The sequence below is a fragment of the Pseudophryne corroboree genome, chromosome 6, assembly GCF_028390025.1.
Source record: "Pseudophryne corroboree isolate aPseCor3 chromosome 6, aPseCor3.hap2, whole genome shotgun sequence".
In the NCBI taxonomy this organism is placed as follows: domain Eukaryota; kingdom Metazoa; phylum Chordata; class Amphibia; order Anura; family Myobatrachidae; genus Pseudophryne; species Pseudophryne corroboree.
The window spans coordinates 817,146,316-817,290,494 of NC_086449.1; the positions used below are offsets into that span (position 1 = coordinate 817,146,316).

Here is a 144,179-nt window from a genome sequence, read left to right on the forward strand (position 1 = left end):
CCCGTCAGGAACATTGCCATGTATTGCCCGTTAACTAGAATGGAATTGAGGACCATAGTGTCTGAATTCCCAGACCCCAGAAAGGATTTAGTGGCAAGCCAAAAATACATCAGGGATTTAGGAAACACTTTAGAGCCCAATAATAAGGATTGGCAGATAGTGTTAAGAGCTTGCTTACCTCCCAGTGTCGACTCAGTTAAATTCTTAGCTGATTGTCTATTAGATAAAGATGTACCACTTACAGATGTGTACGACCAGGATAATGTAAAAAGGATAAATTTGCAGCTAAAAGAATATTTCCCAGCCGTTGCTAAATGGAATAAACTATTCTCCATTAAACAAAAGGAGTCTGAAACGGCAGCAGAATATTTCCACCGGGCATTATCAGAAATGGCAAAATACACTGGTATAGAAGACATAAAGACCAACCCAAACCATCGAGAAGTAGCAGTATCTGTACTGATGGATGGTTTGAAAGAAACATTAAAGGCTAGGGTACAGACCACGCAGCCATGCTGGCGAGGTCTGTCAGTGTCCACTTTGAGAGAGGCTGCTGTTGATCACGACAAAAACATCACTAGGCACAGGGAGTCGCAAAGTGATAAGTTGATGTCCGTAAGTATACAGGCGCTGACCACAAGGCAGCCTGCGTATGTACCACCGAATCCTGTGGATAAGGCAAGTATGATAACATGTTTTTCTTGTAACAAACCAGGACATTTTGCACGAGACTGTAGAGTAAGAAATGTACAAAGATCTTTTCAACCCCCTAGACAACAACACCACACACGACATTGGGAGCAGGGTCCACAGAGGCGGAGTTTTGAGCCACATACAGGGGAAACAAAAAGATATCCCCCAAACAGAGATTGGCATGCCTCTGGTAGTTCCCAGCTAACCCCCGCACAAGTAGTTGCTGCCAATGGGATTCAGGGCGGTCAGCATACCCAATAGGGGTGTGGCCATACCTGTAATCTGCAACCAGTTAAATTGATTGCCAGTCTTGGAAGCGAACCAGAGATTGCAATCAATGTGGCTGGTAAAACTTTAAACTTTCTTGTAGACACAGGGGCGGCCAAGTCAGTGATAAATTCGACAGTGGGCATGAGAACCACTGGTAGGACAGTTCCAGCCATAGGAGTAACAGGAGTAGTCCAGCACTACCCTGTTAGCAAACCAGCCGAGATTACAATAGGGCCTCTGCACACCAAGCATTCCTTTTTGCTGGCTGCATCGGCACCGACCAATCTCCTGGGAAGAGACTTACTATGTAAAATGGGTTGCGTCATTTATTGTACTCCTGAAGGTGTATTCTTGGACATACCTGAGAATCACGCTCAAGAAGTACGAGATATGTTAGACTCCCCATCAAAATTAATGTCACATTCCATTATGACAAATAGGAATCCATCCCAGGTAGAAGAGATGACATCTCAGATACCAGATTCACTTTGGACAAAAGATGGACAAGACACTGGATTAATGGCAAACGTAGCTCCAGTAGTAGTGCAAGTAAAAGATGGTAGGATAGCTCCAAAAATCCCACAGTATCCTCTGAAGCCAGAGGTGGAGTTAGGAGTTTTTCCCGTAATAGAGCGCTTGCTACAACAGGGCATTCTAGTAAGAACGTCCAGCACAGCAAATAGTCCCATCTTCCCTGTTAAAAAGAGTGGGGGGAGGGGTTACAGGCTAGTGCAGGATCTAAGGGGGATTAACAAAATAGTCGAGAGTCAGTTCCCCGTAGTGCCTAATCCAGCTGTCATCCTAATGCAAATTCCTCCCACTGCCAAATTTTTCACTGTTATTGACCTCTGCTCCGCTTTCTTTTCGGTACCTCTGCACCCTGACAGTCAATATTTGTTTGCATTCACATACAGAGGAGTCCAATACACGTGGACTCGATTACCCCAAGGTTTCATAGATAGTCCAAGTATATTTTCTCAGGCTTTGCATGATTGTTTACAGTCTTTTCAACCAGAAAGTGGATCAGTGTTGATACAGTATGTGGATGATCTACTACTGTGTTCTGATTCATTGGAGGCATCCCTGAAAGATACGAAACAGCTCCTGTTTCATCTTTCAGACACAGGTCACAAGGTCTCCAAAGACAAGTTGCAATTATGCCAAGCTAAGGTAAAATATTTGGGACACTGTCTAACACAAGGACTGAGACACCTGACCGCTGATAGAATCCAAGCCATTAGAGACATGACACTACCACAAACCCAGCAACAGATCAGAACGTTTTTAGGAATGTGTGGGTATTGCCGTAATTGGATCCCAGGGTTTTCCATATTGGCACTACCTCTGCAGGAAATGGTCTCCTCAAACAAACCTGATCGGATTTCGCATACAGACGAATCTGAAACGGCATTTGAGAGACTCAAACAGTGTCTAACGCAGGCACCTGCACTAGGTATGCCAGACTATGGGAAACCCTTTGAACTATACGGAACAGAAAGTGCTGGGTGCGCAGCAGGTGTACTAACACAAAAACACGGTGACGCCAGCAGGCCAGTTGCATACTACAGCGCTCAGCTAGATACGGTAGCGCGGTCCCTCCCCACATGCTTGCGTAGCGTTGCGGCGATAGCATTGCTAGTGACGAAAAGCGAAGATGTCGTGCTAGGCCACAACCTCACAATCCATACACCACATGCAGTATCTGCCTTATTAAATTCTGCCCAAACCAGACATGTCTCATCAGCAAGGTTTACAAGATGGGAATTGGCATTAATGGCCCCAGTAAACATCACCATAAGGAGATGCAGCGCATTAAACCCTGCAACATTTCTCCCAGGTGTGCCTGGACAGGCACAAAGGGTGGGAGGTGAGAGTGATGGGGAAGGAGGATTTTATACAAAGGAGGATGCACATGATTGTATGGAATATTTGACCCAAAATTTTACCGCAAGGCCTGACATCAGTGACAATCCACTAGAAGATGCAGAACTCACGTTCTACACGGACGGTAGTTGTCACAGACAGTCAGACTCGGGAGACTTGTGTACTGGATACGCAGTCGTAGATGACCAAGACACCATAGAAGCGGAACCGCTAGGCCCACCTCACTCAGCCCAGGTTGCTGAACTGGTCGCCCTAACCAGAGCATGTGAATTGGCTAAGGGTAAGTCTGCCAATATCTACACCGATTCTAGATACGCGTTCGGGGTAGTCCATGATTTCGGAGCCCTATGGCGGCTCAGAAATTTCATGACGGCAGCTGGCACACCGATAGCGCATGCAGCGTATATAAAAAGGCTTCTAACAGCGATACAGGAACCCGACAGAGTGGCTGTTATCAAATGTAAAGCACATACGTATAGCCAAGACCCAGTATCCCTTGGTAACAGCCGAGCAGACGAAGCTGCAAAGCTTGCAGCTGCTACCCCCATACGGACAGACACCACACAGTTGATGGTATTTAATACCATCAACACACAGAAGTTGTGTGAGATGCAGAGTTTGTGTTCCACTCAAGAGAGAGCAGTCTGGAAGGCAAAGGGATATGGCCAGGAGCCCTCAGGGCTCTGGACGGATGGACATGGTAAACCAGTGGCCCCCAGGGCATACCTTCCATGTCTGGCTGAAGCAGCTCACGGGCTGACTCATCTAGGCAAGGAGGGGATGTGCAAATTGGTAAGAGCATACTGGTGCGCCCCAGGATTCTCCTCTCATGCTGGTAAAAGAGCAATGTCATGCCTTACCTGTCTGAGAAAGAATATTGGAAAGGCAATACCTACAGAACCCTCCCATATCCCACCTGCCGGCGGCCCTTTCCAAGTAATACAAATTGACTTCATCCAATTGCCCCCATGTAGAAACTTAAAGTATGTACTTGTCTGTATAGATGTTTTCTCGAATTGGGTCGAAGCTTTTCCAGCAGCTACAAATACCGCTATGTTTACAGCTAAGAAAATTTTGCAGGAATTTGTATGTAGATATGGTATCCCTAGAATCATTGAAAGTGATAGGGGTACCCATTTTACAGGTGATGTCTTTCAAGGAATGTGTAAGTTGATGGGAATTGATAGCAAGCTGCACACTCCGTACCGTCCACAGGCGAGTGCGAAGGTCGAAAGAGTGAACAGCACTATTAAAAATAAATTGAGTAAAGTAATGGCAGAGACAGGATTGACGTGGCCAGAAGCTTTACCCATTGTTTTGTATAGCATCAGAACCACTCCCAGGTCCCCTCTTAATCTGTCTCCTTTTGAAATTCTGTTTGGTCGACAACCGCATGTCATGATTAACCCTCAGGATGATTTGAAATGTAACAATGAAGTAACTGTAAAGTACTTGATTAACATGAGTAAGCAGTTGAGGAGTCAAAATGATAATCTGAAGTTGGTGATTCCTGATTTACCAGATAGTAATTGTCATGACATTGAACCTGGGGATTATGTAATGATACGAAATTTTCTACGCTCAGGTTGTCTTATTGATAGATGGGAAGGACCATACCAGGTCTTATTGACTAGCACCACAGCATTGAAGGTTGCTGAGAGAGAGACTTGGGTCCATTCATCCCACTGCAAGAAGGTTGCTGACCCAGAGAAGTCCCGTAATAAGGAACAGACGGTAGAGGTTGTATCACTGGAGTGTCTGTTCCAGGAGGACTGAGGCGGCACCTGAGCCTTGAAGATCGAAAGCAGTTGTCGACTCCCTTCTCCCTTTTATTGTTTTTCTCCACTTCCCATCCCTTCTCCCTTGATATTTCTTTTTCCCCTTTCTCATTCTTCTCCATTTCCTCCTCAAAGATGGACTTGCCCAAAGAGACTGTGATCCGGATTTTGATGTTAACCATGATGTTGACCAGAGCAGTCTGTTCCGGCGAGAGTACCATAGAGGTCGAGAGAGGTTCTGGAATGGGTTCCGATTATGATGATGGAGGCGTAGTTTTCCAAGATCAACCAATCCAACAAGCAAAGGCGAGTATCAGAAAACGATCCGATAGAAGAAATTGTGATGGATTGTTAGCTGAGGAAAATTGTATCTGTAGGCTCTGTGGTAATCTGGTTGAAGATGGATGCATAAAGCAATGCCAATCTAGTTTTAATATCCATATGGACCGGCATCCATTGAGTGACTATCACTCTCTAGTGGGTAACGTGTTGAACCAAACAGATTGTTGGGTATGCTCTCAAGTACCTCAGGGTCACAGCAAATCAGGGCTAGTACCATTTCCTTTAACGTTAGGGGAGGTACTTGAGCTAAGTGGTGGGAGACCGGTGGACCGGAGGTTTAACATCTCCAGCCCTCCCAGTTTGAAGCTCCACCAATACCATGTGGATAGGTCCCTCTTATGTTTTAACATCTCCAATCCTAGAAAACCGGGAAATTGGGAAGTGTCATGGAGCAACCTTACCATGACCTTTTCACACAGAGCAGATAGAATGCCTACAGATACAGAGCTTGTACGCCACATAGCCAGTAGAGGAAAATCTTTCCGGTATAGGTATACCTTAGGAAATAGAATTACTAAAGTTGGAGAGGTATCACCAGGATACTGTGCACATATCGTACAAACCGATACATGTATTAGACAGATGGAAGAATTAGGGTCAGGAGATTTCACCTGGAAGGTTTGTAACATGGTCATGTCCTTCTCCGTCCCTTATGTTCTCCCCGATGATGCATATTTCATATGCGGGAGAAAGGCGTACAAGTGGCTTGCCCCAAACTCTGAAGGATTGTGTTATATTGGAAAAGTATTGCCTGAAGTGATGACTGTAACACATGACAAAATGAAGGACATACACCGTGGTGCCCAAGCTCCTTATACTCACACTCACTACGAGCACCTTGTTAAAAGACAACTGTCAGAAAGGTTAGAGCATCCGGCCTCTGATCTTATCCATGAATCCACCGGGATTCAGGTTCTGGTAGCGTTAGATTTCACTCGTACCGCTCGAGGAGTGATGAATTATAAATACATTTCCGCACTCGCCAATTTGTTAGATAATATCACTGAAATGTATGATGACACGTTTAGATACACTGGAAGAGAACTTCAAGCTTACAAAACAGAACTAGTTCAGCATAGGATGGTTCTTAATTACCTTACAGCAGTAACAGGCGGATATTGTGTTACATTGGCAACACAGTACGGTATAAAGTGTTGCACGTATATCACAAATAACACCGAGGATCCGGTAGAGGTCATAGACCAAAAGATGGACGATATTCTGCAATTAAAGTGGGAATTTCGTCGGAAACACAATCTCACCCTTGCTGCTGTAGGTAATGAGCTGACTGGTTGGGTGTCATGGTTGAACCCGCGAAATTGGTTCTCCGGTTTGGGAGAGTGGGCTCAAGGAGTCATAATGGATGTTGGAAAGTTTCTCCTGTGTATCTTAGGTGTTGTTATATCTATTGGATTGATATTTAGATGCGGGCAGGCTTTGATGAGGTGTAAACAAAGTACGAAAGTGATGGGCTTGAGGAGTGAGGAAACTGTAATTAACCTGGATTTGATTTATGACCCAATGCTAGAAACCATGACGTAATGATGTAATGAGTATACGGTCCGTCTTTCACCCATTTCTATGTTTTCCTCCGAGGTACAAAGACCCACGTAGACGGAGGACCTGATGAGCCAAGGGGCCGACAACGGAAAGATGGAAAGAAGAAGAGCAGACGACCTGATATACAAGATTTTATGGACAATGCCATGGGTACCCCAGTTTCCCTAGGAACTTTAAAATCACGCTAGCCCAACATTTTTTGTAAATCCATGGACGTTGTTTGCTTTACTCACGATTTATGAGCAAAAGCACAAAGAAGAAGACTGCAATCAAACGACACCAATCAAGACCTCAATCGACGAACGTACATTAACCTGACATAGAATATCATTGCATTTTTCGTAAGTGTTCTTTATCTTCATCTCTGCAACCCTCAGGTAATAACACACATAGTCGATAGGGAATACAGGCACAGATAGCAGCAACCACATACCCCCCCAATTCATGTATCATCAACTAAAATGTGCATCCCCATTGTGTTACAACCACAGCCGAAATGAGCTCGGTAGAGTTTGACAGCCCATCCACAGACCTGTACCACAGGATAAGAAGGAATTCAAATGTATACTTCGCAATACCTCGAAGCTTGATTTACCACACGTACGGCACGATGATACATGACCCCCCCAAACATGGACTCATACACACATGCTCCTGCTTTCTCACTAGGTCATACTCTCTTCACACCTACTCCATTCTTCCTCCTTTCCCCACCATGGAAATCAATTAACCCCTGACTTACATTTTTCTCCTTAAATATTTTGTGGCAGTTATTATTGACTGCCAAAGGGTGGACTGTCGAAGTCAGAAAAATGTCTCAATGCACACTGCCATATTTGCACCGCACACTGGTCCGTGCTGCGCATGCGTATGCTCTCCCGTGGAAGCGCATACCCGCAATAGCGTGCACTCGCACGCGCAGTATGCGCATTTACGGTAGAGTTTATGTGATCGTAGCGTGCGACTCATTCGTTACAAAAGTTCACAATTAATGTCGTTTATAGATCATGTTCCCCTCAATAGTTTCTGTAAGTTTGGTTTAGATAGAATGTCCCTGAGCGGAGGAGTCCCTCTTTGTATTGCACGAAGGGTCTAACAGGAGTCATACAGCAGTATTTGGTACCCATCGGAAGAGTATTTAATTAGCAATATTCCGGTGTTGGTTTGGAGCGTATTAATCGCTCGTGCGAATAGTTATGAACATAAGAAGTTTATGTCCATTTCTATTATTTACCCATACTCAGGTATGCGGCGGGAAACCCAGTTTCCCACCCACCTGAGCCGTTTAAACTCAGCACAGCCCACCTGTATGAATCAACCTATGACCTTTGGTTACAGTACAGGGCCGAATTCCTGTGTCCAATAAACTGAAGGATTGTAGGACCAGGAGATTGCATTGTGTGTGGGGCATAAATAGGCAGGCCGACCACATCCAGCTCTCACTCTCTCATCAACGGTTATCTGCTGATAATCGGGAGCTGGATATCGAGGCGCAGGCGATCATACCCTTTGTGCGTAAGTTCTCTCCGTAATCATTGTCTTTCTGTGAGCCAATTCCTCTCTCTCCCTCTGTGTCTATTTCTCTCTCTCTATTTTCTCTTTTCTCTCGTAACTCCCCTAGACTAAACTTTATAGTATTGTATTGTATTGTGTTAGGCCAGGATAGTATTGTAGTTTATCCCTTAGTTAGGTGTTTGGTTAGGAAGTCTTTGTTATATTGTAGTGTATCATTTGTACTGTGTTACTCTTTTACAAGTATACTAGATATAATACAGATAATAGGCTTTGGAACCCTAAAAACAGTATCTGTGTATTTACTATAGTGTTAAGTGTTCACTTGAGCGTCGGTGACGCTCAAACAGCTTTGTAGGTAGTCAGGCGACACAAAGTTGCATTTACACCCTGTACTCACATTAAAGGTATTCTGTGTGTTTCGTCGGTATAAGGTTTAATATCAAGGTATAGTGTTGTGAGCGTCTGCATCGCTGGTGACCTCCTCGTGGTCTCGAGTGTATGCTACGCCATAGCGAATCATTCCCCTAGACATAACCAATAACGTGTCCTGTGATCGCTGGGCCGTGAGCGAACGTGACGCTTGAGCGTCTCGCCTACGGCTGAGCGATCGTTACGCAAATAGCGTACCATTACGGTATTTCTTAAGTAAACAGCGTACAGTGTTCTTAGCTTCATAAGGGTTGTTTATACGACATAGGAATTTAGCATTGTCACTGTTTAGAAGAAATAAACAGCACCACTGAGGTATGAGGCTCACAGAACCTCAATGCTTTTCCACCTTTACAAGAATTTAATGTATTGGCTTGTACATGCAATTCTGCAACGTTACTACATATACTGCATTGTACTTTCCCGCTACTGAGAATCACCCTTATGACAGCAGGCAGAATTTGCTCATCACCTCTGCAGCTTCGAATCGCATATTAAACACACGGCAAAGACCTCGGAGTTGTCACATGTCTTTATAATAGTGTCATGGGAATGGTCAAACACAAATGTCAGTATGAATGCAGCACGTGATGTCATCAAAGCATAAAAAAAAATGGCACTAAACAAGATATAAAAAAACAACAACTTAACATCGAATTCATAAAACTGTCAGACCGCCGGAACCTCTGGGTGAGGACTGACAGCCCCCACCAGCTGTAGGGTCGCCTAAGACCGATGCAACACCATCTTCAGGTGCTCCGGCTGCAGCAATGACTTAGTATCAGGTGATCAATCTTAAGGCAAGCAAAACCGTATCCACCTTGTCATTGCAAATATCCCTGCCTATTGGTGCACCCGCCCACTGGCCCCGCCTCTTCTGGAATCAAAGACTCCCACTGCGCTAAATAACAATTGGCCCTTTGGCAGTGTACCCTGGTTCCCTTAGTGCAATAACACTCGGACAAGTCTTTCATTGTCCAACATTTGGCACCTTCAGAGATGAGCTCCAAAACCTATACACGGGATTGGCACACCCAGTGGCATTCCTGTCAATGAATGGAACCAGCGCCCCCAGCTGTATTTTCTACCCATAAATGAGACTGGCACCCCCAGCTGTGTTTCTATCTGCCCAACAAGAATCCCAATTATAGATAATCTAGCCAGAAAGGTAATAGAAAACGCCATGTTATAAGAAGTCTATGAATTAATACCTTCTTTTTCCATAGAGCGTTGAATGGTTAATGGTTATGAGAACGGAAACTATCAGCAAACACAACTGTACACAGTTTAATGGTGGGTTACAATAGTTCATGTGGGCAAGCAGCGGCAAGATACCATTATAACTGCATCCTGTATCTATCACTCTCTTTCTCGGAATCTGTTAAAACACAAAGGCCCAATGTCGTTCCAGTAATCCTGGAAACCTGTAAAGAACATGGAATCTCTGTTCCATGTTCTGTTTTCTATTGACTCCATCAATTCTGCTTTCGTATTGTCCGATCTGTTTTCCTAAGTAATCACATGCTAACGTCTAACCCCATAGCACTGGTTGGGCACTTCCGGAGCTCAGTCCGGCAAACGTGACTTATAGCATCCAGACATCACCTGCCTCAACTCATCTCATCAATTGCAATTCTGCGGCGTGTCACTTCGTTTACAAATTCTAAAAAGAAAAATGTAACAAATTTCCAGAGGAAAGTCATTTTTGGGAAAATTTGTTTTGCTTTTTGTTTTTTCATTTTTCGGAGGAAGTATGACTCAGTTGACATTACGTCTTTTACAAATCAAACAACTATATAAAAGGTCTGTCCTGATGCACACACAAAGTCCACAGATAGAGCTGTCCAGACTTACAAATCTTCTCAGAAGCATAAACAGGTGAAATAGCCTTCGTAAGTGCTGTCTGCCAACCATAAGGTAGTGAGGAGACCACCAATCATTTGCAAATCGTCTTATCAGGATATACATTTCAAAAACAGATTGATGTAGTTCCCGTTCGAGAAAATGGATGTAATGAAATCCTTAGTTGACCATGTGATTGCAAAATAACCCAGAGACCATTGGAAAAGGTGGAAAGCTAGCTAGCTATTGATCTATCAAGGAAGGTACTGGATTCCGCAACTTTTTCATACACGTTGGATATTTATATAGCTGGATGGACAAGGTGTTGGTTGGCCTGTGACTTAGCTTTGAGGAATTGCCTCTGGGACATGGAGATCTCCTGAAACCTTTGACATGGGACCCAGTGATATCTACTTACAGCCAGTTTCAACCCAGAATTTGGAATACCAATGTCCTTTGACAACAAGCCGCTGTCGCAACAAACAACTATACAGCTTTTAAACCCTAAATGATTACGTAGTTGCTAGCGATGCATGAGGTAAAGAAATGCGTTGGGTTGCGCTATGATATAAAACTGGAGCTCGGCAAAGAAAAACGTGGCAGACACATATAGGATATGCTGAAAAAAGTCCTCAGCTTCCCGGACGGTCTAGTCAGTGACTTTCCAACGTAACAGACAAAAAGTGTTCGCTAATTGGCATCATGTAGGCAGTAAGCAGGGGGCGAGAGGCACTTCCAAATGTCTCTGTATCCACTGGCCGGTCTAGAGAAAGACCATTGTTATTTGGAGGTTCACAGAGAATGGTAAGCCTTCGATGTCTTGGGATTGACGAAATCTGTCTTCTTGTACAGGGCCTGGGGGGGTCACAAACAGAAAAACCATCTCAGTGCAAGTTTACTAAATGTCCAATATCCCGCTGCAACTCTGCTCATTCCCCGCCGCAAGCTCGTTTATCAGGATTGTCTTTATTTGGGTATAAAATCAAGTTCAACTAAGTTTAAGCAATTTTATTTCTGTCAAACTGGCAATTTTAGGACATCTAAAATAACTGCCTTGAACAATGGTATTCTAGTCATTATTATAGGTCGTTATAGGTATAATATTCAATTGTATGCATAACATGTCACCATCACGCCTCACCCTAACACATCATCGCATCTCACCATAATATGTTGTCATCACTCCTCACCATAATATCACACCATCAGATCTTACCATAGCATCTTACCATCACTCCTCACCCTAACACCTCATCATCACATCTCACCATATATCGTCATCACATCTCACCATCACTCCTCACCATCATATCACACCATAACATCTCACCATCAGATATTACCATAGCATCTTACCATCACATATCCTAATTACATCTCACCATCACTCCTCACCATAACATCACACCATCACTCCTCACCATAACATCACACCATCACTCCTCACCTTAACACCTCATCATCACATCTCACCATAATATGTCGTCATCACATCATACCATCACTCCTCACCATAATATAACACCATTAGATCTTACCATCACATCACACCACACCATCACTCCTCACCCTAACACCTCATCATCACTCCTCAACCTAACACCTAATCATCACATCTAACCATCATATCTCACCATAATTTTCGTCATCACATCTCATAATTACATCACACCATCACTCCTCACCATAACATCACACCATCACTCCTTACCATAACATCATACCATCACCTTAACACCTCATCATCACATCACGCCATAATATGTTGTCATCACATCTCACATCACTCCTCACCATAATATCACACCATCAGATCTTACCATCACATCATCACTCTTCACCCTAACACCTCATCATCGCATCTTACCATCATATCTCACCATCACATCTCATAATTACAGCACACCATCACTCCTCACCCTAACACCTCATTGTCACATCTTACCATCACTCCTCACCATAGCATCTCACCATAACATCTCACCATCACTCTAAACCCTAACACCTCATCATCGCATCTCACCATCACATCACACCATAACTCCTCACCATAATATCACACCATAGCATCTCACCATAATATCACACCATAGCATCTCACCATAAAATCACACCATAGTATCTCACCATTAAATCACACCATCACGCCTCACCATAATATCACACCATAATATCTCACAATAACGTCTCACCTCAGATCTCACCATAGCATCTTACATCACATCTCTTAATTACATCTCAACATCACTCCTCATCATCACATTACACCTCACCCTAACACCTCATCATCACTCCACCACACCTCACCACCACTCCTCACCCTAACACCTCATTATAAGATTTCACCATAAAATCTCAAGATAACATCTCACCATCACACATCTCCCTAACACCCTACTCTAACCCTTCACCCTAACATCACACTAAAATATTTCAAACATTTTCAATTCCAACCACTTCCTAAAATGATTCGCAATAATACTGTATCTCTTATTTGTATCAGGAGCTACAATAAAACGCAGTTTGTACTGTCAGCGCAGGGTCCTTCGTGGATGTTCTTACCTTCTTATAAGCAGTGTGGAGGTCCTGGTGGGACCACAGGTTATACAGCACAAGAGAAGCCGCTTTCCCAGATTTAGTTGACAAAGTGCTGAAACAGCAATAAGCAGAAGATACTGAAATGACTGAAAACATCACATACTGAATAGCAACAGTAAGATGTAACATAAATATGGTATATATGAATCCCAACTTAACAGTTTACAAATTACATTGCAGATATACAGGTTGAAAGAAAGAACTCTGCATTGCCATCTGATGAAGGGTTAGATAATGTGCCTAACATGACGGGAGGAGGGGCTTCAAATGAAGGAGGAGACCGAATATATACAAAGGTCTGGAAGACAACGGATCTGCTCCACATGTAACGTCCCAGCACCCCCCGTCCCCATTCACTGTGACAGTGTTACCCCAAAGCATTCCTTCCCCTGAGGACGTATTCTCCCCTTTCTCACCTATCGCTCATGCTGATATTGACGAGTTTCTGGACCCCACCATTCTGTAACAGCGACCTGGCGTTGTCGGAGCCATCAGAGATCAGGTTGTTCAATATGTAGCAGACTGACGCAGATGTCTCGTTGGCGATATTGGAGTCTGGCGCAGAGTCTGGCAGCGTCCGCACGAGGTCAGACATCAGCTCTCTGGCTGGAATATAGATAGGAAGTAACATTAATATACAATGACAACCTATAGAAGAAATTTGCGTTGTTACTATCAGTTGAGGTGTCGTCCGGTTAGCGAGCAGTGTACGGTTTTCTTGCCAAATCCTCCATAAGAAGATCCTTCTGGCTTTGCGTTGTGCCAGTCACGTAGCTTCCTCCACAAAGATAAGGGTGACTGTCACACCTTCAGATAACTTTAATGTGTTGGCTTGTTACATGCCCTCCTACAATTTTTCCTTTATTTGAGCAGACAGAGTGGTGTTTGTAGCACTGTAATATGACAGAACCTGACACGAGCCATGGCATCGAGAGGAGTTAAGAGCAGATACTAATTACCTGGGCCCGGACTTGTTGGACGGGGTCAGCTGAGGAGCTAGGTTCCTTGGATCTCTGAAGGGGCACAACTGGGTGGTGAGGGGCGCAGGGTTGTGTCTGTTTTCAGATGGGATTCTTTCGCATGGGATAGGTCTGCTGCAGGTGCGCGTGTAATGGAGGTTCAATTGCAGAGATGCGTAGACCTCTGCCTACAAGCGAATGCTTGCAATCTTATCCCTGCACATAATGCAGGTGTATTTACGGGTGACTTGCATGCAGTTCTGCATCGGAACAATGAAAGTTGCAGCAGGGCCTGTACAAGCCAATACAATCACGTGAAGGCGGAAAGCAGAATGAATGCAACGTTCCGCCCTGTGTCTTATGTGCAGAGAGCAGACCTGAGGGTGTCAGAGGGCTGCGTTATACAAGGGGGAGTTATACAGAAGGGTTATTATTTCCCTGTATACTCATGTCCTAGATAACGGAGCAGTCTGTACTACGGGGCTCTGTCTACTAAGGGCTGCACTAACCGATCTCATTGTGCAGGGAGGAATTCCGAGACATGTTCCTCAGGAGCGAGACAGCCGTTCTCTTCACCCCAGGATTGCTGGAAAACAGCATGTTACGGATGTGCTGAAGACCGCTCTCTTTCTGGACGACCATCTGAGCCACAGAGAATGGCATCTGTCGGGAGATACAGGAGACACAATGAGCGGCACGGATCACTATAACCTGGCAACGCTCCACATGACAGTATAGGGGTTGTCCGTCCTCAAACAAGTCTCATTCATTGGTCTGCTCACGTCCCCCCTGCAGCCTTAACTACATGCATTGCTTTATCTTTCTGTTTTACCTCTGAGGGGCTCAGCCACCTCCTCAGTTGTTGCTTTGTATTGCCCCTGGATGGGACACTGCACCACTCCCTGAATACTGATGTACCCAGCGCAGAGACGGCAGTGATGGGCCATGTCAGGCAATGGAAGACCGTGTAAAAAATATAGGTGCCTACTGTGGTGGACAGGAACATTGCGGTGATGCAAAGTAAGCCTGCCCACCTCATATTTACTAAGCCTTGTAGAGAGATAATGCACCAGCCAATCAGCTCCTAACTGCCATGTTACAGGCTGTGTTTGAAAAATGACAGTTAGGAGCTGATAGGTAGGTACTTTATCTCTTTCCACGGCTTAGTACATATGCCCCTATAACTGTAAAATGGGATAGGTTAATAAATTACTCCATTTTCTGTATTCCGAGGCATAATTTTGGCCCGTCAGCCATTGTCCTCCCTACCTGAAGTGACATCAGCTGACCATTTACATATTGCTACCCACAATCGCTCAGTGCACCTTCATCCCGTATTCGCTGGGCACTGTGTATACAGCAGCTTCCAGCACTCCCACATTCCCCTTATGATAATGCACAATAAATACAATTTAAATTCGTAATTTTCAAATAAATAAAATCTCCCAAAGTTTGTAATATATAAAGGAGTAATTTGTATTTTTTAGGAGGGGGTGCGAAACAAATTATTTACTTTTTTTTTTTTTTATTTCACTTGCATCATAAATGCCTAAAATTGAGTTTTATAGTAAGAAGTGGAAGAATGCGGCTACAGACATTCAACAGGACGCCCTGTCTGTGCCAGCTAGTACCATCCTGTTCCCTGAGCTTCTGCAAATGGCCTTTTCCTGTTGTCCGGCGCTGGGGTCAGACCTCAGGGTCTGCGGTCAGTGACAGGTTATCACGCTTATACTAACCAGAACATCTCAGTATAAACAGAAGGGGACGGGAGTATCTGTTATCACCTCCTGCCTGCAGCTAGATACAGCATAATAGCACTTTAACATAAAATGTAAAGAAATAACATCTACGACAAACATTTAACATCAGTTTCAAGAAACAAAGCTATAAGGGAACAACTAAAACATTCAACTTTAGAAAAGCTACTGTAATTTCAATATGCTGAGACAGGCACTAAACAACATTGACTGGGAAGTTTTGTTTCATGGTAAGGACACAACGGAAATGTGGGACTCTTTAAAAGGGTTGCTTGATAGCAATATTCACAAATTCATTCCCGTGAGCAGTAAATGCAGGAGTACTAAATTCAAACCAATGTGGCTTAATAAGGTCAAAGAAGCAATGGATAAAAAGAGACATGCTTTCAAAGCATTCATATCTATTGGAGGGGAGGAGTCATTCCAGCATTAATGCAATAAAAAATGCAAAAAAGTAATAAGAGCAGCTAAAATTGTAAACGAAAAGCAAATCACTATAGAGAGTAAAACCAATCCTAAAAAGTTTTATAAATACATAAACAGTAAAAGGTTAAAGAAGGAGAACGTAGGCCCGTTAAAAGATGAATTGGGAGCTTTGATAAATGATGATATAATAAAAGCTGAAGTACTGAACAACTTTTTTCCACAGTATTCACCAGGGAGGATCAGACGGTGAAAGTAGTGAATAACGATAGTGAAGGTAATGACTCTTGGCTTGATGCTTGTTTAAGTGAGGAAGTAGTCCTGGAGAGACTAAGCAACATAAAGATTAATAAATCACCAGCCCCAGATGGTTTTCACCCGAGGGTTATAATGGAGCTTAGGTCGCAGCTAGCAAAACCCCTATACTTGATTTTCCATAGTTCAATTAGATCAGGCATGGTACCAAAGGATATAGCTGAGGTAGTGCCTTTATTTAAAAAGGGAACTAAAAATAATCCTGGTAACTATAGACCAGTTAGTTTGACCTCTATAGTGGGTAAAATATTAGAAGGTATTTTGAGGGATAGCAGAGGATTATCTGCAGGTTAATAAGATTATTAGCAAAAGTCAGCATGGGTTTGTAAGGGACAGATCATGTCAAACTAACTTAATTAGCTTCTACGAGGAAGTGAGCGTGAATTTTGACCAGTGAAAAGCAGTGCATGTGGTGTATTTAGATTTTGCAAAAGCCTTCGATACAGTGCCTCACAGGGGACTGATTATCAAATGAAGGGAACTTTGCCTAGGATATACTATTTGTACATGGATAAGTAATTGGCTGGATAACAGGGTACAACGAATAGTGGTCAACGGGATGTTCTCCAGCTGGGCACCAGTAGTCTGCGGAATACCACAAGGGTCCGTACTTGGCCCGCTACTGTTCAGTATATTTATTAATGATCTAGGAATAGGACTGGAAAGCACAGTGTCAAATCTTTGCAGATGATACTAAACTGTGTAAAGTAATTAAGTCAGAAAGCGATGTGGAGTCTATACAGAATGACTTATTTAAACTTGAAACCTGGGCGTCTAAATTGAGAATGAGGTTCAATACACAAAAATGCAAAGTTATGCATTTTGGGACAAAAAACACACATGTATCCTACACTCTAAATGAGGAAAATATAGGGGTAACTGGTGGAAAAAGATTTGGGGGTGCTCATAAATAATAGGCTTAATAACAGTACACAATGTCAAAATGCAGCAAAAAAGGCAAGTAAAGTCCTTGTGTGCATAAAACGGGGCATTGAGACAAGGGACGAGGATGTAATCCTGCCTCTGTATAAATCATTCGTACGTCAACATCTTGAATATTGTGTTCAATTTTGGGCACCATATTATAAAAAAGATATCGGGGAACTAGAAAGAGTTCAAAGGCGAGCTACTAAATTGATTAAAGAGTTAGAGACACTGGAGTACGAGGAAAGGCTTACTAGGTTAAATATGTATACACTAGAAAAGAGGCGTCTAAGAGGAGACATTATTAATATCTTCAAATATGTAAAGGGTCATTACAAGGAGTTATCAGGGGATTTGTTTATTAAAAGAACTCTGTATAGGACACGTGGGCACTCGCTGAGGCTAGAGGAGAGAAAATTATGTATACAACGTAGGAAAGGGTTCTTTACGGTAAGGGCAATAAAGATTTGGAACTCCCTGCCGGAAAATGGTAATAATGGCGGACTCTGTAAATGCGTTTAAAACCGGATTGAACACATTTTTAACTGGAAAAAGTATCCAGGGTTATAGCATTTAACATAGTGACATTAATATCTGGGAGTGGTAGGAATCATAGTTGTCAATTGGTACTAAACCATTACTCCAGCAGGTGCATTATAATATGAACAGATTACAGGTTAAACCCGATGGGCATTTTGCCTCTTTTCTATGTAACTACTATGTAACTTAAAAGGCCACTGACCGTAAAATCTAAATATAAACAGCCATCTGGGTGCAAAAACGATAAACTCTTTTTTTTTTTTCATCTGTGCGCTGGAAAAGGGTTTTCTGGGTTCTGGCTAAAGTTTGCCCGTCTATAGGGGGCGCTGTTGCTTTGCTTTAAATCCTAACGGTAGGCCTGAGAGAGGGGGAAGTCTGGCGCTTGCCTACTTCAGAAATGTTATGGCCAATCCTTTTGGCCACCCACTGGTATAAACCCACCATCTGCCGAACCCCAGTGCCGTAAATTACATTGTTAATTATACTATAACGCTATGTGGTGAGCCAGCGGGCTCCTGTAACACCAAACCTTGTTGATGGCGGAGATAAGTGGGGCGTGTGATAATTTGGGGGCTATAAGTAGGATAATTTCTGGAGCATGGGCGAGGGGGCGACTTGTGAGAGTCGTGGGGATGATAGGTATTGGCGATAAAATAACAAGCGCACAACACAAGTTTAGTTCCCGATAATAGAAGGTAATGTATATGTGATTTTGGTGATTACGTCCATGCAGGTCTATCCATCCCATGCATGCAATAAAGGATGCGGGACATGTGTCTCACCGGCCCGCTGCCTGCGGTGAGGTTCTGCAGAGACCCCAGAGACGCCTCCTGTGTGTAATTCCGGCTGCTCTTTGCAATCAGCGACAGGTACATCCGGACCACTATAGAATGCCACAGCCATTCCACGCCTCGGGGATTGCTGGCCTCCTCTGCCATGGGGGCTTCTCTCCACTCCTGGATAATAGACAAATGATAACGTCACTAAATAGCAATCGTTAGAGGCTAGATTTGCATGCTGCTGGCTGCTAAAAGGCATGGAAGATGGGCCTACACTTCCATGTCATTCCACGAGACCCCCAGAAGATGAGTCGGCTCTGTGTGGTCACAGTGTACTCCAACTGCCACTCCAAACACTGCCACACATCGCTGACCAGGACTCACTGGCAGTTTGTGCAGTTTCCCTATCTGAATGTTGCACTGCGCTGCGACCCCACCTCTGGAGCCGCCACTGTCCGTAACGGATCTTGACTGGGTGAAGACACATTTTTTCCAAATATACCTCTTTGATCTTCCTGCTGCGTGTGCCGAAACAGCCGACGTTTCTATCATTCTGGGGCGCATCTCTGCTTTGCAGGTGGAAATTTTGGCTGTAGCGACTGGGCACCTCGGATTCCAGCTGGAAGGACAGGTTGTGTAGGATGCACACGCAGTTCTCTGTAGCCTGGAATACAAGTATGGAACAGGAAAATACAACATGACACACACGCAGTATGCAATTATTAGCGATGTCTGCCACTAGCATCAGCATAATTATGTGCGCCCCTAATGGAGTGTGGGTGGGGGGGAGGGACACAAGCCTCCTTATTTCACTGAAACCAGAACTTATAATCATACAATACGTTATGTACAAAGGTGATCCCCATTGAAACTTTCATCCATAAGTTTGTAGTGTCTTCACAACTATTATGTTCTGCAAAAGCAGAGATAAATCCCTGAAAATGCATGTACTTACTACAAATAAAGCTTAATATTAAATATTTTTGCCTTCCTCATTAATTTTTTTTTATTGGAGTGCAGTGCCTTCTTTTATCCTCCAGGTGTCGCCGTTACAATTGCGGTCTACAGCAAGCATTTGGCTGATGACTAGACCTCTCTGTGTACAGCGATATATAAACAGCGACACAGGATACAGGAAATGGGATCCAGTCTCTAGGTCGACCACTGTTGGTCGACAGGGTTTCTAGGTCGACATGTTCTAGGTAGACAGGTCAAAAGGTCGATATGAGTTTTTCACAATTTTTTTTTTTAACCTTTTCATACTTAACGATCCACGTGGACTAAAATTGTGAATAGTAACCTGTGCCGAGCGCAGCGGTAGCACCCGGTTTAGGTTTAATTAACCATTTTGATTGCAAAACAGGATTGTGACAGAGAATTTTTTTTTTAAATGAAAACCCCATTTCGACATTTTCATGTGTCGACCTTTGACATGTCGCCCTAGTGACCATGTCGACCTGATGCATGTCAACCAATAGTGGTCGACCTAATGAGTGTTGACCTAAGTGTTGTCGACCTAAAGAGCGGATACCATTATATATACATGCGTTGTGGACGTTGCAGGCGAGATTACTGCAATGTGTACATTTTACACCCGTGTTTCGGGAATTACCTTGTCATCCGGCATGTGGTCGGCGACAGTCCTCCTGACGTAATACACTAAGGAGTCAATCAGTCCGTCACACTCCCGCATGGCCTTCCTCCCCTCCGGCCCGGCCGAGCTCATGTTTCTGTCAGACATGGAGGCCCACAATAATGACTGTGTCATACAATGTTATACTTTCACTTTCTAGTCCTTCTCTGCGGGACTAAAGGGGGAGATGTATCAAGCAGTGAGAAGAGTGGAGAAGTAGCAGTGAAGTGGGCCATTGGTGAAGTTGCCCATAGCAACCAATCAGCTGCTGCCTATCATTTTATAGTGTGTACTTGATAAATGCTACCTTGATGCGGATTGGTTGCTATGGGCAACTTCTCCACTGGTCCACTTCTCCACTCTTTCACTGCTTGATAAATCTCCCCCAATATTACTTAGAAGACATTATGCAATATAAAGTTAAATTCAATAACTGACAGTGCAAAACTGGGAATTAGGGAAGGAGCTGTGCAAGAGGGGACACGGTGTAACATAGCCCTAGTTATACAAGAAGAAAAAAGAAATCATACAGTATTTTTATTACTATAATTAATTACTACTAATACTACTATTATTATTATTACTATTACTACTAATACTACTGTTTTTGTTATATTTTTATTATTATTATTATTGCTGCTGCTATTATTACTACAAATACTATATTATTACAATTATTACTAATACTATTACTGTTAGTAATATTACTATTTACTAACACTATTATTATTTCTATTATTATGACTATTATTAATATTACTATTTACTAATATTATTATTTCTATTACTATTTACTAATACTATTATTATTTCTATTATTATTTCTATTACTATTTACTAATACTATTATTATTTCTATTATTATTAATATTATTATTTACTAATACTATTATTTCTATTACTATTATTACTACTACTACTACTATTATTATTATTATTATTATTATTATTACTACTACTACTACTACTACTACTATTATTATTACTACTACTAATTTTACTACTAGTATTATTATCATTACTACTACTACTGCTACTATGAATATTATTACTACTAATATTACTACTACTACTACTATTATTACTACTACTACTACTACTACTACTACTACTACTACTACTCTTATTTGTATTATTATTTACTATTATTATTATTATTACTACTACTACTATTATTAATTAGTACTAAAGATTAGTAAAGCATTCTGCATTTCATTATGACAGTAATGGCCTGACTGAGCAACTTCATGGAGAGAGTTGTGGATTTAAATAATGTACATTTTGCATAAACTAATTAGAGCGTCAACAGGAAATGAGGAGCATGAAATGGAATTTACATCCGCACGTGTGATTTGCCGCTTCCTGACGGTTACCGTGCAACCTGCATTTGCCTGGTTAAATGATTGCCGCTTTAAAAATACAGGAAGCTCTCTGGAATCATGTCTGGCCCTGCCTCTGGCAGACTATCACATAAACCCCACAGTATCTGCTTTCCTGTCTCATCTGATTTATTGAGTTCTCTTTATCTCTGTGTGACTTTGATGAAGATCTGATCACATATACGGCCACATTAATGCAGAAGCTCAGACAATTATGATGGTTTCACAGACTCTATCACCAATGTAAATGCTGCACAGTAGCGCTAAGGGACTATAATTATCTATGTGTTATACATTCTATGAAAGGGAAGGGATCCAAAAATGTGCTGACACATGTCTGTGTTGGGAAGACTGCTTCATTTGCCCCTATATTCTGTAATGACGTCTTCATTTAGAATGTGACAATAGTTCTTAAAAACTAACTTTTCCCCATATATTTGTTAGAAAATAAATCTCTATTCCGTTCCCACAGAATAATCTCCGACCTTTCTAATGTGCAGCGCGGATTCAACTGGAAACAAAAATACATAAAAATAATATAAAGTATATTCTGTAATTATGATAATTTATTATAATTTATTCAGAAGTTACCTAAACCACGCCCACTTTCTGCTCATTAGCTTGAGTAGAGGGAGAGCAGTGGGAAAAAGGGCGATATCACACTAGAATACGGTCACAGCAAGGTACGATGTTACAGACAATGTTACTGCTATGTGTTTGTGTAGGGTAACAAGACATTAATAACATATATTTAATAAATCAAGAAATCTGCCCTAATTACAATAATCCTGTTGACCACAAAAATACATTGGGGCACATTTATCGATGAGTGATAAAACTCGTTGTGAATGATAAAACTTGTTGCGTATGATAAGTGGTGCTCCAGCCAATCAGCTCCTGTCATGTGTTCAGCTCCTAACTATCATGAGTTTGAAAAATGACAGTTGGGAGCTGATTGGCTGACGCGCCATTAATCATACGCATCGCGTTTTATCACTCGTTGATAAATGGGTCCCATACTCGGAACTTAATGGCGGCTGAGTGGTACATGCAACACCCTTAGGTCATCTATCGGATGGTAATCCCCAAGGGATTCTTGGACATACACTTGTAAATTCCTGTAAGCCCCCATCTCACTGGGAATTACAGCCGTCCTTATCCATTACTGAGCTCTCTGCTAGGTCTCTGGGATCAGACAGATATTACCGGGAACACTGATAAGATGCAGGGGATAGGGGACCATTAAGGAGTCAGGTTCCACAATAGCTTTAGGCAAACGTGAAGTATTCCCCTGTTGCAGATAAGGTAATAGTGGAAACAGTCATCAGTCATAGCCGGATTTCCCAGCCTATCACATCTACAGGTAAGGGTGAGGGTGTATGGAATTGGGCGTTTTCCAGGTCACCTGTGGATTTTTAAAATGTGACAGTTGGTGATACACAGTGCACCTGCCAGGTGACCTGGAAAACGTGACCTGTGTGGGGTTCTGGAGAACAGAGTTTAAGAACCACTGTTCTAGACCGTGGGGTATTCAACTATTATATTCAATGGGTCACTATGAGAAGTTAGGGAGATTTGATGGGACTGACATTTCAGTTTTTACGACAAAAACACTGTTGAAAGAGGAGGGCGCTACTGCGCGGACTCCATGTTGCAACTCCTCCAGGGAAGCTTCATTCCCTGTACCAAGATGGCCGCTGAAGCTACTACTGAAATATATTTGACATTATGACACTCAGTGCCCCCAGTTCGAAATGTGCCACACTGTGCACTCAGTCCACATTATGCCACAGTTCCTTCAGTTTACATTATACCACACTGTGCCCTCAGCCCACAATATGCCACGCAATGGCCTAAGCCCACATTATGCCGCACAACGCACTTCAAGTGGAAAAAAAAATCAACAGACTTACGTCTAAAAGACACAGAGATGCAGACAGATATAGGAAGGGAGGGGCATATGGGAGACCGGTATACAAACAAAGACCTAGACAATACCCATTCCCCTTATATGCCATCAGACCCCTCCACATGCCCCTTATATGCCATCAGACCCCTCCACATGCCCCTTATATGCCATCAGACACCTCCACATGCCCCTTATATGCCATCAGACCCCTCCACATGCCCCTTATATGCCATCAGACACCTCCACATGCCCCGTATACGCCATCAGACTGCCACATGCCCCTTATATGCCATCAGACCCCTCCACATGCCCCTTATACGCCACCAGACTGCCACATGCCCCTTATACTGTATAGCATCAGACTTTTAAGTCCTCAGACTCCTCCAAATGCCCCTTAGGGGCATCAGAACCCTCCACGTGTCCCTTATATGCGTGACTCCTCCAGATGTTCCATATGCCATCTGCCCCAAATCTTGTGGGCAGAAACGAGACAATTGTGGTGGCCTGGACCCCTGCAAACCTGGCAGGCAGCGGATAATGGACAAGGGGAGACAAGCTGGTTGAGGGGGGGGGGGGGGGGGAGAAGCGTGAATTCTTTTCAAAATAATTCATACAAGTTTTAGCGTCTAATAATTACAATATTCTATTCCACTTTTCCGTGCTTCAGCCCACCTGGAATTTTGCATCCATCATAAAGGTGAGAAGTTTGTTCCTCTCTAGATGTAAGCCTTATTGCCGCACTATCAGTCACATGATCATGCAAACAGTCTCAGCTGAGCGGCGGATCTCTCAGACAATGGAACACATGCACAACTTGTGCTACACAACGCAACATGGTATATACACACTATCATATTTTTAAAAAATACACAAACCTGTTTTCAGAGGATTGAAGCATTTACTTTCAGTATCGTTCGATATCCGATATGCTGAGGTCCCTCTCTTAATGCAGTCCTCATGGCAGTAGGAAGTATGGTCTGTGTGCATTGTGTATGTAATGCAGCTGACGCGTTTCATCATAGAGCAGCCCATAGTTATTGGTCCAGGTACAGTCAGTTGCAGTGTGTTATGTTGTTACACATGTGATTGTAAATAAATTGATTTATTATTATTGGTAACCCTCTGGTATGCTGATTTGTGTATGTAGGAATTGCTTTTTTGTCTCCATGTGGTTTGTAGAGTAACTGTATCCAGAGAACAGCGGCTATTAACAGGTTTATCATCATCCGGGGGCTTATTCCTTAGCACTGTGCGAGCTGTATTCCCCTATATCCCCAGAACGTAATAACGTCCGGTCCATCACACCTACAAGGCACCTGCAAACATGACCGATAAGGTCAACGATTCTCCTTACAAATGTCTATTATCCGTATAAGTAACAGCGGTGCTGCACTATGCATAGATTATTTCTGATGATACGTTAGAATATACGCTGTAACGAGCAGGGCCCTTCCCCCTCATGTGTGTTCCTTCTCTTATACTATCATCTACTGCATACTCCCTAAAATGGCCCCTACCCCTTGGGCTCTGCTGCTCGTTTATAACCCTTGTGGCGCTATATAAATAAAAGGATAATAATAATAATTCTATATCACAAGAGTGAATCTGATCAGTATATCCTCCCCCTGGCAGGAAACTACTAGATTAAATCTGCATATTCCAGAACTCTGCCAGCAGCCAAGTGCGGATTGGCAATTAAAAATGAATTTACTGTAACATCCTTATGTGCAAGATGTAACAGGTACCTTGGTATGCAAGAGCTCTGCCAGGAGATCTGTGCCAGGGACTCCAGCTGGCACCTCAGACACGAGGGCTTTATAGTATTATAGACCATTATACTGAATCACAGAGGAGCAGAAAGATCTCCCAATCTCTTATCAGTCTTGTCCCGGCTCCTTCCTAACCCCTTACGTGGAACTTGCTGCGGGCAATATGTACGGGATCCGGTCTGAAGATCGACAGTGTCTAGGTCGACAATGTTTAGGTCGACCACTATAGGTCGACAGTCACTAGGTCGACGGATGGAAGGTCGACAGGGTTTCTAGGTCGACATGTGCTAGGTCGACAGGTCTAAAGGTCGACATGAGTTTTTTTTTTTTTAAATTCTTTTTTTGAATTTTTTCATACTTAACGATCCACGTGGACTACGATTGGAACGGTAAAGTGTGCCGAGCAAAGCGGTAGCGGAGCGAAGGCACCATGCCCGAAGCATGGCGAGCGAAGCGAGCCATGCGAGGGGACGCGGTGCACTAATTTGGGATCCCGGTCACTCTACGAAGAAAACGACACCAAAAAAAATAAAAAAATCCTCATGTCGACCTTTAGACCTGTCGACCTAGAACATGTCGACCTAGAAACTCTGTCGACCTTCCATCCATGTCGACCTAGTGACTGTCGACCTATAGTGGTCGACCTAAACATTGTCGACCTAGACACTGTCGATTTAATGAACCACACCCATATGTACAGTATTACTTATGGTCTGGCTCTACAGCACCCTGGCTAAATTAGTGCTAATGTATTTAATAATGATGTAAAATAAGAATCAGGTACCCTGGTGGCCAATGGTGAACCAGGAATAAGGATGACACGGGACTGCCACACTCAGGGGCAGATTTATTAAACCTGGTGAAGTGATAAAGTGGAAGGTGATAACGCACCAGCCAATCAGCTCCTGTCATTTTTCAAACCCAGCCTGTAACATGCAAGTTAGAAGCTGATTGGCTGGTGCATTATCACCTTCCACTTTATCACTTCACCAGGCTTAATAAATCTGCCCCTCAGTACGCAGAACCAGAGCCCCTTCAGGGAGGGATGTAGGACTCTAATGAACCCTGATGGAGTGTGAGGATACAGTCACCAGCAGCAAAGAGGTGCTGCAGCAGCTACACACATCACCCAGAGGGAAGCGTTTCCAGGTGCCGCCGCAGGAACCTCATGGTGGCAGCGACTATTACCCCACAGCTGGGGGGCACCAGGGTAATGTGCTGTTATCACCACAATGTATACCACCTCAGCTTCCTGTCCATACTGGACGGCTTTGGGAAGACTGGTTTTAGCAGTCTTGGCGCTTGCCTGTTCCAACTTTAATCCCTGATATATACTGTAAATAAAAGAAAAATAGTAATACTTTTAAAAGCACTCTTCTATGCGATTACTCTATTTAAGTTACTCATTTTTTTCCTCAATTAATGGCGCCTGTCTCGCCATCCTGGCGCTAGTTAACAGAGGATTGTGGCAGTATCTCATGGGTAAATAGCTTTTGAAACAAACCGGTGTATTCTATTGGCTAAGACTAGTTTAACCATTAGCTCCCCCTCTCTGTCCGCTCATAGGCTAGGTACATAGGAGCTTCCACACAACTTTTACAATTGTTGAGTAATGACTGATCACCAGCAGAGAGGCCCCGCCCCTGGCGATGCGTTAACACTTTCCTGTATGCCCTGTTACACTAGAAAGGGGGGGGGGTTATATCAGAGCTTGGAGAGAAATACAGTATTAAACAGTCTGCTCGTAACTCTCATTTTTCAAACACAGGCCCCCATTTACTAAGCCTTGGAGAGGGATAAACAGCACGGTGATAAAATACTAACCAATCAGCTATCAACTGTCATGTTCCAGGCTGTGTTTGAAAAATGACAATTAGGAGCCGATTAGATGGTACTTTATCACCGTGCAGTTTATCACTCTCCAAGGCTTAATACATGGGGGCCGGTGTTTGAATAAGTCTGTAACATGGCAGTTAGAAGCTGATTGCTTTGCACTTTATCTCTCTCCCTTACTGCCTTAGTGATTTTACAGAGCTGCTCTGAAAGGTAGAGGATACGATACACCTATTACACGGAAGGGGTGTAGCGTCACCCATGGTAACCAATAAAATATTCCCTAACCTAGTGGCTCCCAAACTTTCCTAAATCACAGTGCCCTAGAGAATCAGCATTTATATCACGGCACCACTGGGACAAAGGTTTCTTACTGGGAATAACAGACAAATATATTCAATGAAGCAAGTTGTGTTTACCAGTCACCCCTAGGGTCAGTTATGTGGTGTGGAACCAGGTTGCGCTTCTGTTTGTCCAGATTTGATTGGCCGCCCCAGCACTGGCTTTGCACAGTATATTGATCAGAAATAACTTCATATGGCCCTGGCACCCCCCGTAATTGCCCTGCGGCACCCAGTTTGGGTACTAGGAAAATGACACCCTATCTTTTTCTAGGGGGACCGGTTTTTATAAATCTCCCTTCACCAGAGCCTTGTATGCAAATATTGCTCTGCAATTCTCCATTAAAGGCTCCTTGTATTAGCAGTAAAAATAATAATCATTTTTCAGCACAATAAACTTTACAAAAGTTTTGCCAAAGTATAGTGTAATATCGCAGACATTCCAATGATATAGCAATGGGATGTGCTCAGACCGACAGAGGGACCCCAATGGTCAGGATCGAAATGGATCCGGAGGTAAGGGGGGCGGGGTTAGGGTTAGGCACTAGGAGGAGGAATGAGGTTAGGATGCGGGGTGAGGTAGGTTAGAGTTAGGCTGCGGGGCAGAGGTTAGGGTTAGGCACTAGGAGGAGGAATGAGGTTAGGATGCGGGGCGGGGTAGGTTACAGTTAGGCTGCGGGCAGAGGTTAGGGTTAGGCACTAGGAAGAGGAATGAGGTTAGGATGTGGGGTGGGGTAGGTTACAGTTAGGCTGCAGGGCAGAGGCTAGGGTTAGGCACTAGGAGGAGGAATGAGGTTAGGATGTGGGGTGGGGTAGGTTAGAGTTAGGCTGTGGAGCAGAGGTTAGGCTTAGGAACTAGGAGGAGGAATGAGGTTAGGATGCGGGGTGGGGTAGGTTAGAGTTAGGCTGCGGGGCAGAGGTTAGGTTAGGCACTAGGAGGAGGAATGAGGTTAGGATGCGGGGTGGGGTAGGTTACAGTTAGGCTGCAGGGCAGAGGTTAGGCACTAGGAGGAGGAATGAGGTTAGGATGCGGGGTGGAGTAGGTTAGCGTTAGGCTGCAGGGCAGAGGTTAGGTTTAGGCACTAGGAGGAGGAATGAGGTTAGGATGCGGGGTAAGGTAGGTTACAGTTAGGCTGCGGGGCAGAGGTTAGGTTAAGGCACTAGGAGGAGGAATGAGGTTAGGATGCGGGGTAAGGTAGGTTAGAGTTAGGCTGCAGGGCAGAGGTTAGGCACTAGGAGGAGGAATGAGGTTAGGATGTGGGGTGGGGTAGGTTACAGTTAGGCTGTGGAGCAGAGGTTAGGTTTAGGCACTAGGAGGAGGAATGAGGTAAGGATGTGGGGTGGGGTAGGTTAGAGTTAGGCTGCGGGCAGAGATTAGGGTTAGGCACTAGGAAGAGGAATGAGGTTAGTATGTGGGGTGGGGTAGGTTACAGTTAGGCTGCAGGGCAGAGGCTAGGGTTAGGCACTAGGAGGAGGAATGAGGTTAGGATGTGGGGTGGGGTAGGTTACAGTTAGGCTGCGGGGCAGAGGTTAGGTTAGGCACTAGGAGGAGGAATGAGGTTAGGATGCGGGGTGGGGTAGGTTACAGTTAGGCTGCAGGGCAGAGGTTAGGGTTAGGCACTAGGAGGAGGAATGAGGTTAGGATGCGGGGTGGAGTAGGTTAGAGTTAGGCTGCGGGGCAGAGGTTAGGCACTAGGAGGAGGAATGAGGTTAGGATGTGGGGTGGGGTAGGTTACAGTTAGGCTGTGGAGCAGAGGTTAGGTTTAGGCACTAGGAGGAGGAATGAGGTAAGGATGTGGGGTGGGGTAGGTTAGCGTTAGGCTGCGGAGCAGAGGTTAGGTTAGGCACTAGGAGGAGGAATGAGGTTAGGATGCGGGGTGGGGTAGGTTAGAGTTAGGCTGCGGGGCAGAGGTTAGGGTTAGGCACTAGGAGGAGGAATGAGGTTTGGATACCGGGTGGGGTAGGTTAGAGTTAGGCTGCGGGGCAGAGGTTGGGGTTAGGCACTAGGAGGAATGAGGTTAGGATGTGGGGTGGGGTAGGTTAGAGTTAGGCGGCGGGGCAGTGGTTAGGCACTAGGAGGAGGAATGAGGTTAGGATGCGGGGTAGGTTAGAGTTAGGCTGCGGGCAGAGGTTGGGATTAGACACTAGGAGGAGGAATGAGGTTAGGATGCGGGGTAGGTTAGAGTTAGGCTGCGGGCAGAGGTTGGGATTAGACACTAGGGAGGAGGAATAAGGTTAGGATGCGGGGTGTGGTAAATTACAGTTAGGCTGCAGGGCAGAGGTTAGGGTTAGGTACTAGGAGGAGGAATGAGGTTAGGATGCGGGGTGAGGTAGGTTACAGTTAGGATGCGGGCAGAGGCTAGGGTTAGGCACTAGGAAGAGGAACGAGGTTAGGATACCGGGTGGGGTAGGTTACAGTTAGGCTGTGGAGCAGAGGTTAGGTTTAGGCACTAGGAGGAGGAATGAGGTTAGGATGCGGGGTGGGGTAGGTTAGAGTTAGGCTGCGGGGCAGAGGTTAGGGTCAGGCACTAGGAGGAGGAATAAGGTTAGGATTTGGGGTGTGGTAGGTTACAGTTAGGAAGCAGGGCAGAGGTTAGGGTTAGGCACTAGGAGGAGGAATGAAGTTAGGATGCGGGGTGTGGTAGGTTACAGTTAGGCTGCAGGGCAGAGGTTATGGTTAGGCACTAGGAGGAGGAATGAGGTTAGGATGCGGGGTGGGGTAGGTTAGAGTTAGGCGGCGGAGCAGTGGTTAGGGTTAGGCACTAGGAGGAGGAATGAGGTTAGGATACCGGGTGGGGTAGGTTAGAGTTAGGCGGCGGAGCAGTGGTTAGGGTAAGGCAATAGGAGGAGGAATGAGGTTAGGATACCGGGTGGGGTAGGTTAGAGTAAGGCTGCGGGGCAGATGTTAGGGTTAGGCACTCGGAGGAGGAATGAGGTTAGGATGCGGGGTGGGGTAGGTTACAGTTAGGCTGCGGAGCAGAGGTTAGGTTAGGCACTAGGAGGAGGAATGAGGTTAGGATGCGGGGTGCAGTAGGTTAGAGTTAGGCGGCGGAGCAGTGGTTAGGGTTAGGCACTAGGAGAAGGAATGTGGTTAGTATGCGGGGTGGGGTAGGTTAGAGTTAGGCGGCGGGGCAGAGGTTAGGGTTAGGCACTAGGAGGAGGAATGAGGTTAGGATGCGGGGTGGGGTAGTTTAGAGTTAGGCTGCAGGGCAGAGGTTAGGGTTAGGCACTAGGAGGAGGAATGAGGTTAGGATGCGGGCTAGGGTAGGTTACAGTTAGGCTGCGGGGCAGAGGTTGGGATTAGACACTAGGAGGAGGAATAAGGTTAGGATGCGGGGTGTGGTAAATTACAGTTAGGCTGCAGGGCAGAGGTTAGGGTTAGGTACTAGGAGGAGGAATGAGGATAGGATGCGGGGTGAGGTAGGTTACAGTTAGGATGCGGGCAGAGGCTAGGGTTAGGCACTAAGAAGAGGAATGAGGTTAGGATGCGGGGTGGGGTAGGTTAGAGTTAGGCTGCGGGGCAGAGGCTAGGGTTAGGCACTAGGAGGAGGAATGAGGTTAGGATGCGGGGCGGGGTAGGTTACAGTTAGGCTGCGGGCAGAGGCTAGGGTTTGGCACTAGGAAGAGGAATGAGGTTAGGATGCAGGGTGGGGTAGGTTACAGTTAGGCTGCAGGGCAGAGGCTAGGGTTAGGCACTAGGAGGAGGAATGAGGTTAGGATGCAGGGTGGGGTAGGTTAGAGTTAGGCTGCGGGGCAGAGGTTAGGGTTAGGCACTAGGAGGAGGAATGAGGTTAGGATGCGGGGTGGAGTAGGTTACAGTTAGGCTGCGGGGCAGAGGTTAGGTTTAGGCACTAGGAGGAGGAATGAGGTTAGGATGCGGGGTAAGGTAGGTTAGAGTTAGGCTGCAGGGCAGAGGTTAGGCACTAGGAGGAGGAATGAGGTTAGGATGTGGGGTGGGGTAGGTTACAGTTAAGCTGCGGGGCAGAGGTTAGGTTTAGGCACTAGGAGGAGGAATGAAGTTAGGATGCGGGGTGGGGTAGGTTACAGTTAGGCTGCAGGGCAGAGGCTAGGGTTAGGCACTAGGAGGAGGAATGAGGTTAGGATGTGGGGTGGGGTAGGTTACAGTTAGGCTGCAGGGCAGAGGCTAGGGTTAGGCACTAGGAGGAGGAATGAGGTTAGGATGCAGGGTGGAGTAGGTTAGAGTTAGGCTGCGGGGCAGAGGTTAGGCCAGAGGTTCCCAAACTGTGTGCCGTGGCTCCCTGGGGTGCCTCGGGACACTTGCAGGGGTGCCCTGGGTTGGTGGTCCAGGACCAATTCAAATTATTCATGGTCAATATAATAGGCAAAACTAGTGCTGGTGGCTGCCAGTCATAAAGTATGTGGGCAAACAGAAGCAAATCTTGTCCCTCACCACACAACTGACCCTAAGGATGACATATAAACGCGATCTACTTAATGTAATATTTCTTTCTAAATTTCTCAGTAAGAAATTTTTGGCCTAGGGGTGCCGTGAAAAACATTCTGATATTCTAGGGCGCCGTGATTCAAAAAAGTTTGGAAACCACTGGGTTAGGCACTAGGAGGAGGAATGAGGTTAGGATGCGGGCTAGGGTAGGTTACAGTTAGGATGCGGGCAGAGGTTAGGTTTAGGCACTAGGAGGAGGAATGAGGTTAGGATGCGGAGTGTAGTAGGTTAGAGTTAGGCTGCAGGGCAGAGGTTAGGCACTAGGAGGAGGAATGAGGTTAGGATGTGGGGTGGGGTAGGTTACAGTTAGGCTGCGGTGCAGAGGTTAGGGTTAGGCACTAGGAGGAGGAATGAGGTTAGGATGCGGGGTGGGGTAGGTTACAGTTAGGCTGCGGGGCAGAGGTTAGGTTTAGGCACTAGGAGGAGGAATGAGGTTAGGATGCGGGGTGTAGTAGGTTAGAGTTAGGCTGCAGGGCAGAGGTTAGGCACTAGGAGGAGGAATGAGGTTAGGATGCGGGGCGGGGTAGGTTACAGTTAGGCTGCGGGCAGAGGCTAGGGTTAGGCACTAGGAGGAGGAATGAGGTTAGGATGCGGGGTGGAGTAGGTTACAGTTAGGCTGCGGGGCAGAGGTTAGGTTTAGGCACTAGGAGGAGGAATGAGGTTAGGATGCGGGGTGGAGTAGGTTACAGTTAGGCTGCAGGGCAGAGGTTAGACACTAGGAGGAGGAATGAGGTTAGGATGTGGGGTGGGGTAGGTTACAGTTAGGCTGCGGGGCAGTGGTTAGGGTTAGGCACTAGGAGGAGGAGTGAGGTTAGGATGCGGGGTAAGGTAGGTTAGAGTTAGGCTGCAGGGCAGAGGTTAGAGTTAGGCACTAGGAGGAGGAATGAGGTTAGGATGCGGGCTAGGGTAGGTTACAGTTAGGCTGCGGGGCAGAGGTTTGGATTAGACACTAGGAGGAGGAATAAGGTTAGGATGATGGTTGTGATTGGTTACAGTTAGGCTGCAGGGCAGAGGTTATGGTTAGTGTCAAAGTCAGAAAAATATCATGATGCACACTGCCATATTTGCACCTCATGCGTGTCCCCGCTGCGCGTGCATGAGCCCTTCCGTGCGTGCGTATACTCGCTGTCACGTGCACTCGCGGGCGCACAGTATGCACATTTACGGTAGAGTTTGTGTGCGTCTGGCGGGCGACTCGATCGTTACATATTTTAGTCATATAATGTATTTTGTAGATTATGGTCCCTTTGATAGAATCTGAAAGTTTAGTTAATGTAGCATGTTCATAGACAAAGAGATCCCTCTTTGTTTGATACGAAGGGTCAGACAGGGGTTACACAGTGGTGTTTAGTATCCATCGGAAGAGTATTTAATTAGCCATATTCCGGTGTTGGTTAGAAACAGATTAATCGCTCGTGCGAATAGTTATGACCATAAGAAGTTTATGGACATATACTATGTTTGCACTTTATTACCCATGCGGCGGGAAACCTGAGATTCCCTCCCACCTGAGCAGTTTGAAATAGTCACAGCCCACCTGTATGAATCAACCTATGACCTTTTGTTATAATGCGGAGACGAATTCCTATGTCCAATGAACAATGAGATTATAGGTCCCTTTGTAGTATACTGTATGCAGGGTATATAAGATCAGCCATCCTGGGCAGCTCAGTCTCTCTCACTCCACAAACTGTTTTCAACTTGATTAACTGGGAGCTTGGTACCAGGAATATGCGCAGCGATCGTTCCCAGTGTGTGTAAGTAATTCTCTGTAATGATTCTCGCTCCTTGATTGTATTGGCCAAATTCTCTCTCTCTCTGTTTTAGTATAAGATTGTAACGTTATTGTATATTTCTGTCTAGATATTCTGTTAGTATTATATGTTAGTATGTAGAGTATAAGCTGTAACTGTGTACCCCTTTTGATATATCTAAATCCTCGTTAGTAAAGGTGTTAGAACCTCAGCAGGGTGTCTGTGTCTGTCTAGCTAGTACAAAGGGTTCAGTGTATCTCAATTACAAACAGCCTTGCTTAAATATCCAGGTCAAGCAGTGGTATATCATTACAGTGTTACAATACTAAAGGTATACATTATAATCATATTCTGCGGTTAAAGTTTATAAAGGTTACTATTTGTGTGTATGCTCGCTGTGGGTATTTCCGTACACCCAGCACAGCGTGGGTACTTCATTTGCGTACCACGTGCGAGGTCTTCATACGCAAATAGCGTACGGAGTGCGTAGCATGTGCACATGGTTTAGCAGCCATTACGGCTACACGGTATTAATGTATAGCTAATGTTAAAAGGTAGATACTTGACTCTATCATTAGGCACTAGGAGGAGGAATGAGGTTAGGATGCGGGGTGAGGTAGGTTACAGTTAGGATGCGGGCAGAGGTTAGGGTTAGGCACTAGGAGGAGGAATGAGGTTAGGATGTGGGGTAGGGCAGGTTAGAGTAAGGCTACGGGCAGAGGTTAGGGTTAGGCACTAGGAGGAGGAATGAGGTTAGGATGCGGGGTGGAGTAGGTTACAGTTAGGCTGCAGGGCAGAGGTTAGGGTTAGGCACTAGGAGGAGGAATGAGGTTAGGATGCGGAGTGAGGTAGGTTAGAGTTAGGCGGCGGGGCAGAGGCTAGGGTTAGGCACTAGGAGGAGGAATGAGGTTAGGATGTGGGGTGGGGTAGGTTAGAGTTAGGCTGCGGGCAGAGGTTATGGTTAGGCACTAGGAGGAGGAATGAGGTTAGGATGCGGGGTGTGGTAGGTTACAGTTAGGCTGCAGGGCAGAGGCTAGGGTTAGGCACTAGGAGGAGGAATGAGGTTAGGATGCGGGGTGGGGTAGGTTAGAGTTAGGCTGCGGGCAGAGGTTAGGGTTAGGCACTAGGAGGAGGAATGAGGTTAGGATGCGGGGTGCGGTAGGTTAGAGTTAGGCTGCGGGGCAGAGGTTAGGGTTAGGCACTAGGAGGAGGAATGAGGTTAGGATGCGGGGTGGAGTAGGTTAGAGATAGGCTGCGGGGCAGAGGTTGGGGTTAGGCACTAGGAGGAGGAATGAGGTTAGGATGCGGGGTGTGGTAGGTTAGGGTTAGGCTGCGGGGCAGAGGTTAGGGTTAGGCACTAGGAGGAGGAATGAGGTTAGGATGCGGGGTGGGGTAGGTTAGAGTTAGGCTGCGGAGCAGAGGTTAGGTTAGGCACTAGGAGGAGTAATGAGGTTAGGATGCGGGGTGGGGTAGGTTAGAGTTAGGCTGCGGGGCAGAGGTTGGGATTGGACACTAGGAGGAGGAATAAGGTTAGGATGCGGGGTGTGGTAGGTTACAGTTAGGCTGCAGGGCAGAGGTTAGGGTTAGGCACTAGGAGGAGGAATGAGGTTAGGATGCGGGGTGAGGTAGGTTAGAGTTAGACTGCAGGGCAGAGGTTAGGGTTAGGCACTAGGAGGAGGAATGAGGTTAGGATGCGGGGTAAGGTAGGTTAGAGTTAGGCTGCAGGGCAGAGGTTAGAGTTAGGCACTAGGAGGAGGAATGAGGTTAGGATGCGGGCTAGGGTAGGTTACAGTTAGGCTGCGGGGCAGAGGTTTGGATTAGACACTAGGAGGAGGAATAAGGTTAGGATGCGGGGTGTGATAGGTTACAGTTAGGCTGCAGGGCAGAGGTTATGGTTAGGCACTAGGAGGAGGAATGAGGTTAGGATGCGGGGTGAGGTAGGTTACAGTTAGGATGCGGGCAGAGGTTAGGGGTAGGCACTAGGAGGAGGAATGAGGTTAGGATGCGGGGTGGAGTAGGTTAGAGTTAGGCTGCGGGGCAGAGGTTAGGGTTAGGCACTAGGAGGAGGAATGAGGTTAGGATGCGGAGTGGGGTAGGTTAGAGTTAGGCGGCGGGGCAGTGGTTAGGCACTAGGAGGAGGAATGAGGTTAGGATGCGGGGTGGGGTAGGTTAGAGTTAGGCTGTGGAGCAGAGGTTAGGTTAGGCACTAGGAGGAGGAATGAGGTTAGGATGCGGGGTGGGGTAGGTTAGAGTTAGGCGGCAGGGCAGTGGTTAGGGTTAGGCACTAGGAGGAGGAATGAGGTTAGGATACCGGGTGGGGTAGGTTACAGTTAGGCTGTGGGGCAGAGGTTAGGTTTAGGCACTAGGAGGAGGAATAAGGTTAGGATGCGGGGTGGGGTAGGTTAGAGTTAGGCTGCGAAGCAGAGGTTAGGGTTAGGCACTAGGAGGAGGAATGAGGTTAGGATGCGGGGTGGAGTAGGTTAGAGATAGGCTGCGGGGCAGAGGTTGGGGTTAGGCACTAGGAGGAGGAATGAGGTTAGGATATTGGGGTGGGGTAGGTTAGAGTTAGGCTGCGGGGCAGTGGTTAGGCACTAGGAGGAGGAATGAGGTTAGGATGCGGGGTGGGGTAGGTTAGAGTTAGGCTGCGGAGCAGAGGTTAGGCACTAGGAGGAGTAATGAGGTTAGGATGCGGGGTGGGGTAGGTTAGAGTTAGGCTGCGGGGCAGAGGTTGGGATTGGACACTAGGAGGAGGAATAAGGTTAGGATGCGGGGTGTGGTAGGTTACAGTTAGGCTGCAGGGCAGAGGTTAGGGTTAGGCACTAGGAGGAGGAATGAGGTTAGGATGCGGGGTGAGGTAGGTTAGAGTTAGACTGCAGGGCAGAGGTTAGGGTTAGGCACAAGGAGGAGTAATGAGGTTAGGATGCGGGCTAGGGTAGGTTACAGTTAGGCTGCGGGGCAGAGGTTGGGATTAGACACTAGGAGGAGGAATGAGGTTAGGATGCGGGGTGTGGTAGGTTACAGTTAGGCTGCAGGGCAGAGGTTATGGTTAGGCACTAGGAGGAGGAATGAGGTTAGGATGCGGGGTGGGGTAGGTTAGAGTTAGGCGGCGGAGCAGTGGTTAGGGTTAGGCACTAGGAGGAGGAATGAGGTTAGGATACCGGGTGGGGTAGGTTAGAGTTAGGGCGGCGGAGCAGTGGTTAGGGTTAGGCACTAGGAGGAGGAATGAGGTTTGGATACCGGGTGGGGTAGGTTAGAGTTAGGCTGCGGGGCAGATGTTAGGGTTAGGCACTAGGAGGAGGAATGAGGTTAGGATGCGGGGTGGGGTAGGTTAGAGTTAGGCTGCGGGGCAGAGGTTGGGATTGGACACTAGGAGGAGGAATGAGGTTAGGATGCGGGGTGGGGTAGGTTAGAGTTAGGCGGCGGAGCAGTGGTTAGGGTTAGGCACTAGGAGAAGGAATGTGGTTAGGATGCGGGGTGGGGTAGGTTAGAGTTAGGCGGCGGGGCAGAGGTTAGGGTTAGGCACTAGGAGGAGGAATGAGGTTAGGATGCTGGGTGGGGTAGGTTAGAGTTAGGCTGTGGGGCAGAGGTTAGGGTTAGGCACTAGGAGGAGGAATGAGGTTAGGATGCGGGGTGGGGTAGGTTACAGTTAGGCGGCGGAGCAGTGGTTAGGGTTAGGCACTAGGATAAGGAATGTGGTTAGGATGCGGGGTGGGGTAGGTTAGAGTTAGGCTGTGGGGCAGAGGTTAGGGTTAGGCACTAGGAGGAGGAATGAGGTTAGGATGCGGGGTGGGTAGGTTAGAGTTAGGCTGCGGGGCAGAGGTTATGGTTAGGCACTAGGAGGAGGAATGAGGTTAGGATGCGGGCTAGGGTAGGTTACAGTTAGGCTGCGGGGCAGAGGTTGGGATTAGACACTAGGAGGAGGAATGAGGTTAGGATGCCGGGTGGGGTAGGTTACAGTTAGGCTGCAGGGCAGAGGTTAGGGTTAGGCACTAGGAGGAGGAATGAGGTTAGGTTGCGGGGTGAGGTAGGTTAGAGTTAGGCTGCAGGGCAGAGGTTAGGGTTAGGCACTAGGAGGAAGAATGAGGTTAGAATGCGGGGTGTGGTAGGTTACAGTTAGGCTGCAGGGCAGAGGTTGGGATTAGACACTAGGAGGAGGAATAAGGTTAGGATGCGGGGTGTGGTAGGTTAGAGTTAGGCTGCAGGGCAGAGGTTAGGGTTAGGCACTAGGAGGAGGAATGAGGTTAGGATGCGGGGTGGGTGGGTAGGTTAGAGTTAGGCTGCAGGGCAGAGGTTAGGGTTAGGCACTAGGAGGAGGAATGAGGTTAGGATGCGGGGTGGGTGGGTAGGTTAGTTAGGCTGCAGGGCAGAGGTTAGGCACTAGGAGAAGGAATGTGGTTAGGATGCGGGGTGGGTAGGTTAGAGTTAGGCTGCTGGGCAGAGGTTAGGGTTAGGCTGCGGGGCAGAGGTTAGAGTTAGGCTGCGGGGCAGAGGTTAGAGTTAGGCTGCGGGGCAGAGGTTAGAGTTAGGCTGCGGGGCAGAGGTTAGGGTTAGGCTGCAGGAGGGGATGGTCAGGGTTATGGGTATGGTGAAAATACCAGGATCCATCAGGCTTCCGCTGTCAGTCTTCTGAGTGTCGGGATCCCGCCTGCCAGGATATCTTACCGAACCCCAGTGAATAAATGATTTTAACATTGCTCATGGCACACTAACAGTTGATATGTATTTTTCTTCATTTTATAAACAGTTGCATTCATAATACAGTATTGTACTGGAGCAGGATTTATGGGATCATGTAGTTACTTTCCCAGCTTCAGGCTTGTGATACCTAATAGTGGCCCTCATTCCGAGTTGTTCGCTCGCAAGCTGCTTTTAGCAGCATTGCACACGCTAAGCCGCCGCCTACTGGGAGTAAATCTTAGCTGCGAAAAGACTTCTCTGTGCAGTTTCTGAGTAGCTCGAGACTTACTCTTCCAGTGCGATCAGTTCAGTGCTTGTCGTTCCTGGTTTGACGTCACAAACACACCCAGCGTTCGCCCAGACACTCCTCCGTTTCTCCAGCCACTACCGCGTTTTTCCCAGAAACGGTAGCGTTTTTTCACACACTCCCATAAAACGGCCAGTTTCCGCCCAGAAACACCCACTTCCTGTCAATCACACTACGATCACCAGAACAAAGAAAAAAACTCGTAATGCCATGAGTAAAATACCAAACTGCATAGCAAATTTACTTGGCGCAGTCGCAGTGCGAACATTGCGCATGCGCAGTTAGCGGAAAATCGCTGCGATGCGAAGAAAATTACCGAGCGAACAACTCGGAATGACCACCATTATCTCTTTTCTCTTTCCGCATTCTCTGATACAGACTCGTCGTTCCTGTAACACTGACACAATGTGGAGGATTACACACCGGGCCGCAATCCGCCACCTGAGATTAGTGCACTAGTGCACGGACACACGGGTCTGAGATTGCCGTTCCGCTGAGTTTTTATTGTATTGTTAATATGAGCTGTGCATCGTTCCTTAACGTTAGTTACTTCTATTGACCAGCAGGAGATCAATATTTAGCATTCACATTTCCCATTCTCCCATTTGTTTCTCTGTTTCTCTTTGTTCTTTAATAAGAAAAAATAAAAGGACATCCATGACCGGAGTTTTTTTTGTACTTATCACCAAAATTATAGCTGGAAAACCAGTCCTGTTAGACATCAGAGTACATCTTTATACATTCTAAGGTTTGGCCCATGACAAGGGTATTGTGCCATCTGCATGCCAGCTTTTTGTCAATAAAACCCATGAGTCTTGGGCAGTTCCTAAAGCCATGTTGGTATGGGCAGCAGGGTTGGTGTAGTGGTTAGCACTACTACCTCAAAACACTGGGGTCTTTGGTTTGATTCCTACAACATCTCTGTGTGGAGTTTGTATGTGTTTTGTGTAGGTCTCCTCTCACACTCCATGAACATGCTGGTAGGTTCATTGGCTCCCGATAAAAAGTAACCTTAGTGTGTATGTGTGTATCAGCATGTGGTATAGATCGTAAGCTCCATGGGTCTGGGACTAAAGTGAATGACTCGATATTCACTATAATAAGAATTTACTTACCGATAATTCTATTTCTCGTAGTCCGTAGTGGATGCTGGGAACTCCGTAAGGACCATGGGGAATAGCGGCTCTGCAGGAGACTGGGCACAAAAGTAAAAGCTTTAGGACTACCTGGTGTGCACTGGCTCCTCCCCCTATGACCCTCCTCCAAGCCTCAGTTAGGATACTGTGCCCGGACGAGCGTACACAATAAGGAAGGATTTTGAATCCCGGGTAAGACTCATACCAGCCACACCAATCACACCGTACAACCTGTGATCTGAACCCAGTTAACAGCATGATAACAGAGGAGCCTCTGAAAAGATGGCTCACAACAATAATAACCCGATTTTTTGTAACAATAACTATGTACAAGTATTGCAGACAATCCGCACTTGGGATGGGCGCCCAGCATCCACTACGGACTACGAGAAATAGAATTATCGGTAAGTAAATTCTTATTTTCTCTGACGTCCTAGTGGATGCTGGGAACTCCGTAAGGACCATGGGGATTATACCAAAGCTCCCAAACGGGCGGGAGAGTGCGGATGACTCTGCAGCACCGAATGAGAGAACTCCAGGTCCTCCTCAGCCAGGGTATCAAATTTGTAGAATTTAGCAAACGTGTTTGCCCCTGACCAAGTAGCTGCTCGGCAAAGTTGTAAAGCCGAGACCCCTCGGGCAGCCGCCCAAGATGAGCCCACCTTCCTTGTGGAATGGGCTTTTACAGATTTTGGCTGTGGCAGGCCTGCCACAGAATGTGCAAGCTGAATTGTACTACAAATCCAACGAGCAATAGTCTGCTTAGAAGCAGGAGCACCCAGCTTGTTGGGTGCATACAGGATAAACAGCGAGTCAGATTTTCTGACTCCAGCCGTCCTGGAAACATATATTTTCAGGGCCCTGACTACGTCCAGCAACTTGGAGTCCTCCAAGTCCCTAGTAGCCGCAGGTACCACAATAGGCTGGTTCAAGTGAAACGCTGAAACCACCTTAGGGAGAAATTGAGGACGAGTCCTCAATTCCGCTCTGTCTGAATGGAAGATCAGATAAGGGCTTTTACAGGATAAAGCCCGCCAATTCTGACACGCGACTGGCCGAGGCCAGGGCCAACAACATGACCACTTTCCATGTGAGATATTTTAACTCCACAGATTCAAGTGGTTCAAATCAATGTGACTTTAGGAACCCCAAAACTACATTGAGATCCCAAGGTGCCACTGGAGGCACAAAAGGAGGCTGTATATGCAGTACCCCTTTTACAAACGTCTGAACTTCAGGAACTGAAGCTAGTTCTTTCTGGAAGAAAATTGACAGGGCCGAAATTTGAACCTTAATGGACCCCAATTTTAGGCCCATAGACACTCCTGTTTACAGGAAATGCAGGAATCGACCTAGTTGAAAATTCCTCCATCGGGGCCTTATTGGCCTCGCACCCCGCAACATATTTTCGCCAAATGCGGTGATAATGCTTTGCGGTTACATCCTTCCTGGCTTGATCAGGATAGGGATGACTTCATCCGGAATGCCTTTTTCCTTCAGGATCCGGCGTTCAACCGCCATGCCGTCAAACGCAGCCGCGGTAAGTCTTGGAATAGACAGGGTCCTTGCTGGAGCAGGTCCCTTCTTAGAGGTAGAGGCCACGGGTCCTCCGTGAGCATCTCTTGAAGTTCCGGGTACCAAGTCCTTCTTGGCCAATCCGGAGCCACGAGTATAGTTCTTACTCCCCTCCGTCTTATAATTCTCAGTACTTTTGGTATGAGAGGAAGAGGAGGGAACACATACACTGACTGGTACACCCATGGTGTTACAAGAGAGTCCACAGCTATTGCCTGAGGGTCCCTTGACCTGGCGCAATACCTGTCCAATTTTTTGTTTAGGCGGGACGCCATCATGTCCACCTTTGGCTTTTCCCAATGGTTTACAATCATGTGGAAGACTTCTGGGTGAAGTCCCCACTCTCCCGGGTGGAGGTCGTGCCTGCTGAGGAAGTCTGCTTCCCAGGTGTCCACTCCCGGAATGAACACTGCTGACAGTGCTATCACATGATTTTCCGCCCAGCGAAAAATCCTTGCAGCTTCTGCCATTGCCCTCCTGCTTCTTGTGCCGCCCTGTCTGTTTACGTGGGCGACTGCCGTGATGTTGTCCGACTGGATCAGCACCGGCTGACCTTGAAGCAGAGGTCTTGTTTGGCTTAGGGCATTGTAAATGGCCCTTAGCTCCAAAATATTTATGTGAAGTGATGTCTCCAGGCTTGACCACAAGCCCTGGAAATTTCTTCCCTGTGTGACTGCTCTCCAGCCTCGCAGGCTGGCATCCGTGGTCACCAGGACCCAGTCCTGAATGCCGAATCTGCGGCCCTCTAGAAGATGAGCACTCTGCAACCACCACAGGAGAGACACCCTTGTCTTTGGTGACAGGGTTATCCGCTGATGCATCTGAAGATGCGATCCGGACCATTTGTCCAACAGGTCCCACTGGAAAGTTCTTGCGTGGAATCTGCCGAATGGAATTGCTTCGTAGGAAGCCACCATTTTTCCCAGGACCCTTGTGCACTGATGCACTGACACTTGGCCTGGTTTTAGGAAGTTTCTGACTAGTTCGGATAACTCCCTGGCTTTCTCCTCCGGGAGAAAACACCTTTTTCTGGACTGTGTCCAGGATCATCCCTAGGAATAGAAGGCGTGTCGTCAGGATCAGCTGCGATTTTGGAATATTGAGAATCCAACCGTGCTACCGCAGCACTATCTGAGATAGTGCTACCCCGACTTCCAACTGTTCCCTGGATCTTGCCCTTATCAGGAGATCGTCCAAGTAAGGGATAACTAAAACTCCCTTCTTTCGAAGGAGTATCATCATTTCGGCCATTACCTTGGTAAAGACCCGTGGTGCCGTGGACAATCCAAACAGCAGCGTCTGAAACTGATAGTGACAGTTCTGTACCACAAACCTGAGGTACCCTTGGAGAAGGGTAAATTGGGACATGTAGGTAAGCATCTTTGATGTCCAGAGAGACCATATAGTCCCCTTCTTCAAGGTTTGCAATCACTGCTCTGAGTGACTCCATCTTGAATTTGAACCTTTGTATGTAAGTGTTCAAGGATTTTAGATTTAAAATTGGTCTCACCGAGCCGTCCGGCTTCGGTACCACCAATAGTGTGGAATAGTACCCCTTTCCCTGTTGCAGGAGGGGTACCTTGATTATCACCTGCTGGGAATACAGCCTGTGAATGGCTTGCAATACTGTCTCCCTATCTGAGGGAGACGTCGGTAAAGCAGACTTTATGAAACGGCGAGGGGAAGACGTCTCGAATTTCTTGAGACGGGCCCCCACCGTGCCTGAGACCGCTTGTAAAGCCCCAGCGTCATGCTGAGGACTTTGCGGAGGCGGGAGAGGGCTTTTGTGGGAATTGGCTGTTTGCTGCAGCCTTTTTCCTCTCCCTCTGCCACGGGGGGAAGAAATGAGGCGCCTTTTGCCCGCTTTATGGGGCCGAAAGGACTGCGCCTGATAATACGGTGTCTTCTTAGGTTGAGAAGCTACCTGGGGTAAAAATTTGGATTTTCCAGCCGTTGCCGTGGCCACCAGGTCTGTTAGACCTACCCCAAATAACTCTTCCCTTTTATAAGGCGATACTTCCATATGCCTTTTAGGATCAGCATCACCTGACCACTGTCTTGTCCATAACCTTCTTCTGGCAGAAATGGACAGCGCACTTACTCTTGATGCCAGTCGGCAAATATCCCTCTGTGCATCACACATATATAGAAATGCATCTTTTAAATGCTCTATAGTTAGTAATATACTGTCCCTATCTAGGGTATCAATATTGTCAGTCAAGGAATCCGACCAAGCCACCCCAGCACTGCACATCCAGGCTGAGGCAATTGCTGGTCACAGTATCACACCCGTGTGAGTGTATATACATTTTAGGATATTTTACTGCTTTCTGTCAGTAGGTTCCTTAAGGGCGGCCGTTCCGGGGACGGTAGTGCCACCTGTTTAGACAAGCGTGTGAGCGCTTTATTCACCCTAAAGGGTGTTTCCCAACGTGCCCTATCCTCTGACGGGAAGGGGTATGATGCCAATAACTTTTTTATCGGGGGAAACCCACGCATCATCACACACTTCATTTAATTCCTCAGATGCCGGAAAAACTACAGGCAGTTTTTTCTCACCCAACATAATACCCTTTTTAGTGGTACTGGTATTATCAGAAATGTGTAAAAACATTTTCCATAGCCTCAATCATGTAACGTGTGGCCCTACTGGAAGTCACATTCGTCTCTTAATCGTCGACACTGGAGTCAGTATCCGTGTCGGCGTCTGTATCTGCCATCTGCGGTAACGGGCGTTTTAGAGCCCCAGATGGCTTTTGAGACACCTGGACAGGCCCAGACTGAGTCGCCGGCCGTCTCATGTCATCAATCTTTTGTAAAGAGCTGACACTGTCACATAATTCCTTCCATAAGCTCATCCACTCAGGTGTCGACTCCCTAGGGGGTGACATCTCTGTTACAGGCAATTGCTCCGCCTCCACCTCATTTTTCTCCTCATACATGTCGACACAACGTACCGACACACAGCACACACACAGGGAATGCTCTGATAGAGGACAGGACCCCACTAGCCCTTTGGGGAGACAGAGGGAGAGTATGCCAGCACACACCAGAGCGCTATATATATATACAGGGATAACCTTATATAAGTATTTTTCCCCTTATAGCTGCTGTATTGTTATACTGCGCCTAATTAGTGCCCCCCTCTCTTTTTTAACCCCTTTCTGTAGTGTAGTAACTGCAGGGGAGAGCCAGGGAGCTTCCCTCCAACGGAGCTGTGAGAGAAAATGGCGCCAGTGTGCTGAGGAGATAGGCTCCGCCCCTTCTCGGCGGCCTTTTCTCCCGTTTTTCTGTGGAATCTGGCAGGGGTTAAAATACACCCATATAGCCCTGGGGGTTATATGTGGTGTATTTATGCCAGCCAAGGTGTTTTACATTGCTGCTCAGGGCGCCCCCCCCCCTAGCGCCCTGCACCCTCAGTGACCGGAGTGTGAAGTGTGCCTGAGTAACAATGGCGCACAGCTGCAGTGCTGTGCGCTACCTTGTTGAAGACTGATGTCTTCTGCCGCCGATTTTTCCGGACCTTTTCTTGCTTCTGGCTCTGTAAGGGGGCCGGCGGCGCGGCTCCGGGACCGAGCTCCGAGGCTGGGCCTGAGTTCGGTCCCTCTGGAGCTAATGGTGTCCAGTAGCCTAAGAAGCCCAATCCACTCTGCACGCAGGTGAGTTCGCTTCTTCTCCCCTTAGTCCCTCGATGCAGTGAGCCTGTTGCCAGCAGGTCTCACTGAAAATAAAAAACCTAAAACTAAACTTTTCACTAAGAAGCTCAGGAGAGCCCCTAGTGTGCACCCTTCTCGGCCGGGCACAAAAATCTAACTGAGGCTTGGAGGAGGGTCATAGGGGGAGGAGCCAGTGCACACCAGGTAGTCCTAAAGCTTTTACTTTTGTGCCCAGTCTCCTGCGGAGCCGCTATTCCCCATGGTCCTTACGGAGTTCCCAGCATCCACTAGGACGTCAGAGAAAATATGTGTGCGCCATATAAATAACTTTTAATAAATACTTAGACAAGTTACAGTATTTTCCTGAGAAGCCAGAAAGTTCCGTGAGACGGCCGCTATTGGTCTGTAGTTGGAGGGATCATTTGAGTCTTCCCATTAAACATTTTCCATCACACTGACGTTGGATAAAACAGTATTGGTGATAGGGCGTTGAGTGGATCTTTAATAAATGTTCCCTCTATGTGGCACATACGTAGCACTGGGTTTGCAGGGTTATTACAGCTCTGCTTGCACTGGGACAGTGATGTCAGGCGCAGGGCTGGCATTGGGGGGGGTCAAAGGGGACACCCGTACCAGGCCCAAAGGATCAGAAGGGCCCCAAGTTTATGACACTTAGTGCCCGGCAGGGATGTGAGCTGTCTTGTCCAAATAGGGCAGGGAGCTGTAGGCGGTGTGGCTGCAGCCTGAGAGTGACAGGAGCCTCTCACACAAAGTGAGTGTGCGTCCGCTGTTCCGGGTCCAGCTCTGTTGCAGGCAGTTATGGGACATGGCAGCTGCTCCGCTGATCAGGATTCCCATGCCCTGCGTCTGTCTCTTCTTTCTGGGGTCTGCAGTGCGGTGTTTGGGTCTGGTGAGGGGATACAGGGCTTTGGGATGGGATGGGGAAGCTGGGAATTCAGCATGGAGTCAATGAGGAGAGACAGACTGTGGGGTGTGTGGGAGGAAGGAGAGAGGGAGACACAAACTTATATAGCGCAGCAAATTCAGTTGCACTTTATATAATGTGAGGGGGCCCAGAGATATCACTGTCCCGGGCCCCAAAATTTCTGTTGCCGGCACTGGTCAGGCAACGTTAGCAGATACGTAACATTTGGTTTCTGTGCAGCGAGAAGCTCACCCGTATTATTAGGCATTTTGTGCATGTCTTGGCAGCTTTCTAGTCCTTTTATCATGTTCCAGCATTGTGCAGGATCACGGCTCCACCGTTGTAAACACAAAATTCTTGCGGAATTAATTTATCTCTTACAGTTTCTTTGTTTTGAACTTAATCCATTGTTTTGCCTGTATTGTTTGATTTGCTCTTTGCCGTATTCTATCTTTGGTACACATGTTCTATTTTAAATATTTGTTTGTAGTTTGAGACAAAGAACACAGCAATATCAGCAATACCAAGCATGTAACATGGCGACAACCACTTAAAATGAGTGTTATAAAACATGGATTAAAACATAGACACACAGGCTATTCATACACTAGGAACCAGTGGCATCACTGAGAGTGCAGCCTATCCAGTCACTAGGAACCAGTGACATCACTGAGAGTGCAGCCTATCCAGTCACTAGGAATTAGTGACATCACTGAAAAGCCAGCTTATCCAGTCACTAGGAGCCAGTGACATCACTGAGAGTGCAGCCTATCCAGTCACTAGGAGCCAGTGACATCACTGAGAGTGCAGCCTATCCAGTCACTAGGAGCCAGTAACATCACTGAGAGTACAGCCTATCCAGTCACTAGGAGCCAGTGACATCACTGAGAATGCAGCCTATCCAGTCACTAGGAGCCAGTGACATCACTGAGAGTGCAGCCTATCCAGTCACTAGGAGCCAGTGACATCACTGACCGTTCAAAACAGAAAACAAATAGCAGCGCTAATTTAAAATTACTAAGGTGAAAAAATAAGAATTTACTTACCGATAATTCTATTTCTCGTAGTCCGTAGTGGATGCTGGGGACTCCGTCAGGACCATGGGGAATAGCGGGCTCCGCAGGAGACAGGGCACATCTAAAAAAGCTTTTTGGTCACATGGTGTGTACTGGCTCCTCCCCCTATGACCCTCCTCCAAGCCTCAGTTAGGTACTGTGCCCGGACGAGCGTACACAATAAGGAAGGATCTTGAATCCCGGGTAAGACTCATACCAGCCACACCAATCACACCGTACAACTTGTGATCTGAACCCAGTTAACAGTATGATAACAAAACGAAGTAGCCTCTGAAAAGATGGCTCACAACAATAGTAATAACCCGATTTTTTTAACAATAACTATGTACAAGCATTGCAGACAATCCGCACTTGGGATGGGCGCCCAGCATCCACTACGGACTACGAGAAATAGAATTATCGGTAAGTAAATTCTTATTTTCTCTAACGTCCTAGTGGATGCTGGGGACTCCGTCAGGACCATGGGGATTATACCAAAGCTCCCAAACGGGCGGGAGAGTGCGGATGACTCTGCAGCACCGAATGAGAGAACTCCAGGTCCTCCTTAGCCAGAGTATCAAATTTGTAAAATTTTACAAACGTGTTCTCCCCTGACCACGTAGCTGCTCGGCAAAGTTGTAATGCCGAGACTCCTCGGGCAGCCGCCCAGGATGAGCCCACCTTCCTTGTGGAATGGGCATCTACATATTTCGGCTGTGGCAGGCCTGCCACAGAATGTGCAAGCTGAATTGTACTACAAATCCAGCGTGCAATAGACTGCTTAGAAGCAGGAGCACCCAGCTTGTTGGGTGCATACAATATAAACAGCAAGTCAGACTTTCTGACTCCAGCCGTCCTAACTATATATATATATATATATATATATATATTAGGGCCCTGACAACGTCTAGCAACTTGGAGTCCTCCAAGTCCCCAGTAGCCGCAGGCACCACAACAGGTTGTTTCAGGTGAAAACGCTGACACCCCTTTAGGAAGAAACTGGAGACGAGTCCCAGTTCTGCCCTGTTCAAATGGAAAATTTTAATATGGGCTTTTGTAAGACAAAGCCGCCCATTCTGACAATCGCCTGGCCGAGGCCAGGGCTAACACATGGTCACTTCCCATGTGAGATATTGGTCAACAGCATGGTCACTTTCCATGTGAGATATTTCAAATCCACAGATTTGAGCTGTTCAAACCAATATGATTTTAAGAAATCCCAACCCTATGTTGAAACCTCACGGTGCCCCTAGAGGCACAAAAAAGCTGTATATGCAATACACCCTTTACAATCTGGACTTCAGGAACTGAAGTCAATTCTTTCTGGAAGAAAATCTACAGGGCCGAAATTTAAATGTTAATGAACCCCAATTTGAGGCCCAAAACACTCCTGTTTTCAGGAAGTGTAGAAATCGACCTAGTTGAATTTCCGTCGTGGAGCCTTCCTGGCCTCACCCACGCAACATATTTTCACCACATGTGGTGATGACGTTGTGCGGTCACCTCCTTCCTGGCTTTGACCAGGGTAGGTATGACCTCTTATGGAATGCCTTTTCCCTTCAGGATCCGGCATTCAACCGCCATGCCGTCAAACGCAGCCGCGGTAAGTCTTGGAATAGACATGGTACTTGCTGAAGCAAGTCCCTTCTTAGCTCCCCAGGCCCTTAGTCCTCTGTGAGCATTTCTTGAAGTTCCGGGTACCAAGTCCCTCTTGGCCAATCCGGAGCCACTAGTATAGTTCATACTCCTCTATGTCTTATAATTCTCAATACCTTGGTTATGAGAAACAGAGGAGGGAACACATACACTGACTGGTACACCCACGGTGTTACCAGAACATCCACAGCTATCGCCTGAAGGTCTCATGACCTGGCGGAATACCTGTCCCGTTTTTTGTTCGGGCGGGACGCCATCATGTCCACCTTTGGTCTTTGCCAACGGTCCACAATCATGTTGAAAAACTTCCCTATGAAGTTTCCACTCTCCCGGGTGGAGGTCATGCCTGCTGAGGAAGTCTGCTTCCCAGTCGTCCACTCCCGGAAAGAACACTGCTGACAGTGCTATCACATGATTTTCCGCCTAGCGAAAAATCCTTGCAGTTTTGTCACTGCCCTCCTGCTTCTTGTGCCGCCCTATCTGTTTACGTGGGCGACTGCCGTGATGTTATCCCACTGGATCAATACCGGCTGACCTTGAAGCAGAGGTCTAGCTAAGTTTAGAACATTATAAATTTGCTCTAAGCTTATTTATGCGGAGAGAATTCTCCAGACTTAATCACACTTCCCTGGAAATTTTTTCCCTGTGTGACTGTTCCCCAGCCTCTCAGGCTGGCCTCCGTGGTCACCGGCATCCAATCCTGAATGCCGAATTTTCGGCCCTCTAGAAGATGAGCACTCTGTAATCACCACAGGAGAGACACCCTTGTCCTTGGATATAGGGTTATCCGCTGATGCATCTGAGGATGCGATCCGGACCATTTGTCCAGCAGATCCCACTGAAGAGTTCTTGCGGGAAATCTGCCGAATGGAATTGCTTCGTAATAAGCCACCATTTTTACCAGGACTCTTGTGCAATGATGCACTGATACTTTTCCTGGTTTTAGGAGGATCCCGATTAGCTCGGATAACTCCCTGGCTTTCTCCACTGGGAGAAACCCGTTTTTCTGGACTGTGTCCAGAATCATCCCTAGGAACAGTAGACGTGTCGTCGGAAAAAGCTGCGATTTTGGAATATTTAGAATCCCCTCGTGCTGTCGTAGAACTACTTAAGATAGTGCTACTCCGACCTCCAACTGTTCTCTGGACCTTGCCCTTATCAGGAAAGCGTCCATGTTTCTTTTAAGAAAAATCATCATTCCGGTCATTACCTTGGTAAGGACCCGGGGCGCCGTGGACAATCCAAACGGCCGCGTCTGAACTGATAGTGACAGTTCTGTACCAGGAACCTGAAGTACCCTTGGTGAGAAGGGCAAATTTGGACCTGTAGGTAAGCGTCCCTGATATCCAGTGACACCATATCGTCCCCTACTTCCTGGTTCGCTATCACTGCTCCGAGTGACTCCATCTTGATTTGAACGCTTGTATGTAAGTGTTCAAATATTTCAGATCTCACCGAGCCGGTTGGCTTCAGTACCACAATATAGTGTGGAATACTACCCCCTTCCTTGTTGTAAGAAGGGTACTTTGATTATCACCTGCTGGGAATACAGCCTGTGAATTGTGTGAGGGGGAGACGTCTCGAATTTCCAATGTACACCTGGGATATTACATGTAGGATCCCGGAGTTCCTTTGCGAGTGTTGCTGAAACTCTTGAGATGACCCCCTACCGCACCTGAGTCCGCTTGTACGGCCCCAGCGTTATGCTGCGGACTTGGCAGAAGCCGTGAGGAGCTTCTGTTCCTGGGAATGAGCTGCTTGCTGCAGTCTTCTTCCCTTTCCTCTACCCCTGGGCAGATATGACTGGCCTTTGCCCGCCTGCCCGTATGAGGACGAAAGGACTGAGACTGAAAGACTGTGTCCTTTTCTGCCAATATGTGACTCGGGGTAACAAAAGGTGGATTTTTCAGCTGTTGCCATGGCCACCAGGTCCAATGGACCGCCCCTTTATACGGCAATACTTCCATATGCCGTCTGGAATCTGCCTCACCTGACCACTGTCGTGTCTTCGTCTGGCAGATATGTACATCACATTTACTCTTGATGCCAGAATGCAAATATGCCTCTGCGCATCACGCATATATAGAAATGCATCCTTAAAATGCTCTATAGACAATAAAATCCTGTCCCTGTCAAGGGTATCAAAATTTTCAGTCAGGAAATCCGACCAAGCCCCCTCAGCGCTGCACATCCAGGCTGAGGCGATTGCTGGTCGTAGTATAACACCAGTATGTGTGTATATACTGTTATGATATTTTCCAGCTTCCTATCAGCTGGCTCCTTGAGGGCGGCCGTATCTGGAAACGGTAACGCCATGTTTTTTATAAGCGTGTGAGCGCCTTATCCACCCTAAGGTGTGTTTTCCAACTCGCCCTTACTTCTGGCGGGAAAAGGGTATACCGCCCATAACTTTCTATCGGAGGAACCCCACGTATCATCACACACTTCATTTAATTTATCTGATTCAGGCAAAACTACAAGTAGTTTATTCCCACCCTACAAAATACCCTTATTTGTGGTACTTGTGGTATCAGAAATATGTAACACCTCCTTCATTGCCCTTAACATGTAACTTGTGGCCCTAAAGGAAAAATACGTTTGTTTCTTCACCGTCGACACTGGGGTCAGTGTCCGTGTCAGTGTCTGTCGACCGACTGAGGTAAATGGGCGTTTTTACAAGCCCCTGACGGTGTCTGAGACGCCTGGACCGATACTAATTTGTCCGCCGGCTGTCTCATGTCGTCAACCGGCTTGCAGCGTGTTGACATTATCACGTAATTCCCTAAATAAGCCATCCATTCCGGTGTCGACTCCCTAGAGAGTGACATCACCATTACAGGCAATTTTCTCCGTCTCCTCACCAACATTTTCCTCATACATGTCGACACACACGTACCGACCTACTGCACACACACAGGGAATGCTCTGATAGAGGACAGGACCCACTAGCCCTTTGGGGAGACAGAGGGAGAGTTTGCCAGCACACACCAAAAGCGCCATAATGTATATAACAACCCTAGAAGGTGTTGTTTCTATATATATACGCTCTTAATATATAATTATATCGCCAATTTATGCCCCCCTTCTCTTTAACCCTGTTTCTGTAGTGCAGGGGAGAGTGGGAGCCTTCCTCACCAGCGGAGCTGGTCAGGAAAATGGCGCTGAGTGCTGAGGAGAATAAGCTCCGCCCCTTTCTCGGCGGGTTTTTCTCCCGGTTATTAGGAAAACTGGCCTGGGTTAAATACATACATATAGCCTTAATGGCTATATGTGATGTATTTATTTGCCTCTAAGGTAATCTATATTGCTGCCCAGGGCGCCCCCAGCAGCGCCCTGCACCCTCCGTGACCGAGATCAGTGAGCCGTGTAGCAACAATGGCGCACAGCTGCAGTGCTGTGCGCTACCTTCATGAAGACTGAGGAGTCTTCTGCCGCCTGTTTCCGGACCTCCGTTCTGCCGTTCTTCAGCGTCTGTAAGGGGGATCGGCGGCGCGGCTCCGGGACGAACCCCAGGCTGACCTGTGTTCCGACTCCCTCTGGAGCTCAGTGTCCAGTAGCCTAAGACTTCAATCCTCCTGCACGCAGGTGAGTTGCAAGTCTCTCCCCTAAGTCCCTCGTTGCAGTGATCCTGTCGCCAGCAGGAATCACTGATTAGAAACCTAAAAAAAAACTTTTCTAAACAGCTCTTTAAGAGAGCCACCTAGATTGCACCCTCTCGGACGGGCACAAAAACCTAACTGAGGCTTGGAGGAGGGTCATAGGGGGAGGAGCCAGTACACACCATGTGACCAAAAAGCTTTTTTAGATGTGCCCTGTCTCCTGCGGAGCCCGCTATTCCCCATGGTCCTGACGGAGTCCCCAGCATCCACTAGGACGTTAGAGAAAGAAGGATTGAGTAGTAATGAACAATATTTAATACACCATTAAAAACATCCACATGTGTTAAAAATAAACATAAATAACAGTACTAAAATATAAATATTTAGGGGTCAGGAAATTACTGCCTTCTCCGTGTGATCCGTTCCTATTTAATGGAGATCGGATAATAAACAGGTAGTTCTAATGGCGTGCGGCAAAAAGCACAGTCCACAGTGCAAACAGTTAGTTACCACATTCATCCGCTGGAGGTGTAGTCCCTTAGTGAGCTGATATGAGAAAATCACACTTGTGGGTCCTCACTGCATCGCGGTATCCTTATTTAATGAAGAGGATTCGTGGTGAAGCTGTAGATGATGTTTGCCAGAGTTTTTTTCCTGTTGCAATAAAGTCCAGTCCTGGTCCGGGCACACTGGGCAGCAGATTCCAAAGAGTAATGACCCCAACAACTCCTTTACTGACGCGTTTCGCTGCAGGTCCTGCAGCTTTTTCAAAGATGCTTAGTGAAGTGAAGTCTAGTCTTTGAAAAAGCTGCAGGACCTGCAGCGAAACGCGTCAGTAAAGGAGTTGTTGGGGTCATTACTCTTTGGAATCTGCTGCCCAGTGTGCCCGGACCAGGACTGGACTTTATTGCAACAGGAAAAAAACTCTGGCAAACATCATCTACAGCTTCACCACGAATCCTCTTCATTAAATAAGGATACCGCGATGCAGTGAGGACCCACAAGTGTGATTTTCTCATATCAGCTCACTAAGGGACTACACCTCCAGCGGATGAATGTGGTAACTAACTGTTTGCACTGTGGACTGTGCTTTTTGCCGCACGCCATTAGAACTACCTGTTTTTTTATCCGATCTCCATTAAATAGGAACGGATCACACGGAGAAGGCAGTAATTTCCTGACCCCCAAATATTTATATTTTAGTACTGTTATTTATGTTTATTTTTAACACATGTGGATGTTTTTAATGGTGTATTAAATATTGTTCATTACTACTCAATCCTTCTTTTTCACCTTAGTAATTTTAAATTAGCGCTGCTATTTGTTTTCTGTTTTGTGCTTTAATGTGGGTGTGACTGCCCCATTTATTTAGCAGCAGCTTTGGAGAAACAGCACAGCAAAGCGCCTGATCTTTTTATCTATTGATAAAAAATTTCTGTTTGCTATCACTGAGAGTGCAGCCTATCCAGTCACTAGGAACCAGTGACATCACTGAGAATGCAGCCTATCCAGTCACTAGGAACCAGTGACATCACTGAGAATGCAGCCTATCCAGTCACTAGGAGCCAGTGACATCACTGAGAGTGCAGCCTATCCAGTCACTAGGAGCCAGTGACATCACTGAGAGTGCAGCCTATCCAGTCACTAGGAACCAGTGAGGTACAAAATGATTCTTTTGAGGTCTCTAGATCTTTGTGAGTTCACAGGACTCATTTGCATAGTATTTGTTCAGTGGATCCCTCCAGCTCCAAACAGAATCCATGGCTGACTGTTGCCACAGTATATTAGGACACCAGGGAGATGTACTAATCTTTGAAGAGTGATAAAGTGGTGTACCAGCCTATGAGCTCCTAACTGCCATGTTACAGGTTGTGTTTGAAAAATGACAGGAGATGATTGGTACTTTATCTCTCTCCAAGGCTTGGTACATATGCCTCACAGTCCCATTTTGGAACAAATAGCAACACAAAATATAAGAAACAAGGGTAGTACGGTAGCCAGGGAGAATTGCTTCAGATAGATGGACTCCATCATTACCAGTGATAGGCTTTTATGAGGTACATATTCAAATCTCAAATATCTATGGGTCTAATTCAGACCTAATCGCAGCAGCAAATTTGTTAGCTAATGGACAAAACCATGTGCACTGCAGGGGGGGCAGATGTAACATGTGCAGAGAGCGTTAGATTTGGGTGGGGTGTGTTCAAACTGAAATCTAAATTGCAGTGTAATAATAAAGCAGTCAGTATTTACCCTGCACAGAAACAATATAACCCACCCAAATCTAACTCTCTCTGCACATGTTATATCTGCCTCCCCTGCAGTGCACATGGGCCCTCATTCCGAGTTGTTCGCTCGCAAGGCGATTTTAGCAGAGTTACACACGCTAAGCCGCCGCCTACTGGGAGTGAATCTTAGCTTCTTAAAATTGCGAACGATGTATTCGCAATATTGCGATTACAAACTACTTAGCAGTTTCAGAGTAGCTTCAGACTTACTCGGTATCTGCGATCAGTTCAGTGCTTGTCGTTCCTGGTTTGACGTCACAAACACACCCAGCGTTCGCCCAGACACTCCTCCGTTTCTCCAGCCACTCCTGCGTTTTTCCCGGAAACGGTAGCGTTTTCATCCACACGCCCATAAAACGCCGTGTTTCCGCCCAGTAACACCCATTTCCTGTCAATCACATTACGTTCGCCGGAGCGAAGAAAAAGCCGTGAGTAAAAAAACTATCTTCATAGCAAAATTACTTGGCGCAGTCGCAGTGCGAACATTGCGCATGCGTACTAAGCAGAAAAACGCTGCGATGCTAAGAAAATTACCGAGCGAACGACTCGGAATGAGGGCCATGGTTTTGCCCATTTGCTAACAAATTTGCTGCTGCGATCAGATCTGAATTAGGCCGTAAGGCATTTATTTTTAATAAAAAAACGTATCCTTTAAAAATATTATTTTCCTCTACCGTGGACCCTCTTTTGTCTATGGGCAACGCCTCCGCACCCACCTCCCCCACTGCCCGCCGTAAAGCAAGGTCTCAGCCCTGCTCTGGGGATAATATAACCGTCCAAGTGACCCTCACATAGAAGAATTCCGCCCTTTTCAGGCAGACTCGCCGGTGGATTCCTTCCATTGTGTATGACTGAAAGCCCAGTTGTAGACATACAACAGCAAATGCCAAATGTGCCAACCTGATTTACAGGAATAACCAGGGGATGTGGCATCGCTGCTGAGACTTCGGCGTAAGAACATTCATCAGCCGTCTTTATGCTGTAAGAATAGATCGTAATCTGAAAGGAACATAATTCCCATTGTCTGTGCCCTGTGAGCAGAAACGACTGTTCCCTCCCTAAATGTAAAACAACAGGGCTGGGTGCCGGGAGATACCCCGTCTGTGGGATATATACGCAGGGTTTGGCTGTTATATATGAATGGTAACCTATAATATCAGTAACTGAGGAACCCAAATGCTCAGGTTAACCTGTACGAAATTCCGTACACCTATTCCCAACAGTCCCAGGGATTATATCAATCCTATGTGCCCCGTTTATCATTTATCTTTTTAATGAAATGATTATTTTTTGATACTACATTGTGTGTTTTACATATGAGTGGTGCGCTCTCACTTTTAGCGCTGCCCTAATCCCCCCTTCCCAGGGCATCATAAGGGAGATATCCCTCCGGTAAAATACCGGGTGTGAAAAACTGATGTTCTTCCCGATTGTTTCACCGATTTTTTTTTTTTTTTTTTTTTACAGGCTATCCTAATAGATCACCTGTAAAAAAAAAATGCCCTTTCTACCGAAAACACACAGGTTCAGTGAAAGTTGTGTGTTTTCGTGAGAAACAGCCCCGTTTTGGCTTGAAAACATGGCTGTTTCCGGGGATTTGGTTTCGCCTGCCTGAGGCAGGTGAAAAAAAATCCCAGGGAGGCCGTGGGGACCTGCAGTTTCCCATGCCCGCTGCAGCAGCAGACTGGGTCTGCACTGAGGGTGCCGTGGCTCGGGAGCCGGCACCATGTGCCAAGACGCCCTGTGGGGAAGCCGGAGCAGCGCCGCAGCCTCCTCTTCCCCTGATCCCGGCAGCGGTCATGTGATTGGGTAGCCGGAGGTCAGCGCTGCACCGGGAGCTGTCAGGAACTGGCATGCAGTGCAGCATCAGAAGCCCTGATAGGGGTGATGTCTACGCTTGGTCAGGGGGTGTCAGTGTGCATTTGGTACTTGAAAGATAGGTCATACCCAGCATCAGGAGTCATTAGACAGCGCGTGTGCCAGTGGCTATTATCGGGGGAGGGATCCGGCAAATGCCTCTCCCGGACAACTCTGCAATGTGTAGGCCATAGGCTACAATGGATAACATCACCGCTATTGCAATCAGAAACATATTCAAGGGATACTTACATTTTACAGGTATCCGCCTGGAAATGTTAGTTTTCAAGGGATTCCCACAAAATGTGTATAATAAATATGCCCCTAAAACATAACTGTAACCTGAGTGACTTACCTTTATGTAGAAACCAAAGAGACACGATCCACTCATAGCTCCCACCCTGGCTGCGGCAGTGCATTGTGGGAAATGAGACTTGGCTCTTCCTTCTTACAGGGTACAACGTCAGCTGAACCCTAATGTGCGGCGCAGGTTTCCCACTTGCAGTCGCACAAACCCCCGCATCAGCAGAACGAGATCTCGCATTAGCAAAAGACAGTAAATCCAAATACAGCAACTTTGACTGCGACCCAGATTGAGCCCCGATATCAGGGTAAGAACCCACAGCGTGGCAATATATAAGCATGGCCGCATGATTTCACATGCACAAACCAGGAAATTAAAGAAACACGTCTAACAGACACGGACGGAGCGCTGCAGCACCCAACAACAACGAGTTCATATAGAGGAATCCTCACCTCAGGCAGCCGGTCGCATTGTAAAATGTGTCGGCGTCGGACAGGATCTCATGCTTGGAGTACTCCCCTTCACTCCAGCCGGAACACGGGATGAGGATGCTGGTAGTCATGGGGCGGAGGGCGTCGCGGACCAGCATACCCTTCAGTTGGTCGTTAGATGATAAGTTCCACAGTAACCCTACAACGCCAGACATGAGAGTGAGGACACAGATAATACCCCCAGTCAGGGACGGATCTAGACTTTTCTTTTAGGGGGGGCAGTTTACTGTTTAATCTTGACTCCTCCCTTTTCCAGTCCCAACTCCTCCCATCTGCAATCCTAACTCCTCCTCTCAATTCCTGAAAAACTAAACTTTTTGAGTGAAACTGAGATAGTGCTTTGTGATTGTTCTATGTACATGTGACTGTGCTGTGGGGTAATTGTATTTATTAGCCCTAGTACCCACACACCTGCAAGTGAGGGGCATATGCTCTGTAACCCTTGCTCTCCTGGCTCCTCTGTGCTGCTGTGGTATAGGCCGCAGCACAGCGTTTTGCCTCATACTCTCCCTGGAGAGCTCTCCTCTGCTCAAAAGTGGGCATGGCTATGACTGTGTTGGGGGGGGGGGGGGGGGGGGGCGGTCGACCCCTTCACCCCGCCCTAAATCCGTCTCTGCCCTCAGTTATACCGGCACATAAACACTGACTGGTAATGATGCAATGATGGACCTGATGCATGTCATCTGTGACGTAACACTCACTTATAGGGCGTAAGGGTTAACGCTTGACCTTGATTTTCAGTATGAAGACAGACCGTGAAAGCGGGTTCTCACCATCTCTCTGGTCTTAAGCAGGAGGTGTCTATTGGAAGCAGAGCAAGGCTTTCGGAGGGGCTGACCTGGCACTGCCGGGCTCCTCTGGCCCCCTGCACACCCCACAATTATACTCATGTATAGGGTAGTTCTATAGGAATCTACAATTCCACAGATAAAGAACATTTCCGTTTGCCAGCTGCAATACATATGTACAACCTGCGGGGGCGCTGTCTATGACGTTGCCTGTAGAGTGCACTGAATAGAGCAGGCCTGGCCAACCTGTGGCTCTCCAGATGTTGTGAAACTACACATCCCAGCATGCCCTGCCACAGTTTTAGCATTCCCTAATGGCAAAACTGTGGCAAAGCATGATGGGACTTGTAGTTTTACAACAGCTGGAGAGCCACAGGTTGGCCAGGCCTGGAATAGAGGCACATCAGCTGGCTGGCTGGCAGGCACCTGCACAATAGACAGCAGGATATAATATGGCAGCGGGCATTCCTGCTGGTAAACGGTTTTATCATGCTGAAACACGGAGGGGAAAGGCGGCTGATCCCTGGGAACAACATGCAGATCGATCACTCAGGGAGATATATATCTGGAGAAGTCAGTGCCCCAGCATGGGGGCAGCTTATTGCTTATCTGACCAAAAAATCTCACAGCAGTACAGCAGGGATTCCGTACTGCACTGTAGTTACTCTGACCTTGAGATAGTGTCAGATAGTAGCCGGGAACATTTACTATCATCCTGTCATTGTGGCCTTTTATCTGTCAGTGACAACATTAACAGTGCTGGGTGTGAGATAGGGAAGGTATTGCTACAGCAGAATACCGGGGGGTGTAAGATAAACTCGGACACTGCACAGTGTAATAATGTAACCGCGCCTGTGACTCACCGCCGGCCCAAGACCCTGGAATTTGTAGCCAGGAGATACCAGGGACCAGTCAGGATAAATCGTCTAATCACTGCTGATAAGAACTGGGACAAGCAGATCCCTGTCTGACACACTGGGGCAAATTTACTAAGGTGGTGATGTTGCTCATAGCAACCAATCACAGTCTACTTAACATTTATCTAGTTTCTTCTAGAAGATAATAGATAGAATATGATTGGTTGCTATGGGCAACACCACCAGTTTCTAAAAAAAACCTCCCACCTTAGTAAATTTACCTCACTGTCTCATCTATGGATTCATCTACATCTAATAATCATACAGTATTGTGGGGATTATTCATGAAGCAGTGAAAAGAGTGGAGAAGTGAGCCAGTGGAGAAGTTGACAAGGGCAACCAATCAGCTGCTCCGTACAATTGTATAGTATGCAACTTATAAATGTTACTTCAATGCTGATTGGTTGCCATGGGCAACTTCTCCACAGGCTCACTTCTCCACACTTTTCACTGCTTCATGAATAGACCCCTATATTAGAGAGTAGCTGTTTATATCTGGACTCATTTCACATGCACTGGTGACCACTGGTGGTATTGCCAAGCTGTCCCAATACTGCCCCCAAAACATAAGCAATATCCAAAATATGCCCACTCGGATTCAGCTGGATCGCTGTGGGACTTGTCACCAGTTACAATTGCAAAATGAAACCTTAGACCTCTGTAGAATATACAATGCATTCACCAGTCCCAACGCTCCTGACATCTTTGGTAGGAACAGGACAGTCGTCCGGTCAGCCACCTCCACTAACCGGACATTACATTGCAACCGCCATCAGGAGAGTGCTAAATTCACCCTTCTAATGTCTGACCTGGAAATCAGGCTGACCGGTGATTCCCTTCAGGACATAGATGGAGGTGACAGCCCTTGACTTTAATATCTGGAGTCCATACCTGTGATCTGTCTCTTGATCTCCACATCCTGGGTGTCTCTGAGTAGGTTGAGAAGAGTGGGCATCCCGCGCTGCTCGCAGACCTCCAGCTTGTTGTCATTATCCTCAAATACCAGGTTCCTGAGGGCGGCACAGGTCACGCGCTGGACCTCCACATTGCCGTAGTTCAAAAGACGGATCAGCCTGGAGATCCCACCCAGGGTATAAACCTGCAATACACACCACATAGGCGTACATGGTGTTAGAAGAACACTCAACTGACGGTGGCTCCTCCATCGTGTGGTCTGGCAGATATTCCATAACAATCATACGTATATATCTGCTATGTAATTCAGGGTCCTGTATTAACATACGTGGGGCCCACTCATTACCCAGGGCAAGGATAGTGTCATCCACCAGTGGTGTCCTATTCAATTGCGCGTATACACTAGATACAATTATATTTATGGGGGCAGATATTTCTCCTATGCATCTCATTAGGTAAAAGAAAATATCTAGGGGAAAATGAGACAGTAATGTTTGTAGGTAATTAAGGGGTCTATTTACTAAGCTTGGATGGAGATAAAGTCGTTGAAGATAAAGTACGAGCCAATCAGCTCCTGTCATTTTTCAAACACAGCCTGTAACATGGTAGATAGGAGCTGATTGGCTGGTATTTTATCACCAGCGACATTGGCCCTCATTCTGAGTTGTTCGCTCGCTAGCAGTTTTTAGCAGCGGTGCAAGCGCATAGTCGCCGCCCACGGGGGAGTGTATTTTCCTTTGCAGGAGTGCGAACGCCTGTGCAGCCGCGCGGCAACAAAGACACTTTGTGCAGAACAAGACCAGCCCTGTAGTTACTTATTCTGTGCGATGATTGCTGCGACGAGTGACACGGTAATGACGTCAGACACCCGCCCAGCAAACGCCCGGCCACGCCTGTGTTTTTCCAAACACTCCCAGAAAACAGTCAGTTGACACCCAGAAACTCCCACTTCCTGTCAATCTCCTTGCGTTCGACTGTGCGTTTGGAATCGTTGCTAGAACCAGTGCAAAACCACAAAGGACTCCGTACCCGTACGACGCGCGTGCGCATTGCGGTGCATACGCATATTAGCCGTTTTTTTCACTGACCGCTATGCAGCGAACAACGGCAGCTAGCGATCAACATCGGAATGACCCCCATTATCATCATCCAAAGCTTAGTAAACAGACCCCTGTGTTCCCAATTTCTGGGCAAAATTGAAGAAATGTACCTCCCGAGTTACAGTTCCTTCAGCAGCCGGTGGATATAGTAAGCAGGATGGAACATAATGCCACCTGTATTCTATTTCATACCCAAGCAGAGAATGCTAAATGCTGCACGAATGCGTATATCCTCCCGACAATTGTGTCAATGACGTTTCCCAGGTCGGCCTCCCAAGCAGACTTATGAGGGTCCTTATGATCTGAGGAAGGGGTCTGCAGCTCAGAGTAGAGTATGGAAGGCAGGTCCTTGGTGGAAGCTTGTTGGAGGCACAGAGATTGACATGTGGTGAGGGGTCTGCTCATTAACGGTTTAACACCCTCATGGAAGTGTCCCAATTGGAGGAATTGCAAGAAATTTTTATGAGGGATATGAAATTTTTCTTGCATATCCAAGAACGAAGGAAAGGATGGAACAAATGGCACACCCCCTTATATCCAGGGTTTATAAGATGAAAAAGAGAGTCCCGGAGGTGGAGGGGAAGCTTGGATTATATAACGGTAAGAGGGGACTAGGAGAAGAGGCAGAAGACTTTCTCCTAGCAAGAGCTTCGGTATGGGAAATTACTGGGGACAAGTAAAGACAAATAACAACTTAAACGCTGTTACTCTGAGATAAAGACTCTGTTCCAGCAAGACGGATAGAACAATTGCTGAACTGTCTGCAGCCAAGAACTTGAGACGAGATACAGAACGACGCTGGCTCCTATTCAGCTATTCATTACCCAAACCATTTCTGTTAATTAAAAAATAGTTGTTGTGTTGGAGGACCTGCTCTTCTCATAATATAACGACCCTGGTACAGAGAGGATCTGCAGGAAAACATTGGATGCCCTTTAATTCTCAAAGTCTCAACATGATGACTCTGGCGTGTCCTGATTTAAAAATAGGGGCACTTTAAAACATTCCCCCGGATCTGGCATGATCAAGCGATCAGTTTGGCCGCACCGCTTTGTGCCACTGACCGCCATGACTGCGCAAATAAAATAGGACAGTTGGGGGTTATGGAGAAGCACAGACAGCATTGCAAATAGGAATACTGTATTATGAAGCTACCCAGCGCCGTAACTAGCTGTGTGCCGGCGGTGCCTGGCACACAGCGCATAAGCACTGTGGGCGCAGAACCGCCGGCAACACCCGCAGGGCCGCACCGCACTAGTAAGTGTAAGCGGCAGCGCCCAGCTACTCCTCAGCTTACACATAGCAGCGGAGCTGTAGCGGTCTGTACACTCCCCCAGCTTGTTCTGCATCCTGCCCGGTCCCCGCCTCCTATTCGGTCCGCCCACTCCCCGGCTTGTCTGCGCTGCTGGCTTACCCACGGTACTCCTGCATCCCATTCCCACACGGCAGCCGTGAGATTGTGTGTGGGCTGCTGCTGCGGGAGGGTGTGCGGTGTCCGGCTCCATGGCTGACACTAGCTGCTCACCGCCTGCCTGTGTGCCTCTCAGCTCCTCTCATTCATTTCCAAGCTGGGCTGGTGAGTGAATGCACTCACCAGCCCTTGCTGCTGGGAGCTGTAGTTCATTTTAAGTTCGAACACTCAGTAGTGAGGAGCAGGGCCGTAACTAGGTGTGTGCCGGCGGTGCCTGGCACACAGCGCAGTCGCCCTGAAGGCGTAACTGTCTACATCCCCATTGTGACTACAATGGGGATGCGCTCAATGCCGCCGGCACCCGGAAGCCACCAGTGTGATGCGAAGGTTGTGTCTGGTAACTAGATGCTACCGTAATGGGAAACACAGCGCCGCTCCCAGCCTGTGCTTTCCAACTGACTTCCTGGCTGTGCGTTCCAAGCCTCGCACTGCGCACCCGTACCCAGGCGGTCACATGATCTTGCTTCCTGCTAGATTCCAGGCTTTCTGTCGCCGGCAGCACCATGCACACCCACAGCAAAGCGGCTACAGCAGGTGTCCTGATATACTGGGCACTGCAAGGTACACTCAGCTGTATCCTGTCCTGCTACTCCAACCCTGTTCTGTACCACTGAACGCTAAGAATCAAGACACTTGTGCTATCCAAATGGGACGGGTGCGACAGGGACGAGTGCGCTGTGCGACTGGGATGGGTGCGCTGTGCGACTGGGACATGCGTGCCCTGTGCGACTGGGACATGCCCGCCGTAATGTGTAAAAGGGGCTCTATCTGGTGTAGTGGCGCTACTGTGCAGCGTAATTTGAATAATGAAGACTACTGTGCAGTATAATATGAATTGATATTATTTTGTGGCCACACCCCTTCCTAATGAAGCCATGCCCCTATAATTTTGGTGCGCGCCTGTGGCACGCACTGGCCCTATATTAAATAGGGGGGGGGGGGGGCGCGCCGATGCTGTTTCTTGCACATAGCGCTAAAATGTCTAGTTACGGTACTGAAGCTACCATCCATTTTTAAAGTCCGTTAATAACATTCTGGGATAATGAGCCTCGGACAATGCAAGCCCGGAGCCTTTTGCCCTTAAAACAAGCCCGCTGTGATGAATTAAACCAAAGCACAGTCCGGTCTTAAGGCGAAATTTGGAAATGTATTTGGGATTCCAGAAGGGATTAGCCACGGCTGTCCTGACCGAGCAGCTTTGCGACTCTCCTACCATGAGAAAGTTTAGTTCTTGTGTGAAATTCCAGCCATCGTGTCAAACTAAATTGCATTCCCCACCCTGAGATCATCTCAGCGGCTAGAGTAGAACGGGACATATAATTATAGGATCACTTTTGTTACAAACAGTATTAACAATTAAAAATATGACATTACCAAGAACCGGGATTAAAATACAAAAGCCGCTGGTTCTGATTTTATGGAGTGATTTTTGCAAAGCGTTTCAGGTGAGTACGCGGCGTCTAGGGGTCTGGTTTACATTTGCCAATGTTATTGGACGATGTTAATTTGCGCTGGGAGAGGCGCATCAGGGGCGTTCCCGTGGAGGTGGCGTACAGTAAGGGCGTGAAAGTTAAGCATCCCCCATATTGGCGGCATCCCAAACATGTACTAAGAGTAAAACTGCGGCAGGGCATGCTGGGATGTGTAGTTCCACAGCATATAAAGCTGCCTTTACAGTACGCATCTTGTAGCACGTCCTTCCCTGTTGCTTATTTAACTTCTGGAGCTCACAAGAAACTTTTCCGATGTGCAGTCAGTGGGCGTGGGTGCACATGTCATAGTGTTTTCCATACCCCCCGGCCGTACTGAGAGCACCGTATTGTACAATGCATTCTGTCATGCTGGAACATGTGGAGGGGGATCGTGTATCAGAAGCTCACGCAGCTTATACTCAGAATCCACTTATTATTATTACCTTTTATCCATAAAAGTGCAGATATGTTACACAGTGCTGTACACTGCTGCAATCATCACACAAACCAAGGTAAATATAGCACTGGCCAACTGAGCTTCCAATCTAAGGGGTGTAGGGTGAACTTCATGCATAGGGTAAATGTAGCTGTCAGAGGGGGTACATATGCATGGTACAGGCAGCTTAAAATTATAGGTACGGCCTAAGTGCCTGCCTCTAAACAGTTGGTGATTATAGGGGCAGTGCTAGTTCCTGGCTCTGGGCAGTGGGTGATTACAGGCATTGTGCTAGTTCCTGGCTCTGGGCAGTGGGTGATTACAGGCTCTGTGCTAGTTCCTGGCTCTGGGCAGTTGGTGATTACAGGCACTGTGCTAGTTCCTGGCTCTGGGCAGTGGTGATTACAGGCATTGTGCTAGTTCCTGGCTCTGGGCAGTGGGTGATTACAGGCTCTGTGCTAGTTCCTGGCTCTGGGCAGTTGGTGATTACAGGCATTGTGCTAGTTCCTGGCTCTGGGCAGTGGGTGATTACAGGCACTGTGCTAGTTCCTGGCTCTGGGCAGTGGTGATTACAGGCATTGTGCTAGTTCCTGGCTCTGGGCAGTGGGTGATTACAGGCTCTGTGCTAGTTCCTGGCTCTGGGCAGTTGGTGATTACAGGCATTGTGCTAGTTCCTGGCTCTGGGCAGTGGGTGATTACAGGCTCTGTGCTAGTTCCTGGCTCTGGGCAGTGGGTGATTACAGTCTCTGTGCTAGTTCCTGGCTCTGGGCAGTGGGTGATTACAGGCACTGTGCTAGTTCCTGGGTCTGGGCAGTGGCTGATTACAGGCACTGTGCTAGTTCCTGGCTCTGGGCAGTTGGTGATTACAGGCTCTGTGCTAGTTCCTGGCTCTGGGCAGTGGGTGATTACAGGCACTGTGCTAGTTCCCGGCTCTGGGCAGTGGGTGATTACAGGCACTGTGCTAGTTCCTGGCTCTGGGCAGTGGGTGATTACAGGCACTGTGCTAGTTCCCGGCTCTGGGCAGTGGGTGATTACAGGCTCTGTGCTAGTTCCTGGCTCTGGGCAGTTGGTGATTACAGTCTCTGTGCTAGTTCCTGGCTCTGGGCAGTGGGTGATTACAGGCGCTGTGCTAGTTCCTGGCTCTGGGCAGTGGGTGATTACAGGCTCTGTGCTAGTTCCTGGCTCTGGGCAGTGGGTGATTACAGGCTCTGTGCTAGTTCCTGGCTCTGGGCAGTGAGTGATTACAGGCTCTGTGCTAGTTCCTGGCTCTGGGCAGTGGGTGATTACAGGCTCTGTGCTAGTTCCTGGCTCTGGGCAGTGAGTGATTACAGGCTCTGTGCTAGTTCCTGGCTCTGGGCAGTGGGTGATTAGAGGCTCTGTGCTAGTTCCTGGCTCTGGGCAGTGGGTGGTTACAGGCACTGTGCTAGTTCCTGGCTCTGGGCAGTGGGTGATTACAGGTGCTGTGCTAGTTCCTGACTCTGGGCAGTGGGTGATTACAGGCAATGTGCTAGTTCCCGGCTCTGGGCAGTGGGTGATTACAGGCACTGTGCTAGTTCCCGGCTCTGGGCAGTGGGTGATTCCAGGCTCTGTGATAGTTCCTGGCTCCGGGCAGTTGGTGATTACAGGCACTGTGCTAGTTCCTGGCTCCGGGCAGTGGGTGATTACAGGCTCTGTGCTAGTTCCTGGCTCTGGGCAGTGGGCGATTACAGGCTCTGTGCTAGTTCCTGGCTCTGGGCAGTGGGCGATTACAGGCTCTGTGCTAGTTCCTGGCTCTGGGCAGTGGGTGATTACAGGCTCTGTGCTAGTTCCTGGCTCTGGGCAGTGGGTGATTACAGTCGCTGTGCTAATTCCTGGCTCTGGGCAGTGGGTGATTACAGGCTCTGTGCTAGTTCCTGGTTCTGGGCAGTGGGTGATTACAGGCTCTGTGCTAGTTCCTGGCTCTGGGCAGTGGGTGATTACAGTCACTGTGCTAGTTCCTGGCTCTGGGCAGTGGGTGATTACAGGCACTGTGCTAGTTCCTGGCTCTGGGCAGTGGGTGATTACCGGCTCTGTGCTGGGCAGTGGGTGATTACAGGCACTGTGCTAGTTCCTGGCTCTGGGCAGTGGGTGATTACAGGCACTCTGCTAGTTCCTGTCTCTGGGCAGTGGGTGATTACAGGCACTCTGCTAGTTCCTGGCTCTGGGCAGTGTGTGATTACAGGGCCAGTGCTAGTTACTGGCTCTGGGCAGTGGGTGATTACAGGCTCTGTGCTAGTTCCTGGCTCTGGGCAGTGGGTGATTACAGGCTCTGTGCTAGTTCCTGGCTCTGGGCAGTAGGTGATTACAGGCTCTGTGCTAGTTCCTGGGTCTGGGCAGTGGGTGAATACAGGCTCTGTGCTAGTTCCCGGCTCTGGGCAGTGGGTGATTACAGGCACTGTGCTAGTTCCCGGCTCTGGGCAGTGGGTGATTACAGGCACTGTGCTAGTTCCTGGCTCTGGGTAGTGGGTGATTACAGGCTCTGTGCTAGTTCTTGGCTCTGGGCAGTTGGTGATTACAGGCACTGTGCTAGTTCCTGGCTCTGGGCAGTTGGTGATTACAGGCTCTGTGCTAGTTCCTGGCTCTGGGCAGTTGGTGATTACAGGCACTGTGCTAGTTCCTGGCTCTGGGCAGTGGGTGATTACAGGCGCTGTGCTAGTTCCTGGCTCTGGGCAGTTGGTGATTACAGGCTCTGTGCTAGTTCCTGGCTCTGGGCAGTTGGTGATTACAGGCTCTGTGCTAGTTCCTGGCTCTGGGCAGTTGGTGATTACAGGCTCTGTGCTAGTTCCTGGCTCTGGGCAGTTGGTGATTACAGGCTCTGTGCTAGTTCCTGGCTCTGGGCAGTTGGTGATTACAGGCTCTGTGCTAGTTCCTGGCTCTGGGCAGTTGGTGATTACAGGCACTGTGCTAGTTCCTGGCTCTGGGCAGTGGGTGATTACAGGCGCTGTGCTAGTTCCTGGCTCTGGGCAGTGGGTAATTACAGGCAGTGTGCTAGTTCCTGGCTCTGGGCAGTGGGTGATTACAGGCACTGTGCTAGTTCCTGGCTCTGGGCAGTGGGTGAGTACAGGCTCTGTGCTAGTTCCTGGCTCTGGGCAGTGGGTGAGTACAGGCTCTGTGCTAGTTCCTGGCTCTGGGCAGACGGTGATTACAGGCACTGTGCTAGTTCCTGGCTCTGGGCAGTGGGTGATTACAGGCACTGTGCTAGTTCCTGGCTCTGGGCAGTGGATGATTATAGTCTCTGTGCTAGTTCCTGGCCCTGGGCAGTTGGTGATTACAGGCACTGTGCTAGCGCCTGGCTCTGGGCAGTGGATGATTACAGGCACTGTGCTAGTTCCTGGCTCTGGGCAGGTGGCGATTACATGCTCAGTGCTAGTTCCTGGCTCTGGGCAGTGGGTGATTACAGGCACTGTGCTAGTTCCTGGCTCTGGGCAGTGGGTGATTACAGGCTCTGTGCTAGTTCCTGGCTCTGGGCAGTGGGTGATTACAGGCTCTGTGCTAGTTCCTGGCTCTGGGCAGTGGGTGATTACAGGCACTGTGCTAGTTCCTGGCTCTGGGCAGTGGGTGATTACAGGCTCTGTGCTAGTTCCTGGCTCTGGGCAGTGGGTGATTACAGGCTCTGTGCTAGTTCCTGGCTCTGGGCAGTGGGTGATTACAGGCTCTGTACTAGTTCCTGGCTCTGGGCAGTGGGTGATTACAGGCACTGTGCTAGTTCCTGGCTCTGGGCAGGTGGTGATTACAGGCTCTGTGCTAGTTCCTGGCTCTGGGCAGTGGGGTGATTACAGGCTCTATGCTAGTTCCTGGCTCTGGGCAGTTGGTGATTACAGTCTCTGTGATAGTTCCTGGCTCTGGGCAGTGGGTGATTACAGGCTCTGTGCTAGTTCCTGGCTCTGGACAGTGGGTGATTACAGGCACTGTGCTAGTTCCTGGCTCTGGGCAGTGGGTGATTACATGCTCTGTGCTAGTTCCTGGCTCTGGACAGTGGGTGATTACAGGCACTGTGCTAGTTCCTGGCTCTGGGCAGTGGGTGATTACATGCTCTGTGCTAGTTCCTGGCTCTGGGCAGTTGGTGATGACAGTCTCTGTGCTAGTTCCTGGCTCTGGGCAGTGGGTGATTACAGGCTCTGTGCTAGTTCCTGGCTCTGGGCAGTGGGTGATTACAGGCACTGTGCTAGTTCCTGGCTCTGGGCAGTTGGTGATTACAGGCACTGTGCTAGTTCCTGTCTCTGGGCAGTGGGTGATTACAGGCACTGTGCTAGTTCCTGGCTCTGGGCAGGTGGTGATTACATGCTCTGTGCTAGTTCCTGGCTCTGGGCAGTGGGTGATTACAGGCACTGTGCTAGTTCCTGGCTCTGGGCAGTTGGTGATTACAGGCACTGTGCTAGTTCCTGGCTCTGGGCAGGTGGTGATTACATGCTCTGTGCTAGTTCCTGGCTCTGGGCAGTGGGTGATTACAGGCTCTGTGCTAGTTCCTGGCTCTGGGCAGTGGATGATTACAGGCTCTGTGCTAGTTCCTGGCTCTGGGCAGTGGGTGATTACAGGCTCTGTGCTAGTTCCTGGCTCTGGGCAGTGGATGATTACAGGCTCTGTGCTAGTTCCTGGCTCTGGGCAGTGGGTGATTACAGGCACTGTGCTAGTTCCTGGCTCTGGGCAGTGGGTGATTACAGGCTCTGTGCTAGTTCCTGGCTCTGGGCAGTGGGTGATTACAGGCACTGTGCTAGTTCCTGGCTCTGGGCAGTTGGTGATTACAGGCACTGTGCTAGTTCCTGGCTCTGGGCAGGTGGTGATTACATGCTCTGTGCTAGTTCCTGGCTCTGGGCAGTGGGTGATTACAGGCTCTGTGCTAGTTCCTGGCTCTGGGCAGTGGATGATTACAGGCTCTGTGCTAGTTCCTGGCTCTGGGCAGTGGGTGATTGCAGGCATTGTGCTAGTTCCTGACTCTGGGCAGTGGGTGATTACAGGCTCTGTGCTAGTTCCTGGCTCTGGGCAGTGGGTGATTACAGGCACTGTGCTAGTTCCTAGCTCTGGGCAGTGGTTGATTACAGGCACTGTGCTAGCTCCTGGGTCTGGGCAGTTGGTGATTACAGGCACTGTGCTAGTTCCTGGTTCTGGGCAGTGGGTGATTACAGGCTCTGTGCTAGTTCCTGGCTCTGGGCAGTGGGTGATTACAGGCTCTGTGCTAGTTCCTGGCTCTGGGCAGTGGGTGATTACAGGCACTGTGCTAGTTCCTGGCTCTGGGCAGTGGGTGATTACAGGCACTGTGCTAGTTCCTGGCTCTGGGCAGTGGGTGATTACAGGCTCTGTGCTAGTTACTGGCTCTGGGCAGTTGGTGATTACAGGCACTGTGCTAGTTCCTGGATCTGGGCAGTGGGTGATTACAGGCACTGTGCTAGTTCCTGGCTCTGGACAGTTGGTGATTACAGGCACTGTGCTAGCTCCTGGGTCTGGGCAGTTGGTGATTACAGGCACTGTGCTAGTTCCTGGCTCTTGGCAGTGGGTGATTACAGGCACTGTACTAGTTCCTGGCTCTGGGCAGTGGGTGAGTACAGGCTCTGTGCTAGTTACTGGTTCTGGGCAGTGGGTGATTACAGGCACTGTGCTAGTTCCTGGCTCTGGGCAGTTGGTGATTACAGGCAATGTGCTAGTTCCTGGCTCTGGGCAGTGGATGATTACAGGCACTATGCTAGTTCCTGGCTCTGGGCAGTGGGTGATTACAGGCATTGTGCTAGTTCCTGGCTCTGGGCAGTGGGTGATTACAGGCTCTGTGCTAGTTCCTGGCTCTGGGCAGTGGGTGATTACAGGCTCTGTGCTAGTTCCTGGCTCTGGGCAGTGGATGATTACAGGCACTGTGCTAGTTCCTGGCTCTGGGCAGTGGGTGATTACAGGCACTGTGCTAGTTCCTGGCTCTGGGCAGTGGGTGATTACAGGCTCTGTGCTAGTTCCTGGCTCTGGACAGTGGGGTGATTACAGGCAGTGTGCTAGTTCCGAGCTCTGGGCAGTGGGTGATTACAGGCAGTGTGCTAGTTCCCGGCTCTGGGCAGTGGGTGATTACAGGCTCTGTGCTAGTTACTGGTTCTGGGCAGTGGGTGATTACAGGCACTGTGCTAGTTCCTGGCTCTGGGCAGTTGGTGATTACAGGCAATGTGCTAGTTCCTGGCTCTGGGCAGTGGATGATTACAGGCACTATGCTAGTTCCTGGCTCTGGGCAGTGGGTGATTACAGGCACTGTGCTAGTTCCTGGCTCTGGGCAGTGGGTGATTACAGGCTCTGTGCTAGTTCCTGGCTCTGGGCAGTGGGTGATTACAGGCTCTGTGCTAGTTCCTGGCTCTGGGCAGTGGGTGATTACAGGCTCTGTGCTAGTTCCTGGCTCTGGGCAGTGGGTGATTACAGGCGCTGTGCTAGTTCCTGGCTCTGGGCAGTGGGTGATTACAGGCAGTGTGCTAGTTCCTGGCTCTGGACAGTGGGTGATTACAGGCAGTGTGCTACTTCCTGGCTCTGGGCAGTGGCTGATTACAGGCACTGTGCTAGTTCCTGGCTTTGGGCAGTGGGTGATTACAGGCTCTGTGCTAGTTCCTGGCTCTGGGCAGTGGGTGATTACAGGCACTGTGCTAGTTCCTGGCTCTGGGCAGTGGGTGATTACAGGCACTGTGCTAGTTCCTGGCTCTGGGCAGTGGGTGATTACAGGCTCTGTGCTAGTTCCTGGCTCTGGGCAGTGGGTGATTACAGGCACTGTGCTAGTTCCTAGCTCTGGGCAGTGGGTGATTACAGGCTCTGTGCTAGTTCCTGGCTCTGGGCAGTGGGTGATTACAGGCTCTGTGCTAGTTCCTGGCTCTGGGCAGTGGGTGATTGCAGGCATTGTGCTAGTTCCTGGCTCTGGGCAGTGGGTGATTACAGGCTCTGTGCTAGTTCCTGGCTCTGGGCAGTGGGTGATTACAGGCACTGTGCTAGTTCCTAGCTCTGGGCAGTGGTTGATTACAGGCACTGTGCTAGCTCCTGGGTCTGGGCAGTTGGTGATTACAGGCACTGTGCTAGTTCCTGGTTCTGGGCAGTGGGTGATTACAGGCTCTGTGCTAGTTCCTGGCTCTGGGCAGTGGGTGATTACAGGCTCTGTGCTAGTTCCTGGCTCTGGGCAGTGGGTGATTACAGGCACTGTGCTAGTTCCTGGCTCTGGGCAGTGGGTGATTACAGGCACTGTGCTAGTTCCTGGCTCTGGGCAGTGGGTGATTACAGGCTCTGTGCTAGTTACTGGCTCTGGGCAGTTGGTGATTACAGGCACTGTGCTAGTTCCTGGATCTGGGCAGTGGGTGATTACAGGCACTGTGCTAGCTCCTGGGTCTGGGCAGTTGGTGATTACAGGCACTGTGCTAGTTCCTGGCTCTTGGCAGTGGGTGATTACAGGCACTGTACTAGTTCCTGGCTCTGGGCAGTGGGTGATTACAGGCTCTGTGCTAGTTCCTGGCTCTGGGCAGTGGGTGATTACAGGCTCTGTGCTAGTTACTGGTTCTGGGCAGTGGGTGATTACAGGCACTGTGCTAGTTCCTGGCTCTGGGCAGTTGGTGATTACAGGCAATGTGCTAGTTCCTGGCTCTGGGCAGTGGATGATTACAGGCACTATGCTAGTTCCTGGCTCTGGGCAGTGGGTGATTACAGGCACTGTGCTAGTTCCTGGCTCTGGGCAGTGGGTGATTACAGGCTCTGTGCTAGTTCCTGGCTCTGGGCAGTGGGTGATTACAGGCTCTGTGCTAGTTCCTGGCTCTGGGCAGTGGGTGATTACAGGCTCTGTGCTAGTTCCTGGCTCTGGGCAGTGGGTGATTACAGGCTCTGTGCTAGTTCCTGGCTCTGGGCAGTGGGTGATTACAGGCGCTGTGCTAGTTCCTGGCTCTGGGCAGTGGGTGATTACAGGCACTGTGCTAGTTCCTGGCTCTGGACAGTTGGTGATTACAGGCTCTGTGCTAGTTCCTGGGTCTGGGCAGTGGGTGATTACAGGCAGTGTACTAGTTCCTGGCTCTGGGCAGTGGATGATTACAGGCACTGTGCTAGTTCCTGGCTCTGGGCAGTGGGTGATTACAGGCTCTGTGCTAGTTCCTGGCTCTGGGCAGTGGGTGATTACAGGCACTGTGCTAGTTCCTGGCTCTGGGCAGTGGGTGATTACAGGCTCTGTGCTAGTTCCTGGCTCTGGACAGTGGGGTGATTACAGGCAGTGTGCTAGTTACTGGCTCTGGGCAGTGGGTGATTACAGGCTCTGTGCTAGTTCCTGGCTCTGGGCAGTGGGTGATTACAGGCACTGTGCTAGTTCCGAGCTCTGGGCAGTGGGTGATTACAGGCAGTGTGCTAGTTCCCGGCTCTGGGCAGTGGATGATTACAGGCTCTGTGCTAGTTCCTGGCTCTGGACAGTGGGGTGATTACAGGCAGTGTGCTAGTTCCGGGCTCTGGGCAGTGGGTGATTACAGGCAGTGTGCTAGTTCCTGGCTCTGGGCAGTGGGTGATTACAGGCTCTGTGCTAGTTCCTGGCTCTGGGCAGTGGATGATTACAGGCACTGTGCTAGTTCCTGGCTCTGGGCAGTGGGTGATTACAGGCTCTGTGCTAGTTCCCGGCTCTGGGCAGTGGGTGATTACAGGCAGTGTGCTAGTTCCTGGCTCTGGGCAGTGGGTGATTACAGGCTCTGTGCTAGTTCCTGCCTCTGGCCAGTGGGTGATTACAGGCACTGTGCTAGTTCCTGGCTCTGGGCAGTGGGTGATTACAGGCTCTGTGCTAGTTCCTGGCTCTGGACAGTGGGGTGATTACAGGCAGTGTGCTAGTTCCGAGCTCTGGGCAGTGGGTGATTACAGGCAGTGTGCTAGTTCCCGGCTCTGGGCAGTGGATGATTACAGGCTCTGTGCTAGTTCCTGGCTCTGGACAGTGGGGTGATTACAGGCAGTGTGCTAGTTCCGGGCTCTGGGCAGTGGGTGATTACAGGCACTGTGCTAGTTCCTGGCTCTGGGCAGTGGGTGATTACAGGCTCTGTGCTAGTTCCTGGCTCTGGGCAGTGGGTGATTACAGGCTCTATGCTAGTTCCTGCCTCTGGACAGTGGGGTGATTACAGGCAGTGTGCTAGTTCCGGGCTCTTGGCAGTGGGTGATTACAGGCAGTGTGCTAGTTCCTGGCTCTGGGCAGTGGCTGATTACAGGCACTGTGCTAGTTCCTGGCTCTGGGCAGTGGGTGATTACAGGCTCTGTGCTAGTTCCTGGCTCTGGGCAGATGGTGATTACAGGCACTGTGCTAGTTCCTGGCTCTGGGCAGGTGGTGATTACATGCTCTGTGCTAGTTCCTGGCTCTGGGCAGTGGGTGATTACAGGCACTGTGCTAGTTCCTGGCTCTGGGCAGTGGGTGATTACAGGCTCTGTGCTAGTTCCTGGCTCTGGGCAGTGGGTGATTACAGGCTCTGTGCTAGTTCCTGGCTCTGGGCAGTGGGTGATTACAGGCAGTGTGCTAGTTCCTGGCTCTGAGCAGTGGCTGATAACAGGCACTGTGCTAGTTCCTGGCTCTGGGCAGTGGGTGATTACAGGCACTGTGCTAGTTCCTGGCTCTGGGCAGTGGGTGATTACAGGCTCTGTGCTAGTTCCTGGCTCTGGGCAGTGGGTGATTACAGGCTCTGTGCTAGTTGGGCAGTGGGTGATTACAGGCTCTGTGCTAGTTCCTGGCTCTGGGCAGTGGGTGATTACAGGCTCTGTGCTAGTTCCTGGCTCTGGGCAGTGGGTGATTACAGGCATTGTGCTAGTTCCTGGCTCTGGGCAGTGGGTGATTATAGGGACAGCAGTAGTTCCTGGCTCTGGACAGTTGGTGACTATAGGCCCTTTGCTAGTCATTGTCCATTTTGTGGGCTGAACCAATAAACAGGAAAATGCAGCATGCTATATCACCAAATGCTTTGTGCCTCATACCTCACAGATCCTACAGTACCTCCAGTGAACTGATGTGCTGAATGTCGCTTCCACACACTGCCTGCCTCATGCCTCACGGATATCACTGAATGGGAGGTGACTGGTATGTTCAATAACCCACTTAGTAAACAGTCACTGAGCACAGGGCACCCACCCTTTATACGCACTCACCCGTCTCCTGGCCTCCATCTTCTGGAAGCATTCATGCTGAATAAAGCTGGCAGCAGCCGTCAGTAAGTACGGGGAGGTCGACTCATTCTGCAGCAGGCTTACAGCTCTCTCCAGGGTCATGTCCACCTCTGACGTCATTGTGGCCGTGTTTCTGAAACGGACATAGGGGACAGCAGGACAACCTCATTAAGAGTTAACTTCTTAGAACTCCACCAATCAGACAGATTGGTGCAATCATGCTGCTCTTAACACGACACAGGTCTGCTCAGTATAGACCTGAGCTCATCTGCTGTCGTATCCAAGGTGCATGATACGAAACAGACCTGGCTGGACTGCAGAACTCTCTACACCTCAAACATCTATACCTCAAACTTTGGAAGCAGAGATGCCCCACCACCACTTACGGGTCCTGTAGAAGCCGCTCACCCCTCTACTATGCTAGTTATGTCTTTGATAGGGGCTTTTATTCTGGTTGGCAAATTACCTGCTACAGATGCAGTCACCACTCATTGGTCAACTAGATTTTTGTGGATGCCTGAAAACAACCCAATGACTCTCAGTCATGTTACTCAAAGGCATGGTGTCTGTTTTGGGGTCATAGATGGGGTAACATTGGGAAACAAACAGCTATTATCACAGTAGGACATAATATTTTATTAAACTTGACCACACTCTCCAACCAATTGTGCAGACTGCGGCCACCATCTATACAACCAAAATTTGATTGATAGACTGATTGGCTGAATTCAGGCAGACTGGACTAGTCAGGATGAAGACAGGGATTGATGAATCTAGAAGATCCCGCAACAACTACAGCTAGTTCAGCCGACACCGTTGCCCTTTGTCCACCCGCATCAGTTCTCTTGGCTTACCCGACATGAGATTCCAGGCGTCCGCCATCATGTTGGATCTGCATGTTCGCGCTGCCAGTGGCCGCAGCCATTCCGGCTGTTAAGGTCCCCGTCTTCCCACCCAAGTCTATGCCACCAGCTGTGTGAGGTGACTGGAAATATTCTCTTCCTGACACTGTGGTCCTTTGGATGGTCTGTTGATAGCCAGCCCTATTAGACATCTGTGGCTGGATTCTGGTTATAACCTGGCCGGCAGCTGCACCAGTCTGGTAGTTCTCCTTCTCCAGAAGGTTATTCAGACTTCGGCTATTTCGCTGCTGGTAGATCGGTCTGACAGGGCTGGTTGGGACGCTTTGAAATACCGAATCTTGGTCAGACTGGTTGGACTTTTTGACGGTGCTTTGCCGAGCTCTAGCCGCGGTTCCAAACTCTGAGTGAGAGTATCTTATGGGTGCAACACTGTACTGTCTGAGTTCAGAATGTCTCAGCGTTCTTTTTCTTTGCTCATACGCAGCCGATCCAGCTACTCGTTCCGGAGAGATATCCTTCCGCACCAGGGTTCTGCCCTGGCTTGTGTCCTGCTCGTTACCCCACTGAGTGTACGTTGAGTAACTTCTGCCCCATCCATTTTCCTGCCTCCTGTTACTATGTAGTGTGTGGCCACCTCCACCATTCTCGAACACAGATGACGAGTAGTCCTGTTAAAAAAATAAATACATTTTAAAAAAAGTTACCCAAATAGTTTTGAAGTCTGAGATAAGAAGTTATCTTGAAATATCAAATAAAACTTTAGATAACCAGGCAATTTTCACTGAACATTTGGGGGTAGATTTACTAACGCTTCTAAAACAGACAAGTGGAGGTGTTGCCCATAGCAACCAATCATATTTTGCCTATCATTTTCTAAAATGCAAGAGACACAATAGCTCGAATCTGATTGGTCGCAATAGAAACACTACTTCTCTGTGTTAGAAGCCTTAGTAAATCTACTCTTTGGCTTTAAGGATCTTATACTGAACTCTATTAATGGGCACTTCTGTTTTAGAACAGACCCGTAATATTTTTGGTTTGTACTGACCCTTCTGCAACTTTTACACTTTAAAAACAAAAAAGTTTCTTTCTGTGTTTTCCCCCCAATGCTGTGACATTGCTCCGCTCCGTCCATTAGATCCTACAATGCAATGCACCAGTCTATTTTTGTCATCAGAAATACAAATGTTGAAATACAAAAACAATGACATAATGGTCGTGAAAGATTCCCGGCGGCGATGTATCTTCACTAGTTTTCTCTCTCACCCCATAGAACTGTACAGGAACATGAGCAAATATTCTCTACTGCAACTGGCGGTGATGGGCGCAGTCAGAGAACTGAATTCCCCCCAGTGGGCTCTTGTGAAGAACTGAAAATACACTTCTAGCACTGGCCATCCTCCCACTGCCCCAGATCCACAGGGGTCCCGGGATTCCGGAACTGCACAACCGTTGTAGTGTATCATCAGATCCCAAACAGCAGTGGTTCTGTACAGGGGACTGTTTTGGGAAGCCGGCTCCTAAGCGGGTTCTACGCAAGGTGGGTACAGGGCAGTGAAGGTTGGTGGGCCACATGTAGGTAAGTACATTGGAACAGGATCCTCATCTGCAGTCATGGGCCATCTCCCTGTTATGTGAAACATGAGAGCTCTAGAAGTGTCACATGAGAGCTCTAGAAGTGTCTCCCAGAGACAGGTGTATACAGAGATAATGGAATCCCACACCCTGTGGAATGTTATTTGTCTGTTATTGGTCAGTGACTGGAGACTGATGGGTTCTCGTGTTACACATTCTCCTGCAATCCATCAGAAGTGAGCTTTTGCTGGGGAGCGCCTCTGGCATAGCACCCTGTGAGGCGTGACTGGGTCTGTATACATATAGTATAAAAACAGCGTCAGCTAATGCCCAGTACTGTGCAGGGGTCGCAGACACCACCCACAATAGTGAGAACTGAGAAGAGCTTGAACTCCATTAATCCATACTTGCCTACCTGACCCTCTCCATGAGGGAGAAAATGCTCTGTTCCTGGACTTTCCTGGTAATGTATGATTGCCATCACCTGTGGTGAAACACCTTTCTTATCAATTAACTAGCTCACCACAGGTGATGGCAATCATACATTACCAGGAAAGTCCAGGAACAGAGCATTTTCTCCCTCATGGAGAGGGTCAGGTAGGCAAGTAAGCATTAATCCCCTCTAAGTGGCTCCCATAGGTTAGCAGGGAGTAACACTAGCATTAAACACCCAAATCTGCCTACTGGCCGGGTAAACACCTGTTCTGTTCTGATTTTGTAACCATGCGCGTTTTGGTGGAAGCCAGAAGGTACAAATGAGAAACGCGAGGCCACCAAAGTGTAATCTCTGCCACTTTATAAATGAGGCCCACTCTCCAGAGATTACAGCTGTCGCTGATGTACTGACTGAGGTAATATTTTACCAAAGTTGCAGTGAAATGTCAGGTACCCCTGAATGTTGGCGGCTCAGTGAGGAACGGGAAGATGTACAAGGACAAATTGTCAGTTCTTCATCTGACTTTTTAACTTTGCACCAAATTCAGTAGAGAAACACAACAGGTAATGTCACAATGCAATCACATGCCTTCCAAATGTCCAGATTTGGAGAATTTTCCCGCTTCCCATGACAGATTACTCATGTAACTATGATTATATCTCCCCATAGTGTCGCTAGTGTCAGCACAATCGTTACGCCCGCACAGTGACTGGTGGTGACAGCTGTCTACATACCTTGACGGTGCCGTAATATTTGGAAGGCGATAAAGTGACATCTCTGGCGTGATATTGCACATGATCTGGAATGCTGGTGGAGCGGTGACTTATGCCTGGAGAATAAAGAGAGTTTCCTTAATAAAATAAAATTAGCAGTGATGACAGTATTACCAGGTCTGATAACATCGGAACGCACAAGATGCCGTTGCGTAAACACTGGTACGCTTTGCTTTTATATCTGCAGTAATTTCCCAAATGCAATAATCTACCTCCACTATGGATGCCCATAAGTCCTGTTAATGAATTAAGCTCAGGTTATTGCAGATGGAAAATAATTAGAAAATAGATTTCATATTTTGAATCCTTTAATATTTTTCAATAAGAACCTTTTGGCCTAGGGGTGCCATGACATTTTTTTTTTTTGATACTCTAGGCACCGTGACGCAAAAGTTTGGGACTGATCTAAGATATTGCAGCTTCATATGGATGTATTTTGTGAATGGTCAGATATTAGGGAAAAGAGCATTTTTGGAATTTAACGCTTTCATTTGTGATCCCTTTATACCCCTTTCACACCAGCACCTCTGAACACGGGTTTTTGGCACATGAACACGCATAACCCGCTTCAGGTGCGGTGTGAAAGGGTGCCGGGGTTTAAATACAGTGCGGTGGGAATGCGACCCAGCTCCCGTTCACTCTCTATGTACAGGCGGCGCTTGGAGATCATGTGATCTCCCAGCACCCCCCACGCCGCGTCACCGCTGACGTCACCAACCCGGCAATATGCAGGGTTGCAGTCAGCGGTGTGCAAGGATCCCCTGAGGTGGGTCGCATCCGGGAGCTCCGATGTCAGGCTCCCGGGTGCGACCCGCCTCAGGCGGTGTGAAAATGGTGTTACAGAACCCATAGTGGTTATTCTGCATTACTTCTGCCACAAGTTACTAATTGGATAATTAGATTGCAGCACGGTACACAGTAAACAGCATGCATGACTCCCAGGCATTATGACAATTGTATCTTTTGAAAGTTCACTCGAACATGGAGACACGTCAGGAATGAGAAGCCTAGTCCGAGGAGCTTGCAATCTCAAGTGACAGAAATATGACAGAAGGTAGACTGTGCGAGTTCTTATGTGGGTCAAGCTTCTCTGAACAGATGGGTTTTTTAAGTTTGGAAACTTTGGGCCCAATTCAGACCTGATTGCCAGGCTGCGTTTACGCACAGCGGTCTGAACTGCGCATGCGTATGCACCGCAATGCACAGGCACGATGGGCCGCAGCGCCGGGGAGCGCCAGGATGGTGCGAGAAAAGCGATTGCAAGGGTGATCGCAAGGTGACTGACAGGAAGAGGCCGTTTGTGGGCGGCAACTGACCGTTTTTAAGGAGTGTCCGGAGAAACGCAGGAGAGAACCAGGCGTTTGGAGAGAGGGTTTCTGACGTCAGCTCCGGCCCCGATCGTCGCACTGGAAGAGCAAGTCCTGGGCTGTGCAGAGACTGCACATGCGATCGCACACCTGCACAGTGAATTCCCCCTCCCCCTGTAGGCGGCGACTACCTGATCGCAGGGATGCAAAAAACGCACCCTAGCGATCAGGTCTGAGTGACCCCCTTTGGCTCTTGTGAGGAGTTGGGCGTTTGTCTGTTTGTATGGCATAAAAAAGAGGAATTGGTTGAAGGTTGCACTTGGGCCTCCATATAACTTGGAAGGTGTGCTGGGAGGAAGGAAGGGGTGAATGCATTCCCAATACAGGAAGGGCTTATTCACATCATTGTGACTGCTTCAGATCCGCGCAGAGATGCATGTACGCCAGTCAGTAGCTCTATCACTTGTTGGCGTCTGACCTGTTGCAAATACTAATTGATAATAATGACGTTGGTCAACGCCAGCTAGCTGCTTCTGATTGGATATTCGTAGATGCGCCTTTGTAGTTGATTGTTGCTTTTTTTGTTGTCCGCACCCATATCATAGGATTGTGTGGGTGTAATTTATAATACGGGTTTTGCTGCTTTCATTTGCACCCAGAAGATTACGCCTGTTGTATTATGTTTTTAAGTTTATATCAAATCTAATAGCAACACGTATTTTAGATATCAAAATAAAATGTTCTTGTACTGGGTGTCAGTGTCTCTGATGTATGCCTGCACCGGGGACATGCGCTATTTGTACACAGCTGCACGCATCTTGTGCCCAACTTTATTGTAACTATGGGAGTAAATGCGTTATTGCTATGTGCAGCGTTATATGCATCCAACTCGGCATGAGCTCCGCCGTGGGGATCTGGTGGTGTGAGGAAGAGAGTTCCAAAGAAAGGATGCAGCACGAGAGAAATCCTGGAAGAGCGAGTAAGCAGAGGTGACCAAAGAGTGTAGGTCATTTGCAGAGCTGAGGGTCTTGGAGAGGACCTGGGGATGAGGGAAGGGATGAAAAGGAGGGAGTCTCGCTACTGAGGGATTTGCGCATTTTTGCATGCATCTGAGTTCTCAGGCTGCCGGGAAGGGTGTAGCCTATAGGTAGTGCTATATTTCCATATTGTAAGTGGCCACACAGTACTACACTGTGGTTGCAAGTCCATACTGACTGTCACAGGGTCCAAATGGAGGAGCAGGGGAGGGGGGGGGGTCATTTGTGTGTAACAAGGGAGGAGGAAGTACAGTATACAATTACTGTTGGTCAACAGTTTCACGGAAGATCAAATACAGAATGTTGTTTGCATAACCTGGCAGCACAATAGCTACATGTGTTCGAGTCCTTATCCATTGCTTTTGTCTGTTTTTCCAGTGCAGAACATTTTGCATACTTCAGATTACATTGCAGTGCCCAGAGCTTGGCCAGGCGGGTGTCACATCATTCTGCAGTTCTATGATCAGGAAACTGAATGGGGAACAGTGTCCAGATTCCGTTGTCGAAGCGGGGTGTGGTATACAAGATCTACATTGTCCAGACAGACCGTTATTACGTCGATCCCCTATGGTTGACCTGCATTGGGTCAACAGGGTCAAAAGGTTAACAGGTGAAAGGCAGACAGCGGGTAAGGTCGACAGGTACAAGAGGTCGACCGTGTCGAAAGGTCGACATGACAATGGTCAAAACGGAAACATTTTTTTTGTGTTATTTTGTATGTTTAACCATATCTAAGCACAATCAGTGGAAATGTGTACCCTCGCGGGCATGCTCCGCTCGCCGTGCTCCGGGTTACTATTCCCAATCGTTGTCCACATGTATAGTAAATCAAACAAAAGTTGGAAAAACATGAAAAAAAACCTTGTGTCGACTATTTGTGTGTTGACCATTGTCATGTCGACCTTAAGCACCGCTTGCCTTTAGCTTTGACCCTGTCGACTAACGCATGTCAACCATACGGGGGTTGACATATTGACTATCGGCCTAGACACTGTCAACTTATACATTGGAACCGCAAGCGCAACATGGGGTAACTGGTGGCAGAATTACTATGGCCTGAAATAACCAAAAATGAAGGTGTTAGCAAAACAAAAAAGTTAGCAGTTGGGCAAAACCGTGTGCACTGCAGGTGGGGCAGATGTAACATGTGCAGAGAGAGTTAGATTTGGGTGTGTTATAGTCATACTTACCTACTTTGCTGCCCCCTCCTCCAGGAGGCGCGGCATCTGGATCGCGTGGCATCAGGATCGTGGGGGCGTGGTATCAGGATCGCATCATGGTGGCTCCGCCCCCGCTATGCAGTGCCGAGAAAATAGGCGCTGTATAGCGGGGGGCAGAGCTACTATGACGCGATTCAGCGCGACTCGCGTCATCGGACCCCCTCGGACCACCCACTTGTTCTCTGCTGCGGGCGGCCGAGGAGGGTCGTGGAGGGGCAGCACAGAAAGCGGGAGGCTTGCCCACCTTTCCGGGGGGCCGGGAAGGCCACCCGATTTTCCGGAGCCTCCCGGCCATTCCGGGAGGGTAGGCAAGTATGGTTATAGTGTTTCTGTGCAGGGTAAACACTGGCTGCTTTATGTTTATACTGCAATTAAGATTTCAGTTTGAACACACCCCACCCAAATCTAACTCTCTGTGCACATGTTACATCTGCCCCACATGCACTGCACATGGTTTTGCCCAATTGCTAACTTTTTTTGTTTGCTAACAAACCTGAATGAAGCCCTTAGTCCATAAACTCCCGTGGGCCAGGGATTGGTGAGATTGATTAAGCATTCACTGTAAAGGGTTTAGTTACATGCTGGGGCTACATAAAAAATGGTTCTAAGTCATACGAGGGTCAGGAAAGTCAGGGTGGAGATACCATGAGAGAACATTTCAGAAACTGTGCGTCTCATGCACGCCTCAGTGGCAGCTCCCACCTTGTGCGCACGCTTTCTGGACGCATGCAAATTGCCGTTGCAGCAGGGGGAAAAAAACAACCCACTGCATCCGACATCGGCAGTGCGTGCGACCCAGGCCCTAAATGTGGTGATCCAGGAGAAGGCAAAGCAAACCCGCAGTGTTACAATAATATATTCAACTTCGCAAAGCAGGATCATTCCTGACCTCAGAAATTAGGAAATTGTCTAAATCAATCACCTCTATAATAACCTCTACTAATTACTGTATAACTTCAGAGCGACTAAGGGCTCTATTTACTAAGCCTTGGGTGGAGATAAAGTCGCTGTAGATAAAGTACCAGCCAATCGGCTCCTAACTGCCGTGTCACAGGCTGTGTTTGAAAAATGACAGTTAGGAGCTGATTGGCTGGTACTTTATCTCCCGCGACTTTATCTCCCTCCATGGCTTAGTAAATAGACCCCTTAGAATCTAACATTAAGCTCTCTTAGTGGCCGTGCCATAACCTCCTCCTATAGTAGGAACTCCCCAGCGTAGACACTTATATCCTGGGATATAAGTAACGCCAGACAACGAGTTGGGCACGAGTCAGTATGGGGCCAGAGCCGGATTAAGGGGGGGGTCCCGGGGATACGTACCCCGGGCCCCCCTTTCTAAAAGGGGCCTCCAACACTGACTCATTTACATGCCGCCTCCAGCGCTGTGCCACCCACCACCAGTACCCCACACTTGGTAATGCTGCGCTGCTATCCATGACATGTCAGCAGCGCAGCGCAGCAGTACGGCCCCGCTGGAGGGGAGGAGGAGACGCTCTCCCTTCTCTTAGCTCCTCCCCTTTCCTGCATTTCCCCGGTCCCAGCTTCCTCTCTGTTTCTGGGTCCGGCGGGAGAGGGGTAGAGAAGGAAGGAGGAGGAGGAGGGGTGATGCTATTATGCTGTGCCCGCGCTGGCCCTTCTCGTCTGTTCCTGACACCGCGGCCACCGGTTAAAGCTGCAGCCTGCGGCTCAGTCATTGGCTGGGCGCGCAGGCTGCAGGCAGGAGGAAGGAAGACGGATCCCTGGCAGCATGTGGAGCCAGCAGAGGCTGCCTGGAGCAAGTAAGGCTGGCTATAGTGCATTATATATATATATATATATATATATATATATATATATTTATTTCATCTACCTCTTTAGCAAGGGCCCCACAGTCTGAAGTGCCCCGGGCCCCCCATAGCCTTAATCCGGCTCTGTATGGGGCATGGAGTGACATGCAATAGTATAATAGCATATAGAGGCTGACATCGCACAGGCGGGGCCGCGGTATGAGTACTCAGTCTGTGTATTACCTGAGTCACTCTTACCGCCAGCAAAGTACAGGTGCACCGTCTGCACTATACATACCCTGCATTCACCATTTCTCACACTCTGCCTGCCAGACTAGAATAATCCTGACATAATATTTACTCAGCCTGTTCCTATCTGCAGAGAGCGTTACCTTTGTCCTCTCCCCTACCGTAACGCACACCACTGTCAGGAGGGATTACAACTCATGTCAATATAAACCATCTGCATAAACAGCAGCTAAACCCAAAAGTCACATCTTCATATATGAAGCACGAAAGGGATACGGTCATTAGGTCCACCACTATTGGTCGACATGCGGTTTTCAAATTTTTCCCCCATTTTTTGAACTTTTTCATACTTTACGATCCACGTGGACTACGATTGGGAATAGTCAACTGGCCCGAAACATGGCGAGCGAAGCGAGGGGACATGGGTGGTCATTCCGAGTTGATCGCTAGCTGCATTGAGGCAAAAAAACGGCACTTCTGTGCATGCGGCACAATGCGCACGCGCGACGTACTATTACAACGAACAATGTAGTTTCACACAAGGTCTAGCGAAGCTTTTCAGTCGCACAGGCTGCCGCAGAGTGATTGACATGAAGTGGGAGTTTCTGGGTGTCAACTGACCGTTTTCAGGGAGTGTTCGGAAAAACGCAGGCGTGCCAGGAAAAACGCGGGTGTGGCTGGGTGAACGCAGGGCGTGTTCGTGACGTCAAAACAGGAACTGAACAGTCTGAAGTGATCGCAAGCGCTGAGTAGGTCTGAAGCTACTCTAAAACTGCACAAAAAAACTTTGCCGCCGCTCTGCGATCCTTTCGTTTGCACTTCTGCTAAGCTAAAATACACTCCCAGTGGGCGGCGGAATAGCGTTTGCACGGCTGCTAAAAACAGCTAGCGAGCGAACAACTTGGAATGACCCTCATTGTCCTTTTCATTAGAAAATGAAGACACAACTGGTAACCACTTAACTGCCTAATATGTTTCCCCCCCCAAAAAAAAAACATTTAAAAATTGTTAATATTTTTTAGGATTGAATTGGGTCAAGAACATCTATTTAAACTTATCCAACAAGATTTAATAAAAATAAATGTATGTATTTTAAAAACAAACAAATATGATATACCATTAAAATAGAAATTTGTTATGGTATACTGTAGTGATATCCATTCACGACTTTACCATTGATGGCCGATGGTTTTAATTTAAACCATCCTCAGAAAACTATCAATGGTTTGGCCATTGGTGGTTATGTTCAACACAAATACTTCCTCTCCTTACAGTGGGGGAGGGGGGAATAAAGAAATAGTAAAAATAATAGCTGTTCGCCAAGTACAATAGGAAGGTGGTTAAAGAAACATTCTGCACAGAACTTTCAAAACACAAAGATAGTAAGCATAATACGTAAGACATAATAGGCAGGCAGGGTATATAACAAACCGTAGCGTAGAACACAACATGCAATATGCATAATGCAAGGACGTACAAGTGAATTAGGCACATGCCTATACTGTCAGAGGTTCTAGGTCAACATTCACTAACGCCCTCCCTGTGATGCAGGTGTGTACTACATGCATCTATTGGAGATTGCACATTGGCAGCTCTCCTCTCTGGCGTTCATTGGAGATTGCACATTGGCAGCTCTCCTCTCTGGTATCCATTGGGGATTGCACATTGGCAGCTCTCCTCTCTGGTATCCATTGGGGATTGCACATTGGCAGCTCTAATCTCTGGTATACATTGGGAATTGCAAATTGGCAGCTCTCCTCTCTGGTCTACATTGGGGACTGCACATTAGCAGCTCTCCTCTCTGGTATACATTGGGGATTGCACATTGGCAGCTCTCCTCTCTGGTATACTTGGGGATTGCACATTGGCAGCTCTCCTCTCTGGTATACTTGGGGATTGCACATTGGCAGCTCTCCTCTCTGGTATCCATTGGGAATTGCACATTGGCAGCTCTCCTCTCTGGTATACATTGGAAATTACACATTGGCAGCTCTCCTCTCTGGCATCCATTGGGAATTGCACATTGGCAGCTCTCCTCTCTGGTATACATTGGGGACTGCACGTTGGCAGCTCTCCTCTCTAGTATACATTGGGGATTGCACATTGGCAGCTCTCCTCTCTGGTATACATTGGGGATTGCACATTGGCAGCTCTCCTCTCTGGCATACATTGGGGATTGCACATTGGCAGCTCTCCTCTCTGGTATACATTGGGAATTGCACATTGGCAGCGCTCCTCTCTAGCATACATTGGGAATTGCACATTGGCAGCTCTCCTCTCTGGTATCCATTGGGGACTGCACGTTGGCAGCTCTCCTCTCTGGTATACATTGGGGATTGCACATTGGCAGCTCTCCTCTCTGGCATCCATTGGGAATTGTACATTGGCAGCTCTCCTCTCTGGCATACATTGGGAATTGCACATTGGCAGCTCTCCTTTCTGGCATCCATTGGGAATTGCACATTGGCAGCTCTCCTCTCTGGTATACATTGGGAATTGCACATTGGCAGCTGTCCTCTCTGGTATACATTGGGGATTGCACATTGGCAGCTCTCCTCTCTGGTATCCATTGGGAATTGCACATTGGCAGCTCTCCTCTCTGGTATCCATTGGGAATTGCACATTGGCAGCTCTCCTCTCTGGTATACATTGGGAATTGCACATTGGCAGCTTTCCTCTCTGGCATACATTGGGAATTGCACATTGGCAGCTCTCCTCTCTGGCATACATTGGGAAATGCACATTGGCAGCTCTCCTCTCTGGCATCCATTGGGAATTGCACATTGGCAGCTCTCCTCTCTGGTATACATTGGGAATTGCACATTGGCAGCTCTCCTCTCTGGTATCCATTGGGAATTGCACATTGGCAGCTCTCCTCTCTGGTCTACATTGGGAATTGCACATTGGCAGCTCTCCTCTCTGGTATCCATTGGGAATTGCACATTGGCAGCCCTCCTCTCTGGTATCCATTGGGAATTGCACATTGGCAGCTCTCCTCTCTGGTCTACATTGGGAATTGCACATTGGCAGCTCTCCTCTCTGGTCTACATTGGGGATTGCACATTGGCAGCTCTCCTCTCTGGTCTACATTGGGGATTGCACATTGGCAGCTCTCCTCTCTGGTATACATTGGGGATTGCACATTGGCAGCTCTCCTCTCTGGTATACATTGGGGATTGCACATTGGCAGCTCTCCTCTCTGGTATACATTGGGAATTGCAAATTGGCAGCTCTCCTCTCTGGTATACTTGGGGATTGCACATTGGCAGCTCTCCTCTCTGGTATACATTGGGAATTGCAAACTGGCAGCTCTCCTCTCTGGTCTACATTGGGGATTGCACATTGGCAGCTCTCCTCTCTGGCATCCATTGGGAATTGCACATTGGCAGCTCTCCTCTCTGGTATACATTGGAAATTGCACATTGGCAGCTTTCCTCTCTGGCATCCATTGGGAATTGCACATTGGCAGCTCTCCTCTCTGGTATCCATTGGGGACTGCACGTTGGCAGCTCTCCTCTCTGGTATACATTGGGGATTGCACATTGGCAGCTCTCCTCTCTGGTATACATTGGGGATTGCACATTGGCAGCTCTCCTCTCTGGCATCCATTGGGGATTGCACATTGGCAGCTCTCCTCTCTGGCATCCATTGGGGATTGCACATTGGCAGCTCTCCTCTCTGGTATCCATTGGGGACTGCACGTTGGCAGCTCTCCTCTCTTGTATACATTGGGGATTGCACATTGGCAGCTCTCCTCTCTGGCATACATTGGGGATTGCACATTGGCAGCTCTCCTCTCTGGTATACATTGGGAATTGCACATTGGCAGCTCTCCTCTCTGGCATACATTGGGAATTGCACATTGGCAGCTCTCCTTTCTGGCATCCATTGGGAATTGCACATTGGCAGCTCTCCTCTCTGGTATACATTGGGAATTGCACATTGGCAGCTCTCCTCTCTGGTCTACATTGGGGATTGCACATTGGCAGCTCTCCTCTCTGGTATACATTGGAAATTGCACATTGGCAGCTCTCCTCTCTGGCATCCATTGGGAATTGCACATTGGCAGCTCTCCTCTCTGGTATCCATTGGGGACTGCACGTTGGCAGCTCTCCTCTCTGGTAAACATTGGGGATTGCACATTGGCGGCTCTCCTCTCTGGTATACATTGGGGATTGCACATTGGCAGCTCTCCTCTCTGGCATACATTGGGAATTGCACATTGGCAGCTCTCCTCTCTGGCATACATTGGGAATTGCACATTGGCAGCTCTCCTTTCTGGCATCCATTGGGAATTGCACATTGGCAGCTCTCCTCTCTGGTATACATTGGGAATTGCACATTGGCAGCTCTCCTCTCTGGCATCCATTGGGGATTGCACATTGGCAGCTCTCCTCTCTGGTATCCATTGGGGACTGCACGTTGGCAGCTCTCCTCTCTTGTATACATTGGGGATTGCACATTGGCAGCTCTCCTCTCTGGCATACATTGGGGATTGCACATTGGCAGCTCTCCTCTCTGGTATACATTGGGAATTGCACATTGGCAGCTCTCCTCTCTGGCATACATTGGGAATTGCACATTGGCAGCTCTCCTTTCTGGCATCCATTGGGAATTGCACATTGGCAGCTCTCCTCTCTGGTATACATTGGGAATTGCACATTGGCAGCTCTCCTCTCTGGTCTACATTGGGGATTGCACATTGGCAGCTCTCCTCTCTGGTATACATTGGAAATTGCACATTGGCAGCTCTCCTCTCTGGCATCCATTGGGAATTGCACATTGGCAGCTCTCCTCTCTGGTATCCATTGGGGACTGCACGTTGGCAGCTCTCCTCTCTGGTAAACATTGGGGATTGCACATTGGCGGCTCTCCTCTCTGGTATACATTGGGGATTGCACATTGGCAGCTCTCCTCTCTGGCATACATTGGGAATTGCACATTGGCAGCTCTCCTCTCTGGCATACATTGGGAATTGCACATTGGCAGCTCTCCTTTCTGGCATCCATTGGGAATTGCACATTGGCAGCTCTCCTCTCTGGTATACATTGGGAATTGCACATTGGCAGCTCTCCTCTCTGGTATACATTGGGGATTGCACATTGGCAGCTCTCCTCTCTGGTATCCATTGGGAATTGCACATTGGCAGCTCTCCTCTCTGGTATCCATTGGGAATTGCACATTGGCAGCTCTCCTCTCTGGTATACATTGGGAATTGCACATTGGCAGCTCTCCTCTCTGGTATACATTGGGAATTGCACATTGGCAGCTCTCCTCTCTGGCATTCATTGGGGATTGCACATTGGCAGCTCTCCTCTCTGGTATACATTGAGCATTACACATTGGCAGCTCTCCTCTCTGGCATACATTGGGAATTGCACATTGGCAGCTCTCCTCTCTGGCATACATTGGGAAATGCACATTGGCAGCTCTCCTCTCTGGCATCCATTGGGAATTGCACATTGGCAGCTCTCCTCTCTGGTATACATTGGGAATTGCACATTGGCAGCTCTCCTCTCTGGTATCCATTGGGAATTGCACATTGGCAGCTCTCCTCTCTGGTCTACATTGGGAATTGCACATTGGCAGCTCTCCTCTCTGGTATCCATTGGGAATTGCACATTGGCAGCCCTCCTCTCTGGTATCCATTGGGAATTGCACATTGGCAGCTCTCCTCTCTGGTCTACATTGGGAATTGCACATTGGCAGCTCTCCTCTCTGGTATCCATTGGTAATTGCACATTGGCAGCTCTCCTCTCTGGTATCCATTGGGAATTGCACATTGGCAGCTCTCCTCTCTGGTATACATTGGGGATTGCACATTGGCAGCTCTCCTCTCTGGTCTACATTGGGGATTGCACATTGGCAGCTCTCCTCTCTGGTATACATTGGGGATTGCATATTGGCAGCTCTCCTCTCTGGTATACATTGGGAATTGCAAATTGGCAGCTCTCCTCTCTGGTATACTTGGGGATTGCACATTGGCAGCTCTCCTCTCTGGTATACATTGGGAATTGCAAACTGACAGCTCTCCTCTCTGGTCTACATTGGGGATTGCACATTGGCAGCTCTCCTCTCTGGCATCCATTGGGAATTGCACATTGGCAGCTCTCCTCTCTGGTATCCATTGGGAATTGCACATTGGCAGCTCTTCTCTCTGGTATCCATTGGGAATTGCACATTGGCAGCTCTCCTCTCTGGTCTACATTGGGAATTGCACATTGGCAGCTCTCCTCTCTGGTATCCATTGGAAATTGCACACTGGCAGCTCTCCTCTCTGGTCTACATTGGGGATTGCACATTGACAGCTCTCCTCTCTGGTCTACATTGGGGATTGCACATTGGCAGCTCTCCTCTCTGGTATACATTGGGAATTGCATATTGGCAGCTCTCCTCTCTGGTCTACATTGGGGGTTGCACATTGGCAGCTCTCCTCTCTGGCATACATTGGGAATTGCACATTGGCAGCTCTCCTCTCTGGTATACATTGGGGATCACACATTGGCAGCTCTCCTCTCTGGTATCCATTGGGAATTGCACATTGGCAGCTCTCCTCTCTGGTCTACATTGGGAATTGCACATTGGCAGCTCTCCTCTCTGGTATCCATTGGGAATTGCACATTGGTAGCTCTCCTCTCTGGTATACATTGGGAATTGCACATTGGCAGCTCTCCTCTCTGGCATCCATTGGGAATTGCACATTGGCAGCTCTCCTCTCTGGTCTACATTCAGGATTGCACATTGGCAGCTCTCCTCTCTGGCATCCATTGGGGATTGCACATTGGCAGCTCTCCTCTCTGTGTCTACATCTTCTTTTATGTTTGTTTAGTTCAGTCTTACATGAAGGGCTCTGCTGATGTCACTATCTATGTTGAGTTGCTCGCTGTTCCACTCCATTGACTGTATCTTGGCAACTAACATGGCAACTGCAAGTCAAAGGCCACAGACAGGACACACACACACACACACACATACACACACAAGTTCCTCTGAAACCAGCACTTCCACTAGCGGCTGGAGCTGTCAGTATGCTCTGTTTAAACAACAGCTATTTGCAAACTGTCAACAATCCCTTGTACATAGAACATAGAAAATGTGAGATTTGCAGGAAGGCCATGAGATGTACGTTTGTCATCACCGTTCAGGTGTTTTTTTTCTAAACTGTCTCAGACTTTCAACTCTGTAGGCAAATAATGTAATAATTTATCACCTGCGGTAAATGCAGTGAATGGGGCAGGAAGTGGGTGCACTATAAAGTATTCCTACATTACATAAGGACATGTTTACTCTGCAGACTGTAACTATAAAATTGGCATGTTGTGAATGATAAAACCGGGGACGGAGGTGTTTGCTGTTTCAAAGGAAATCTTGGTAGAAGGGAGGGCCTGGTGCCCAGTTTACCCCCTACGGCTGCCCCGTGACACACCCAGGTGTGAACTATCAATACTGAGAATACTTTAATAAATGTTACTGGCCAGGTGCAGCTCCAGTAATGATCGAGCAACTGCCACTGTTTGTCTGCTTGTGTGCGCGAGGCATTGAATGGGAGCAGTATTTGGAAGGCATGCTGTTCCTTGTAGTGCTAAAGGGAGATCCTGGGGGTGGCTCCCGGGTAAGTTAGCTCTCTGTCTGGATGTGTTTTAGTAATAGCCTTTATCATGAGGCCCTACTGTAGACAAATTACATGGCCCTATGGGGGCACTGCTATTATGTAGTGTTAGGACTGCTGAGAAGCCGTGAAGTGGCTCGGCAGCTAAACATGCCTTTGCAAACATGTGTGACCAATTCTCTGGATTTCTACTACCAGATAGGTTAAGATATGGTTACAGGTAATTTTTAGTGTGCTGGGGGGATACCAGGGGGGGAAACAGCACCCCCTCCCCCCTTCTCTGTCTGCTGATTGTCTGTGACCCCTCCCCTTTTCTAGCACCTGATATATAATTATATCCAGTAATGATCAAGCAACTGCCACTGTTTGTCTGCAGGTGCAGATAGCATCATTGTGCCTTGTGCCTCAGTGTGCCTCTATGTCTATACCACTGCTCTGGATAGGCTGTGAGTAAACTTGGCTTGCTATGGGAAACATCTTCCCCTCCAGTCTCAGCAATTGTGCTCAGAAAATATTACAGGCATCTTCAGGGCTTAACTGTGTGACGGGGAAGAGCGCCCAATGTGTCAGCAAATAATCTCACTGTTAGACAGAGCTGATCAGACCCGATAGTGATTCATTTAATCACTGTCTTGAGCCCGACAGGTCTTGTGCTGCCGCTAGGTGACCTAGGGCAGCATCTGAGGGTAGGGGTAGGGCCTGGGGCACTGCTGGCATGTCATATGACCCAGGATAGCACAGTGATTCAAGGGTCTATTTATTAAAGCCTTGGATGGAGATTAAGTGGACGGAAATAAAGTACCAGCCAATCAGCTTCTAACTGTCATTTTTCAAACACAGCCTGTAACATGGAAGTTAGGAGCTGATTGGCTGATACTTTATCTCCATCCAAGGCTTAGTAAATAGACTCTTCATGTGTGTCTGGCTTTACCACCATCAGTGCGAGACAAGGTAAAGGGATAAGATGGAGGTAGAAGGGTTTTCAGATCTATAATACACAACACGACAAAAAAACAACCAAACTTTTTGCAGCCGTGACCTATATATTGGCAACGATCAAATAGCTTTGTTGGCAGCGACACAGTCATTTTATCTGTCGGTACTTTTATTCCAAAGTTCAATGGTTTTATAGAGGCTAGATCCGTTTCCCAAAAACAACACGTGTTTTTATAATATCCAAGACTCCTGTTCATGATGTCTTGTTAGAACTTCTTATATTGCAGGATAATCTCTTCCAAAACAAATGCACACTGAATATTGGATGATATTCCCCTCTGTAAATTAGCAGTTACGCTGCTGTTTGCCGACACCAGGGCTCATGTAGAATTGCACTTTTACTCCACTAAAAGCTGCAATTTGTTTGCTTTAAATGTGCAAATAAATTTGATGCTGTGACAAATGGAATATATTTTGTGCTTATGACGCCTTGCGATCAGAGAGGCAGAATTTGTGCAATCTGGCCGGACCGTTATGCAATAGACAACACCTATCTTATGTATCAATGCCTATTTTCTTATAGAGTGTAAGCGTGCGAGCAGGGCCCTCCTACCTCTATGTCTGTCTGTTATTACCCAGTTTTGTTCTGTAACTGTTGTTACAATTGTAAAGCAGAACGGAGTATGCTGCGCTATATAGGAAACGGTTACTAAATATAATAATAATAATAATAATAATAAACTGGGGTAGGAGGGGGAGTATAAGCGGGGGGAAAGAAAAGTAAGGGCTTGATTAGACAAAATGCATCCCACGTAGCCCACAACAAAGTCGCATATGCGGCCGCAGGGAGGCGGGCTACATGCGGGTGCTCGCCCTCTGGTGCGCAGTGAGAACGGATGAGGATTCTGGTGGGCTGAATGCGTCTCTACCTCCCACTTAGGCTGTTACTATAGCAGTGTGACAGCTCCGATCTGACCGCATTGATATTTGCAATCGGTCCGAAGCAAGAAAGCAGATTCACATATAAATATTTAAAGCATAAGGGTGATAGATTCCCATAATGATCTCCAAGCTGTTTCCGGGCGTGGGAGAATCCAAGTATACACAAGACAGATAGATATAAATTATAAAAATGAAAACAACAAAGAAATACAGAAAAGAAGAAAAAGAGAACACACAGCAAAAATGAGATCAGACAGATCCGACCGACCGCTCTGTGCTTTCCCGCTGTCATACTCTACCAATCTATGTTTATGTTTAACCAGACTGACTGCAGTTCTAACAAAGATGATTACATAACATTCTACAGAAGAAGAGAAAGTTCTTGTTATGCAGCAGCAGCAGGCGAGACACCCTGCTGGGGTATTCAAGGGCACAAAGCAGGACACCACTTCACGGTTACTTACACATGAACTCGACAGTTTGAGACATTATGATGCCTTTGTGTTGTACAAAACATCGGCGGTGACGGATAATTTCTAACCACTTATTAACAACAGACAAGTGTTCTGTTTCACATGCAACCACCGGAACACAGGCTCTTCACCGCTTTGTGTAATGTTACTAAGGGTTAACAACGCCACAAAAAGCCAAAGAGAGTGAGCGCAAGTGGAATGAATAACTAAAAGGTTAATTCGCTAAAAACACCAATAAATAAAAGGAGTGTACATAAAACGGACATAAGCGCATGTGTTCACTAAACCCACAAATAACTCAGACAGGATAAAAAGCAGGCGTGTAAATCGCACAGTCCATGGATAGAAACAATTGTAGCTTTCTGACATTATGGTTGTGAAACAATGGGCCTTATTCAGCAGCAGCAGCCGTTGTAACTGTTGCGATTTCGCGAATGGACGAACATCGGCCGTCTGCACATGCGCCGTGGACGCATTGCACAGGTGTTTACAATGCGATCGCAGGCGTGTCCGGACTGTTATAGGGGTGGTCGCGTGACATCACACGCAGTCACTGCAGGGGAAAACATTGCGCCGGTGCGCCTGCATATGCAGGGGGCTACCGGTAATGCCGCTGACTGCGTTGCGATCACATTTTTAAATGCGATCACAGTAGCGGACGGCGCTTCTCATGCTGGGCCCTGTGCTGAGCCACCCCCAGTATGAGATTTTTTTGCAGCAGTTTTTGCGATTTAGCAAACACTGGTACTGATGCTGAATGAGGACCTATGTCAATAAAATCTCCACATGAATTACAGTGTATCAGACACGTCTCACCAAAGTTATATCCGTACAGTGGAGCTCAGATTGTATTAGCTACTGTGAGTGTTCACAATTTCAGAGTTGTTCCTAAGTATAAACTCTCTGCCCCGGCTACTGCAGCACCTCTCTCTGCCCCGGTTGCTACAGCACCTCTCTCTGCCCCGGTTGCTATAGCACCTCTTTCTGCCCCGGTTGCTACAGCACCTCTTTCTGCCCCGGTTGCTACAGCACCTCTCTCTGCCCCGGTTACTACAGCACCTCTCTCTACATTGATGCTGCAGCACCTCTCTCTGCCCCGGTTACTACAGCACCTCTCTCTGCCCCGGTTACTACAGCACCTCTCTCTACATTGATGCTGCAGCACCTCTCTCTGCCCCGGTTACTACAGCACCTCTCTCTACATTGATGCTGCAGCACCTCTCTCTGCCCCGGTTAATACAGCACCTCTCTCTACATTGATGCTGCAGCACCTCTCTCTGCCCCGGTTGCTACAGCACCTCTCTCTACATTGATGCTGCAGCACCTCTCTCTGCCCCGGTTACTACAGCACCTCTCTCTACATTGATGCTGCAGCACCTCTCTCTGCCCCGGTTGCTACAGCACCTCTCTCTACATTGATGCTGCAGCACCTCTCTCTGCCATGGTTGCTACAGCACCTCTCTCTACATTGATGCTGCAGCACCTCTCTCTGCCCCGGTTACTACAGCACCTCTCTCTACATTGATGCTGCAGCACCTCTCTCTGCCCCGGTTGCTACAGCACCTCTCTCTACATTGATGCTGCAGCACCTCTCTCTGCCCCGGTTGCTACAGCACCTCTCTCTACATTGATGCTGCAGCACCTCTCTCTGCCCCGGTTACTACAGCACCTCTCTCTACATTGATGCTGCAGCACCTCTCTCTGCCCCGGTTGCTACACCACCTCTCTCTACATTGATGCTGCAGCACCTCTCTCTGCCATGGTTGCTACAGCACCTCTCTCTACATTGATGCTGCAGCACCTCTCTCTGCCCCGGTTACTACAGCACCTCTCTCTACATTGATGCTGCAGCACCTCTCTCTGCCCCGGTTGCTACAGCACCTCTCTCTACATTGATGCTGCAGCACCTCTCTCTGCCCCGGTTGCTACAGCACCTCTCTCTACATTGATGCTGCAGCACCTCTCTCTGCCATGGTTGCTACAGCACCTCTCTCTACATTGATGCTGCAGCACCTCTCTCCAGTGACGTGCGGTGAGGTCAATGACTGGGGAGGAACTGGCTTATAACAGAACTGGACTTACACCAGCATACAGTGTATGAACCTAGCGGTTCTGTGGGCATTATAAAAAAGGTGCAATAGTATCTATTGTATCCCAAAGTTGTGCCAGTCTCACTTTAAAGATGTTATGCAAGCAGTAAAGTATTAAGATACATGCAGGGCTGGCCCGAAGCATATTTTTTGGCAAGCGATTATATACTTTGGCGCTCATGGGAAAAGAGCAGTTGTAGTGGCCCTTACACATTATGCTCATTACGGCCGGGATTGTATAAAATGACAACTTTGTTCTAGGAGAGTAAATAGTTACTTTCTCCACTCTTGGGTATCACTGTGCACAGGAGTTGGAATGGGGACAAGTGCTTACTGTGTTGTCACACAACATACATGATCTATATACAGTGTACAGCAATATGGGTAAGTGATGTAATGTAGCTCGCCACAACGCAGGTGTACGCTGCAGTGTACAGGGTAAGGCAGCGGGCGATAGGATCATACCTTGTAGTGGAACACAGCTTTGTGAACTTCAGTGCATCCAGCTTCAGTGCAGTGGCGTCCATGTCCGCAGCCGCTGGGGGTTAACTCACAGCACGGACACTGATGCAGCCAGCCCGGGGCAGATCTATACTGTGTATGATGTGCTGGGTGCTATGAGGTGCGCGACCAGGCAGCAGCAGCTGAACCGACGTGTCCTCCTGGGGGCTCCAGTGCTCCCTCCCGCCTCCCTGTCCCTGCAGCAGCAGCTTGATCATCTATATACAGAGTATATATACCTACCTTACCCCGACACCCTAACCCTCCCTCCCTGGAGCCTAAGCCTAACCCTCCAGGGGTAGTGCCTAACCCTAACCGCCTCCCCGCAGCCTAAACCTATCCCCCCAGGGACACATCCCAAACCTAACCCTCCCCCAGCAGCCTTAACCTAACTTCCCCCCTCCCTGCATCGTCCCGCTGGCTTGTCGTTTGGCATCCTGGCTGATGGGATTCCGACGCTGAGATGGTGAACCTAATCGGGATGCTGGTGTCGGCATTCCTAATAGTGGAGGTTATTCATCACGGATTGCAGATTTTGCTAAAAAAAAACCCAGAATCTGCAATCTCTTCTGTGGCACGCTGGGAGCCGCCCATCACAGGGCAAGGCCGCCCAGCATGCTAATTGGCGGGCCCAGCAATGCGATCGTAAAACAATTGCAATTGAATCACTCACGCAGAAAATAGGGATGCGTATATAGGAGGGCCGTCGACATTTTTTACATCGGAGTGGCTGAGTGTGATGTCATGCAGCCACCTTGAAAACGCAGCTGACCTGCCTCTGTTTAACCCACACTGCCCCCACAATGGTCCATCGCCACCCCGCGCATGCCCTGCGACCGCCTATGCCTGTCAATCAGGCAGAGGCGTTCGCACCCATTGCAAACCGATCACATTTGGTGGGTGCGCATGCGCAGGACGGAACCTGCCCGTGCGCATTGGCACCATAGAGGGTGAATTACGGTCCCATCGCAGCAGCGATGCACCCTGAATTAACCCGAGTCGGGTTTCCGGTGTCAATATTCTGACAGCTGGTATCCCGATAGACGGGATCCTAACCGGATCCCTCCTGTGGGATCTGTGTGAGTTTATCACTGAGGAAGGATGCCAGCATTCTTTAGGCGTCTGCTCACATACAGTATATTTTGGGAGATTACTGAGGGCAATACCATGTTGGATATCCTCCTCTGCCATCAGAAACCTGGCATGATGTGACAGCCCAGAGAGCGAGCCTGAGCCTGACCTCAGTGTCATCACACAGCATTCCTGGCACTACACAACAACCAGACCCTCTAACAAAGTGATGCAAAGTTAGTGAAGAGCCCCAGCCTCCATCTTCCTCCCACTCCCTGCCAGGGCTGTGCTGCTGCAGCTTATGGGGGTGATTCCGAGTTGTTCGCTCGCTAGCTGCTTTTAGCAGCATTGCACACGCTAAGCCGCCGCCTACTGGGAGTGTATCTTAGCATAGCAGAATTGCGAACGAAAGATTCGCTAATTTTCTCGTAACGATTACCCCGCAGTTTCTGAGTAGCTCCAGACTTACTCTGCCATTGCGACCAGCTCAGTCCTTTTCGTTCCTGGTTCGACATCACAAACACGCCCAGCGTTCGCCCAGCCACTGCCCGGTTTCTCCAGACACTCCCGCGTTTTTCTCTGGCGCGCCTGCGTATTTCCGCAAACGCCGTGAAAACGCTGAGTATCCGCCCAGAAACACCCACTTCCTGTCGATCACACTCCGATCACTTCAACGATGAAAATTCTTAGTTCTGCCGTGAGTAAATCTACTAAGTTTTGAGCTGAAATACTTTGCGCATGCGCACTGCGTACCATGCACATGCGCATTTTCGCAGTAATCGCTCCGTTGCGAAAATCGTCAACGAGCGAACAACTCGGAATGACCCCCAATGTGTGAGAGAGAGGGACATATACTCTAGTTACTGCTTATCAGTAACTCACATCCACAGGCAGTAGCTGAGGGCTGGAAAACTAAAGGCTGGAGCAGACAGTGAGACGCAGCCTGCTCCTGCCATAGCCCTGACCCTGTCAGCAGCAGCCTGACTCTATATGGCTGTGTAACAGCCAGATATTGGGAACCAGAGCCCCCTGATAACACTGCTACCCCTGGTGCAGATGTGTGGGATTGTGATGTGCACCCTCATCTACTTACATCACCATCTGTAATGCGACCAGCACCTGGAGAGGAAGTAGGGAGGGAGGGAGGAAGAAAGCCGGACTCTGCACTGACAGCAGGAAACAATGCTCAGTGCTGGAGCCGCTGGCCAATCAAATCTGCCTCACTGACAGGGGAGGGCTCTGTAGCGGGAAGCAGGCACGCCCTGTCACTGAGGCAGATCTGCTGGTGCCTCTACTCCATGTTTTTTCAATGGGCTTTTCCTGCCCTCGATTTGGCTCCGCCCCCTGCCCGGCCCCCTCTCAGACACTTTATCATTGCTAGTGGGAGGCAGCGCTCTCAGCTGCCTCCCACCCACATTTGGCTGCAGCAAATATGAGTAGCAAAATGCAAAGAAGATAATTATGACACAGAACATATGTTATAAATATCTTCTTTGTATTACTTCAATCATTATGACAGGGGAGGCACTACTTCCCCTGACTGCACGTCCCTGCCTCTCTCTGCCCCGGTTGCTACAGCACCTCTCTCTACATTGATGCTGCAGCACCTCTCTCTGCCCCGGTTGCTAAAGCACCTCTCTCTACATTGGTGCTGCAGCACTCTACTGTGGTGTAACATGTATAAGCGTCTCTACTGTGGTGTAACATGTATAAGCGTCTCTACTGTGGTGTAACATGTATAAGCGTCTCTACTGTGGTGTAACGTGTATAAGGGGCTCTACTGTGGTGAAACATGTATAAGCTGCTCTACTGTGTGGTGTAACGTGTATAAGGAGTACTACTGTGCAGCATAATGTTAATTGGTACTATTCTGTGACCATGCTCCTTCCCCATGAAGCCATGGCCCTATATATTTGTTGCGTGCCTTCTACTCACACTGTCCCTGTTTTTAACATGGGGGGATGCCCAGAAGAAACTTTCGCCCTGAGCGCCAAAAGGTCTAGAGTAGGGGGCGCCGAAAAATAACCTTGCTCCGGCCACCATGGCACCTAGCTACACCTCTGGCTACATGTACTCGGTCGTTTCCTCAGAAAAGTCAGAGATTAGAGCTCTGGGAATTAGGCAACTTCTCAAGCGGCGAAAAGACAAGCTTTTGTCGCTAAGTAACGCCACCACATGGGCATGTGCAGACATCTGCCGCGTATTTGACGCTAACCTACAGTGCATGTCGCCTCTCTGGTTTAAGAAGAACATCCCTGCAAACCAGAAGTGTGCCTATAGGCGCTGAAGGTGGAAAATGTTAAGAGGAGCAAAATGCGTTGGTGGCAGTATCACGCAGAAGGGGAAAATGTCACGGTGACGCGTTTCGCAACATCTTGTATCATCACGACGCTGCTCCATCCAATGCATCTTTGTTAAATGAGACATTATGAAAGTAGTGACTGGAGTTATAGCAGATGTATATCTTGCATTTAGTGCGCCAGGGTGTTGTATGTTCATTTTTAATTCCTAACCAAGAGCTCGGATACCTATTATGCCCCTATAGATATTTATCATGATGGCTCTAAGTAATGGTACCCCTGGCAGAATCTTATCTGAGGCTTATCCACTCCACTCAGCAGATAGTCAATAACAAGTTGGAATATTGCAGTGAATTTGCTAGTTGTGTGGGTGCTGAGAAACGTTCTAATGAAGAGAGCAGAGTTTCTGTAGGTTACTGCTCGTCTTGTGATCACTGGTTCAATATTGACACAAGGCTCAGACTCCTATATAATAGTCATATACTATGTGGATCTCTTAGATCATCCACCGACACTGAACGATGGTCTCTCGGCTGTGGCGTGAACCCGGGTGTAGATCAGACTTCGATTAGTCAGGTTGCTCTATCAGTATCCAGCCGGCTGGGCAGGCGGAGGAGGTGCACTTTTCTGGGTGTGCCTGCTCCTGAGAGTTTACGTTCAAATTTAAAAATGAATCAACGGTTTCATTCCTGAAAGTGATGGTATTAATAGACAGAGACAAGGCGAGGAATGTGCCATTCGGGGAATTATACTACATTACCTTTGGCTATCGGCAGTACAGGTTTGAGAGAACTTGTTTTGCCAGATTAGTTACCGTAGCGTAAAACGAACTCAAGCTCAGAATAAAAACAAAAATAGAACAAACAGTCAGTTAGAGACAAAGCCTGTGGGACATGTATGGAAACGGGCGCAGGGAAAAAAAGGTTCTGCTCTCCATAACAACCAGTCAACAAGACCCCGACAGTTCCCGACACTCACTCAAAAATCCAGATTTTGACATATGTATAACCCTTGTAAGATTTGGGGTTCAAGTCTTCAATAATAAGATGTTTAATCAATTAAATAGTAGCAGTCCCATGCCCAAACCAGGATCATTGGATGGCCAAATTATTTTACATGCTGTCATTTACTCATTATGAAAGATCAATATAGCAGCATAGGCAGTAAAATCTATGTGATTTCAGGGAAAAATGTCAAATATATTTAAAAAAAAACCCAAAACAATTATGTTTCAATTGAATTGTGATGCTGCGCGTTTCACTTGAATTGTGATGCTGCGCGTTTCACCAAAACATCACCTTCTTCAGGCTGCAGCCTTTCAATTGAAGTGAGACATTATAATTTGTTATTTTAATTTTACCAAGGAAAAGCAACACCAGTGAACACGTTTTTTTATTAAACATTCTTTCTTAAGAAGTGGTAAAATGTTGCCTACAGTACCATAAACATGGACTTTATAACATCTCTCTAAATTTATAGTTATATCGTACAGTAGTCATATTTACTGTTTTCCTTATTATCTACCAGTGGCTGCCAGTGCAGGTACTATGGATTCAATACTGAGAGCAATGGATAAAGTTAAGCTCATACAATACAATAAATACAATACAATAAAATAAATGAGAAAACTTTTTTTTCATTGAAATAATTTATCTGTTTGTAAAACTTAATTTAAATACTGCTACCGCAAGACACAGGGGTGTGGTTCGTTTTATCGACAGTATCTAGGTCGACAATGTTTAGGTCGACCACTATAGGTCGACAGTCACTAGGTCGACATGGATGGAAGGTGACAGGGTTTCTAGGTCGACATGTGCTAGGTCGACAGGTCTAAAGGTCGACATGAGGATTTTTTTTTTTTTTGGTGTCGTTTTCTCCGTAAAGTGACCGGGATCCCAAATTAGTGCACCGCGTCCCCTCGCATGGCTCGCTTCGCCCGCCATGCTTCGGGCATGGTGCCTTCGCTCCGCTACCGCTTCGCTCGGCACACTTTACCGTTCCAATCGTAGTCCACGTGGATCGTTAAGTATGAAAAAATAAAAAAAATGTGAAAAACTCATGTCGACCTTTAGACCTGTCGACCTAGCACATGTCGACCTAGAAACCCTGTTGACCTTCCATCCATGTCAACCTAGTGACTGTCGACCTATAGTGGTCGACCTAAACATTGTCGACCTAGACACTGTCGATCTTCAGACCGGATCCCAGACACAGACAGCTAATGCCTGCCCACATCTGAACATTGAGGAGGGGGGGTTACCGGGCAACCAGAAACCCCCCTGTGTTTGCCTATAAAGCACCTAGTATTTTATCTAAGCCACAAACCCAGGCCACGCAGCTGGACTTCATGGCCACGTATGGAGTGCGACTGCTGAGGCAACAAAACTCCCCGGCTTTCCCCAGCAGCCAGCAACCGAATGAATAAGACATTATGTTAATGAATGCCATTATCTGCAGTTTCTTGTCTGCCTTTGATCTTACACACTGGTGGGAAGAAAAAACTAGATCCTATAATAACCACACAACAGTGGTACCTGAGCCAACACAATCACATCCTACTGACTGCGCACATAATGTCTCCATGTATAGGATCCCACGTCTCCAGCAACGCAACCTCAGCATCACTGGGACCTATGTTACCACAGAATACAGAAGCTGATTTATCAATCGTCGATTGGGCAGCTTCTCGCATTAGCCTATACATGAACGGAATATCGGTGCTCCCACCAGAGAGAACCTGGGACAGGGTGGGGTTGCCGCTTTAGAATGGCCATGGGTGAAAAGAAAAGAAAAAATCTTTGAATACTTTTTTTTTTTCCTTTTCTTTTTTTCCTTTTTGTAATAATTTTTGTTTTCAAACTTAGTTTTTGACAAGTGGAACTGAAAACCCGAAACTGTGCTCTCGTTTGCACTGGGCTTGCGCAAATCTTCAATACTTGTCCAGGGCCAGTATCGCCAGGAAAGCAGAGGATTGTTCTCCTCCCCCAGCGCAATTTCTTTCTGCAAATGGTGGCGATAAGGGATTATTCATTTTTAAGCAGCAGCCTTATTGCCAAAGTTAAATATATACATTTTTGAATCTAGAGGAGTCTCCAAAATACCCTGGCTTTGCCGAGGATAGACTCTCAGGTCCAGAAGTATAGTGAGGGCTGGCAGAAGCCCGTGGGGCACCTTCACACCCGGATGTGTGGAGACAGCTAAGATTGATAATATTCGTAGCAAGTAGCAACCAATCAGATGTTTTCTTTAATTTTCCAAACTGGACTGGAAATGATACCCAGATTCTGATTGCTTTGCTGTGGTTGCCATGGGTTACGGTAATACACCTACTGTCACAGATATCCACCCTTGTGTTTTCTGTCCTAGTGGAGATTTTCTATCCAGTTTAAACAAGCTTTTAGCTTGAAATAAATAATAACTGAGGGGTGATATGATATAAAGGAGTCTGAGAATACAGCCGGGGGCCAGAACCGGTTGTCTGACAGGCAGCTATAAGGCTTGGCGCATATAACGCTGCATACTGCGCAGCGGCTTTTATCATAGCTTTCTCATGCTGGAAGAATGTGCTGATAATGTGATCCGTGATCCTGTGCATTCATTCAGCATTCTATCTGCAAATATGAATCATTCTCAGGAGCCTGTACTGACCTGAGATTAATAAGCAGTTACAGTAGGAGCTGGTTGGGTGATACTTTATCTCTCTCCACGCTTAGTACATAGGCCATTTACTCCTGGGAAGGTAAACTCACCTCCAAAACTACAGGTAAAAAGTAACTGGCCCAGATTCATCAAGTCTTGGAGAGTGATCAATTGCACGGTGATAAAGTACCAACCAATCAGCTACTAACTGTCATTTTTCAAACACAGCCTGTAACATGGCAGTTGGAAGCTGATTGGTCGGTACTTTATCACTCTCCAAGGCTTGATAAATCTGGGCCTAAATTCCACATCTACTGTATGTGCATGAGAATACAGGTATGGGGCCTATTATCTGGGAAATTGTAATGCAGAGCGTTCTGTACACCAGAATATAAATATAAGTTATTGTTACCTTTTATTATTATAATTCTGTCAGTCACCCCGAGCTCTCTCCTGCAGCCACTGTGAAGAGCGCTGCTAAAGCGTTTAAACATGTGTGGTATACCAGGTGCAGCATATAGAAAAACAGGGGGCAGTTTTGAATTGAGTTCAATATTATTATTATTACCAGTTATTATTTATATAATAGCGCACACATATTCCGCAGCGCTTTACAGAGAATATTTGCCCCAGTGGAGCTTACAATCTATGTTCCCTATCACATGTACACGCACACAATCACACTAGGGTTAATTTTGTTGGGAGCCAATTAACCTACCAGTATATTTTTGGATTGTGGGAGGAAACCAAAGTACCCAGAGAAAATCCACGCAAGTACGGGGAGAATATACAAACTCCACACAGTTAGAGCCATGGTGGGAATGGAACCCATTACCTCAGTGCTGTGGGGCAGTAATGCTAACCATTACACCGTCCGTACTGCCAATATACTTTAGTTACGGCACTGCGACTTATTCAAAAGAAAAATCTGTATACTGGATTCCATACATCATGCAGTATTATCTATACAGGACTTTTCATTTTCTTTCATTGTGGCACCTGACCGTACCCCTCATAGAGGCACTGTATGTCCCGTCTTCCAGGACTGACTGTGTCTCTCCTTAGAGGGGGGGATTGCGGAGTACACAGTGTGAAGGACTGGAGGGTTACTAGAAGGTCAGGGGAGGAATGTTGGATCCAGACCTGGAATTTGGAGCCATTATTTGATTTTGGGATTAGGTCATGGAGGCCTTTTAAGGTATAACCATGGTAGCTCCAATTACAATGTTGGACAATACATAAAATATCCTATGGACAGCACAGAGGGGGGAGACTTATCAAGCCTTCTAAAGAGTGGGAAAATGGAGAAGTTGCCCATAGCAACCAATCAGATTCTACCTATAATATATCTAGTAGTCTATAACAGGATACAGTATCTCCACTTGTCCTACGAAGAAGGTTTGATACATCCCCACCTGAAGAAGGCGGTCACCCATAGCAGTTACTGTCATTACCTACATCACACGGTCAGCACAGCTCAATTAGGACACTTAGGAGGTACAGCATGTGGTTGCTCCTGCACAATGCCATATTTGTAATTTAACTGGACCCTGAATTAATAGTCTCTACATTTTAACAGCCAGAAATGTATTCTTGGGTGGGGGGGGGGGGGGGGGGGGCTTACTAATGATGGGACTAAGGTTGTGCATTTGAGCAAAGTTCTACATTTTTCATGATCACAATATTCACAATGGTCAAATATCAAATAACATAAAAAGAGACGGTAAAAGATGTGATATAAAATATATATTACACACGCTTTTATCATCACATTTACAGTCGCCTGAGATGGGCACAGAGAGGGGCCCATTCTGCCACTTGGAACAGGAGCTGAGGGACACGATCAGCATCGGTGGCATCATTGGAGGACATAAGCCCATCCTGGCACCCGGAACCATGGACCTTCCACCACCACATAATAAAATATTGGTGTCCATACGTGGCTTTGAATATGGGGGAGAATTATCACACCTTCTAAATTCTAGCTATCACTTATCTAGTACATTCTATGACCTGAAGAGGCCCCGGAGTGCACGGGAGGTGTAAAAAGCTGCCATGACTGCGTACCATAGGTTCTTTCTGAATGCAGAGGAGTAGCTACTCCCTCTCTTAAGGCCATTACCCCCCTGCTCCCCCCCGCCCCCACACTTGGGTCTAGGGATGACCATTGTGGGTTAACCATCGATGCTATGATTGATAGTTAACCTCCATGGTGTGAAACTATATGCAATGGAACCAATGGTCACCCCTGCTTTACCACTCAATGGACTGCAGGCCAATCGGAGCACAGGGCCGATGCTTCATGGGTGCTTCAGGGGGCGGAGCTAGGCTCTGTGTCCTGGCAACCATCTGGTTCTCCCCCATCAATGGTAAAAGTATTCTACATTGGGCATATACCATCAATGATTATACCCGATGTAGTATAATTAAAAATCATCGATGGCCATCCCTACTTAGGCCCACGAGAAGTCTTGTCAGCCCTGGCTGTGTGGATGCAGCTTTCAGCAACAACCTAAACTCTGAAGTGAATATTTGCTGGATCTGAGTGTTGTTTGCTGACATTAATTACCATAAAGCACGACCCAAACCTCAGGGGTTTTGGAGAACTGTATGTGTGTACCTTTACTCTCTTTCTGGGAAACATCTGAATAATTAACAGGGGCACAAGAGCTGTGAAATAGGACAATTCACCTGATAATCTTCCGCAAACACAGATCTCAACCGCCTTCAATTAGCAAACAGTTGTGTAACGTTCCCAAAGTTCCAGAGCTTCGGGAATCCGACGTCTCACAGCCTGGCAGATATGCGGGGGCCCGTGTCAGGTTGTATGTATATATATATATATATATACTGCACAGACGTACCTCAATATAAACACTATACAGACCTCTTTGTAAAATGTATCCTACACAGACTGTACCACCATATATACACTGCACAAACTGTACCACAATATATGCACTGCACAGACTATACCGCCATATATACACTGCACAGACTGTACCACCATATATACACTGCACAGACTGTACCACCATATATACACTGCACAGACTGTACCACCATATATACACTGCACAGACTGTACCACCATATATGCACTGCACAGACTATACCGCCATATATACACTGCACAGACTGTACCACCATATATACACTGCACAGACTGTACCACCATATATACACTGCACAGACTGCAACAAAGCGATTGTACAACAGCTAGAATATACACTTCCTAGGTGAGGATATAAGTACTGTACACTGTGTATACATATGCCCTGGGGCATGGGAGCCAGCTCCGAGGGTGCTGTGGGTATTTGTGCTGCCACTAGCCAGGTCTATGCCTGCCATCTTTCTGTCACATGTAGGAGCACCCCCAATCAGGTGGCACCGCTCACTTACCGTTTGTCAGGCTCTTCTTGTTGGTCTTCCTGGCCATAGTGAGCTGGACCTGGTGTTGGAGCCGCCTGGCCTTCTCTAGGTCCTGACGGCTGATCTTCAGCTTCTCCTCAGTTGGCAAAGCCAGAGTGGAGTTATCCAGGTCCATGAAGTGCTCTTGTCCCAGGACTGTCTTTATGTAGCCCAGCTCTGTACCAGGAGAGGCGAGGACTGCCATGCCAGATGCCCGGTCTGCAAGTCAGTCTGCAAATGTGTCCACAGCAGGCAGCGGTTACTCCAGTGACCAGTGCACACTCCGTCCCAGTACACACCGGTCCCAGTACACACTCCGTCCCAGTACACACCGGTCCCAGTACACACTCCGTCCCAGTACACACTCCGTCCCAGTACACACTCCGTCCCAGTACACACTCTGCTCAGTCCCAGTATGGCACTCTGCTCAGTCCCAGTATGGCACTCTGCTCAGTCCCAGTATGGCACTCTGCTCAGTCCCAGTATGGCACTCTGCTCAGTCCCAGTATGGCACTCTGCTCAGTCCCAGTATGGCACTCTGCTCAGTCCCAGTACACACACTGCTCAGTCCCAGTACACACACTGCTCAGTCCCAGTACACACTCCGTCCCAGTACACACTCTGCTCAGTCCCAGTACACACTCCGTCCCAGTATGGCACTCTGCTCAGTCCCAGTACGCACTCTGCTCAGTCCCAGTACACACTCCGTCCCAGTATGGCACTCTGCTCAGTCCCAGTACACAGTCCGTCCCAGTATACACTCTGCTCAGTCCCAGTACACACTCCGTCCCAGTATACACTCTGCTCAGTCCCAGTACACACTCCGTCCCAGTACACACTCTGCTCAGTTCCAGTACACACTCTGCTCAGTTCCAGTACGCAGCTTCTATCACAGTTCCAGTACACACTCCGTCCCAGTACACACTCTGACCAGTCCCAGTACACACTCCGTCCCAGTACACACTCTGCCCGGTCCCAGTACACACTCTGACCGGTCCCAGTACACACTCTGACCGGTCCCAGTACGCACTCTGACCGGTCCCAGTACGCACTCTGCTCAGTCCCAGTACACACTCGGTCCCAGTGCGCAGCTTCTATCACAGTCCCAGTGTGCAGCTTCTATCACAGTCCCAGTGTGCAGCTTCCAGTCCCAGTGCCCCAGTAACACAGCCTGCAGTCCCAGTACGCACCTCCTCACACAGCCACCTCCCTCCCACCTGAAGTTCCCAGCCTGGGATTCCTCAGATAGCTTAGGGGAGGTTTAGTGTCCCTGAGGTTCTGGGTTGGGCTCTGAGGAGAGGGGGGTGGGGGGAGATTTACACAACAGAGGTGAGCCCTCAGGAGCAGAACAGTAGGGAGGGGTAGGGAGCGGCTCCAGCCCCAGCACTGACCTGTGTGATACTGTTCTGTGGCCTGTACAACAGCCTGCAATGCGCCTTGTGAGACGTTCAGCAATATACACAGAGACAATGATACACAACATGCAACACTGCACAGGGATATGTGACAACAATTAGCAACAATGGTACAACTGTACATAACATGTAACACACTGAAGAGTACACACAGCACACTACTAGTACACGGTATAGCAATGAGAACAGGTGTGCATGCAGTAGTGTGAGACGTGCAGCTATGTGTACATGTATGTACTGTATATGTGGGGGTCTGGAACAATATACAACATATGTCGCAGATAATGTAGAAGTGTGTGCAATAATATACAATATACAGCTGTATGGAGCATGCAGTGATACACATACAGAGGTGAAAATATGTCTACTATGCCAGAACTACATGCAATGTCAGAGAACACGGTAACGCATAACATGCAATGTCAGAGAACACGGTAACTCATAACATGCAATGTCAGAGAACACAGTAACACATAACACGCAATGCCAGAGAGCATGGTAATGCATAACATGCGAGGCCAGAAAACATGGTAACACATAACATGCAAGGCCAGAAAACATGGTAATGCATAACATGCAATGTCAGAGAACATGGTAATGCATAACATGCAATGTCAGAGAGCACGGTAATGCATAACATGCGAGGCCAGAAAACATGGTAACACATAACATGCAAGGCCAGAAAACATGGTAATGCATAACATGCAATGTCAGAGAACATGGTAATGCATAACATGCAATGTCAGAGAACACGGTAATGCATAACATGCAATGCCAGAAAACATGGTAACACATAACATGCAATGCCAGAAAACATGGTAACACATAACATGCAATGTCAGAGAACATGCTAACGCATAACATGCATTCAGCAGATATTAGTCCACGCCTCCTGTGATTAGGCCATGCCCCCTGAAAAGTACCTGGGCCCAGACAGGCTCTCTACTGCCCTGGCTGGGGGCATGCCATGTTCCTGTGAGTGGGTGCTTCAGATGTGCTAGACACGCCCCCACAGAGGAGTGGCCATGCCCTCAGCATGCTGTGGTCACACCCCCTCCAGTGGGGGCAGGGGGGCCCAGGAAGTTGCTGTACCGGCGCCCCAGGATTTCTCTTGGCAGCCCTGAGTGTGCTATAATGTAATGCTGGGGGTGCCCTGGCCAGTGATCACCATGAATTATTATCATTATCACCATTATATTATTACTATTTATATAAATACAATAGTAGTAGAATCTCCCAGCTCCTCACATCACAGGTTCCCTCTGAATACTGTCACCAGCAAATGCTGGGCGTTTGATACTGACATATCAGTGATCTGTCAGACCTGCCGCAACACGCAACGTACGTATCCGCCCACCACCGCAAGCGGAATAGACCATGAGGGAAATAGTCTGATGAAGTCCCGGAATCTGAGGATGTTCTCACAGATGTCTCATACGTCTCTATCATGTTTTATGCACTGTCTGTATTTAGGATGAAAACCCATCTTTCTTCTCCTCAGCTGTTTCCTTCCGTCGGGATAATTTCATACTTTATTATCCTAAGGAGTATATTCAATTAGGGTCGGATCCATTCCGACATGCATTTATCGGAATGGATCCGACAACCCCTATTCAATCTCATCTCAATTCGACTTTAAAAAAAGTCGAATTGAGATGAGACCTGTGAGTGGAGGAGAGGGGGGAGACCAGCGGGGACAGCCGCCGGCAGACGGAGGAGAGCAGCGCTGCAGGAGGATGTCACACGGCCGCCCGACCTCGCGGCAGTTTCCACTCGGCTCCAGCAAGCGTGACCTCACTTGCTGGAGCCGGGTGGACGCTGCCATGAACGGCGCGGCTGTGAGACAGCCTGCTGCAGCGCTGTGCTTAGGGAGGCCAATCCCGGGCCATTTTTTCAATCCCGGGTATCGGGATTGAAAAATGGTCAATCCCGGGATACCCGGGATTGGCTTTAGACTGTGTCCGGCCGTAGCCCAGCCCCTCCCCACCCGCCCTGTAGACATTAAAAAACCGTACAAACCTGCACAGCGAGGTAGCGGGTGAGGAGGAGGCGGCGGGTGAGTGCAGGGGAGCCGGCGGGTTAGTGCAGTGGAGCCGGGAGGAGGCAGTGGGTGAGTGCAGGGGGAGCCGGGACAAGGCGGCGGGTGAAGTCAGCCGTACTTTCCGGCTCTGCGGCTGCTGACAGAGCAGCGTGACCTCACAGTCACAGGTCACGCTGCGCAGGGGGAGAAGGGAGGGGGGAGCCGAGCAGCGTCGGAGCGTCCTGTGGACGCTCAACGCTGATCCCTCAATCCCCGGGATTGGAGCTTCCAATCCCGGGATTGAATCCTGGCCATTTTTTGGCCTCCCTAGCTGTGCTGTCACGCTTCTCTCTCCTGTATGCCCGCGGCTGTCCCCCGTCTCCCCGCAGCTCTCCCCGTGGCTCTACTCCTCTAAGGTCCCTCATCTCAGTCCGACATTTTTTTATGTCAGACTGAGATGGTCGGAAACGGGGCCAAATCCTGTCGAATTTGGCCCAGTTTCACTCAAAAGTACGTGAATCGGCAGCTATACCGCCGATTCACGTACTATTCGACAAGTCGAATTCCACGACTTGTCGAATAAAAACTGTTGGGACTGAATAGGTCGAATCACTATTCGACCTTAAAAAGACGAAAACTGCCGTCTTTTCAACAGACGGCAGTTTTCGACCCTAATTGAATATACATCAAGTGAGAAATAAATATTCAGACGCGGATCTCTAGTATGAATGAAAAGCACCCGTACAATCTCGTCCATTTTCGCGTAAAAAAATGTTTCTGTACTTTATAATGCGGCGACACATCACGCGGTAACGGCCTGTCCCAGCGCCACGCCTGCAGTAGGCTCTTTTTTTCCGTCTTTGAGGTCTATTCATGAAGCAGTGAAATCAGTGGAGAAAAAGACTAGTGGAGAAGTTGCCCATGGCAACCAATCAGCATCTCCCTTACATTTTATAGAATGTACCTGAAAAAGGCTTCTTTCAAAGCTGATTGGTTGCTATGGGCTGCCAATATACCGTGGCATATGCAGCACACAGGACAACATTTGTACATTCCCCCTTAGCCATAAAACCCCCTGAGGATCAGTGACAGCTGTGGAATAAACGTGTGGGTGGTTTTATGATGAGATGTGAACAGTTACATTGCAAATAAATAATACACAAACACGCCCTGTTTGGTTGTACATACGTATCAGTGACACCCTGCAGGGCCCGTCAGCCTTCACGTGGGTCGCTCATTAACCTTAATCTCAAAGATAAATTAAAACAATACATTTAATCAAAGAAAAAGCCTCTCATCTGTTATAGCATATCAGCAGGTAGTATACAGTATATGCAAGATAAACAGATGTTACCATAGTATAGCTATAACAAACAGGTCTGACATCACAGCAGGAAGCAGCTGGGTGTGAACGATCGGTGAATCACCTCCGGCATAGCAACGGGCGGCCAACGGGCGACTGCCCATCTAGACGTTCGGTGCTTTGTGCATGCGCAGGATCCGTTCTGCGACACAGGATGCAGGGACAGTATCAGACTGTCAGTGGTTGACGGTCTGATGCCATTTGGGGGCAGTGAGGGGGTGGTAACAGGCTCCATTTGTGAGAATGGTGGCGTGTCGCCGCCGTTTAGGGGGAGGGAAGAGGCCAGGGGTCTCCATCATTGCACGAAGATTTCCTGCCGTCTGCGGCAGGCGGCTTTTGCCTCTCCATGGACGCCGCAAGCCGGCCGATAGTGTCGGGGAAGATCCGATACTGCTTCCTTGGATCAGTACTGCGGCAGGAGGCTTTACCCTATTCTGTGTAAGCAGCAGCGACAGCACCTCCAACCACAGCTGGATGAGGGCCAATATCTGGGAGAAGATGGTATAAAGCAATATTTGAATCAGGGACATTTCAGGATACTTATGTTTATCCTCGGAGGTTGGAACGTCACTGTTTGATTTGTTATATATATATATATATATATAGCATTTATTTTGGAAGAGAATAAAATACAACGCACAGTTCCACGCTGGACGTAAACTGTATTATTCAAGCCAGGTTGGCCTTGTGCAGATTTGGGTGGTAGGGGGAGCAGAGGGGCTTGGTTACTCCGGTTACAGCCAGCCACGGTACATCATATTGGGGCTAATTCAGACCTGTTCGCTCGCTAGGTTTTTTTTTTGCAGTCCTGCGTTCACATAGTCGCCGCCCATAGAGGAGTGTATTTTTGCTGTGCAAGTGTGCGATCGCATGTGAGCCGAGCTGTACAAACAGATCTTGTGCAGTCTCTGCGCAGCCCAGGACTTACTCAGCCGCTGCGATCACTTCAGCCTGTCCGGGACCGGAACTGACGTCAGGAACCCTCCCTGCAAACGCTTGGACACGCCTGCGTTTTTCTAACCACTCCCAGAAAACGGTCAGTTGCCACCCACAAACGCCTTCTTCCTGTCAATCTCCTTGCGATCGGCCGTGCGAATGGATTATTCGCACAAACCCATTGCTGAGCGGCGATCCGCTTTGTACCCGTGCGACGCGCCTGCGCATTGCGGTGCATACGCATGCGCAGTTTAGACCTGATCGCCCGCTGTATGAAAACGCAGCCTAGCGATCAGGTCTGAATTACCCCCATTGTGCGCAATCCCTTAGAGAAAACAGCCATTTTTACTGCTATATGCGGGGCAAAGCTGCGACACTTATTGGGGCAACAATTTTTCGAAAGGTCACAAATCTTGTCAGGAAAGGTGGCTGGTGGGTGGGGGAGGGGGGGCAGTAATACTTATTTTGGCGTTTTAACAAGACCGCAGATGAAATTAAAGTTGAGACTGAATTATTTATTGTGCTTTTATGTTTAATATACACAGCGGTCACTGTTTTCCTTCAGGTGCTCACAATAGGAGAACGTCTCCATATTTATTTCGTCATGGTACAAGGGGAGGCAGACAATTTGCCGGCAATGCCAACAGCCGGAATACCGTCGCACAGGGGCTTTGCCCACTCGTGGGTGTCCATGCCTGCAGCGAGGCCATAAGGGGACTCGTACCCCTCACCCCGCTGTCGGCATTCTGGAGGGCGAGATGCCGCTGTCGGGATAGTGACAGGCGGTATCCCGCCCTCCGAGAATACATATGTATTCCGATACAAGACACCCGTTCGCGTGGAGGCCGCTTGCGTTGTAGTTTCATTGGTCCTTTAAACAATTCCTGCAAAGGGCTAATGGTGGTGGAGCTGACTAAGGCAATCTGCTATGTAAACAGTGTAACACACACACACACCCTGAAGATGACAGGTCCTGAGAGAAAAGTCATCACCTCCTGAGGAATCCAGGCTCTGCACGCAGAGGAATGACAGAGGAAACACTTTAGTGACGGAATAGTAGGAATATGTCGCTTGGCTGGCGATACAGTCGCTCCACGCGTCTGCGTCAGAGAAGCCATGCACCGGGTGTCTGAGATCACATGACTGTGAAGAATCTATAGGTCACGACTTATTTGGGTTTAGTATCATAAGCAATGTAGCAGGTTTCCGAGCTTATTTTACCGATACGCAACGATGTCTAAATGTTTATTACGGACAAGTCCCCCCCCCAAAAAAAACAAAAACAAACCATGACTGATGTTTGTCATTTGTCACCAACATTATAGCGCTGTATCCAGATGTTTCCGTTGGATATTTCAGTCGATGGGTCTATGTACTCAGCCTTGGCGAGAGATAAAGTGGAGAGAGAAGAAGTACCAGCCAATCAGCTGCTGACTGCCACAGGCTGTGTTTTAACGATGGTAATTTATCACTTTCCAAATATGGAGAGAACTTACAAACGCCACACAGATAAGCACCCTGGTTGGATTGGAACCCAAGCTATGCGAGGCAATTCATAGATGTTCAGAATAGAGAGCCAACAACTTTTACACAAATAAGTGTAGAATTTGATTCAATTTTCCCTTTTAACCCAACATTTATCCAGGCACAGCACTACGTAAGTAGGGTACTGTGAGCAGAGGCAGAACTCTGGGAGGCAACGGAGTCATCTGCCGCCGGGCTTCTGCTCTGAAGGGGGGCACCTCTCCTCCCATTCTGTGACACCATTAAATTAAGTTAATTGATAGCTACCGCTGTCTTTTCAGTGGCCGACTTCCTCACTGGTCCCTGCACCTTACAAATCACACCCTCTTTATTATACTGAATATACACATTTTACAAGTGTCATACCCAGGATTAGAAACCACAACCTATTACACTGGAAGCAGACACCTTACTGATGAAGCTGTTTGCTCCTGTATAGGAAATATGAGAATTCTAACTATATGAAGCTACTTCTCTGACAATTACACGTAACTACAAATAGTTAGAATTCTCATGCTTCCTCTACAGGAGCAAATAGCTCCATCAGTAAAGTGTCTGCTGTTAGTGTAACAGGTCATGGGTTCTAATCCTGGGTATGACTGCTAAGAAATGTGTGATTAAAAATAAAAGACACACACGCACACACCTTAATATAGGAAATAGGGGGGCACCAATATTTATCTTGCCTCCGGGCGACTGTGATGAACTTACGCCACTGACTGTGAGTGCTTGGTGCCAACAATTGGGGGAACAGATTTCACAAGGTCCTTTCCCAGGGAAATCCAAACAGAAAGGCGATATCATCACATTATTCATTAGTAAGAACTCTGGTGGATTATAGTGAATCTGGGACAGGACCAGGAAAATGGAGGGAAATTTTTTCCCAATGTCTCTGTGGAAACATTGCAGAGTGCCTTGAAGGACTCCACACCGAAGAGGTGATTTTTTTTTTGTAATTTGACCAGGCATGTCAATGGCCATATTCGTCCAACGGACAACAGGTGTCTCCCCGGGTGCCTGACTTAAACAAACCACCTCACCATCAGAATCCTCCTTGTCAATTTCCTCCTCAGCGCCCGCAACACCCATATCCTCCTCATCCTGGTGTACTTCAACAGTGACATCTTCAATTTGACTATCAGGAACTGGACTGCGGGTGCTCCTTCCAGCACTTGCAGGGGGCATGCAAATGGTGGAAGGCGCAAGCTCTTCCCGTCCAGTGTTGGGAAGGTCAGGCATCGCAACCGACACAATTGGACTCTCCTTGGGGATTTGTGATTTAGAAGAACGTACAGTTCTTTGCTGTGCTTTTGCCAGCTTAAGTCTTTTAATTTTTCTAGCGGGAGGATGAGTGCTTCCATCCTCATGTGAAGCTGAACCACTAGCCATGAACATAGGCCAGGGCCTCAGCCGTTCCTTGCCACTCCGTGTCGTAAATGGCATATTGGCAAGTTTACGCTTCTCATCAGACACTTTTAATTTTGATTTTTGGGTCATTTTACTGAACTTTTGTTTTTTGGATTTTACATGCTCTCTACTATGACATTGGGCATCGGCCTTGGCAGACGACGTTGATGGCATTTTATCATCTCTGTCATGACTAGTGGCAGCAGCTTTAGCACTAGGTGGAAGTGGATCTTGATCTTTCCCTATTTTACCCTCCACATTTTTGTTCTCAATTTTTTAATGTGTGGAATTATATGCCAGTAATATATCAATAGCAAAGCCTACTGTACTGTACTATATATGTATACTGTTGGTCACCAAAATGCTGCACTGTAATACTAGAAGCTACAGAAAAGTATATATATTATTGTATATATCAGTACAGAGCAGTGTAACTGTGACCCATGTGTCCTGACAAGCAGTATAGAAGCTATAGAAAAGTATATATATTATTGTATTTATCAGTATAGAGCAGTGTAACTGTGACACGTGTCCTGACAAGCAGTATAGAGGCTATAGAAAAGTATATATATATTATTGTATATATCAGTACAGAGCGGTGTAACTGTGACACATGTGTCCTGACAAGCAGTATAGAAGCTATAGAAAAGTATATATATTACTGTATATATCAGTACAGAGCGGTGTAACTGTGACCATGTGTCCTGACAAGCAGTATAGAAGCTATAGAAAGTATATATATTATTGTATATATCAGTACAGAGCAGTGTAACTGTGACCATGTGTGTCCTGACAAGCAGTATAGAAGCTATAGAAAAGTATATATATTATTGTATATATCAGTACAGAGCGGTGTAACTGTGACCATGTGTCCTGACAAGCAGTATAGAAGCTATAGAAAAGTATATATATTATTGTATATATCAGTACAGAGCGGTGTAACTGTGACCATGTGTCCTGACAAGCAGTATAGAAGTTATAGAAAAGTATATATATTATTGTATATATCAGTACAGAGCGGTGTAACTGTGACCATGTGTCCTGACAAGCAGTATAGAAGCTATAGAAAAGTATATATATTATTGTATATATCAGTACAGAGCGGTGTAACTGTGACACATGTGTCCTGACAAGCAGTATAGAAGCTATAGAAAAGTATATATAATATTACTGTATATCAGTACAGAGCGGTGTAACTGTGACATGTGTCCTCCTGACAAGCAGTATAGAAGCTATAGAATAGTATATATATTATATATCAGTACAGAGCGGTGTAACTGTGACACATGTGTCCTGACAAGCAGTATAGAAGCTATAGAAAAGTATATATATTATTGTATATATCAGTACAGAGTGGTGTAACTGTGACCCATGTGTCCTGACAAGCAGTATAGAAGCTATAGAAAAGTATATATAATATTACTGTATATCAGTACAGAGCGGTGTAACTGTGACACATGTGTCCTGACAAGCAGTATAGAAGCTATAGAAAAGTATATATATTACTGTATATATCAGTACAGAGCGGTGTAACTGTGACCATGTGTCCTGACAAGCAGTATAGAAGTTATAGAAAGTATATATATTATTGTATATATCAGTACAGAGCGGTGTAACTGTGACACGTGTCCTGACAAGCAGTATAGAAGCTATAGAAAAGTATATATATTACTGTATATATCAGTACAGAGCGGTGTAACTGTGACACATGTGTCCTGACAAGCAGTATAGAAGCTATAGAAAAGTATATATAATATTACTGTATATATCAGTACAGAGCGGTGTAACTGTGACACATGTGTCCTGACAAGCAGTATAGAGGCTATAGAAAAGTATATATATTATTGTATATATCAGTACAGAGCGGTGTAACTGTGACACATGTGTCCTGACAAGCAGTATAGAGGCTATAGAAAAGTATATATAATATTGTATATATCAGTACAGAGCAGTGTAACTGTGACACATGTGTCCTGACAAGCAGTATAGAAGCTATAGAAAAGTATATATATTATTGTATATATCAGTACAGAGCGGTGTAACTGTGACCATGTGTCCTGACAAGCAGTATAGAAGTTATAGAAAAGTATATATATTATTGTATATATCAGTACAGAGCGGTGTAACTGTGACACATGTGTCCTGACAAGCAGTATAGAGGCTATAGAAAAGTATATATATTATTGTATATATCAGTACAGAGCGGTGTAACTGTGACCATGTGTCCTGACAAGCAGTATAGAAGCTATAGAAAGTATATATATTATTGTATATATCAGTACAGAGCAGTGTAACTGTGACCATGTGTCCTGACAAGCAGTATAGAAGCTATAGAAAAGTATATATATTATTGTATATATCAGTACAGAGCGGTGTAACTGTGACACATGTGTCCTGACAAGCAGTATAGAAGCTATAGAAAGTATATATATTATTGTATATATCAGTACAGAGCGGTGTAACTGTGACCATGTGTCCTGACAAGCAGTATAGAAGCTATAGAAAGTATATATATTATTGTATATATCAGTACAGAGCGGTGTACCTGTGACACATGTGTCCTGACAAGCAGTATAGAGGCTATAGAAAAGTATATATATATATATATATATATATATTGTATATATCAGTACAGAGCGGTGTAACTGTGACACGTGTCCTGACAAGCAGTATAGAAGCTATAGAAAAGTATATATATTATTGTATATATCAGTACAGAGCGGTGTAACTGTGACACATGTGTCCTGACAAGCAGTATAGAAGCTATAGAAAAGTATATATATTACTGTATATATCAGTACAGAGCGGTGTAACTGTGACACATGTGTCCTGACAAGCAGTATAGAAGCTATAGAAAAGTATATATATTATTGTATATATCAGTACAGAGCAGTGTAACTGTGACCCATGTGTCCTGACAAGCAGTATAGAAGCTATAGAAAAGTATATATATATTATTGTATATATCAGTACAGAGCGGTGTAACTGTGACCATGTGTCCTGATAAGCAGTATAGAAGCTATAGAAAGTATATATATTATTGTATATATCAGTACAGAGCGGTGTAACTGTGACCATGTGTCCTGACAAGCAGTATAGAAGCTATAGAAAAGTATATATATTACTGTATATATCAGTACAGAGCGGTGTAACTGTGACCATGTGCCCTGACAAGCAGTATAGAAGCTATAGAAAGTATATATATTATTGTATATATCAGTACAGAGCGGTGTAACTGTGACCCATGTGTCCTGACAAGCAGTATAGAAGCTATAGAAAAGTATATATATTACTGTATATATCAGTACAGAGCAGTGTAACTGTGACCCATGTGTCCTGACAAGCAGTATAGAGGCTATAGAAAAGTATATATATTATTGTATATATCAGTACAGAGCAGTGTAACTGTGACCCATGTGTCCTGACAAGCAGTATAGAGGCTATAGAAAAGTATATATATTATTGTATATATCAGTACAGAGTGGTGTAACTGTGACCATGTGTCCTGACAAGCAGTATAGAAGCTATAGAAAAGTATATATATTACTGTATATATCAGTACAGAGCGGTGTAACTGTGACCCATGTGTCCTGACAAGCAGTATAGAAGCTATAGAAAAGTATATATATTATTGTATATATCAGTACAGAGCGGTGTAACTGTGACACATGTGTCCTGACAAGCAGTATAGAAGCTATAGAAAAGTATATATATTATTGTATATATCAGTACAGAGCGGTGTAACTGTGACACATGTGTCCTGACAAGCAGTATAGAAACTATAGAATAGTATATATATTACTGTATATATCAGTACAGAGCGGTGTAACTGTGACCCATGTGTCCTGACAAGCAGTATAGAAGCTATAGAAAAGTATATATATTATTGTATATATCAGTACAGAGCGGTGTAACTGTGACACATGTGTCCTGACAAGCAGTATAGAAGCTATAGAAAAGTATATATATATATTATTGTATATATCAGTACAGAGCGGTGTAACTGTGACCATGTGTCCTGATAAGCAGTATAGAAGCTATAGAAAAGTATATATTATATACTGGTGGTTCCCAGTCCCCACAATGCAGCACACTGATCAGATATTTGCAGCACACTGAGCACAGATATGGAGGATTTCAGGCAGAGAACGTAGATATTTTCAGCACACTGAGCACAGATATTTGCAGCACACTGAGCACAGATTATTTGCAGCACACTGAACACAGATTACGGAGCTTTTCAGGGAGAGAACGCAGCCACGTCCTCTCCGTTCAATCTCCAAAGCACGAGTGAAAATGGCGGCGACGCGCGGCTCCTTATATAAAATACGAATCTCGCGAGAATCCGACAGCGGGATGATGACGTACGGGCGCGTTCTGGTTAAACGAGCAAGGCGGGAAGATCCGAGGCTGCCTCGGAACCGTGTAAAATGGGTGAAGTTCGGGGGGGTTCGGATCCCGAGGAACCGAACCCGCTCATCTCTAGCACACACATATTCCGCAGCGCTTTACAGAGAATATTTGGTCTTTCACATCAGTCCCTGCCCCAGTGGAGCTTACACTCTATATTCCCTATCACATGTGCACACAGACACATTCATGCTAGGGTTAATTGAGTTGGGAGCCAATTAACCTACAAGTTATTTTTGGATTGTGGGAGGAAACCCACACAAGTACGGGGGAGAATATACAAACCCCACACAGTGGGTAGTCGAACCTATGACCTCAGTGCTGTGAGGCAGTAATGCTAACCATTACACCATCCTGCTGCCCCTATATGGAGCCTCAAGGCTACGCTCACTGTCTCTCCACCCAGTAGCTCTACCCAGGAAAGATTTCAACAATCAGAGTAAAAACAATGAGATAAAATGTGTACGGCACAAACACTTTATTTGTCCTTTTATTGTTATTCAGGCAATGTAATCTTGTGGGTGTGTATCATAGGGTCAAACACACTTAGGTCGACAGTGCCTAGGTCGACCACTATTGGTCGACAGTAACTAGATCGACACCCAAAATAGGTCGACACAAGCATTAGGTCAACATGAACAAGGTCTTCATGACAAAAAGGTTGACATGAGTTTTTTTGAAAAACATTGGTGTCGTTTTCTTCATACAGTGACGGGGAACCCCAGTTAGTGCACCGTGTACCCTCGCTTCGCTCGCCATGCTCCGGGCAAGGTGCCTTGCTGCGCTCAGCACAGGTTACCATTCCCAATTGTGGTCCACCTGGATCGTAAAGTATGAAAAAGTTCAAAAATATTTTTCAAATAAATGTGAAAAACTCATGTCGTCCTTCGGTCATGTCAACCTAGAACATGTCGACCTAGAGACATTGGCGTTTCTATAATGGGTGCAGTGTGTGCGGTGCATAAGGGCCTCTGAGTCCCGGGGAGGCCCACACCGCACACACTGCACCCATTTCTCCTATACTTACCTTTCCGGAGTCCATCGCTGACCATGTGTGGGCCCCCTCCTCTCCCGTAGCCACCGCGCCGCTGCTAGCGCACTGACCACTAGAGACTCTGGCACAGTGCTAGAGTCTACAGCGCATGCACAGGTCTCCCAAAAAATGGCGCGTCGGACATTTTTCAGAGTCCTGCGCATGCGCTGTAGACTCTGGCACTGTGCCAGAGTCTACAGCGCTCAGAGCGCTAGCAGCGGCGCAACGGCTACGGGAGAGGAGGGAGCCCACACATGGAGTCTGCACACAGGTCCCCTCCTCTCCAGAGACGCCCCTGCCTAGAGACCATGTCGACCTACTTACTGTCAACCTATAGCGGTCGACCTAGACATTGTCGACCTAAGTGTGAAGAAGTTCTACCCGGTAATTTGCCGAAAAACACGGGTCCTTTTTCTGTGTGAGAGGGTCTACCGGGACTTTGACCCAGGAATTTACCAGGGTTGGAGACACAGAAAGACCCTTTTACACAGACAAAATACCCGTTTTGATCCGCAAATTACCGGTTAGAAATTCTTGACCCGGTAATTTGCTTCTCTGTGTGAAAGGGGAGGTCAGGCAGAGACCGGCAGAACATCAGGCACGGGAATGCTGGGTAATTGCCGGGATTTCTGTCAGAAAAGGGCATTACTAACTGTCGATTTTTGGTTCCATTGTGAATTTGGGATGCAGTTATAATGCCGGCTGTCCGGATTCCGGCACCCGTCTGAATGCTGACGCCAGAATCCCAACAGGGTCAGGAGGCCGACGCCGGAATCCTGAGAGCTGGCATCCCGACCATTAGTATAGTGGGCGGGTTAGAGATCGGAGGGGTTAGGTTTAGGCTGCAGGGGGGTAGGGGCGGGGGAGGTCAGGGTTATTCTATGGGAAGGGGGGGTAGGTTTAGGCACCAAGGGGGAGGGTTAGTGTACGGGGCCTGGGAGAGTCAGGTTTAAGAACCAACGGGGGGGGGGGGGAGGTTAGGGATGGGTTAGGCACTACCGGGGGGAGGTTAGTATTAGGCACTAAGGGGGAGGTTAGGGACGGGTTAGGCACTACTGGGGGAGGTTAGGGACGGGTTAGGCACTACTGGGGGAGGTTAGGGTTAGGCACTAAGGGGGGAGGTTAGGGACGGGTTAGGCACTACTGGGGGAGGTTAGGGTTAGGCACTAAGGGGGGAGGTTAGGGACGGGTTAGGCACTACTGGGGGAGGTTAGGGACGGGTTAGGCACTACTGGGGGAGGTTAGGGACGGGTTAGGCACTACTGGGGGAGGTTAGGGTTAGGCATTAAGGGGGGAGGTTAGGGATGGGTTAGGCACTACCGGGGGAGGTCAGGATTAGGCACTAAGGGGGGAGGTTAGGGACGGGTTAGGCACTACTGGGGGAGGTTAGGGTTAGGCATTAAGGGGGGAGGTTAGAGATGGGTTAGTCACTACTGGGGGGAGGTTAGGGTGAGGCACTAAGGGGGGAGGTTAGAGATGGGTTAGTCACTACTGGGGGGAGGTTAGGGTGAGGCACTAAGGGGGGAGGTTAGAGATGGGTTAGGCACTACTGGGGGGAGGTTAGGATTAGGCACTAAGGGGGGAGGTTAGAGATGGGTTAGTCACTACTGGGGGGAGGTTAGGGTGAGGCACTAAGGGGGGAGGTTAGAGATGGGTTAGGCACTACTGGGGGGAGGTTAGGATTAGGCACTAAGGGGGGAGGTTAGAGATGGGTTAGTCACTACTGGGGGGAGGTTAGGATTAGGCACTAAGGGGGGAAGTTAGGGATGGGTTAGGCACTACTGGGGGGAGGTTAGGTTTAGGCACTAAGGGGGGAGGTTAGAGATGGGTTAGTCACTACTGGGGGGAGGTTAGGATTAGGCACTAAGGGGGGAAGTTAGGGATGGGTTAGGCACTACTGGGGGGAGGTTAGGTTTAGGCACTAAGGGGGGAGATTAGGGTTAGGCTACAGGAAGGGAGGGTTAGGGGTAGCGGACAAAGGGGAACATACATGGTATTGTGACTGCCATGAAATCATACTGAACCCATGAGTTTGATGGTCCATTGGTTTCTATTTGAAGTTCTTAATGTGTTCTATTTTGCCTTCAGTAGAAACAAAAATCAAACAAATATCGACCCAAAAAAAATCAACAAAATTATACAAAAGCATTCATTCCTACTGGCCAAAACATGTCACATGCACTGTATTACCCACAAACACCTTCATTCCTGGGCTAATTTGCATATTGATTTTTTTTTATAAATCATTGCTGTGCCTTTAATTGCCTGATCAATGCAGCCAGAGCGCCCCGTGCGTCTCTCCCATGTATTTACCATAATACTGAGGTTTCAGACAATTCCACTTGGTTTCAAATAGAATGGTTTCTGATGGTTCTCTTTTGAAATTATGATTTTTAGTAAATGTTTGGTGATTTTTGATTGATTTTCCAAATCTGCAAGAAGAAAAATCACAAATCGGTACAGGAAGTTACCAATTGTGATAAACCGGCGCTATAGTTAATATAATATTTATTAAAAAAGATTGCTTCAGCAGCTGAGTAAAGACAACTTGCCAGGTTGCAACAATTGGAAACTATAGGAAAAAAGAAAAATACTCTGCGCTTGAAACAATGTATCTAAAAGGTATATGTGCAGTCCGACACAGGAGAAAGATGGACTCAGTGAGGCTTGGATATATTATAAAACAATTTATATAGTATCTCTTAAGAAAAACATTTATAACACACAATTCAACAGACAATTAATGACAATTAATACGTTCTCTCACACATACTGTAATGAATGAGAATTAAGTTAGCATGCAACATGTAATAAAAATAATTAATATAAACTCTTTCAAGTGGTGATGATAAAAGTCAAAACACTGGCGTCCCAGTGTGTTGTTATATATTTGTAACTCCCGCAATGAAATTTTCAGTCTCAATTTTTATATAAATAACTGAAGAAAGGATGCAACCTGTAATCAATGCTCCGTGCTGGTTCCTGTGTTAGTATGCAGTCAGGGTCCTTTATAAAGGTAGAGGGTTCCGGCTGAGTCGCCGTCATGAAGAATACAGACAGCGAAAAGACCGACAACAGAAGACAGAAAGACACCAGTTAGACAGTAGTGAGAGACCGACAGTTAAAAGTCAGACAAAGTTAAAATAAAGACAAAGGAAAACCCGACAAGACCAACAGTCCGACAGAACAAAGACCGACAGTTCATAAGTCAGACAGCAGTCACATCGACTACCCCTAAACCGACATCGCATAAATCGACAACAAAACAGACCGACAAGTCCTTCATCAGACAAGATTTATACCGAAACACAACAGACCGACAGTATATATGCAGACACACAAAAGACCGACAAAACACAAGTCAGCCGTGCATTTGACAGTGCATACATAGACAGTAAAAAAGACCAACAATTAATCACACAGACCTCGATAGTATCGACAAGTAAAAGACCGACAGTGTATGCATAGACAGGCAAATGATCGACAAATCATAAAACAGACAGCAATAATACCGACACATAAAAGACCGACATCATATACCTAGACAATACATACAACCGCACCATGCCGTCTAACCTCAGACGCGCCTACGCTAACAGCGTTACCCCCGGCGCTACCCTCATCCGTCGAATTACAGGTCCCAGCCACACCTGTCAGCCTTACAGCTACCAAGCCCAAACCATACAGGCCAAAGTCATGAGTGCAAGGCCAAACCCCCCACACTCCCCACCCTTCCCCGCAAAGCACCCCATACCCACAGACACCCCTCTTCCGTCCGTCCCTCCGTGATTTCTGGGTATCCTGTCCTGGACGCCTCCATCATCACCCCAGCAACGGCACCATGCCGTCTAACTCAGACGCGCCTACGCTAACAGCGTTACCCCCGGCGCTACCCTCATCCGTTGAACTACAGGTCCCAGCCACACCTGTTAGCCTTACAGCTACCAAGCCCAAACCATACAGGCCAAAGTCATGAGTGCAAGGCCAAACCCCCCCACCCCCCCACCCTTCCCCGCAAAGCACCCCACCCCCACAGTCACCCCTCTTCCGTCCGTCCCTCCGCGATTTCTGGACGTCCTGTCCTGGACGCCTCCATCGTCACCCCAGCAACGGCACCATGCCGTCTAACCTCAGACGCGCCTACGCTAACAGCGTTACCCCCGGCGCTACCCTCATCCGTCGAACTACAGGTCCCAGCCACACCTGTCAGCCTTACAGCTACCAAGCCCAAACCATACAGGCCAAAGTCATGAGTGCAAGGCCAAACCCCCCCACCCCCCCACCCTTCCCCGCAAAGCACCCCATCCCCACAGTCACCCCTCTTCCGTCCGTCCCTCCGCGATTTCTGGGCGCCCTGTCCTGGACGCCTCCATCGTCACCCCAGCAACGGCACCATGCCGTCTAACCTCAGACGCGCCTACGCTAACAGCGTTACCCCCGGCGCTACCCTCACCCGTGGAACTACAGGTCCCAGCCACACCTGTCAGCCTTACAGCTACCAAGCCCAAACCATACAGGCAATAGCTATTGAGAGCGTTGCATCCAGGTATGGTGGCGACGCCGTGACTGAGTTTACAGGGGTGGTTAGAGAACTACAAGTCTCAGTTATGTGTAATATGATTTTTTGATAATGAATGTGTGTCGGTCTTATGTTTGTCGGTCTTGAGCTTATCTGACTTATGTCCTGTCGGACTTTAGAATGTCTACATATGTTTTGTCGGTCTTTTGTTTGTCGGTCTTGAGCTTATCTGACTTATGTCCTGTCGGACTTTAAAATGTCTACATATGTTTTGTCGGTCTTTTGTTTGTCGGTCTTGAGCTTATCTGACTTATGTCCTGTCGGACTTTAAAATGTCTACATATGTTTTGTCAGTCTTCAACAGTGTCTGTGTAATACGTATCTAATTGATAATTGTCGGTCTTTTTTAATGTCTGCATACACGCTGTCGATCTTTGAGAGGTCTGTTTACTTTCATTGTCTAAGTTATCTATGTCGAGGTATGATTAATGTCGAACAATAGTTTGCCGGTAAAACTAAATTGTCTGACAATCACTGTCGGACTAATCTTTGTCGGGAAAAATAGATTCGAACCGCTATACCATACCCCTTAATTCTCATTCATTACAGTATGTGTGAGAGAACGTATTAATTGTGATTAATTGTCTGTTGAATTGTGTGTTATAAATGTTTTTCTTAAGAGATACTATATAAATTGTTTTATAATATATCCAAGCCTCACTGAGTCCATCTTTCTCCTGTGTCGGACTGCACATATACCTTTTAGATACATTGTTTCAAGCGCAGAGTATTTTTCTTTTTTCCTATGATTTTCCAAATCGACTATAAGTAAATCTCCGATTTCCATGGCACGCACACAAAAAAAATTTGATGTTTTCCAAGGAGCTAGTTCAGTCGATTTTGATTATTTTATCACCAACTTGCAAAAATTTACCATTAATCAGTGGGAAATACAAAATTCACCTTGAGTAACTACCCCCATTGGTGTATAATAGGGCTGTATATATCTCAAAAATTTTAAAAATTGTGTTGGACATCAATTACTGTATATTTTTTTTTTTTAACCATAAGAGTAGAAAGCCATCAGGACTGTCTATATTTCTTGTGCTACATCTCTACAATTTAGGGACGTATTCAATTAGCCAAAGGGCTTACCACAGGCTTATAACTTTGATGCCCGAGCTATTCAATTTTAAGCCCATTTCCTCCCGCGGTAAATCCAGGGCTAATGCACGTTAACCCATAAATTCAGTGTTGTGTCCAGAGCTATGGGTTGTTATTATTATTATTATTATCATTTGTTTATATGGCGCCACATGGGATTCGCAGCGCCCAATTACAGAGTAAACAAATAGCAAAACGTGAAGGCAGTGACTTACAGCTCAATACAATATAGGACAAGTGCAGGGTATATAAACACAGCTGTGTCAGTAAACAGCACTGAAATAAGTATCAGGGTGTCAGAAAATCGAGGGATTTGGTGCCATCAAAGGGGTTATTGAAAAGAAGATAGGTTAAGTAAGAGACGTAAAAGCCCATGAGGGAAGAGGGCCCTGCTCGTGAGAGCTTACATTTAACGCGCTCATGGCAGCCGCAGCAAGGGCAACAAGTCCTAATTACCCCGGCTTTCTGTGTGCCCCTCAGGAGGGTATGAACAGAAATCTTCAGTAAATGGAGCATGCAGGCTTATCGTGGTCTTACCCGGGCACAGCTACAAGCCGGTGAGCTTCGCAGTTAATTGAATATGCCCCTTTATCTTTTATTTACAAATTAGGACCAGGATTTTGCTATCCAATTGTGAAGCGCAACAGAATTTGCTGCGCTATATAAGAAACTGTTAATAAATAAATCCTCGCAGGACGCCTTCCTGACTTGCTACACACACATTAACAGGTAAAGGTGCCCTGTAAAGATGATTCTTGCACTTTGTACTTCCACATTCGTCTGTACAAATTAACCCCTGTGTCATGATATAAGGCCGTCATTGCTATGTGGGTTAATGAAAGAAAACCACCAGGTCTATCTAAAACTGAACAAAGCCCCCCTAATCTCTCTCATGCTATTAAAGACAAAGCCATACTAAAGGGCTTATTTATCACAATGGGATGTGATAAAATTGCCCCAATCCGCAATGCGATAATTGAATACGTCACAGGGATGTATTAATTATCACGTGCAGGGGCAGAGCTTGTGAGAAAGCTCTGTCCTTGCGATTCCACTTCACAGACCTCTCTGGGTATTTTTCACAAAAAATTACCCAAAAATGTGCTCTGCCGACACCACAACCCCCACCCCCCTTGCATGTACCGGGTGATAGGTATCCCGGTGTGCTGCTCCGTTTCTCTGGTCATCTGATCACCGGCTACCAGCTCTGTGATCGGGGTCACAGTACAGGAAGCCGGCAATCAGATGACCGGAGACACGGAGGAGGTCACCGGGTCCTGATCACCACACCATGAAATGCCTGTAAGTTACTTTTTTTCATGGTGATCAGCCTGTGCTCTTACACCAGCTCCTGACTCTGCTCAGCCTGTAAGAGTGGAGAATTGAGTCGGGAACCACAGAGAACTGTGGATAACACCATCTAAAGATGGCATTGTTATCGCAGGGCTCCCTCCGGTATTTTTTCACAATTTTTAGCAAATTTGAGCAGATTGCATTTCTAAACGAAGTATGGGAAATGTGAACTGCTTACTAGAAAATTGCAAATGAAAGTACTTGGAGTCATTTTTCAAGAAAAGTGCTCCAAAAGCTCTTTAATACATTTCAAATAAATTAATATAATGTGAAAAGCCTTTTCACATTATTTTAGGAAAATAATAAGATTTTACTTACCGATAAATCTATTTCTCGTAGTCCGTAGTGGATGCTGGGGACTCCGTCAGGACCATGGGGAATAGCGGCTCCGCAGGAGACAGGGCACAAAACTAAAGCTTTAGGATCAGGTGGTGTGTACTGGCTCCTCCCCCTATGACCCTCCTCCAAGCCTCAGTTAGGATACTGTGCCCGGACGAGCGTACACAATAAGGAAGGATATTGAATCCCGGGTAAGACTCATACCAGCCACACCAATCACACCGTATAACTTGTGATCTAAACCCAGTTAACAGTATGACAAACGTAGGAGCCTCTGAACAGACGGCTCACAACAAATAACAACCCAATTTTTTTGTAACAATAACTATGTACAAGTATTGCAGACAATCCGCACTTGGGATGAGCGCCCAGCATCCACTACGGACTACGAGAAATAGATTTATCGGTAAGTAAAATCTTATTTTCTCTGACGTCCTAGTGGATGCTGGGGACTCCGTCAGGACCATGGGGATTATACCAAAGCTCCCAAACGGGCGGGAGAGTGCGGATGACTCTGCAGCACCGAATGAGAGAACTCCAGGTCCTCTTTAGCCAGGGTATCAAATTTGTAGAATTTTACAAACGTGTTCTCCCCCGACCACGTAGCTGCTCGGCAGAGTTGTAATGCCGAGACCCCTCGGGCAGCCGCCCAGGATGAGCCCACCTTCCTTGTGGAATGGGCCTTGACAGATTTAGGCTGTGGCAGGCCTGCCACAGAATGTGCAAGTTGAATTGTGCTACAAATCCAACGAGCAATCGTCTGCTTAGAAGCAGGAGCACCCAGCTTGTTGGGTGCATACAGTATAAACAGCGAGTCAGATTTTCTGACTCCAGCCGTCCTTGAAATGTATATTTTCAATGCCCTGACAACGTCCAGCAACTTGGAATCTTCCAAATCGCTAGTAGCCGCAGGCACCACAATAGGCTGGTTCAGGTGAAACGCTGACACCACCTTAGGCAGAAACTGAGGACGCGTCCGCAGTTCTGCCCTGTCTGAATGGAAAATCAGATATGGGCTCTTATACGATAAAGCCGCCAATTCTGATACTCTCCTGGCTGAAGCCAGGGCCAGTAGCATGGTTACTTTCCATGTAAGATATTTCAAATCCACCGATTTGAGTGGCTCAAACCAATGGGATTTGAGAAAATCCAAAACTACATTCAGGTCCCACGGAGCCACTGGGGGCACAACCGGGGGCTGTATATGTAGTACTCCTTTTACAAAAGTCTGGACTTCAGGAACTGAAGCCAATTCTTTCTGGAAGAAAATCGACAGGGCCGAAATTTGAACCTTAATGGACCCCAATTTGAGGCCCATAGACAATCCTGTTTGCAGGAAATGTAGGAATCGACCCAGTTGAAATTCCTCCGTGGGGGCCTTCCTGGCCTCACACCACGCAACATATTTTCTCCAAATGCGGTGATAATGTTGTGCAGTCACCTCCTTCCTGGCTTTAACCAGTGTAGGAATGACCTCTTCTGGAATGCCTTTTTCCTTTAGAATTCGGCGTTCAACCGCCATGCCGTCAAACGCAGCCGCGGTAAGTCTTGGAATAGACACGGTCCCTGCTGAATCAGGTCCCGTCTTAGAGGTAGAGGCCACGGATTTTCCGTGAGCATCTCCTGAAGTTCCGGGTACCAAGTTCTTCTTGGCCAATCCGGAGCCACGAGTATCGTTCTTACTCCTCTTTGCCGTATAATTCTCAGTACTTTGGGTATGAGAGGCAGAGGAGGAAACACATACACTGACTGGTACACCCACGGTGTTAACAGAGCGTCCACAGCTATTGCCTGAGGGTCTCTTGACCTGGCGCAATACCTGTCCAGTTTTTTGTTGAGGCGAGACGCCATCATATCCACCTTTGGTTTTTCCCAATGGTTCACAATCATGTGGAAGACTTCTGGATATAGTCCCCACTCTCCCGGGTGTAGATCGTGTCTGCTGAGGAAGTCTGCTTCCCAGTTGTCTACTCCCGGAATGAACACTGCTGACAGTGCTATCACATGATCTTCCGCCCAGCGAAGAATCCTTGCAGCTTCTGCCATTGCTCTCCTGCTTCTTGTGCTGCCCTGTCTGTTTACGTGGGCGACTGCCGTGATGTTGTCCGACTGGATCAACACCGGCTGACCCTGAAGCAGGGGTTTTGCCAGCTTAGAGCATTGTAAATTGCTCTTAGCTCCAGTATATTTATATGAAGAGACATCTCCAGGCTTGACCATACTCCCTGGAAGTTTCTTCCCTGTGTGACCGCTCCCCAGCCTCTCAGACTGGCATCCGTGGTCACCAGGACCCAGTCCTGTATGCCGAATCTGCGGCCCTCTAACAGATGAGCACTCTGCAACCACCACAGAAGAGACACCCTTGTCCGTGGCGATAAGGTTATCCGCTGATGCATCTGCAGATGCGATCCGGACCATTTGTCCAGCAGATCCCACTGAAAAGTTCGTGCGTGGAATCTGCCGAATGGAATTGCTTCGTAAGAAGCCACCATCTTTCCCAGGACTCTTGTGCATTGATGCACAGACACTTTTCCTGGTTTTAGGAGGTTCCTGACAAGTTCGGATAACTCCTTGGCTTTCTCCTCCGGAAGAAACACCTTTTTCTGAACCGTGTCCAGAATCATTCCCAGGAACAGCAGACGTGTTGTCGGGGTCAACTGAGATTTTGGAAAATTCAGAATCCACCCGTGTTGTTGCAGCACTACTTGGGTTAGTGCTACTCCATCCTCCAGCTGTTCTCTGGACCTTGCCCTTATCAGGAGATCGTCCAAGTAAGGGATAATTAATACGCCTCTTCTTCGCAGAAGAATCATCATTTCGGCCATTACCTTGGTAAAGACCTGAGGTGCCGTGGACAATCCAAACGGCAGCGTCTGAAACTGATAATGACAGTTTTGCACCACGAACCTGAGGTACCCTTGATGTGAAGGGCAAATTGGGACATGCAGGTAAGCATCCTTTATGTCCAGGGACACCATAAAGTCCCCTTCTTCCAGATTCGCTATCACTGCTCTGAGTGATTCCATCTTGAACTTGAATTTTTGTATGTACAGGTTCAAAGATTTCAGATTTAGAATAGGTCTTACCGAGCCGTCCGGCTTCGGTACCACAAATAGCGTGGAGTAATACCCCTTTCCCTGTTGTAGGAGGGGTACCTTGACTATCATCTGCTGAGAAAACAGCTTGTGAATGGCTTCCAATACCGTCGCCCTGTCTGAGGGAGACGTTGGCAAAGCAGACTTTAGGAACCGGCGAGGGGGAGACTTCTCGAATTCCAACCTGTAACCCTGAGATACTACCTGCAGGATCCAAGGGTCCACCTGTGAGCAAGCCCACTGTGCGCTGAAATTCCTGAGTCGACCCCCCACCGCTCCTGAGTCCGCTTGTACAGCCCCAGCGTCATGCTGAGGGCTTTGCAGAACCCTGGGAGGGCTTCTGTTCCTGGGCAGGGGCTGCTTGCTGCCCTCTCTTACCCCTTCCTCTGCCCCGGGGCAGATATGACTGTCCTTTTGCCCTCTTGTTCTTATAGGACCGAAAGGACTGCGGCTGAAAAGACGGTGTCTTTTTCTGTTGGGAGGGGGTCTGAGGTAAAAAGGTGGATTTTCCGGCAGTTGCCGTGGCCACCAGATCCGATAGACCTACGCCAAATAATTCCTCCCCTTTATACGGCAATACTTCCATATGTCGTTTGGAATCCGCATCACCTGACCACTGTCGCGTCCATAAACTTCTTCTGGCAGATATGGACATCGCACTTACTCTCGATGCCAGAGTGCAAATATCCCTCTGAGCATCTCGCATATAAAGAAAAGCATCCTTTAATTGCTCTATAGTCAATAAAATACTGTCCCTATCCAGGGTATCAATATTTTCAGTCAGGGAATCCGACCAGACCACCTCAGCACTGCACATCCAGGCTGAGGCGATGGCTGGTCGCAGTATAACACCAGTATGTGTGCATATACTCTTTAGGGTAGTTTCCAGCCTCCTATCAGCTGGATCCTTGAGGGCGGCCGTATCAGGAGACGGTAACGCCACTTGTTTTGATAAGCGTGTGAGCGCCTTATCCACCCTAGGGGGTGTTTCCCAGCGCACCCTAACCTCTGGCGGGAAAGGGTATAATGCCAATAACTTTTTTGAAATTAGCACTTTTCTATCTGGGTTAACCCACGCTTCATCACATACATCATTCAATTCCTCTGATTCAGGAAAAACTACAGGTAGTTTTTTTCACCCCCCACATAATACCCCTTTTTGTGGTACTTGCAGTATCAGAGATATGCAAAGCCTCCTTCATTGCCGTGATCATATAACGTGTGGCTCTACTTGAAAATACGTTTGTTTCTTCACCGTCGACACTAGATTCAGTGTCCGTGTCTGGGTCTGTGTCGACCGACTGAGGTAAAGGGCGTTTTACAGCCCCTGACGGTGTCTGAGACGCCTGGGCAGGTACCAACTGGTTTTCCGGCAGTCTTATGTCGTCAACTGATTTTTGTAATGTGCTGACATTATCACGTAATTCCATAAACAAAGCCATCCATTCCGGTGTCGACTCCCTGGGGGGTGACATCACCATTACCGGCAATTGCTCTGCCTCCACACCAACATCGTCCTCATACATGTCGACACACACGTACCGACACACAGCAGACACACAGGGAATGCTCTTATCGAAGACAGGACCCCACTAGCCCTTTGGGGAGACAGAGGGAGAGTTTGCCAGCACACACCCAAACGCTATAATATATATGGGAACAACCTTATATAAGTGTTGTATCCTTATAGCAGCTTAAATATATAAAATATCGCCAAAAAAAGTGCCCCCCCTCTCTGTTTTACCCTGTTTCTGTAGTGCAGTGCAGGGGAGAGTCCTGGGAGCCTTCCTCACAGCGGAGCTGAGCAGGAAAATGGCGCTGTGTGCTGAGGAGAATAAGCCCCACCCCCTATTCCGGCGGGCTTTTCTCCCGTAGTTTGTAATATCTGGCAGGGGTTAAATACATCCATATAGCCTCAAGGGCTATATGTGATGTATTTTTTTAGCCATAAAAGGTATTTACATTGCTGCCCAGGGCGCCCCCAGCAGCGCCCTGCACCCTCCGTGACCGTTGGTGAGAAGTGTGTGACAAACAATGGCGCACAGCTGCAGTGCTGTGCGCTATCTTCAAGAAGACTGAAGAGCCTTCTGCCGCCGGTTTCTGGACCTTCAATCTTCAGCATCTGCAAGGGGGGTCGGCGGCGCGGCTCCGGGACGAACCCCAGGGTGAGACCTGTGTTCCAACTCCCTCTGGAGCTAATGGTGTCCAGTAGCCTAAGAAGCCAATCCATCCTGCACGCAGGTGAGTTGAACTTCTCTCCCCTAAGTCCCTCGATGCAGTGAGCCTGTTGCCAGCAGGACTCACTGAAAATAAAAAACCTAAAAACTTTTTCTAAGCAGCTCCTTAAGAGAGCCACCTAGATTGCACCCTGCTCGGACGGGCACAAAAACCTAACTGAGGCTTGGAGGAGGGTCATAGGGGGAGGAGCCAGTACACACCACCTGATCCTAAAGCTTTAGTTTTGTGCCCTGTCTCCTGCGGAGCCGCTATTCCCCATGGTCCTGACGGAGTCCCCAGCATCCACTTAGGACGTCAGAGAAAATATAGATAAATATGCCCGTAAGAGTTGGTTCAAGAGCTGACACTCCAGGGAAATCTTCAGCTACTCGCCAACAAATGCAACCACAACCCAACAATCAAAGTTACTGTAATCTAAACAACATAATTTCACTACAACAGGCATCATTTAAGAACACAAAGACAGAAGTTTATTGAATGTGTTTTAATAGTACAACAAGTAGTCACAATCCTTATTGAAAATTGTAATTATGATAATAATACATACTTATATATGCAAAATTTTTTATAAATTACAACTGAAATGAATTTCCATAATTTCTGTCAAAATCAGTATCCTGTGGACAAGAAGGTTTATAGAATCTGGTATCCAACCCTGACAGTTTTCAGTATCATCGCTTTAAAACCAATGTTCCCTCTGTCCTGTAACCTAGGAGAAATTTGACCCCCGGTTCGTCAGACATGTATATTCTCCTTTTTCTACTACTGTATATCATTATCCTGTCTAAACCCATGAATTAAATTGGCATGCTCTTTAATCTTATAACAGGTTTTATAGAAACCACAATAAGCAAGTGCCTTATAAATATTGGATAGGAAGAAGAACTACGATGTGGTCGTCAGCCTTTGATGCCGTAATGCACCAACTCCCACATGAATAATGTTCTAAAAACTGTAGTAAAACCATAATGAATAAATTGGAGTCACTTTAAATGACATGGCAAATCTTTGCTGAATGTTTTAATATTCAATTAAAATGTAGTAAACATTCCATCCCTACTCCATCATTGTGACTTCTTATATAACATGCCACTTATATAACTGCACACGCGTGACATAACCAGCCTCTCGTGGTGACACACTGGCCGGGAATCACACAGACACGTAATTGTGCATCTTACAAGAATCTATTTACATTGAATCAACTATTAATGCTGGGATGAGTGTCCCCTGCACTCTGAGCAAGATCACACTCGTCATGTAATGGCTGAGCTGGATTATTAACCTAATTGCTGTCATAGACTCATATAATACAGAGGATTGTGTTCCCCCAGAAACATAGGTGCTGTATGATTTATGTGCGCATATATATATATATATATATATATATATATATATATATATATAAAAAACGTGGCATAATATGAAGTGGAGGCACTAGAGTGTGGCATAATATGAAGTGGAGGCACTATGGTGAGGCATAATATGAAGTGGAGGCACTATAGTGTGGCATAATATGAAGTGGGGGCACTATAGTGTGGCAGAATACGAAGTGGAGGCACTGTAGTGTGGCATACTATGAAGTTGAGGCACTGTAGTGTGGCATACTATAAAGTTGAGGCACTGTAGTGTGGCATGCTATGAAGTTGAGGCAGTGTAATGTGGCAGACTATTAAGTGGAGGCACTATAGTGTGGGATAATATGAAGTGGAGGCACTATAGTGTGGCATAATATGAAGTGGAGGCACTATAGTGTGGCAGAATACGAAGTGGAGGCACTGTAGTGTGGCATACTATGAGGTTGAGGCACTGTAGTGTGGCATACTATGAAGTTGAGGCACTGTAGTGTGGCATACTATGAAGTTGAGGCACTGTAGTGTGGCATACTATGAAGTGGAGGCACTATAGTGTGGGATAATATGAAGTAGAGGCACTATAGTGTGGCATAATATGAAGTGGAGGCACTATAGTGTGGGATAATATGAAGTGGAGGCACTATATTGTGGAATAATATGAAGAGGCACTATAGTGTGGGATAATATGAAGAGGAGGCACTATAGTGTGGGATCAGGGGTGTATCTAGGGGTCTGAGCGCCCCTGGCAAAGTAAGGGACTGGCGAACATTTATTGGCACATTGGTAGCAATCAAGTATCACATATCATGCTCTATATAAGCAGTCTGCAGTATGCACATAGGGGGCAGAGTCAGCATATAATGCATGGAGTTGTATGGTCACCTTATTCACAGGATTTGCAGCAATATACTATAATATTACATGACATTAACCCTTCTATGGCTATTATACATGTAACGGCTGGAGCAGGCTGCAGTAACATAACTCATGTCCAGCTTTACAAGGCCATATACAGTACATACCATCATTCTTGTCATGTGGCAGATAGAGCAGGTTGCAGAGAGGGGATGGCAGGGACCACTTCCTGGCCAGGGATTGGTCAGCTGTCACTGGTGGGTCCGCTCCCCTGATTGAACGGTGAGCGGAAGCAAGGTGTTTGGCTTGCAGCTGGAAGTTCAGGGGGAGCTGGGGGAAGAGCGAGGCATAGATAACGGGGTCCGCGGGACTCCCTGAACAGAACTGCTATGTGATTCTACCTCCGGCCACGGGTAGCACCGCCGAGTGGTGAGCCCCCCCCCCCTTAGCCGGCGCCCCTGGCGAGTGCCATCCTGGCCAATAGGTAGATACACCCCTGTGTGGGATAATATGAAGGGGATGCACTATAGTGTGGCATAATATGAAGAGGAGGCACTATAGTGTGGCATAATATGAAGAGGAGGCACTATAGTGTGGCATAATATAACCTTGGTACATTGTATGGCATAATGTGAATTGGGGGTACTGTGTGTCATAATGTGTGATGGCAGCCCTACAATGTGACATAACATGAACTAGGGCACTACTATGGTTCATAAAATAAACTAGGGTACTATTATGGGGCACAACATTAACAGTTGGTGCGGAGAGGTGTCTCTCTAGAAGCATTGGGACAGGGGCCCCTACAAAATGTTACTACAAAGTTCTGCCTCAGGGTGTGAGCCCATAGGCATATTTAACTAGCCCCATCCTATGTGCATCATTTGGTGGTAGTGCATTGTGAAGCTGCTCCTATTGTGCTCTTGTTGAGCGTTGCTATCAGATACTGGCACTGTTAGCCGTCTCTGTCAGATATCATTATCTAATGCGATTGTTCCGTTAATCTATTCTCTTTCTTATTGTCAGGCTGCTAATTTCATGGTTACGTTGATCTTAACCACTTTATGTTAATCACTACGGATTAAATGTCATTGATTACTTATCAGATTACACGTCTGTACGTTACACAACATTTTAAAATATAAGAAGTGTCCATTGGCCGATCCCCTGGCGCTGCGGTGTGTGGGGGGAAGCTGTGCTTTGGGAATTGAGAAAGAGGTGGGACTACCCCAATTGTGACATACACAACTCCTCCCTCCTCCAGTGCTAATATCGCTGTCCAGGAGAGAGACCGATGGAATTGCTGCGCACGTGCAGTAGCGCCTGTTGCAGGACGGACCTGTTGTGAGCGCCCCTGCAGGTCCTAGTGCTCGTCGGCTCTGTATTATATGATGGAGTCGGTGCAGAGCGCTACTGTTCCAACAGCATTGCCTGTGACCTCTCAAATGTTTTTTTTCTTGGTCACCCCGCCCCACCCCCACTCCCATTTGGACGCCAATGCGATTGAGGGCTTGGGGAGTGTTACTTTTCCTTTTTGCAATAGTTGCTAACATTTCTAGCTTTGGTTGTGGTAACAAAGATTATGGGGCACATTCAATTAGCTGCACGGCTTATAGCAGGAGGATAGCCTTAAACGCTCGGAGCTATAAAAAAAAGACAATTTCCTACCACGGGAAATCCACGGATAGTGCGTATTAGCCCATAGATTCCAGGATAAGAGCTGCAGTAAGGGTAAAAAAGCCCAGATTTCTGTTCACAGCATAGGAGGGTGCAAGCAGAAATTGAATAGCTCCAGACACTGCAATTAGGGGTTAATTCAGAGTTGATCGCAACAGCAAAATTTGCTAGCAGTTGGGCAAAACCACGTGCACTGAAGGGGGGGGGGGGGGCAGATGTAACATGTGCACAGAGAGTTAGATTTGGGTGGGGTGTGTTCAAACTGAAATCTAAATTGCAGTGTAAAAATAAAGCAGCCAGTATTTACCCTGCACAGAAACAATATAACTCACCCAAATCTAACTCTCTCTGTGCATGTTATATCCAGTGCCAGATTAAGGTCCCCATGGGCCTGGAGCTGAAATTTCTGAAGGGCCTATTGCGCGCCTCCACGGCAGGGGTGTGGATACTGATATGGGGGGGTTGACCAGTGCTTTATATATATTTCTATGTGTGTGTGTAGTGTACACGTGTGTTTGAAAAATAGAAAAATCTCAGAATTTAAATGCCCAAATACATACATAGAAAATAGAAAAATTCAAAAAATGAAAATCAGATAAAACATACAGTATGTGAACACACTTCCTTCTTCAAAAACGGTGACCATCATCCTCAGTAGTCCAGATCTAAATCTAGAAACAACTAATGAGGAAAATATGCCAAAAAGTGCAGTATGTAACTGAAAATGTGCTTAAATCCTTGCATACAGATGTAGCCAATATCATTGTGGCTATATCTAGGTGTGAATATGCTTCATTTGCTGCAATCGTGTGCACTTTCCAAGATGCGTGTGCATCTTAGATGCGCATGCGCACCATTCACTTTGAATGGGGCAGTAAAAGAAGTGGCAAGGTGCACTCGTGCTCATCCCGGCAAGATGTAGCCACGATGAGCGTGATTACAATTCTGTACCAGTCCTTTTTTTGTTATCCACAGTTCAATAAAAAGAACAAAAGAGCACACACAGGAGCTGATTCAGCAATAGCCGGGGCTGTGTCTTTTGGCAGTCGCACATGTGCAGTTTTATGCGAATACTGCTACAAAGCCCTTCCCACGTGTACAAGTATGCGTCCAGATGTGCAAGGACTGAGATGCTAACTTTCAGCATTTGTATACACAGTCCTTAGACACCACCATCGGTCATGCTATTGAAATGGAATACATATGATTTACCGGCAGACGTGATGCCGGCTGCCACTATACAGCGGCATCTTGTGTGTCAGAATCCCGGCAGGGAGGCAGTGAGTCCCCTCATGGGCTCGCTGCACTTGCCACGCTTCGGGCACGGTGGCACGCTTCACACGCCACAGGTTATATTCCCACTTGGTTTGTGGTGTGGAGCCACCAACCGAGTGAGAATACCCAGCGTTTGTAGGGAATACGGCCGGCAGCATTTCACTGGCTGTCGGGATTCCGGCATCAGCTCCTGAAAGCCAGGATCCCGACAGCCAGTATACTAACTACTGCATCCCATTGAAACATGCACCATCCCTATTGCAGTTGCAGATTTCCCATCCGAGTATGGCCTCCAATGTGACTGATGAAGCATTTGCGTAGGAAAATACTTTAGCAACACAACTGCGACACTTCCAGAACACGCCGATGAGACAGACCATTGTTGTGCGCATTAATAGCCACCTCCCAATTACTGCTCACTAACACCCATCACTTTTCTAAGACATCTCTGATGCAATGCATCTCAATCACGACAGCGCCTTTCTGCTGCACAGTGTAACAGAGTTACCAGTTTTTTACGGATTACCATCTTATTCCATTTTATAAAAATGTCAAATGTTTATTCCCAAAAATTCATACCAAAACATCAGTTGACATTTTAATTCCTCAGAACATCTGTAAACAGGGCAATATCACAGAACAAGAACATAAGCCCAGGCAGAGATTACAGCACTGTCTCACTGGCCTTTCTATTTATACCAGAAGAACCATGTGCAAGCGGGGGACAAACTATGGCCCTCATTCCGAGTTGATCGGTCGCAATGCGAATTTAGCAGAGTTACACACGCTAAGCCGCCGCCTACTGGGAGTGTATCTTAGCTTCTTAAAAGTGCGACCGAAGTAATCGCAAAATTGCGATCACAAACCTCGTAGCAGTTTTGGAGTAGCTTCAGACTTACTCTGCCTGTGCGATCAGTTCAGTGCTTGTCGTTCCTGGTTGACGTCACAAACACACCCAGCGTTCGCCCAGGCACTCCCACCGTTTCTCCGGCCACTCCTGCGTTTTTTCCGGAAACGGTAGCGTTTTCAGCCACACGCCCCTGAAACGCCGTGTTTCCGCCCAGTAACACCCATTTCCTGTCAATCACATTACGATCGCCGGAGCGATGAAAAAGCCGTGAGTAAAATTACTTTCTACATAGCAAAGTTACTTGGCGCAGTCGCAGTGCGAACATTGCGCATGCGTACTAAGCGGATTTTCATTGCGATGCGATGAAAAATACCGAGCGAACAACTCGGAATGAGGGCCTATATGTGGTCCAACTTGGACTGCATGGCCTGCCGAGAAGTGATATCACAATATAACAATATTAACATAAGGTTCCAAAGGTCCAAGTGCAACAAAAAAATAAAACCCACTACCGTTACAACATTGAACACTTAAGTCATATAATCAATCATGTACTGATCTGGCGGTAATGTCAGGGCACCATGTGAACAACATGTGGTACTGGTGCACCAGAAGCATGCATCTCATGTTTAGGAGCGGTTTTAGGCTAGCAGGGCGGCAACCTGGGGGGCTGCTGCCAGAAGGTGTGGCCGCAGTCACCTCACTCACGCTCGCCGCCCACCTGCACTCCACACTCTAAAAACGGGGACACCAAGAAACGAGACAAACGCTAGAGGTCGTATTCTGTGACCATGCCCCTTCCCATGAAGCCACACCCTATTTTGGTGCACTCTAACACTGTTTTGAACGGGAAGGGGGCTTCCGCCCTGGGCACCACGAGTTCTGGAACCGGCCCTGCTCATGCTGGCCAACAAAACCAGATGTCCACAGCTACAGTTGTTCCTCCTGTGGAATGCAAACAACTCTAATGCAGCTACCAAGCAACATCAGTGCACATGTGCATACCAGTATGGACATATCACAGCACTAATACGAAGTTTTGAAGCACCAGCTAAATTACAGGGATAATTCATTCAATTTTAAATACCCAAACAGGAGCCGGATGTAATGACGCCTGAGTTCTGCAGCTGTGTGGGATGCCGGCTGAACTTGGAGTTTTTTTTAAAGGGGCAATCGCTTACATGGCATGGTTTTGCCTTGTGAGTGCCCCTTTAAAAAATATGTCCGAGTTCGGCCGGCAACCCACATGGACGAAGAACTCTGTGTATTTATATACAGACACACACGTCTATGTATAAATATATGTATACTAGGTGATTCATCGCGCCCTACGGGCGCTCTTCACACCGTCGTTAGGGGCTACGCCCCGTTAACCTCTGCACACCTTTGAACATACGCAGGGCGGTAGATAACAGAATCAGAAACGCAGGGCAGTATAGAGGGCATACAGAAATGGGTTCCGGTTGAGATAAGATAGAGAGGCGTAGGGGGAGAGAAAGGGAATGTACAGAAACGCTGTGCGATCGGTAAAGGATAGGGAGAGGCAGGGTGGTAGGGAGAGGATAAAGAGAGGGAAGGTGTTAGACAGAAAATACCGTTGCAAGGGGCTACGATCCATTATCCCCTGCACGGGCTTCAGCTGTGCTATAATTGTTATTATATGGAGTATTACCTGTTTTTTTTTTATGGTAGTGGGTAAATATTGTAAGGGGGGAGGGCGTGCGATTGTCAAGGGGGCATAGGCCTTTGTGAGGGCGTGCAGAGTGGCCGCAGGGCACAATGAATAACATAGTGTAGAGTGTAGTATATATTGCTAGTGTCTGCATTATGAAGTACCAGATGAGTAACAGCAATGCACTGTAGATAAGATACGAAGGTGCTGTGGCCACAGGTAGCAGAGCCGCTTATACACACAATGGCCACAGGTAGCAGAGCCGCTTATACACTCAATACCCACAGGTAGCAGAACCGCTTATACACACAATGGCCACAGGTAGCAGAGCCGCTTATACACACAGTGGCCACAGGTAGCAGAGCCGCTTATACACACAATACCCAGAGGGGGCAGAGGCGCTTATACACACAGTGCCCACAGATAGCAGAACCGCTTATACACACAATACCCACAGGTAGCAGAACCGCTTATACACACAATACCCACAGGGGGCAGAGGCGCTTATACACACAGTGCCCACAGGTAGCAGAGCCGCTTATACACACAATACCCACAGGGGGCAGAGGCGCTTATACACACAGTGCCCACAGGTAGGAGAGGGGCTTATACACACAGTGCCCACAGGTAGCAGAGGCACTTATACACACAATACCCACAGGTAGCAGAGCCGCTTATACACACAATGGCCACAGGTAGCAGAGCCGCTTATACACACAATACCCACAGGTAGCAGAGGCGCTTATACACACAGTGGCCACAGGTAGCAGAGCCGCTTATACACACAATGCCCACAGGTAGCAGAGCCGCTTATACACACAATACCCACAGGTAGCAGAGCCACTTATACACACATTACCCACAGGTAGCAGAACCGCTTATACACACAATACCCACAGGGGCAGAGGCGCTTATACACACAGTGACCACAGGTAGCAGAGGGGCTTATACACACAATGGGCACAGGTAGCAGAGCCACATGTACACACATTACCCACAGGTAGCAGAACCGCTTATACACACAATACCCACAGGGGGCAGAGACGCTTATACACACAGTGCCCACAGCTAGCTGAGCCGCTTATACACACAATACCCCCAGGTAGCAGAGGCGCTTATACACAGTGCCCACAGATAGCAGAGGTGCTTATACACACAATGGGCACAGGTAGCAGAGCCACGTGTACACGCAATACCCACAGGTAGCAGAGCGGCTTATACACACAATACCCACAGGTAGCAAAGCCGCTTATACACACAGTGACCACAGGTAGCAGAGCCGCTTATACACACAATACCCAGAGGGGGCAGAGGCGCTTATACACACAGTGCCCACAGATAGCAGAACCGCTTATACACACAATACCCACAGGTAGCAGAACCGCTTATACACACAATACCCACAGGGGGCAGAGGCGCTTATACACACAGTGCCCACAGGTAGCAGAGCCGCTTATACACACAATACCCACAGGGGGCAGAGGCGCTTATACACACAGTGCCCACAGGTAGCAGAGGGGCTTATACACACAGTGCCCACAGGTAGCAGAGGCACTTATACACACAATACCCACAGGTAGCAGAGCCGCTTATACACACAATGGCCACAGGTAGCAGAGCCGCTTATACACACAATACCCACAGGTAGCAGAGGCGCTTATACACACAGTGGCCACAGGTAGCAGAGCCACGTGTACACGCAATACCCACAGGTAGCAGAGCGGCTTATACACACAATACCCACAGGTAGCAAAGCCGCTTATACACACAGTGACCACAGGTAGCAGAGCCGCTTATACACACAGTGTGCACAGGTAGCAGCGCCACTTATACACAATGGGCACAGGTAGCAGTGTTGCTTATACACATAATGGCCACAGTATTAGTGTTTCTAATTAATCCAATGTCCATTGCTAGCAACTATACTCACAAAAGTTTGGGGGGTTTGGAAAGGGGGTGGGTTCAGTGAGGTTCCTATCCGTGGGAATCACTTGTAGCGGCTGTGGATGGTGATTCGAGGTGCTACGTGTGGTGGAGGGTTGGGTGTGGGAGGGGGTCCAGAGGTGTTGTGGGTGGCGGAGGGGTGGGTACAGGGGCATGGATGGCGTAAAGGGTGCAGAGGTCCTGTGGGTGGGGGAGGTGAAGAGGGGGCGCGGATGTGGAGTGTAGTTGCTGTTGGTGGGGGAGCGGTGGGGGAGGGGGACTGTGGATGAAGGAGGGGGTATGGAGGTGATGTGTGTGTGGGAGGGGCGATGTAGGGGTGTGCGTTTGGAGGTGCAGGGGGGGTGAGGTTAGGTGATGGGTTCCAGAAGTGCTGTGCTTGGGGGAGGTGTGGGATGGCACGGATGGGGGATGTAGATGTTGTGGATGGGGGAGGGGTGGATGCGGGGGAGCTGTGGATGGGGGAGGGAGTCCGGAGGTGGTTCGGGTGGTGGTCCAGAGGTGTTGCGGGTGGGGGAGGGGCAGGTGTGGGAGGTCCGCAGATGTGGAGGGTGCCTGTAGATAATGCGGGCGGGTAGGTGCTGTGGTTGTGGGAGTGGCGGGGGTGTTGCGGGTGGGGTACGTGATCAGGATGGGGTAGGTGATGTGGATGTGCGGTAGCTAGGGGAGGGGCGGGTGCGGGGATGGCACGGATGGGGGAGGGGGTCCGTGGGCGCTGTGGATGAGTGAGTGGTGGGTGTGGGGTTACGGCGGTTGTAGTGGGCCAGGTGTGCTGCTGCAGTGGGTGGGGGAGGGTGCCGGTGCAGGGATACCGCAGTTGGGGTAGGGCGGTTGGTGCAGCTGCGGCGGGTAGGGGAGGGGCAGGGGAGGGGGTGCGGCGGTGGGGAAGGGGCGGGTGTGAGGATGCTGCGGGTGGGTTGGGGGGGGGCGGGAGGGGGTGTGGATGGGGTCTGTAGATGCTGGTGGTGGAGGGGCAGGTGCAGGAGGCTGTGGATGAAGGAGGGGGTCTGGAGGTGCTGTGTGTGGGGGAGGGGCGATGTAGGGGGAGTTGGGGTTGCAGAGGGGGAGGTTGGGTGATGGTTTGTAGAAGTGCTGGGGGTGG

At 47.6% G+C, this 144,179-nt stretch overlaps 1 protein-coding gene across 2 annotated transcripts; it reads right to left on the bottom strand.

The window, feature by feature from the left end:
* Positions 1 to 8,988: 8,988 nt before the first annotated feature.
* Positions 8,989 to 107,863, bottom strand: PKP2 (plakophilin 2). 2 transcript variants are annotated; one of them, XM_063929129.1, is made up of 14 exons: positions 107,689 to 107,863; positions 106,628 to 106,867; positions 78,047 to 78,141; positions 75,293 to 75,969; positions 74,421 to 74,571; positions 59,814 to 60,021; positions 57,179 to 57,356; positions 20,221 to 20,338; positions 19,111 to 19,272; positions 18,612 to 18,785; positions 14,380 to 14,533; positions 13,328 to 13,517; positions 12,876 to 12,963; positions 8,989 to 11,168 (listed from the first exon to the last, which is right to left on the bottom strand). In XM_063929129.1, the coding sequence occupies exons 2-14, from the start codon at positions 106,839 to 106,841 to the stop codon at positions 11,106 to 11,108; spliced, it is 2,472 nt and encodes an 823-aa protein (XP_063785199.1). In that variant the 5' UTR covers positions 106,842 to 106,867; positions 107,689 to 107,863; the 3' UTR covers positions 8,989 to 11,105. The 2 variants fall into 2 exon arrangements, with proteins under 2 accessions (XP_063785199.1, XP_063785198.1); XM_063929128.1 differs by having other exon boundaries at positions 106,628 to 107,863.
* Positions 107,864 to 144,179: the final 36,316 nt, after the last annotated feature.

Coding starts and splice junctions, on each gene's coding strand:
- PKP2 (XM_063929129.1), bottom strand. CDS start 106,841: ATGGCAGTCCTCGCCTCTCCTGGTACAGAGCTGGGCTACATAAAGACA. Junction 57,357..59,813: donor GATCAAGAGACAGATCACAG/GTATGGACTCCA, acceptor CTGGCGTTGTAG/GGTTACTGTGGAACTTATCA. Junction 12,964..13,327: donor AATATCAGCATGAGCGATAG/GTGAGAAAGGGG, acceptor TTGCTGTTTCAG/CACTTTGTCAACTAAATCTG.